The sequence below is a fragment of the Mytilus trossulus genome, chromosome 2 (genome assembly GCF_036588685.1).
Source record: "Mytilus trossulus isolate FHL-02 chromosome 2, PNRI_Mtr1.1.1.hap1, whole genome shotgun sequence".
NCBI lineage: Eukaryota > Metazoa > Mollusca > Bivalvia > Mytilida > Mytilidae > Mytilus > Mytilus trossulus.
In genome coordinates, this window is record NC_086374.1 from 80,828,991 (window position 1) to 80,973,169 (window position 144,179).

The 144,179-nt window shown below is 32.6% G+C and overlaps 2 protein-coding genes across 2 annotated transcripts; one reads left to right on the plus strand and one right to left on the minus strand.

Moving 5' to 3' along the window:
- The first annotated feature begins 26,616 nt into the window (after positions 1 to 26,616).
- Positions 26,617 to 97,611, plus strand: LOC134706028 (E3 ubiquitin-protein ligase rnf213-alpha-like). The gene is made up of 11 exons (XM_063564737.1): positions 26,617 to 27,057; positions 30,280 to 30,427; positions 35,972 to 36,192; positions 45,954 to 46,106; positions 47,729 to 47,884; positions 51,666 to 52,284; positions 66,191 to 66,317; positions 69,486 to 69,622; positions 72,307 to 72,381; positions 72,711 to 72,817; positions 97,372 to 97,611. Exons 1-11 carry the CDS (start codon positions 26,617 to 26,619, stop codon positions 97,609 to 97,611), a joined length of 2,424 nt encoding a protein of 807 aa, XP_063420807.1.
- A 23,078-nt stretch (positions 97,612 to 120,689) lies between these two features.
- Positions 120,690 to 121,358, minus strand: LOC134706029 (uncharacterized). The gene has a single exon (XM_063564738.1). It carries the CDS (start codon positions 121,356 to 121,358, stop codon positions 120,690 to 120,692), a length of 669 nt encoding a protein of 222 aa, XP_063420808.1.
- Positions 121,359 to 144,179: the final 22,821 nt, after the last annotated feature.

Genomic DNA, 144,179 nt, shown 5'->3' on the forward strand with positions numbered 1-144,179 from the left:
TTACTGACTGCTTATCAAAAGTTTAAGATATTTTTAATAATAATTTGTATCCATCTTTTATTTCAAAAATATTTATACAACATGAGTTGTTGTCAGTAGTTATCAAAGTTGTCAGGCCAGATTAAAACTAAGAAAGGTTGATATTTTTTTCCATGTGTTTTTGCTTCATTTAGACATGAAATAGGAATGACGGACGACTTTTTAATGCACGATTTTGTTTCATATAATACATTGACGCCTAAACACGTTTAGCTCGAGCCAGTGAAATATTATCAAAGGGATCATGCATATAATTTTGAAATGTCAGACGCGTGTTTCGTCTACAGAAGACTCATCAGTGACTATCAACATAGTTAAAAAGCTAAATAAGTATACAGTTGAACCTTGTTGATGGTATATATATATATATATATTACTTTAGGCTTACAATTACACTTTTATTCATTAAAGTTTGCTTGTATAGTTTTTCATTTACCGGATGAATATTGTGAAGGACTGTATATGGCCTGTTCTGTTTAATGAAACTACCTGTGGAAAAAGCTATTAGTTAGAAGAGCTGAATTATTGTTTTGTAAAGGTCTGTTATTTTCGAATCTATTTTTTTCGATTACTGACAGATTAAAAAAATGAAACATATATAACAAGAAATTGTTGTGCAGACTATTTAGTGGACAGTTATAATGAGGTATGTATATGGTTTTGATTGCCTTATTAAATAAATATGAAATTCAAAAATATAAATTTTACCCCTAAATTTGCTTTGCGCAATCCATAGTCTAATTACTGTTTAATTATTAATCAAATTTAACATATTAAGACGCATCAGTTCAGGGGAATTAGATTTATGCGAGAGCTTTTTGTGTACTTTTCGTATGTTTTTTGTTACGATTTGTAAGTCAGCAAAAGTTCAATGATAAAGTTTATATTGGCATTAATAGACCTCCTCACAAAAAAGGATGTTCAAATCCGCTCGCTCTTCGGGATCTGAATAGCCCCTTTAACATCAATATTAACTTATCATTGATCTTTTACTTTTACAAAATAGTTCAATAGTCATGATGCTTCTTTTTGAAGGCCATACACTGACCTATTATGGTTTACTTTTATAAATTGTTATTTGGATGGAGAGTTGTCTCATTGGCAATCATACCACATCTTCCTATATCTATGAGTTGACAAAAACTTTATAGAACGCTGATTTTATATGATTATTTCCTAACCATGAAATGGTGTCTTTTTTCAGATCTCCAGCTGAGAGGTTGAGAACTTACAATACGTTTAGTAAGCTACTTTTGAAAATGATTGATCAAGACTTTGCAAACGTTGAACTGTTTATCACATTAATAGTGAAGATGCTTAAAGATATGTATGCATGCAACAGATCCGAATTTAGTAATGAAGACAGAAATGAGGACTTGACCTCAATGCATACTGAAGTAGAAAATATAACTTCCCACTGGTTCAATACTAAGATCAGCGGCGCAAACAAAATTACAGAAAACCTGAAGGTAACCAAACTATGTTTTGTTCAATCAAATCTTCAATACTTTTCACATGAAAATTTTAGTCACTAATTTCTATTCCAAATAGTTACACATAAACTAATATTGTTTTTCATATAATTTAAAGTGATCTGAATAAAATATGATTTTAATAATTCTTTTACATACTACAATACAATAGTGAAAACAATTACATTTAGGCCGCAAGATTTTCTAACAGCCTAATTTTTCATCGCTTTTTGAATTGGCCTTATGTTTGAATACTTTATCTATGAAATATTGAAGGCAAACGATTACATTTTGAAGTTTGGAATGAATCTGATCCCATTGGTTGTTGGTATCATAAAAATATGATTATATTTTGTTATTGGTCGTATTATATAAGTAAACTGGGACGCACTCGCAAAATTGCGGACATTTAGAGCGTGGTTGAAAAACTGTTGTAAAATGATTTTTTGTAAAATAATTTTATGACATGATAATTTCAGGAAAGGTATGAAAAGTCATAGTCACTTTTTGTTTATTTAATTGCAATACTCATAGAAGAAGACCCTATATCAATACTGAACTAATAACAATGAGATGAAGAACAACGATCAAGAGTTGTTGACGTATTTGTAAACTATGTTGAATTCCTTCCTTTAATCACAAAGTGATTAAAATTAATCTAGAGTTGTCTCTCTTTATCTGTTGTTTTACAGTAATTCACAAATACCAAAATTAACATGATACAGACTTTCTGTATATTATACTCATTTGTGTAGAGGTTCCATCCTCTGTTTTTCATTTATAACTTTTACAACTATTACAAAAACAATCCATTGAATTAAACATACATTTTATTACACCAACTTGTATTTACATTTTCATGACTAGAATATACATTTTTTACTTTGTGGCATTACTTTGGCTACAGAGTATTCTATAATATTTTGTTGAGGCGCCAGGGTGACTACCGATTACCTAACACAATGGCTATCAGCTGACCTATGTTGACATAGTGTCATAAAACCCCTGGTAGTTAAACACGGTTACACCACCATCTACCATGGGGAGTGACCGGGGAAAAAACACTCGTATTACCAATGCTCCAGTTATAAGTGCCCCACCTGTTGGCAGGTGTAGGCCTCCCCTCTATAAGATGAGGTGGAGGAGGTCCCAGCGTTACCCATCTGTAGACCCCACTGTTACCACTAACCACATTTTCCAAACCTGCAAATTGTAGAACTTGTCAGGCCCAGAGCAAGGGCCGAGTGAAATAATCCCCCAATCACTACCAGTCTCCCTGGACCTCCCCCCATTCAAAATTGACTCTGCGCCTAAGGATAGTAGAAGAAAATTAATTGCTTTAAAATGTCTTGTTTTCTTTCTAATTGTTAATTACTTTAAACTAGAATTAGTTCTGGATGCTTAAATCACAATAGTCCATATGTTAATAACGTGCTTAATGACGGAAATGTCCAAATGATAGCAACGCAAGTTTATTTCTAACAATCCTGTCTAGGTCCAATACTATGAAGGTCCGGCTTGAATACTGGTAACCATAATATTGCGATCAAATACAGCAAACCAGTGCCTGAAAATATAAAACAAAAACAGCAGCAACTATTCTCATAGGGAGGGTGGGCGGGTTTTGGAAAGTTTAACTAATAACACCTGCTTTCGTCGACAGCAAATTAACAAGTGCCCGATACGGGATTTCCAAAATTCTATTCAAGCTGATCCGGGAATTCCAAAATTCTGATTCATGCTGCGAGTGCCGCAGTGGCCAAGCCATATATGGCATTGAGCTACAGGCTGCAACACCCACGCACCCTCACAAATATTTGATTGAATTAAACCAGATTATTGAAAATATAAAATTTTTATAATCTCAATTAATTGCAATACTCATAGAAGAAGACCCTATATCAATACTGAACTAATAACAATGAGATGAAGAACAACGATCAAGAGTTGTTGACGTATTTGTAAACTATGTTGAATTCCTTCCTTTAATCACAAAGTGATTAAAATTAATCTAGAGTTGTCTCTCTTTATCTGTTGTTTTACAGTAATTCACAAATACCAAAATTAACATGATACAGACTTTCTGTATATTATACTCATTTGTGTAGAGGTTCCATCCTCTGTTTTTCATTTATAACTTTTACAACTATTACAAAAACAATCCATTGAATTAAACATACATTTTATTACACCAACTTGTATTTACATTTTCATGACTAGAATATACATTTTTTACTTTGTGGCATTACTTTGGCTACAGAGTATTCTATAATATTTTGTTGAGGCGCCAGGGTGACTACCGATTACCTAACACAATGGCTATCAGCTGACCTATGTTGACATAGTGTCATAAAACCCCTGGTAGTTAAACACGGTTACACCACCATCTACCATGGGGAGTGACCGGGGAAAAAACACTCGTATTACCAATGCTCCAGTTATAAGTGCCCCACCTGTTGGCAGGTGTAGGCCTCCCCTCTATAAGATGAGGTGGAGGAGGTCCCAGCGTTACCCATCTGTAGACCCCACTGTTACCACTAACCACATTTTCCAAACCTGCAAATTGTAGAACTTGTCAGGCCCAGAGCAAGGGCCGAGTGAAATAATCCCCCAATCACTACCAGTCTCCCTGGACCGCCACATGAGAGCCCCAGTCAGCTACCAAATCTGACTGGGGTTCTCACCTCCACAAAATTTTCATTATTGATTTATTGGAAAAGTTGAATTTGTTGTGCGTAGGAAAGACTCAACACCCCCTTGTATATTATTTAAGAAAACCTGATTTCCAGTTTGAGACAAATGAGTTCCATCTGTTCTGTATAAAGACACTTCACTTGCCCTAATGTTCTCATGTAATATAGCTTTCCCCCCGTTTTCTATTACAAAGTTTTTGACCACTGAATTCACTCTTTTTCTTTTCTGTTCGATTATTGCTCCCGCATTCAAGGGAGCAAAATGCCAGTATCTGCGCTGTAGCATCGAAGACCATATTATAATAACTTTTTTAAATAAAGCCTTGTAACGTAGGATAGAACATTTTACATTTTCCATTAAACCCTTCCCTGTCAATTCTAAGTCTGTCAAATCATTAGCTCCACAGTGAATAATAATAAAATGAGGAGAAGGTAAACAATTTCTTTTTGCGTCCAGTAGGGAGTCCAAATCTTTAAACTGTAAGCCAGGTTGCCCAATCCAGTATGTTGTTACACCTTTTGACCCCAGTCCCAGGTTGTTTCTACCATATTTCTTCGCCTCTACGTTGGCCCAATGAACAAGGGAACTTCCAACAATCCATAAAATCTTGGGACCTGTGAAAACCTGTAGCTTGTTAGCCTTTTGAACTATAAAAATTGTAACCTTATATATCGAGAATAAGCATGCGATTTCCATCTGCCTAATTTCATAATTACCTCCTCTGAGACCCCCTGCCTGGCTAGTTCCGTGGCTCCCCCAATTCTAAAACTATGTGACCTAAAATGACCTTTACTAATATGAAGAAAATGTAAAGCTTTTTCCAGTATACTACTGAATTGGTATCTAGTTAAAGGCATACCAGTATAATGGATAAACAAATCTGAATTGTTACAGGTAGGTCTTACCTTTTAATATTCGTTTATGAGTCGTATCGGACAGTAGTTTTTTCTGTTCTCCGGTATCAACAAAGTAACAGACTTTCCCTTTTGGTCAGTTTTTGACCACCTTACTCTTAGCTCCAGGACTTTTCTCCTAACTAAAATATCTGAAATTGTTAAGTTGGAGCCATTTATAACAGACTTGGATTTTGAAGTAGTGATTTCCCCTACTCTTAGCAAACCAAAGAAGGCAACAGAAAAAACTGCTGAAAATAAAGCAGCTTCATATTTATTCTTACATACTTTATCTAAACAACTTATCATATCTGATAACAATTGCACTGTAATTGGTGCTCTAATGTCATTACGTTTTCCCCCTTGAATTCTTTTTATTCCTTCTAATGCCTTTCCAATTATAAAGAATTTTGTAGTATCCTGTATCCCTTGAATTTTATGATGGTATGAAACTCCTGATATATAAGATGATATGGTTCCCCCCGAAAGACCCTGTACTGACAAAAAAGCTATAAAATTTAACAAATCATTGACTGGCACCGGCCAATCCTGTTTCAATTTATAAGATGATCTAAAGGTACAAAGTTTTGACAGAGCCAAATTGTATGATTTTTGTGTATTTTTGGACACACCTTGATTGACAATATAGTCAGCCACCTGACTTAAATGTTCCAGATCTGTGTTGGAATTTTGGTTGGCCACTGGTCTGCTTCTGGAGCTAGGCTTCTGAACTTTCCCCACTGAGAACGAGAAAGACAATCAGCAATTTGGTTTTGTTTTGAAGGGATATAAATTGCCTTAACTAATGTATTATTTTTTAAATTCATTAAAACCATCTGTCTTACTAAAGTCATAACTCTACTTGATTTGCTAGTTTTCATATTAATGATTTGAACAACCGCCTGATTATCAACATGAAAAATAACTTTTTTGTTAACAAAATGGGATTCCCAGGACATAAGAGCAGCTACAACTGGAAACAACTCTAACAATGTCATATCTCTGGTGATTCCAGCCTCAACCCAATGTTTTGGCCACATGCCTTGGGCCCACTGACCTGCAAAATAGATACCGTACCCGCCTTTGGACCCCCCTGCACTATCAGTGAACAACTCTAATTTTTCATTTGAAACCCATACATTGTCTGTTATTACAGTGACACCATTGTATTGTTTTAAAAAGTCTAACCAAACTTCTAAATCTGCTTTCATCTGCTTGTTTACTCGAATTTTGTAATACGATTTTCTAACCCCGATTGTTGAATTTATGAGTCTGTGACAGAAGGTGCGGCCTGGAGCAACTACCTTACAAGCAAAATTTAGAAGCCCAAGAAGGGATTGCATATCTTTAAGAGTTATTTTAGAACTGTTCAAGGTATTTCTGATTTTTTGGGAGAGTTTGACAAGTTTTTCATTTGGAAGTCGCATTATTAAATTCTGTGTATCAAATTCTATACCCAAAAACATAAGTAATGTAGTCGGCAAAGTGGTCTTGTCACTGGCAAGAGGAATACCTATTTTGTTGCATACCTCTTGGAATAACTTTAAAGTATTGCCAACTTTTGATGTTTGGCTCGACTCGACAAAAAGAAAATCATCTAAATAATGGAGGATATCATCATTTCCGCTTTTAAGCTGTATTATCCAATGCAAAGCTCTTGCAAATTTCTCCCACAGGGCACAACTTATTGAGTCCCCCATAGGGAGCATTTTATTAAGATAATATTCACCCTGAAATTTTATCCCCAACAAGTCAAAATCGTGCGGGGCAATTGGCAACAAACGAAAAGCCGCTTTTACGTCGCACTGACTTAATCGGGCAAATGTTTTGTGTCTATTAATCAAAAATGCTGCTTCGTCCACTGAACTGTACTGCACTGAACAATGATCTTTATCAATAAAATCGTTTATTGAATTATTCTCAGGATAGGATAAATGTTGAATAAGTCTGAAATCTCCATCCTTTTTTGGCACTAGCCCCATTGGTGATACCTGAAGTGTGGGAAAAGGTGGGTATCTGAAAGGACCAGCAATGCGACCAAGTTTTACTTCCTTCATTAATTTTTCTTTAAAAATTTTGGGTAGCTGTAATGCACTTTTTAAATTGGAACTCTCCCTTGGTTCCCTAGAGCCAAAATATTTTAATGAAAAACCGTATTTGAAACCAGATATAATTTCATGTGCTACATTGTGAAGTGGGTAGAATTCTAAATAATTTTTCAAGACTGATACTTTTACAGGAGTACTTCCTAACGAATAAAAATTAATACTTTTTGTTACTTCTTCCTTGGGCCCGGTTATTACATTGGGCCTTTCTGTGTTTGCCACTGCATATTTCACATATGTGTTTAAACCTACAACGAGGGAAGTAGGGACAGTCAGTACCAGTATTATAGTATTTACATGACATATTTACCCTTCCGCTAGTTACCTGTGATTGTTGATGTGTTCTACTGCTTGAAAACGTAGCTTCATTTGAGTTATAATTACCACGATTTTGTGTATTTTTTCTATAACCCTGTGATTGCACTGACACATTGTTATGTACTGTGGGAGATGTGATGTGTAATAGCCAATATTCGCCGTGTATATTTCCCCAAGATAAATTTGGATTCTTTTCTATTTTTAGCCTAAATTGCTCGTCATAGGTGGCCCAGTTTTCTGACCTTGTTGCCGCTAATCTTATATCGCGCATATATTTTAACAATTCCTGTGCCCGTGTGCTGAATTTCTCAATGTAAACACTCATAAAAATCATGAATGCTGAAGTCCATTCATTTATTGACAAATAAACCCCCGACGATCTTTTTTCAATGCAAATTTTCCCCCTTTTTAATTTCAAATCGCCCTCGTCAACCTCTTCCATTTCTTTTTGCGTTCTCAAAAGGGAATGAAGCTCTATAAACTTTCCCTCCCAAATCTTTTCTTTAATTCTAAAAGACACGTGTTCCCCAACTGTGTCATGAACGCTAGATTCTTGTGGTGGAGTAAAATCAATGGAATTATTTGCAATTTCGTGCCTTAAAGAGGGAAATGCCCGTGCATCTTCCTCCGACTCATTACCTGATGAGATATCAGTAGTTTCCTCAGGTTCCTCAGGTACTTCTGCCACCACACGTCCGACTTCTTTTGTTTTCTTGACATGTCTTTTCCGGCCAGCTCCGTCTTTCTTTTGTGCAATTTCTTCACTCTGTACTTTCTTTCCTCCTGTCCTGCTGCTCGTTCTTCTTTTCTTCCCCATGGCCCTTGATGGCGATCCTACTGCATTTCTCTTGTTAGGCATCTTCTTTTTGGATATTTGGAAAGTTTAACTAATAACACCTGCTTTCGTCGACAGCAAATTAACAAGTGCCCGATACGGGATTTCCAAAATTCTATTCAAGCTGATCCGGGAATTCCAAAATTCTGATTCATGCTGCGAGTGCCGCAGTGGCCAAGCCATATATGGCATTGAGCTACAGGCTGCAACACCCACGCACCCTCACAAATATTTGATTGAATTAAACCAGATTATTGAAAATATAAAATTTTTATAATCTCAATTACTACAATAATTTTTTCGCGTTGTTCTGTATACTATGAACAAACATATACTTTAATCTCTATTGAATGTATCACCACCTTGACAATAAACTTGGAATTGATAGTGAATAGTGAATACAATGTAAACTTCATCTAGAGTACCTGAAACGGAAGTCTAGTCTGTGACTTAAAAGTCCGTCGTATGATGGAAACAATATCCGAACGCCTTTATGTTTTAGTTTTTTCTACTCAACATAACCTAAATGAAATGATCATAAAGGCTGATTACAAATACGACTGAGCATGTTACCTATAAACCACAAAGACACAATATTTAGTTAATGTTGGAAGAATAGAAGCGACACATAAAATGAGTTTTTACTCAATTTAATATATAGAAGTGAAACGCGAAGTGTTGCGTTTCCTGTTTTAAAGTTTCTTTTTGTTGCTTTTGATCTAGTGACTGGTGACTGTAATTATATTTTTACATTGTTTTGCATTTGATTTTCGTTCTTTAGATATGTGCTAATCGTTTTTCAGGGATGGAACAGAATTCTTGAGCTTGATATACCAAAAAGCTTCAAAATAAGATTGCAAAGCGATTTGAAAGCAGCATTAACCACTTGGGTGAGATTCCCTCCGAATAGCTTTAACTAAGCATATGATTTCTATTCTCATCTTCAGTTCTACTAACATTTCATTTTTCATAGTCATTGTGTAGCTCAAAGAGAGTACAGGTACTACATGAACTATCTACCAAAAAATGATTCTATAGTGACAAATATTTCAGAAAAGCACATGAATCATACATGCGTTTTAAAAGAAAATGCTTCAATGCATCAAGCAATGGGGTTTGAAAAAAATCCAATTATTAAAATCGAATACCATAAAATCCATTAGTATATACAATTACAAAAGAGAGACAAAAGATACCATTGTCAAAAATATACTTTCAAAACTATAGCTAAGTACGCGAAAAACTAACAGAAGGATAAAAGTACACAACAACACAACGTAGAAAACATTTACCTCACGTAAAATCTGGATGATTTGAGGTCATCTGAAAGGGTACGCGCCGATCCTGTTCCACATGTGACATGTTGCTTGTATTAAACCCGGTTATTAGTCCAATTCGGTAGGTCAAATTCGGAGAAAAGGGGACCGTTATGTAGCTACGACATTTTGAAACCAGGCATGAGGTAATGCAAATTTGTAATAAATTACATTTTCCCAAATAATTGCATGTAACGTGCAATGCAGCAATTTTTCCATTACATGCATTACTTTTTTCAAATACTATTTTTCTGTACCAAATTATTGAAGAATAACTTAAATAAAAATTAAAATTCCTGGATTAACCAAGAACATAAACATTTGGATATTTTTTTTTTCTTCTAATTATTTTTCAAACTTTACAAAATCACTTGATAGGAAAACACAACACTGTATATCTGATTTTATTCTTTTTTTTATTTCAATTTATTTTATTCAATTTTTTTTTTCATTTAATTCCATTTTTTTTTCCATTTCATTCAATTTCATTTCATTGTATTTCATTTTTTTTCATTTTATTTCATTTTATTTTATTTTATTTTATTTCATTTCATTTTATTTCATACACTATCTTTGATAATTATTACTGTGAAAGTGTTCCGTTGTTGTTAATAGATCAATGAATACCTTGTCATGATTAGACAACAGATAATTGAACACTGTCATAAAGCACTTAGTTTGTTTTACAATTAATCTTCTCACCATTTTGAAACTTGGTCAGAAATTGATCTTCATGTTTATTATATAATAGGAAAGAAATCACGTGTAAATATTTCATTGGAATAATAAAAAAAGACCAAATAAACATTTATAAAAGTAAATTTAACATTAACTTCAGATAAGTATCAAACTTCTTCTCTGTAGTTTCTGTTCAGAGAAAAAGCAGAGATGTATATCCTAATACATTAAAACCAAAGATAGAAGAGTATTTAACTTGATATATTTTGTAAACCAGTCAGATTTATAAAATGTTACGTGCAATTCAGGGCTTTCTTTGCAGAAATAATTGTAATGTAATGCATTTAATTGATAAATGCATTTAATTGTAATTGTAATTTAATTCATAGTTTGTCAAAGTAATTGTAATGTAATGCACTACATGGTAATGTAATTTGCCCCATGCCTGGTTGAAACTGTTAACCTAATAGCTTACTTTTGACCAGCAGTTATCTACCTTGACAATAGAAAGAGAGCCTTCCGGAGCACATGAGATCACCCCTAGTTTTGGAGGGGTTCGTGTTGCTTAGTATTCTTTGTTTTGTCTTTTGTAGTATTTTTGATTTGTCTGTTTGTCTTTGTATTATTTAGCCATGGAGTTGTCAGTTTATTTTCGAGCTATGAGTCTGACTGTCCCCCTGGTTTCATTCGCTCTTCTTTCATCATATGAACATAAAGCATAATATTTCCTCTTAGAAGGTTTAGGATCACATCACCATGAAATATACGAGAAAGACATAACCAGTATCATGTCAACGTATGGGTTTAGAAAAGATGTTAATATTCTCGACGCAAAGGCCCTATGAGTGAAGCAACATCAATTAAAAATAATCCCATTAGAATACATTATTGTTCCATTAATACATTCATTGTGTTTACATGTTTTACTTTATTATATTTGTTGTTTACTCAGGAGCAAAACGATAGTTCTGCATTAGTTGAAATGTCCTGTCAAAGCGTTACAAACATGTGTCAAGATATTTTAGATCTTTTAGCAGATTTTGCGTTTTTGGTAAGCATCGCTATTTAATAAATATATAATTATAACTTTTAACATTGTGAATACTTTCATACTTTTTTTTATATAGATTAGACCGTTGTTTTTCCCATTTGAATGGTTTTATACTAGTTATTTTGGGGCCCTCTTTGTTGTTCTGTGTGAGCAAAGGCATCGTGTTGAAGGTCGTTCATTAGTTTAAACAGTATTTATAAATGAAAAATTACAAGATATATATATTACACTTATTTGAGTAATTAGAACATGCTAGATATTTTGTTAAACACTGTTCGGACTTTGATTCAATTGTTAAAAAGCAAATTTATTCAGAAGATAATCTTATACCAATGCAACTCTGGTAAACTCAACTATTAATTCATAGTAATGTTGTATGCAAAATGTTAGCTAATATTTTCGAGTTAAAGTGTATATATTTAAACAACATATATTTACATAAAGATAAGTGTATAATGTTGAAAGAGTCAGTATCGTTGAGTCAATTGTACATTAACATAGATATGTATATAAAGCTCCTAAAACGTGCTGCAAAATAAGTTTTATCTGTTTTTTTTTACTTTCCATCAACAGTAAAGTCTAAAAAAAACTTGCATGGAGACTATATTTACGAGGAGACACTATTTTAAAGTTGTGTTAGTGTTTAAGTGTATGAATGGTCTAGCACCTGATTATATATCTATTAAATATACTGCTTTTGCTGATCCTTATAATTATTGTCTGAGGTCGACAACATCAGGCCTTCTTCATGTACCAAGACCTAATTCTGATGTTTTAAAAAGAACATTTAAATATTATTTAATTACCTGAAATTTACCAAATAATATTAAAGAAATAAATAATTTAGATACATTTAAGACCAACTGTTCAAACTATTTTCTAACTGAACAGAATAAAGATGCACGAAACTAATGTATTTTTTTCTCTACTGAATGCATATGTGCTTATTAAATATTTAAGCTGCTATATTCAACTGTATGATGTATTTTATTTTGTATGTACTTTTGTCCGTTTTCTATTTGTATTAATAGTTTTTGAAGGCCTCATCGAAGATTAAAATGTAAGGATGTTCGCTACTCTGTTAAAAAATAACAAGCTTTTGAAAAGACTATTATGAATTTATAATATATTAATAAAGAAACTTAAACAGTAGAAAAAATGGGGCGTCCGTGTGGTTGTTTTCGAGATAAAGGTCATTGAAGATTTGGCGGGAAATAATTCTCTCTAGATTTTTCATATATTTAACTTTGAAACTTTATTTGATTAAAAAACTATGAAAAAATAACAAGAATTTTATAAAATTTTGAAATATGGCTTTTAAACTTTATGTTATAAAATTATGCCAAAAAAAAATAAGGGAATAGTGGGCAAATGTTTTTAATAACAATACATGGATAAAACCAGAGGATTCCGAAAATCAGGCCAAAAAATTAAAAATGAAGGAGCAAACATTTCATTTCTAAAAACTTAAAGTTATATACCCATGTTCAAAAGTAATAAGTTGATTGAGAGAAAACAAATCTGGGTTACACACTTAAACCGAGGGAAACACATCAACAATAAGTGTAAATCAACGAAACAACAGAAACATTGAAGTGCGACAAAAATAACAAAGGGCAATGCTGCATACACAGAAACGAACTATTATATAACAACTGCCACTGCATGAATTCAACCACATTTTCCATTTTTCACAATTTTATAGATACTTTAGAAGAAATAACTTCATTTTAACCATATTTGTTCTTAATGTACATGTACTATCTTTAGATTATTATGCCAATATCTAACCAATGCTAAACAGATGATCTTCTAAAATAGTGCTTTTTTTCTATATTCCTTAAAATATTATGTGGCACACCTATATAAAACCCCGTTGGTCAAAATCAATATATAATTAAGATAACACCAATAATTAATCAATCATCTTTAAGTTAAAATAGATATAGGAAGATGTGGTGTGAGTCCCAATGAGACAACTCTCCATCTAAATAATAGTTTATAAAAAAGTAAACCATTATAAGTTAATTTACGGCCGTCAAGACAGAGCCTTGGCTCACACCCAACAACAAGCCATAAAGGGCCCCAAAATTACTAATGTTAAACCATTCAAACGGGAAAACCAACTGTCTAATCTATATAAAAAAATAGTAACGAGAAAGACGTACAAATTACATATACAAACGACAACTACTGTACGTGAATGTATTTGTGAACTACTCAGGATGTTTATGTATTGTTATTTCGAAATGCTAGAGTTTTCACAAAAAAAAATGTAAGTTTATATAACTGCAAAAGTCTCAATCTATTTACAAGTATTTGCTAGTCTGATCGGATTGAATACCTCGATCAGGCATAAGGAATATTTCAGTAGCTAGCTTATTATTATTTTCAATTCCTAATTCAATGCAAAATACAGTATAATCAACCAAGAAAACATATATATATTGAAATATTCGATCGAAAACTTTCAAGTATTTTGCCGAATTTTTAACGAACGGCAAAAAATAAAGTACATATGTTATGTTTTCGAATGGTATGTAAGGTGGGAGCATTAGAAATGAAATGTTATGGTTAGTGTCATTCGTCTACTGGTTCATTTCAAAAGGACAAACGATTAAAACGTGTTTATAGTTTCAAACATTCTACCAATAGCTATAGCTTATGAATTGGTGCGGTCCTAACCTTGACAAAAATTAACTTGGAGCACACTTGTTGACTGCTTTCTACGTTAACTTGAGAAATTTTAAGCAGTCAAGCAAGTTAACTTCGTCATTGGTGGACAAATGGGTGCGGTCCTTACCTTGACAAAAGTTAACTTGGAGCAGACTAGTTGACGGCTTTCTAAGTTAACTTGAGAATTTTTAAGCAGACAAGCAAGTTAACTTCGTCATTGGTGGACCAGATCCACGGTCTGCTTTTTTAGGACTGCTGCAGACCTATCGACAGGTCTGCTCTAGACCAGACCTGTGGACAAGTCTACTTTTGATTTACTATACGGTTATATAGATTTACAAATTAAAGTGCACATATGGTCAGTTTTGGTCAATGCAGGAGGTATCAAAACTACTGATATTTTGTTACGTATCAATATTTTGAATAAAATGAGGACATTCTGGCACCCTAAATTTATGCGAACAAACATTTGTTGTTATTGTATTGCAATATTGCTGTCCATTGTATTATACATTTAATTTTGACATAAAACATATGGCTGATTTACTATGCGGGTATATACATGTAGATTTAGAAATTTAAAGTGTACAATAGTCAGTTTTAGTCGATGCGGTCAAATAATTTTGTTGTGCAAGTCTGCCTAAGGTATCAAAACTACAGAATTTTGTTTACAGATCAATATATTGAATAAAAGGAGGACATTATGGGACTCTTAATTTGTGCAGACAAAATTTTGTAGTCGTGTGTTTTAATGATGGTTCCATTTGGTTTAATAAATTATCTCCTGAAATTAAAATATTGCTGATTGTGGCTACATACATTGTAGATCAAGAACGTATAACTAACATCTGATAATTACGTCCTTTCATAGATATACATATTAAATTGCAAAAATGGTTGAATAGGATATAGGTTTTTTTTTAATTTATAGATTGGCAGATCACAGATAAATTTATGTAACAAGCAACGTTTTATGCGGACTTTATTTTCAAATATTTGTATTTATTCCTGTTTATATAACAATGTATAACGGAAGTATTAATTTAACTTTATTTTCGATGTTTATAGTACGAAACAAAAATATTAAAAAATATTTTTTCAAAATCGACGTAGAGCGGTCCTGGTTACAAGTTAACTTATTGTTGAGCAGACCAGTCAAAAGTTAACTTTGGAAAAGGTCTGGTTTCGATTAGATTTGTCAAAGCAAAAGCTTACCTATGTTAACTTTGTGTCAGGACTGGTTTCGAAGTTAACTTATATCATGAATAGCGGACCTGTTTCCAAGTTAACTTTTGGCAGACATAAAAACAGTCGGAGGACCAAGTCCGATTTTCAAGTTAACTTTATTTTGGTCCTACGACTGGTCAGAGCAGTCCTAAATACGGTCACAGGACTGCATCCATCGGTTAACTATGCACGTGAATTCTTATCATTAATGTATAAATAAAGTCCAGCACTGCACGTTAATGAGACTACAAACTGTGTCAGTTTCGAAAACATGTGTTAATTTTGCTAATTTAATGTATTCCATATATATTAGAAATTACGACTATCAACCGTATATTGTATTCCTTTTTTGAAAATCCCAGGCAAAGATTACCTTAGCCGTATTTGGCACAATGTTTTGGACTTTTGGGTTCTCAATGTTCTTCAAATTTGTTCTTGTTTGACTTATAACTGAGCATCTTATGTATACGAAACGCGCGTCTGTCATACTGAAATATGATCCTGGTACCTTTGATAAGTATTAACACATTTATTTGACAAAAAAAATCAATTTACTTTCCGCCTTAGAGATGATGAAAATGTAAGTTAACTGAATGATATACATACAAGTAGTCTTGTGATTAAATTGAATTTATCTCAATGGATATTGAATAACAGTTACCCAATATATATCAAACGAGTCATATACTTTGAGTATACTCTAGATTAATGCTAAGGAGGACTGGTAAGCGATCAAAGGCATGATTTAATATTAACCTTTGTTAACTCTTAATTTCCGAGAATCAACATTTCAGCAGCACCTGTTAATATGCTTTATATATATTCGACGCAGAAAAGATCTTGTTATCTTATGTTCATAACCTGTTTATATATGGTTTGTTATCCTTTAAAATAAATGTTTTGGAATTCATTATTCCAATCAAATTCGTTCCTTGGTTCGTTTCCATCTAATACGCATAACTCATTTCAATATTTCTAGGGTCATTAAAACACGGTCATCAATAATATAAAGTCCTATGAATACTGATTTGTTGAAATCAATATGGACATTGCTAATCATGGGCTATTTATACCTGTTTCAATTATTTCCAATAGTTATCTGAAACTATGTAGAATTCGTTCAGAAGATTTTGTCGGCATGAATGTTAGCAGTATTTTGCATTAAAAATATGCAGGAAAAAAAATCATTCATAGATTAATGTACACATGTAATTTCAATATAATTACCCAAACCAAAGCAAACACAAATAATATCACAATTTTTTTAAAGTCACTTATCAAATGGCAAAAGCGAATGCTCAACACACATTATACGAATGGATAACAACTGTTGACATATTCCTGACTGTGCACAAACATGTTCTTATGTAGAAAAATAGTTTTATATCTAGCTTAACCTTGTACTTGTATGACAGTCGCGTCAAATTTCATTATATTGACAACGATGCGAGAAATAATCAAACATACATAATTAGTAAACTTGTTAACAAATAAGGGTACAGCAGTTAGCATTGTGTTATAATATTAATCACAAAAAAAAACCACTACAAATATGTTACAAAGAAAAACAAAAAGGTATACATGCATATACAAAGCACATAAGCAAAAACGAAGGACAATAATACAAACATTTAACATAGCACTATGACGGAATGTTTAAGTACAGGGCAACATCATTTATGATAAAGGTAAATATTTATAGGAAAGCTATTGTAACATTTGGATTTTTGTAGTATTTGTTTTATTCTAAATGTTATTTGGTATGATTATTATATACCTGATTTGTTTATTTAACCATTGGTATGTTGTGATATGTTGTAGTGCTCGGGATATTTTCTGAGATACCTTTTATTCCTGTTCTATGGTTTTTAAGTACTTCTTTTCAATTTTCAAATAGGATCCCACAAAAAGGGAATGTAAAATTTCGCTGAAGTACAAGAGTTGGCATAACGATCATCAGAGGAATTTTGTAAAACTACTAGCGGCCGTCTACAAAAAACGTTTTCAAAAGAAACAGACGTATTCGGTGTTTGATGCTATTGATGTGGTAATGAATTGTCCATACTACGAATTGTATCTTAAATTGTACCGTGAGTATTGTTATATATGACTTATGTCAAACAAATAACATATATTTTCAAAGCGATGCATTATATATTGAGTCTTAGAAGAAACAAATGTTATTCCTATTATGTTTCTCGCTATTTGGAATTATTCAATGTTTCAAAGATCAGACTTCTCTACATTTGAATAAAAGCACATGCTGATAGCAAAATCAAACGATGATACAAGGTGAAGTCTGCTTATATTTTATCATAAAACCGGCATTTAAAACAGAAAATCATCAACCTAAAGGAGGCGTCATGTGGCCAATCAAAAATGATGTGTGGTAATTCGATCAAAATGGATCGATCAAAATGGATGTCACAAATAACTCCGATACAAAGACAAACAAAACATACACAAACAAACCATACAAAGTATATAATTTCCTTAACTGGACAATTCGAAAATTGCAGCTGGGTTAAACGTTTCTAGTAATATTTCAACCCATCCTCTATACAATAGCTAAAGGAGAAAAAACATATCAACACACACAGTAAAAAGATATATAAAAAGTCCGAGATCTTTGTTTAAATTAATCAGAACGAATCACGAAAAACGACAATGCTCAATTAAAAAACAACAAATACAATGGACTTTAAGCAGTAACTTACTTGTCAGCTCCAGACATCCGTCAATTCAAATATATGCAACCGCTCATGTGACAGATTTGCAGTTTGTCAAAAAAGAGAAATATTTGATATTTTGAAACAATCAGTCTTGTAGTTGTTCATAAAAAAGTCATATAAGGTAGCATGCTTATCATTTGTAAAAGAAATCTTATCTTCAAAAAGGAAAAACACAAAGATAAGCGTAACAAATTCTTATTATCGGCTTTTAGCTTGATAGGCTCATAACTGTTACAATGTTAAAATATTGAAACATACAACGATTTTTGTTCGATAAATATAATTCCTTACCAAGTTGACAAATGATTCATGATGTTCTTGGAGTATAGATTATAGGGAGTGACGTGCTGTATCACCTTACTTACGTGTTGTAGCGCTTTTTAATTTATATGTAATGTGTTTCCCTCAGTTTTTAGTTTGTAACCTGGAATATATTTGGCTAAATTGATTTATGACTTTTGATCAGCGTTAAACAAGTGAGCTTTCATTTAGTTGTCTTTGTATAGTTACAATCTTTACCATATTTACTGTTTAGTCGATCTTTGGTTATAGACATTAAATGTGGATCTGTGTTATTGTGCTATAGTCATTTGTGTATTTCATTGTTGCTTATTTGTTTGGCATACCGAGTGTCTATATGGTATTTTGCATTTGTTTGTTAAAGTAGTTATTTGTTATATTTTGGATAATGATTGTTGTAACTATATAACACAATTTTGACTGATGTACCCATGATTTGACATTTTGTTTGTTTTATTCACGACTTGCTGTCAAAATCCTATTCTACACAACCAAATTGTCATGTCTATTAACTAGATAGCAATTTGTTTTTAATACACTTAATAATATTTTTCCATTCACTTTCATTGTGTCGGAGTTAAGAGTATTTTTATTTAATTTGTACACATTTTTGTTCCTCCACCAGCTGAAATTCGCATTCTGACGCGGGATTTTTTTCTCCATGTGTTGAAGACCAATTGGCTGATTTGAACTGTTTTCTGCTCTTTGGTATGCTTGTTGTCTCTTTGACAGATTCATCATTTCCATTCTCAAAATTATAAATGTTTAGAATTTAGTTATAACCCTTGACAGCACAGAAGCGCAGTCGATTTATCAGGTGATCTTTTTGTTTGTTGTAAAAACAACTATGCACCAGTTTTTATATAGAGTCAGTTGTTGTAAAACGCATACATAACTAACACACGTCCCTTTTTGTAAAAGGAGACATTATCTATTGGTAAACATTTAAATATTCAATGTAAAATATATATTTTACATAGGTTGAGACCAAAATGAAAGTCTTTTGGCATATATATTATGAACAATTTAAACTAAAATTGTTATTTTAAATTAACAGGCAATAGGAAATATTCTGGGGTTTTACAAGAAGATTGTAGAAGAGACATTAAGGAAGTTGAAAAAGGTTTGACCAAGTCATTAACAGAAATTGATAATGCAACTGTAAAAGTTGCAGTTTTATTGCGCATAGACGCTAATATCAAAAAGTTTTTTCGGCTTACCAAACTATTGCAGACTGATGGAAAACATGACGGAAATATGCTTGAAATGCGTTGTAAGGAGGTCCGGTCTTTTACAAGGCGACTTGAAAAAGTGAAAACTTTTGTGGAATTGTGCAGACGTTTTACAGGTATTTTTCAATCTTATCAGATAAATTAATCATTGTATTTATCTTAGATAGATGTATATACAATATCCATGACATGACTAATCTACTATCTTTATAAATTGTATAACCAAACACTAGTTGCAATTGGGCTAAAAATCACTAAATTATTTTTGTCTGAATGAACCTTTATATCACACCTGTTTCGAAGATGTTCTCATCCTTTGGCGACCGTCGTCCGTCGCCGTTAACGAAAATGTTTCCCTCTGAAACTACTGGTCCAAATTTAAACAAACTTGACCACAATCATCATTTGGGTAACTTAAAAAAAAATGTGACCTAGATAACTAATCCAGACCGTCGCCTTGGCTTGAAATAGAACATAGAGATGAAATGTAGATTTTAATTAACTTATATATGCTTTTAAAGGAGAATACCTCATTTTGTGTGTTGCTTCTCTCCATTCCACAAGAAATTAATCATCATGCCTCTGTGCTCTATAGGTATCATACATAGTCGCATTTGTCATTAATTCTTTTGATTATTCAGTTTGGGTTATTTAGGGAGAAAATCGAAAATAAAGGCGTCCAGGTATTGGTTCCGTCATCAGACCAACTTTTAAGTCAAACATAACTTCCGGCTTTAAACTTGCACATATTTTTCATAAAATTACTTGGGGATAGGAAAATAATTTTTCCCGTTGATAGCAACTCTCTTTATAATTTAGCACTGATCGCCTTGGAGGAGAAACTTAGAATTGTTAGTTAATAGCACATACTCTTATTTATGATATACGTATGTTCATAGTAAACCGAAACGCGATCGCCGCGATATAGCCTTTCTGTGCTAATGCGGCGTAAAGCAACAAACAATCAAAAACCGAAACGCAAAAATAATGGAATTTAACAGAAAAAAACACACTTTTGATACCTTTTCTGAATTTCTCGAGACAAAAATCTTTTACGAAAATTATCACTACAACAGTTTACATACTTTCAACCAAGCTTTAAATTACCGTGATTTCGCGGGTGTATTCACGTATGTTTGAAACCAAAGCATTTAGAGCAAATCTTACATGAAGTATAATTGTTCATTAGCTCAAGATCTCTCTGCCCTGAAATTGTCAGATGCATACGACAATCCGTTGTTAGGTTCTTGGTAATTTATGGACATTTTTACCGTTTTAGTTTTTTTTATCTTGCATATATACTAATACATAGAGATAAACTGTAAACATCAATATTGTACCGCAAATTAAGACCTTAAAATAAGTCAATATGACCAAAATGGTCAATTGACCCTATAAGGAGTTCATACCCTTAATAGTCAAATTTTAAGAATTTCAAAAAATATATTTTTTACAAAATATTTCTTACTCTACTTACTGGACCAAGTTCGTTATATATAGAGATAATTGTAAGCAGCAAAAATGTTCAGTAAAGTAAGATCTACAATCACATCATTATCACCAAAAAACAAGTTTGTCATGAATCCATATGTGCTCTTTGTTTGATATGCACATAGACCAAGGTGAGCGACATAGGCTCTTAAGAACCTCTGGTTTAATTATGGTTTTTAGTTTTTAAGAAAAATATAATGTTTGGTTTTGCTTAGATGTTAAGCTAGACAAAACCAATAAAATATCATGATCTTGTTTTCTGTATTTATTCAGCAATGCAATTAAGTATTCAAAATGATTATTAATTAAATAACTATAATAAGATAGTTTGAACATATATCGATTACACATGACTCTGTACTTATCTATCCCGTCATTATGTTAATGTTCTATGCTAATATTTATATTCTTGACTTTCATTTTTGCTTATTAGGCTAGTGACATTCAGACCTAAAAAATATATCAACTACGAAAATGACGTCAATGTATGTCACACAAACAGTCTTAATTGTATACCTTTTCAATTTTTCATTTTATGCGATTGACATGCAGACCTAAAAAATATTTTTAATGCACCTCCTTATCACACAGCTATATTATATATCATTCGAAAGGAAAACATGTGTATATTCCATATTTCCCGGTCTTAAAGTGAAATGTGGTGCACTTTGTTTTAATTGGGGTCAGAGGTCATTCATAATACATAGGAAAAAATAAAACTTTTGTAGTGTTATTGAATATTTTGAAGCAGCTGGTAGTGTAGTTAATTCAAATTTTACTTTACACGATACTATGATAACGTGGTTTTGATGTTATATTTGTTATTCTCGTGGGATTTTGTCTCATGCTCGGTCTGTTTCTGTGTGTGTTACATTTTAGTGTTATGTCGTTGTTCTCCTCTTATATAATGCGTTTCCCTCGGTTTTGGTTTGTTACCCCGATTTTGTTTTTTGTCCATGGATTTATGAGTTTTGAACAGCGGTTACTACTGTTGTCTTTATATAACGTCTCTCTGATTCTTAGTTGCATATTGTTCATGGTTTGGCGATAATTGCCGTCATTTTGACTTGTTCACTCTGCTATAGGCAAAACAGTACTTTCTACAAAAACGACGTATAATAACAACTAGATGTCCTTAAATGTGTTAATATTTACTATAAATGGTTTGCCATGCAAAATAAAAAAAATATGGTGAAATATTTGTAACGTGGACGAGTAAACGGAAGATAAAACATCACATTAAAGAGAGTAAAGGGTAGACGTCTTTGTCACATCAACAGTGATAATAGACTCCTGTGTGTTAACAGCCTACAAACCGTCCGTCCGTCGGTCCACACTTATTTAAAGCCTGTGTTGAATTAAATCAGGTAACTTATACATGTATACAGATATACAGTTCATCCAAAAACCAATAATTTCAAATAGAAAATGCATTGCTTTTGAACTATAGAACTGTTGTTAAACACACTTAGTTCAGAGATGTATAATGGGATGGCACGTGGTTCCTCATTAAATTAACTCAGTTCATTTTGATATTGACGTTTTAGCCGTTCAGTTTTAAACAATGTTTGATTTGTGCTTGTCTGGTTTGTGTCCGGTCCATATCTTTTGAACCGTTGAACCTGGGTTTTCCAAACTGAGTATACAAATACATCATATAAAAGGGGATGGTAATAAACTTAAATCAGGTCACTGTGATATGGATCCAATCATAATGGAATCCTGCCCGCAACATATATAAAACCAAAATTAAGGTTTAAGATATAGAACATGTAGAATTAGGTTTCACAAAAAAACTGAACTATTCACGACTTACGACAAGCTTTAAGTCCTAAGATTTGTTTTGAACCTGACCAATGATGCATAATTTAAATGCGGTGATTTTCAAACTAAAGTTAGGTCCCACGGTGACCTTTATTTTGAAATTTCTGGTTATATACTTTACAAACACTTTTTAAATTTCTTAACTTTTTTTTTTATTACGACTGCATTATTTTTAACTCACATTTGTGCAGTCAAAGGGTTTGCAGTTAAAAATGCAAGCATTAATGACTTACCAGTATTCAAACCTTAGATATATATAGATATTTATCAACTAATATGAATTTGCGGGGGTTAGTTTCAGCTAAACCTATATATTGTTATTTTTGTTATTCTGAGGAAGTTTCTGTGAATAATTTATTTCTTTAAAAGAAACGAATAAATCTAATTTATTACAAATAATGCAATTTCCAATTTTGTGATTTTTAACAATATAAGACAGTAGAAATTAACATTTAAAAACTGAGCCTGTGAAGCTTTTGCTTTACTGGAACACTTCCTGATACTTCGCTGTTATTGACAGAATTATGTGTAACAGATGCTTACAATGATTACAGTACATGCATAAGTTCCCTAATGCATATATTTTTCCTTCACAAGAACGAATTTATCAAATCCTGAAGAAAGTATGACGTCTTAGGACCACTTAACAGGACCGGGGTACTCAAACATGCACAATAAACATGGTGTATCGCCAACCATAATTCCCACTGATTTTGAACTCGTAAACAGCACACAGTTGTTCCATGTCTAGAATGCTACGAAGTGTCATGTCATCTTTGACTCTCTGACATGACTCCTCTTAAATTGTTAATCCGTATTTAGAATAAGAAGCATGAAAATATCATATTATAAGCCCGGTACCTTTGATCAGTATGATTAGGAGACACTATGATCTTTGTATACCAGAGACTAAATGCTTTGAGGTAAACAACTTTAGGTTATTGTATGGCCTAAAACAAGAATCATGGAAACATTGTATAATAGAGCTATAAAAGTTCTAACACAAAAGCTTGATCCATGCTCAAAACTACAAACAAAATAAAAAATCATAAAAAGCAACTAACGACAACCATAACAAAAAACAAATCAATGTGAACGATATCAGGCATATGATCGATGGTTTACGTTAGACACGCGCTTCAATATATAAGACTCATCGGTTACGCTCGAACCAAGTTCAACATCGAAGAATATTTAAAATCACGTTATCCTATTTAAAATACGGCTTAAGTTATTAATAAGCCTGAGGTAGAAGATTTATTGTATTTCAATATCTACGAAGACTTAAAAATGTGTCAACTGAATGCATAGATATCCCCAAATATTAAAGTATTTATAGCATGTCAACATATAGGCCCACCTTAGCACATACACTTTGCGTCCTCTAAAGTACTGAACAAATTTGTACCGATGCGTAAAACGATAGGAAATGTAAAAGGCGGAAAAACTCACTTTCAAATTCATGGGGTAAATATCAAATTTAACACATTTTTCCCGTAATTTGAGTTGCAAAACTAAAATGTATATTGATCCAATAGAGAAAGAAGTATTTTTCATAACCTCTGGCTTTTGTAATTGAAAATTCACTAAGAATAATAACATGAATAAAATATTGTTTTTAACAAGAAAAAAACGTTGACAACTCAGCTTCTATGGTCCTTTTGAATTTTTTTTTTTTCATACGTCGCGTAATATTTGTACCAAAAAATGCCTTCATGGTTATTCAGACTCTTTTTCGAAGCGTTTAGGTCCGTTAACTTTAGGGAAATTAACAGAGAAAGCGATTTCAGATATTTGATTAAAAAAGGGCACTGTGTAAAAGTGTATAAATCCAGAATGATACAATGCTAACGTTATGTATTAAACAAGTAATGAACTTTTGAATAAATAAAGGCAACAGTAGTATACCAATGTTCAAAACTCATAAATCCATTGACAAAAAACAAAATCAGGGTAACAAACTAAAACTGAGGGAAACGCATTAAATATAAGAGGAGAACAACGACACAACATTAAAATGTGACACAAACAGAAACGGACTAAGAATTAGACAAAATCCTATGAGATTTTTAAAAGTCACAAACTAAGCGTCTTTTATGAAAATGTCACTCGCCTATGCTTTACCTTACCACAAAGTTATTTTCTTTTACCTGTGTACAGTATTCTTTTTAACAGCAATATTATTTGTTCACAGCTGTATACTACTGTTGCCTTGTATTTATTCACCCTAATTTAGTTCATTTTGTATTTGACATTGTGTCATAGACTAAATGTATTGGTTAAGTGTATGTTCACTTGTGTTCATATGCTTTTCATTTGAGTTTAGTCATGTCAATTGATATTTTATAGTGTGGTTTTTGATGTAGTGATGTTACATTATTTTCCGGGTAAGGTTCAATCCACAATTTTCTCCATGAGGAAATGCCTGTACCAATTCAGGAATATGACAGTTGCAATCCATCGTTTGATGTGTTTGATCTTTTGATTTTTTCCATTTGATTATGGACTTTCCGTTTTAATTGTCCTCGGAGTTATGTATTTTGATGATTTTACTTTTGAATAGATCTATTTTTACGAATGGATTAAATCGACAGGAAGTCATGAGCGGGGTGTCCTGAATACATCCCCAAAACGCAGTCCACTGTTATTTATAACAATACAAAAAGTTTTTTTTTTAAATAGCAGATGCACACGAAACTACAGATTGTTTCAAGATTGTAGGAAATTCCAATTGTAAAAAAATTAACTATCTACTTTTAAATAAAAAGAATTCTTTAAATTCTCATTTGTTTTGTTAAACTAGTCATATGTCTATATTGTAAGGCATTGATCGTTTATAAAAGGTGGGATTCTAACTCCCGGATCATGAAATTAGGATTACCTTAATCAAACAGGTATGATGAGTACTTTGGATTGTAATATAGCCTTTATCTTTAGTATTTTCTACCAAATCCAACGCTTGACTCAAAATGACATCCGTCTTATCCCCGACCACATTGACAACTGGGAGAATGATGTAATGATTTTGTAATAAGAAGGTAAGAAACGGTCAACCTTGACCTGGTGATCCATATAAGCATACTTTTGACATGTGTTAAATCATTTGTAAAAAGTTGAACGAAGATAGAAAAAGAAAGATTACATGTGGGGTTTCAATAAAAGAAAGATCTAAAAAATAATGGTTTGATATTGTCAGTAAATGTGCTATCCGCTCTTTTTCATTTAATAATCAATGCTAACAAATACAAGCAATACATAGCATGAGGTGAAAGTTAGTTATACACCTCGGGATACGGAGTGCCTCGATAAAAATAAAACTCTGGGCTCCGACCGACTGGATTTATCATCCAGAAACACCTATTCCTAGGTGTAAAACTATTACTTGACACGAAAATGTCATACAAAGTATAAAAAACTAAAAACGATACTATCTTGTTCGACACACTTGTACAAAAATGAAATGTAAAAACACATGAAAATGCACTCACTATTTCATATACTGCAACAACACTTACACATACTTTTTATCGTGATAAATGATCTACCAGTCATTATTTAATTGAGACAAGTTGTCAAGAATTCATATGTATTTCCGTGTATAATAGGTTTACCATTCGAGGAGGAAAAGAAGCTGCATGATTACAGTGACTACAATAGATTGGAATTGAAAGACATTAGCATTCTAGAAAATACCGAGGGGACCCAGTGCGTTCAAAAACCATTTCCGCTGAATATGGACTCTGATTTTGAAGAAACAATAACAGAGGTGTTAAAATTCTGCGAAGGAGTTGTTTTTCTCAAAATTTGGGATACACATGGTGACCTATTTGTAAAGCAGAACCATGGACCATTATGCATAGATGATATCATAAGATGTGTATACTTCCCTGCACGTGAAGACTGGTCAAATCTACAATGTAATTTAAAATTAGGCACAATCAGTTTTGAGAAAGTTGAAGATATTTTTGGATATTCAGACATACTGACTGTAAAGGCAAACCTCCAACCATTTGCATCAAACGAGGATTTAAGCTGGATAGATGAAAGAATTGATCAATTGGAACAATACAGGAGTATTAAAATTTGCAAAAAAGGCGCATCCATTGTTAAGGAAATAGCTAACGCTTACAATCTACAAGGGAACTTCGAAATTGTCGAGGTTATACTCAATTTGGTAGGTAAAATGTGTAATGCATTAATTTCTCCATATTGTAGTTGAACAGTGTCGATCTTTTGCTAAGTTGATTTTCATCCCACCAATTAGTGGAAATTAATGTCTCACGCTGGTCACTAAAGGCAAAATTTCAGTCAGTATCGGTCATTTGTTCTGAAAAAATCATAAGAGATAAATGTTAATGACTTGATCAGTCTGTCATACACGGTTGCGATAGAAGGATATTTACATCATGTACATCTCAATTAAGTAAGTGTCTAAGCAGACGGCTAAAACGGATGTCCCAAATTATAAAAAAAAACTTATACATAAATATGACTAAATGTACAACGAACTAAGTTATTGTCGTATTATAACACAAGTTAGAAACAATTGGACGTTCTATCCTTTTAGGACAGTCACCAAAGTGATCGTCATTTGATTTGTATTCTATATTAATACAGTCCCTAGTGTGGACATTGCGTGCTTGCCAATAGTTTTGATACCCCTTCAAACATTATTTCTTCATAATTTATGTCTGCAATAAAAAGAACGGTAATGAAATTTATCTGTTAGAAAAAATCGAGTCGTTAATTTGAAAGTAAACTATTGGTTTGGTCCAGCTGAATAAGATTAAAATTTACCTTTTCGAAAACTGTCGAAAGACCCCCCCCCCCCCCCTAAAGTTTCTTCATATTTTATGTTAGAGATGATGTAGTTTATATTACTTTGATATAATTTGTCCTAAAACTATTGCAAAACACTGCAAAAAAATATAGTTGAGAAAGCGCAGTTTTTTTTCTTATTTAAATTTGTTGTCTAAGAGAATGCACTACAAAATAAATGTGTTCTCGGGCCAATCGTACACACATTTCTTTTCAAATCAAAAAAGATAAATTGTATGTTTTATTCAGGTTTCTTTGGTACATTTTTGGTAGATATTAAAGATGAATCCAGAGTTTTGCATGTTCATATATAATATATGTATAAGAAGATGTGATATGAGTGCCAATGAGAAAACTCTTAATCCATCAAAGCACGTCTCAGGATTAAGTAGATTATGAACTTAGGATTATGTAATCAAAGGAAAAATTATTTCCCTGGATGGCAATTCCAAATTGGACGTTTGTTTCAGTCGTTTTTCTTTTGTAGTTGATGTATTTTCCTACATTTTGGTTTGTGTATCGGATTTGTTTTCGTTTAACCGATAAATGACTTTCGAACAGCGGTATAATGTTGTAATCTTTATTAACACCAAGGAAAACATCATTGATAAACACAGGTCTTTTCTATGTATTAAAAAGACTTGCACTTAAAGATGCAGAACTATTGTAATTGATAGCTAAACTATATTACTGACCTTAAAACAATGATATACTGCTGATTCATCAAACTATCCAGTTACTTTTTACTTCACTTCACCTTATGTTGATGATATTCCCTCACTAACTAATTATGAATTTGGCGACTATGTTCATGCTAGGTACTTTCCGTTTTGAATTTTCCAACAGAGTTCAGTATGTTTTGTGATTCCCCTTTGTGCACAAATTAATGCAATCGATCTTGAGACGACGGATATGTTGCATTTCTGTTCCTTTATACGAATGCGGCCTACCAAATTTGGCTTATCATTGTTTTTGTTATGTAATGCGGCAGACGACAGGTGTCACATTTTGATCAATATCTCACAAAGTATATACAGATATTGCATACCCACACTACATCATTGTACAAAGGTTGTACGGTAAACATCATGGATTGGTTTTCACGATACGGTGTCTGAACACACTTTGATTTTTTCGAAAAACTAAGGATTTTCCTATACCAGACATTAATTACCTAATTAAATTTTCGATCTTCAATGCTCTTCAACTTTGTACTTGTTTGGTTTTATAACCATTTTGATATAAGCCTCACTGATGAGTCTTTCGTAGTCTGGCGTAAATCCTGGTACCTTTGATAACTATTGTCATGTAACCCGTTATTACAATCATAAAACTGTAGATACTAGTATAGTCATGTGATTTATTATTTCAATGTCGTGTCGTATTTCCAAATGTAAAATGGAAATGATTGATAACGCATGCAGCTATCAAATATTTTCGTTTATATTTTTGTGAGTTCACTTTATGCATAGTAAGAGACACTATTCCGTCGTCGCATTTAGTCTTGCATCTTATGCACTGCACGTGATTCTCGCGGTAATATTAGGGACTCTCCGTTTTTAATTTTCCTCTGATCTCAGTATTATTGTTATTTTACTTTTTGTTTGTTAACTTGCTGATCGATTTAGTAGATTATAATATATTTTTTAGCCTTACTCTTTTTACGGTGCAGATTATAGTGTATTAGTTAAGTTACCTGTTTTGAATAACTATTACTTAGTCTTAAACCTGGATTTTAAATTTTAAAATTTTCGAATGTTTTTGAAATAATAATGTTATATATATTTCTAAGAAAAAATGATAAATACACATTTAAAAAATGATATTAAATAGGAATTATTACTGTTAATTCATACGTAAAAGTATTTAAGATAGATCATAGGTATAAGTTTTCCTGGATTTTTTTTTTATACTTTGCTAAAATAAGACGTTTTCTATGCTCATGTTAAAAATATAAGAAAACGGATAGATTACTGTGCAATTTTTCAAGCTATGAGTCGTGGAAAATTGTCTAAATTTGTTTAAAATGATCATGCGAAAACACATTTTTGTGCATAAACAAAAATCTATGAAATATAATTTTAAAATAAATTTTGAGAAGAAAGGTTGGATAATATGCTTTAAGAAAATAAAAGAAATGGTGTCACCGAACTTGTTTTCTTGCTAAAAATTATAAGTGTCTCAGAAGGATATTTAACTAAAAGAGATATCTCCCCTTAAATGATTCAGATGAACAAATTGAACACACAGATTTGGTCTTTTTGGATAGTTCAATACACCAGCAAGTTTTCGCCATATAGATAAACAGCCTAACCAATTAAAGTTCACTTCTGTCATCAAATTTGTAGATTTGGGCAGATAACTAGACCGATTGTGTACTGTGATAGTACAATCCAAGATGGCGGTTTACCATAAGTCTATCTTAACTGAAGTATGAGTGCTTGTTGTATATGCTTAATGATAAGTGAAAAATTGTGTTGAATTTTTTTTCGGATAACCTAATGCTTTCATTATAACAAAAATATTTGGAAACGTTAAACTGAACTTGTTATACAATTAATCTAACATGTATTTATAGAATGCTAAAAGCAGTATGGACAACCTTTCAGCGTCACATTTTAATGCCTGTGACATACTTAGAAACTGGAACGATAAACAGTACTTGTGCTTGAGAGAGTTTCTACAAAACAAACCTCTAGTGACTTGGCTTCGGACACGAATGGGAGGTAAGATAAACTCATCATTGAAAATAAGATATTTGTTTTGAAAACGAATTAAGAAACCTACTTGTAGTTTGATAGCTTAGTTTTTTTCAATTGTTTAAAACAATTTTATTTTTTCTTGCCTTAATCGCTCTATTTCATTATTCTAATTTATATATAATTCTTACAGACTAATACGTTTATAAATTGTGAACAATTGTTTATTGGCATTACTTAAACATTCAGGTGCAAATAATGAACGTCGTCTATTTTACACTTTTTCGTGGACACGGTTAACATTTGTGTGATAAGTTTAGATTTAGAGGAAAGTGATATGATAACGCTTCGTATTGTTGACCTCTAGTGTACGCAACATCACTTGTCAGCTTTTTGTGTCATTTTTCCTCATAATTAAACACAGATATGAAATTGTTCATATAGGTCATTCATCGATAGGCTATTTAATTTTTCACAACTTTTATTTTCGATTCCCAAAGCATGGTTGCCAAGATGAAACCAGTGTTTAATGCGGCCCACACTACATCATTGTACAAAGGTTGTACGGTTTACATCATGGATTGGTTTTCACGATACGGTGTCTGAACACACTTTGATTTTTTCGAAAAACTAAGGATTTTCCTATACCAGACATTAATTACCTAAGTCGTATTTGGCACAACTTTTAAAATTTGGATCTTCAACTTTGTATTTTTTTTATTTTTTTTTAACCATTTTGATATAAGCCTCACTGATGAGTCTTTTGTAGTCTGGTGTAAACCCTGGTACCTTTGATTACTATTGTCATGTAACCCGTTATTAAAATCATGAAACTGTAGATACTAGTATAGTCATGTGATCTGTTATTTCAATGTCGTGTCGTATTTCCAAATGTAAAATGGAAATGATTGATAACGCATGCAGCTAACAAATATTTTCGTTTATATTTTTGTGAGTTCACTTTATGCATAGAAAGAGACACTATTCCGTCGTCGCATTTGGTCTTAATCCTTATGCACTGCACGTGATTACCGCTGTAATATTAGGGACTCTCCGTTTTTAATTTTCCTCTGATCTCAGTATTTGTGTGATTTTCTTTTTGTTTGTTAACTTGCTGATCGGTTTAAGAGAGTATTATATATGTTTTAGCCTTACTCTTTTTACTGTGCAGATTATAGTGTATTAGCTAAGTTACCTGTTTTGAATAAATATTACTTAGTCTTAAACCTTGATTTTAAATTTTAAAATTTTCTAATGTTTTTGAAATAATAACATTTAAAATGACATTAAATAGGAATTTTTACTGTTAATTTATACGTAAAAAAATTTAAGATAGATCGTAGGTATAAGTTTTCATGGATTTTTTTTATACTTTGCTAAAATAAAAAGTTTTCTATGCTCATTTTTTGTGCATAAACAAAAATTCTATGAAATAGAACACAATTGATTCCCAAAGCATGGTTGCCAAGATGAAACCAGTGTTTAATAAACAGTCAGTTGCTTGTGTCTTTATTGTTTCAGTCTTGTGTCCTGGTAGAAACGCGTTTTCACGTTGGTAAATTGTGTACATCAAAAACTGCGTATGTTCAATGGTATCTACTATGAGGGTTTGAAATGTTTATTAAGGTGGTACCCAACACTTTCACTTAATTTAATTTGGCTCGTTTAATTTTCATAAAATTATGTAAAAGTATTTACTTTGACACTTTAACAAAAATATAAAGATTTTAAAAATTTTGAACCAAGCGTTTTGTAAGAAAAATTACACTGGTTATATAGCAATTTGACAAACACCAATTTTGATCATTGAGAAGCTTAGTATTCCTTGTACAACACAACGTAATTAAAACGTTTAGCTGATTTTACAGAGTTATATCCCTGTAGTGTTAGGTACCACATTAAGCTCGATCATTTGATCGATGATTTTTTGTTTTTGTTTCATCAACAAATAAAATTGATACTTGGAATGGAGAATCCGTGAAAGAGAAAACAACCCGACCATAGAACAGAACTAGAGGCTCTAAAGAGCCTGTGTCGCTCACCTTGGTCTATGTGAATATTAAACAAAGGAAGCAGATTGAAAATTGACTACAAAGGTCAATAACTCCTACAGGGGTCAATTTACCATTTCGTTCATGTTGACTTATTTGTAGATCTTACTTTGCTGAACATTATTGCTGTATACAGTTTACCTATATCTATAATAATATTCAAGATAATAACCAAAAACTGCAAAATTTCCTTAAAATTACCAATTCAGGGGCCGCAACCCAAAAACAGGTTGTCCAATTCATCTGAAAATTTCAGGGCAGATAGATCTTGACCTGATTAACAATTTTACTTCATGTCAGATTTTCGGTTTTTGAGTTATAAGCCAAAAACTGCATTTTACCCCTATGTTCTATTTTTAGACGTGGCTACCATCTTGATTTGATGGCAAGGTCACCGGACACATTTTTTAAACAAGAAACCCCAAAGATGATTGTGGCCAAGTTTGGATCAATTTGGCACAGCAGTTTCAGAGAAGAAGATTTTAGTAAAAGATATATAAAATTTACGAAAAATGGTTAAAAATTGACTTTAAAGGGCAATAACTCCTAAAGAGGTCAACTGACCATTTTGGTCATGTTGACTTATTTGTAAATCTGACCTTGCTGAACATTATTGCTGTTTACAGTTTACCTATATCTATAATAATTTTCAATATAATAACCAAAAACAGCAAAATTTCCTTAAAATTACCAATTCAGGGGCAGATAGATCTTCACCTGATTAACAATTTTACCCATGTCAGATTTGCTCTAAATGCTTTGGTTTTTGAGTTATAAGCCAAAAACTGCATTTTACCCCTATGTTCTATTTATAGCCATGGCGGTCATTTTGGTTAGTTGGCGGGGTCACCTGACACAATTTTTAAACTAGATACCCCAATGATGATTGTGGCCAAGTTTCAAATAATTTTGCCCAGCAGTTTCAGAGGAGAAGATTTTTCTAAAAGATTACTAAGATTTACGAAAAATGGTTAAAAATTGACTATAAAGGGCAATAACTCCTAAAGTGGTCAACTGATCATTTTGGTCATGTTGACTTATTTGTAGATCTTACTTTGCTGAACATTATTGCTTTTTACAGTTCATCTCTATCTGAAATAATATTCAAGATAATAACCAAAAACAACAAAATTTCCTTAAAATTACCAATTCAGGGGCAGCAACCTAACAACGGAATGTCAGATTCATCTGAAAATTTCAGGGCAGATAGATCTTAACTTGATTAACAATATTACCCCAAGTCAGATTTGCCCTAAATGCTTTGGTTTTTGAGTTATAAGCCAAAAACTGCATTTTACACCTATGTTCTATTTATAGCCATGGCGGCCATCTTGGTTAGTTGGCGGGGTCACCGGACACAATTTTTAAACTAGATACCCCAATGATGATTGTGGCCAAGTTTGGTTAAATTTGGCCTAGTAGTTTCAGAGGAGAAGATTTTTGTAAAAGTTAACGCAGGACGACGACGGACGACGACGACGGACGCCGGACGCCAAGTGATGAGAAAAGCTCACTTGGCCCTTTGGGCCAGGTGAGCTAAAAAGGAGACGGTCACCAATAAGTCTTCAATGCATCGAGAAATTCCCGCACCCGGAGGCGTCCTTCAAGTGGCCCCTATACAAATATATAGTAGTTCAGTGATAATGAACGCCATACTAAACTCAAAGATGTACACAAGAAACTAAAATCAAAAAAATACAAGACTAACAAAGGACAGAGGCTCCTGACTTGGGAGAGGCGCAAACATGCGGCAGGGTTAAACATGTTTATGAGATCTCAACCCTCCCCTATACCTCTAGCCAATGTAGAAAAGAAAACGCACGACAATACGCACATTAAAATTCAGTTCAAGAGAAATCCGAGTCTGATGTCGAAAGATTTAACCAAAGAAAATAACCAACTGACAGTAATACATAAATAACAACAGACTACTAGCAGTTAACTTACATGCCAGATCCAGACTTCAATTAAACTGATTGAAAGATTATGTCTTCATCGTATGACTATCAGGCACAATCCTTCACGTTAGGGGTTTAGTATTATACCATCATAACATATATGAGAAGAACATAACTCGTGTCATGACAACAACTGGTTTTTAGGTAAATGTGCTTAGGTATGATGCAAAGACCCTATACGTGAATTAATCATCATGATCATAACGCCAAATAAAGGCAACAGTAGTATACCGCTGTTTAAAACTCATAAATCCATGGACAAAAAACAAAGTCGAGGAAACAAACTAAAATTGAGGGAAACGCATTTAATTTAAGAGGAGAACAACGAAATAACTTTAAAATGTAACACACACAGAAGTGGACTAAGCAATAAAAAATCCTATGAGAATAACAAATATAGGCAATATTTAATGAGCTGACAACAGTATCGTAACTGGATCTCTTCTTAAGTAAAGGTTTTGTTAGCATCTGAGGTGAATACTGACATATTTGTGCTTTATATAAAGAATATTTCCATAAAATTAAAATTGAACGTGAAATACCTGAACGTATAAGAAGTCTGCGTATTGAGCTATATTTACGTATGATGTCCTTATACCGATGATAAAATTTAGTAAATGTTTTAGTTTGTGATATCAAAAACCCTGGTGTAATAATTGTCAATAAATTTCTCTTGTTAAAATCTAAAACATTATTACATACACGAGTAAATCGTACAAATTGAGATATATAAACATCATGATATGGTGACAAAGGAACGAATAACTTTTATCATATATATCAAGATCAAAGAACGGGCAGTGGTCATTGTTAGTATTAAGCTTAGTTCAACAAGCATAAATTTCTTTATTATACATGCTAAAGTAGTCATTTTTGAGAGCCATTATATCATCCAAAGTGCTATTAAATTTATGTATAAAATGTTGTTTCGATGGGTCTTTGCTGATTTTTATCATAAATTGGAACTCAAAGCAATGCAAAAACAGGTCCAATATAAGTGGTGCACAGTTAGTTCCCTTTGGAATTCCGATAACCTAACGATATGCGGAATCTCCAAAGAGAAAACAACTGTTATCTTTTAAAAATTCAAATGTCCAATCGACATAGTTTTTTGTTTATTGCTACTAAAAATGACATAAAAGAGTTAAATTAGGTGTTGGAATATTTTCTCAATGAAAATGTGAAGCAATGTGGTATATAGTGTAGAAAAATAAACACTTTAAACAGATTCAAAATCACCAATACAGGCATAGTTCTTATATGTTGTCAATTTTCTATCACTTCATGGTTTAGCGTTAGTTTTTTGTTTGTTTTTAGCTTTACAAAGATACCTAGGACTCTTACGAAAACAATATAGCCAGTAAAAACAAACCCTTGCAAAAAATGAAAATTACGAATAGTAAAAAAACAGTAGCTTACATTTCATGGAACATTAAAAGACATATAAGGTGAACGCTTTTGGTCGTTTTCATTTAGAATTGTTTGATTGAAACATTTCGACGGTTCGAACATGTACTTGAAAGTCAGCCACATCAACTTTCATGTTTTTATTTTTATTTAAGGTAGCTTGAAACAACTTAAAACGTTCGTAGATCTGGCTTATATTGCTAGTGGAGATGATCCGATGGATATATCAAAAGTGACATGCTTACACTCTGCAGCTGTTGGGTACGAAGATCTGATATTCAAGTTGAATAAAAACTGCAGCTTTCTTAATTTTATAGAACTTTGCCATGAAGTATGGAGATCTCTTGACAATAATCCGTATTTAGCTTTACAATTGGTAAGTATAGTTTGTACCTTTTCAAATTATATTAATATATTTGAAAATATATATTTTATATTTTTGGGGATATTTTATTGCTGTGATGCATTTGCTCTGTGTCAATATACTAAGCTAGAACTAATTTTTGAAATACAGATAACAAGAAAAACGGGAAACGGGGACAAAACTCATATAACAATGCTTAATAAATTCCCAGAACTTTACGAACTCATTGCCCAAAAATCAACAACTAGTATTATGTCTTTAAACGAAAAACATCTCTGGCGGCGAAAAAAAACGAATCAGAAAAGCAAAAGGTATCTCCAGGAGAAGTTAAAATACCTTATAATAATGAGAGTAATAATCAGAAGAAATAAAGTAATATCTTTCCTTCGTGTGAAAATAAATACATTGCCTATACTAATAGTATCAAATATAAATCAATTGTTTAGTTAAAAATTGAAGGTCTTCCAACATTACATTTCTAACTTTTTCTGCACCAGATGCGCATTTCGACAATACATGTCTCTTCAGTGAAGCCCGTGACCAAAATATGTAAAATTCAAAGTTTATATAAAAGATGAAGAGCTATGATCAAAAAGTTCCGAAAAGTATAGCCAAATCCGTGAAAGAAATCAGATCTTTCCATGGGGGAAGATACGTTCCTTAATTTATAATAATTTTTAACATTTTGTAACAGCAAATTTAATAACACAAAAAAATCCGTATTTTCATGCCAGTACCAGAGTACTGGCTACTGGGCTGGTGATATCCTCGGGAACAAACAGTTCACCAGCAGAGGCATCGACCCAATGGTAGTAATAACATTAACGGTATCATTTGATCTGCACTAAATTGTCTCTTCCCGATAAAAAACAAGTATTATTTCTGTTCGCATGAAATAGCTTATTTTCCACTGATTATGCAACTAAATGGGATCTTTATACGTTTCATTAAAAATAAGGGAATAACAAGCTACTTCAGAGTTTCAGTAGGCGATTTACTGTGTTTTCAAAAACAGATCATTGTATGTTGATGTTTGCAGTACATAGTTTTTAGGTATTTCCCTCTTGAATTACAGCTGAAATAAATTTCGGTAGGTATTTCTCAAGATAATTTGTCAACCATCTCTTTATAAAAGACAGATTGACCTTATTTTGAACAAAAATCAAATAGAGATTATTCGGCTCCAAAAGAGCATAAACTATAGGATACAAAATACATAAATATCTTATCGAAATATAGCCAACGGTACCAATTCGCCCTTCAACATCGATTTCAAATATCATTCAAATCAAAACATTTTAAAATTTATCTTAATTAGGTCTTTCCACTTTTCTGTGGAAAGACCTATTGTTTTTCTTCTGATTATTTTTTTTCTTCCGCCTAATTTTGTTCTTGCGATAAACATTTGTTTCGCAATATGTTGCCTTGATATTTGGTATATGATATCGAACAGTTTATGCGCTTTTGAAATTTACCCTGTGTAACCGAAAACATTTCTTTGTAGGAGTTATCTCCCCAAACACTGTCTTCCTTGTGTTCACAACTCCTTCGCAACCATAAAAGATAACGACAAATTTATTTTACAAAATTGCTCGTCATATCCTTCGCATGATTTGTCTTATTTTGACCAAAGCAATATGACCGCTCAATATGAGAATTATTTCCCCTTATGCATCTGATATAAGTGATATGCATTTCTATCTTATAAACCATAAGTGATAGAGACCTATGATCTTTTGATTTGAGGTCCTTGGTCCAAAAAAAAGGAAAATTTGGTCAAGGTCAAAGGTCAAGGTCATATTCCTATATTTGAATTTGGCTTATTTTCACTTTTATCCAAAGACCGTATAAGATATCAACAAATTATTTTTACTAAATTGTTAGTTGCGACAAGTCGTAACACATACATTTTTATTGCAAGGATACGTTGAACGTAAAAGGGAGTTTTCTCCCCTCTTGTATTTAAAAATACGCGTTTGGTGATATAACTCATTAACCAAATATAATTAAGACCTATGGTCTTTTGATTTGAGGTCCTTAGTTTATGACCTTGAAATTGATCTCAAGGTCATAGCTTAATTTGACGTTCTAGATTTTGACCTTTGCTTTTATTTTATATGTATACATGATAAAGCTATAAAACCTTTGGAAAAAGGTATCAAACCATTTAACCTTGAAAAAAAACAACCGGAAGTGACCTTTTGTAAACCGGGAGTAGCTATTTTTTGTACTTTATTAATATAAAAGTATATAGAACCAGATATATTTTGGAATCAGTGTCAAGTAAATATTCAAATATAATCGTAAGTAACATTTTTCAAACCGGTTGTAACAAAGTATCTCCCTTATTTAGAAAAAAAATGTATGGAAACCATATATTTTTGGAATCAGCGTACTGGAAGCTATCATTTGACGATTGAAATGACATTCAAAACTTAGTTTCACAACTTTCATATCAAAATACATTGTTTTGATGGAAAGACCTTCAATTGTTCTCTGAACAATTGGTTTTTAATTCTTGTATGCTATTGTTCTTAATACTTTTGTTCTAAATATTTGAGATTATGTGCTACTTTTGATTACGAAAAAATCATTTCCAGTATCGGGAGATAGCTTTATTTCGCTGCTTGCAAAATCACATGGTTTCTACATTTTTGTCGTTCACATAAGGGTGGTGATTAGCTACTTCCATTTACAGCAGGTGAGATCCGGTGAAACGATTTTTGTGCTGATTTAAAAACACACAGCTTATATGTAATGTCTCATAGAATATGTGCAAGAGTTATTTCCAAATTGCACAAGTACACTTTTATATAGATGTCGAACATTTGTAAAGCATTTTGAACATGTTCAGAATAACAGCAACAGTAGTATACAGCTCTTCAATTGTCACAAGTCGCTGAAGTAAAAGCAAATCCGGTTCACATAACGAAACCAAATCACTAAACTATATCCCGTTAATATGTTTAACCCCGCCACATTATTTATGAATGTGCCTGTCCCAAGTCAGGAGCCTGTAAATTCAGTGGTTGTCATTTGTTTATGTGTTACATATTTGTATTTCGTTATATTTTTTTTACCTAAATAAGGCCGTTAGTTTTCTCGTTTGAATTGTTTTATATTGTCTTATCGGGGCCTTTTATAGCTGACTATTCGGTATGGGCTTTGTTCATTGTCGAAGGCCGTACGGTGACCTGTAACTGTTAATGTCTGTGTCATTTTGGTCATTAGCGGATAGTTGTCTCATTGGTAATAATACCACATCTTCTTTTTCATATGACATAAAAGCAACAGAACAAAAAAAAGCCACTGAACTTCTACAAAAATAAACGTACATAGAATCGGACTTTTTGATTACAAGTGTCATATTTATGACTTGGAACAAAGCATCATCTTAAAAACAAATGCAAGAAGAATTAAAAACCAATTGTTCAAAGAACAATTGAAGGTCTTTCCACCAATAAGGATATATCTTGATATGAAAACATTAAAATTCAGTTAAAAATGTCAGGTCCTATTGCTTAATGATGTATAAATATGAATTTCAAGCAAAGGTCAAAATCTAGAACGTCCATTTAATCTATAACCTTGACCTCAATTTCAATGTCATAAACCAAGGATCCCAAATCAAAAGACCTTAGGTCTGTATTATATATGGTTCATGAGTAATATCACTTTACGCATAATTCTAGATATAAGAGGGTCAAAGACTCCCATTTATTGTCTACGCACCCTTCCAATCAAAATTTATAAGTCACGACATGTTGCAACTAACAATTTAGTAAAAATAATTTGTCAAAATCTTATAAAGTTAATGAAAAAGAGTAAAAGTAAGCCAAAATGAAATTTAGAATTTGACCTTGACCTTTGACCTTGACCTAATTTTCATTTTTTTGGACCAAGGATTCTAAATCATAAGACCCTAGGTCTCTATCACTTATGGTTTACCAGTAAGAAATGCATATCACTTATATCAAATGCATAAGGGGAAATAACTCTCATATGGAGCGTTCATATTGCTTCGGTCAAAATAGGACAAATCATGCGAAGGATATAACAAGCAATTTTATAAAATAAATTTGTCGTAATCTTTTACGGTTGCGAAGGAGTAGTGCACACAAGGAAAACAGTGTTTGGGGAGATAACTCCTACAAAGAAAAGTATTCGGCTACGCAGGGTGAATTTCAAAAGCGCATAAACTGTTCGATATCATATACCAAATGTCTAAGCAACATATTGCGAAACAAATGTTTATTGCAAGAACAAAATTAGGCGGAAGAAAAAAAAAAATTAAAAAATTAAAAACCAATTAAAATGTCATTTCAATCGTCAAATGATAGCTTATTGTACGCTAATTCCAAAAATATATGGTTTCTAAACAATATTTTTTTTAGAAAAGGGAGATACATGTAATTTCTTACTTCCGGTTTCAAAAACGCTATTTCCGATAATATTTGACTATTTACTTGACACTGATTCCAAAAATATCTTGTTCTATATACTTTTATATTAATAAAGTACAACAAAAAGCTACTTCCGGTTAACATAAGGTCACTTCCTGTTTTTTTTCAAGGTTAAATGGTTTGATACCGTTTGCCAAAAGTCTCATGGCTTTATCATGTATACACATGAGGTAAAAGCAAAGGTCAAAATCTAGAACGTCAAATTAATCTATGACCTTGAGATCAATTTTAAGGTCATTAACCAAGAACCTCAAATCGAAAGACCATAGGTCTTACTTATGTTTAGTTAATGAGTTATATCACCATACGTGTATTTTCAAATACCAAAGGGGAGAAAACTCCCTTTTACGTTCAACGTACCCTTGCAATCAAAATTGATGTGTTACGACTTGTTGCAACAAACAATTTAGAAAAATAATTTGTTGATATCTTATACGGTTTCTGGAAATGAGTGGAAATGAGCCAAATTCAAAAATTAGAATATGACCTTGACCTTTGACCTTGACCTAATTTTCATTTTTTTGGACCAAGGACCTCAAATTAAAAGATCCTAGGTCTCTATCACTTATGGTTTACCAGTTGGAAATGCATATCACTTATATCAAATGCATTAGGGGAAGTAACTCTCATAAGGAGCGTTTATATTGCTTCGATCAAAATTGGACAATTCATGCCAAGGATATAACGAGCAATTTTATAAAATAAATTTGTCGTATCTTTTACGGTTGCCAAGGAGAAGTGCACACAAGGAAAACAGTAGAGTAGGCTAATGCCGCTACAAGGCAGCACTCGCACCCGCAAAGTGGAAAGGGATTAATATAAGTTGCAAAACTTGTTTCCCAATCCACTATAAATAAATATGTTTAAAAAAAAATAAAAAAAAATAAGGAAAACAGTGTTTGGGGAGATAACTCCTACAAAGAAAAGTATTCTGTTACGCAGGGTAAATTTCAAAAGCGCGTAAACTGGAAATCATATACCAAATATCTAAGCGACATATTGCAAAACAAATGTTTATCGCAAGAACAAAATTAGGCGGGAAAAAAAAAATCAGAAGAAAAACAATAGGTCTTTCCACAGAAAAGTGGAAAGACCTAATAATCAGAAGAAAAACAATAGACCTAATTAGGACTGAAAAATACATAAATGAATATTGTTATAGCACTTTTACTTTTTTATTTTGTTTTGGTTATTTCCCTTTGACCTGACTCTGTTCTTATAGATATACTGTAATTTTTTTATTGTATGATTAACATATTGTATTTGTGTCTTTCATTTTTCTTCTGTGCTTTGTCCTTATGCGTGTCAGGCTGTGTTCACACAAAACGCCGTGTAGAGTAAACATGTTTACAATCAATTTAGTGTAGTGTACACTGGTTTCACAATACATTTGTTCAAATCTATACACCTTGTTTAGCTACCAGTACATAAGATTTGTTCCCACTTGTAAACTATATGTCATTTAAATGTTCATTACGTAGAACTGAATTCAAAATTTTTGGACAATTTTTCTAGCGGTAAGGGAACAATCATTTGACTTCAGAAGGGGGTGAGGGGTGGAAATGAAAATATTCCGATCCCCAATGGGAAAAAAAAATGTTCATACAGATAAGAAAAAAATATTCTGAATCAAGAGTTTCCCCATACATTATAGTGTTAAATATTGAAAAAAAGTATTTGATCACCAGCATCGAAAAAAAAGGAATAAAAACGTACGCGCGAAAAAAAATCTGACTAAGATAAAAAAAAAATAACCCTCCCCCTTTTTTAAGGTTAAGTGGTTGCTACTTTATGAAAGCCATTATTATAATTTGCAGTAGTTTAAATATACTAGAGATGTCTCGATTACGCATTAGAAAACGTTAGCTGCAGCAGCGTGCTTACAGCCGAAAAAAAGGATTGAGATATTAGGGATCACTACATTTTTATCTTTTCTGTTTGTTTCAAATGGCATTTCTTCTCCAAAGAGTATTTGGTAAAAGAATAGGGTAACGTTTTTTTTATTTATTTTAAATGTTATTTAACGGATCTGAGATACTAGAAAAACATATCATTTACCTCACATTTTTTAGTCATGCATTTATGCGTGAATCGTTGTTTGAGTAAAGACCAGTGGCGAATATTGCTGTGTACGTCAAGTCGATTCGGGAAGACCTTTTTAAATAAATTAGACAGCAACTATTTTTCATTTTTTGGGGAGGGGAAGAGGGAGCGGGTAGGATGCGTGGGCAATTATTTTTTTTCAGTACAAGTTTTGGTGACAAGTCGAAATCAATTTTAGCATTATATATAGTGGCAGCTGAGGTTGAAACAAACAAATTATTTTTTTCAGGGCCAAAACCTGGAAACATTTTTTGTTTCTAAAACAAAATCCATAGCTCACCACACCCACCCCTTGCCTTTATGTTTTATACTCAAGTGTTATAGACCCCCCCCCCCCCGATTCAATTGGTTGCTGTCAATTATGGGTTCGGCAATGATGCTGCTTTTAGTCTTGATCAGGATTTAATAAAGGTCATTAATTGTTTTTTAACAAAAGAAAATCTGTAAAATTTAGACAACAATTTCTGTAAAGAACTTTACTAATAATTATCATAAATATCAATTTTACTCAAAAAAAGTTTCCTCCTTAAATATATATACGGTGAAACTAATGTCCTAAATGCCTAGTTTTGTGTACACTTAACCTACACAAGGCCTAAATTGACTATCGACTGCGTGTAGATAAAACATGATTTAAACTACATGTAAACATTGAGTTTTATCAATGGGAACGCAATTGTGTTTAGTTTACATGTGAGTTAAACTAACACAACACCGAATTTAGGTCAATGTAAACACGGCCTCAGTGTTTATTTGTTACATATGATGTAACTCTGTACTTATATATTCCTTCATCGTGTTATTGTGATAGGGTCACATGTTTTTTTTTATCTCTTTTTTTTTATTTTGCTAACGGCCTTTGTCTATACGCCTTTTTGTGATTATTTGTTTCATTTGTTTGTTTTCATATTGATTAAGATTAAGAGACAGTGTTGACAGCTGAACCCCCTTTTTGACATTTCTACATATTATGCCTCTCTTTTTTTGTGTCCACACATTGTTGTCAATATTAAAGAAATTTAAGCGAATTCCCTACAAGTGAGAGGTTTAGCTAGCTTTAAAACCAGGTTTAGTTTAGATGCATGATTTTTTATTAGTTGTTAGTGGCTTTGAACTAGCTTTCAGATAACTGCGAGTATTCTCAGATCTGTTCATTGTGTCTTTTTGTGTCGGGATGTATAAGTACCCGGCCACGTCCACTTGTCTTTTTTGTCCATCTGATGAGTTGAGCCTTTTTCAAGCCTGATTTTTTATAGTTCGTTCTTATGTTGTGCTGTTATTCCACTGTCCCAGGTTAGGGGGAGGGTTGGGATCCCGCTAACATGTTTAACCCCGCCACATTATTTATGTATGTGCCTGTCCCAAGTAAGGAGCCTGTAATTCAGTGGTTGTCGTTTGTCTATGTGTTACATATTTGTTTTTGGTTCATTTTTTTTACATAAATAAGGCCGTTAGTTTTTTCGTTTGAATTGTTTCACATTGTCTTATCGGGGCCTTAAATAGCTTTGCTCATTGTTAAAAGCCGTACGATGACCTATAGTTGTTAATGTTTGTGTCATTTTGGTCTTTTGTGGATAGTTGTCCTATTGGCAATCATACCACATTTTTTTTTATGTTATTCAACCAATTTCTACGTTAGAAAATGACTTTACCAAGCCAGAATATGACAGCTGTTATTCTTTTGTTTAATATGTCTGAGGTTTTGAATTTACCCTTTGATTAGGGACTCCCCGTTTTGAATTTTCTTCGACATTTGGTACTTTTGTGAATGCCAATGAGACAACTCTCAATCTAAATAACAATTTAAAAAAAAAGTAAACCATTATAGGTCAATGTGCGGCCTTCAACACGGAGCCTGGCTCAAACCTAACAACAAGCTAAAAAGGGCCCCAAAATTACTAGTGTAAAACCATTCAAACGGGAAAACCAACGGTCTAATCTTTATAAAAAAACGAGCAACGAGAAACACGTATATATTACATAAACAAACGACAACTACTGTACATCAGATTCCTGACTTAGGACAGGTGCAAGCATTGGTCATTTTATAAATTTCCTGTTACAAAACTGTTAATTTTAGGAAAAAAATCCGGATTTTCTTATCCCAGGAATAAATTACTGTAGCCGTATTTGGCACAACGTTTTGGAATTTTGTGTCCTCAATGCTTTTCAACTTTGTATTTGTTTGGCTTTAAAACCTTTTTTTTTATCTGAGCTTCACTGATGAGTCTTATGTAGACGAAACGCTTGTCTGGCTTATTAAATTAAAATCCTGGTACTTTGATAACTGTTTGCAATTCAAGACGTTGGGTTAACAAATAGTTAAGACATCTGAGGAAAAGGTTTGTATAAAGGATATTTTTATTCTGATCAGAGTAGTTATTTTAGCTGTATATTTATCATTTCCTTAAAGCACGGAGGTTTACTTAGCCATAGATCAAGATTTAATCCACCATTTTTGTTCTTAAAATTTCCTATACCAAATCAGGAATATGTGTTGTTATCGAATATTTGGTTTTTATGTATGTTGCATTGTTTGTTTTTTCTTGTCCTTTTTTTTTACATTAGAAAATGCCTGTAACAAGTTAGGAATATGATTTTTTTTATCCAGTCGTTTAATGTGTTGGAGCTTTAGGTTTTGCCATTTGATTATGACTTTAATCTAGAAAATGATTTTGAGGGTCGGTTGACAAACAAATATTTACGACAAACGAGATGATGCTAGCTTCCTAATTGTGACCTTTTCATTTTTAAACCAAGAGTTCCGTATTTTGAAATTGAAATCATCACTCTGTAAATTTTACGATCACGAGCTTGTTAAACGTTATGGAATATCCGTTTAATAGATGATATCGGATATTTTTCTTATGAAGATATTATAATCCCACCTATTTGTTAATATGTTCACGCATCACTGTCAATATATTGGAGTTAGATGTGATTGCCGTACAATCTAGAAGTTTAGCGCTATGAATCCAGATTACAACCCACCATTTTTTTGCATATAAATAAGCTTGTGCTTAGTCAGGAATATGACAATTAGTGTTCATTCGTTTTATGTGTTTGTGCTTTATATTTTGCCATTTGATAAGGGACCTTCTTTTTTTAATTTTCCTCGGAGTTCAGTTATTTTGTTATTCAAATTTGTTCTGTTAAATACTATTGTTGTTTTTATATATTTATCCTTTATATTATTTTCTATTTTAGACAGACACTGGACGTTATCTCGAATGGTTTAAACAGGTTGATGAGTTACGTGGTTCTATTGAGATGACTTCATTAGCGCAGGCTAAGGCGATCAATACCAATGGAATATACATAGTTGGTGCTGTTATTGACTCATCTGAACAGAGGCAGTTGGTAAGTTCTGTTTTCATCAACAGGTCTATTTTGATATTGTATAATATTTATGAGGAACAATTTGTTTTTGGGTTAATGAAGTTCTCATTCCGAACCTACTAAAAGACAAAACGAATGCGCGTTGCGGAATGTTATCCTATCACTAAACAATCCATATTCCAGCCAGTATTTACATCTCTTATACATCACAAATGAACATACAATGAAGGTTTCAACGGATTAAAAAAAGACTGCTTAATAATTTCCTCACTATTGACGCAGATTGACGACTTCACATTGAAATATATGACAAACGGGAGGATTTCAGCTTCCTAACTGTCAATTTGCTACTTCTTTTAGCAGTAACATACTGTTCATTCGTATGGTATTTATATATCTCAGTTAATACATTATGATGGTGTATGTAAATTCTTTTGATTTGAGCGTCATTAATGAGGCTTATGTAGAATAAACGCGCGTTTGGCTTATTAAATTATAATCCTTGTACCTTTGATTACTATTCGCACCATGCAGACTTCATACACAGGAGCGTGCACCTTACGCAAAAACTGCTCCCATAAAGTTTGTGGAGCAAAGATTAAAGATAAGTTTCCGTAATTTTGATTGACGTCATCACAAATTTGTTAATTCACACAATGTGTCTGTGTGTAAGGTCGTGTTCACACTAAACGCCATGTACAGTAAACATGTTTACAATTAGTTTTATGTAATGTACACTGGTCTCAAATTAAATTTGTTCATATCTATAAACCTGGTTTAACTAACTTTATATGATATTTAGACTTGCAAACTACATGTCATTTAAATGTTAATTGCTTTTCTAGCAGTTATAAAAGCCCTTTTAATGATTTGCGTTACTTATACCCAGAACAAAGTGGGGTTCCAAATACATGTCCCCATTTAAATAAATGAATCGTCGAAAAACCAAGGCTCCAACCCCCAACCACGCGATCGATCCCAGATCTACTGATTACGCAATAACAAACGCAGGATAAGTGAGCTACCATTGCGGTTGTTTTTTTTATGGAAAGGGGGAGGGGGAGGCTAAGATGAAAATTTGTGTCCTGCATTTGTTTTAAGTCGTAATCTCTGTTCCTCTTATACTCGCTTCTTTCTGTTCTTCTAAATGTTTGTATGGAGTCAGCCTTATTTGATAAAAAAAAAAGAAAAAAAAAGAGGATCACAGTTAGTTACTGAACAAGTACCATAAACGCGCATGACATTTATAGTGTGCTGTTTAAATTTAATTTTCATACCGTCGCAGTGCATCATAAACAATTTCCCTTCGCAACAGCTTTGTCTCTTAAGAAAATGTACAACATTCAGGAGGTGTTGCACATAATAAGTCTATCTTATGTCGAACTAATTCATATTCAGATTTCAAACAAATGTTTACAAGTAGGTCCTGAGTATGAATGTAACAACTACAATCAATGTAAATAGCTGTATAGTCATTTTGTTTAAACAAGATGTTGATACGCCCTCATTATATTCTGATATGTAAGAATATTTGTGACATTGATTAAAAAGTCTCAGTGTTGTAGTTAGTTATACCAAACAATAAAAAAATAAAAATACGGCTATCAATTATTGTGCTTATTTTATGATAATAATTTGAATAGGATGATGTGTTGACAATAAAATTTATTGATGACCAAGGAGTACTAGAAAAGAGGCATTTTTATTCTTATAAACATTTGCATGATCTACAATCCCGACTGATGTTGGTAGTAGCAGATACAAACAGAAACAAGCAGGATACCGAGAGATTTTTGGAGGTAATGTCTTGTTTTATTTATCACTATACCCTGTAGTGGTTGTAAGAAAATATTGTTTACATTCTTTGGGAATTGATTCATTGACTCTTAAAGCCAGAATGCATGTATGTATAAGAGTTTTCGTGGTTTTTTTTTAGATGAGAGTATGCAATACTTTTAAAATTTGACAAGGAAAATAAAAAGATTTATACTTGTCTAATTTGGTAATTTATGGTGTCTTTCAGAAACAGAATACCATTGTGTATCATTAATATTTCAATTTTGATTTGAAGCGGTCATTCTGATCTAAACACCTCTGCAAAGTTTGACTAATAAATTATTAAGTCGTGTTTAGACAACAATGACGATAATCTCGATATCTTTTTAAGGCAAATCGCGTGCACTTACTTCATTACTACTAAATCGGTTTTAGACAATTCAGTATTATACTGAAGTGAACATGTAAATAAAAACTACTGAACAGTCTTAACACAAACTCACTAGATATTGTATATACTTCGACAAGACAAATAAGTATGAAAATAGTTCGAGGACTGACAGTACATAACCGTTTTTGTTTTGCTCATTCTTTTGATCAGATCAAACTGGTCTTTTATAAATTTCATCATGTTGCTCCTGTTGCACGACTAACAGTTTGTAACAAATTTAACTATTATAATTAACATAGAATGAGAATTATTTTTTATTCTCCCCTAAAACCATTATAATTCACGTGGCTGTTTTTCTATAGAAGATAGGAATATTTGGTAATATAAAAGAGTAAACGGAATGCATAGATGTAAACGGTCACGAACTGACATTAAGAGAGCAAGACAGAGGAATAAATGTACATAACGGATAGTAACCTTGGGATAGTAACCTTGTCATATCGAGATACGTTTAGTACAGTGAGTTTGTCATAGTTTGGTTAAGATGTACATGATTGTGTTAAGTATCTTCCCCGAACGATTGTCTTAGTTCTATTCAAACGAGCAAATTAAAAGGAAATAAGATGTTTTAAACTGCAGTGGTAGTGAAACGATATAAACATTCAAATTGTTGTTTTGAAGAAACTAACGCAGAAAAAGCAAACTATCGAAATTGCTATGGTTTGGTTTAGCTATAAATTGGTTTGGTTAAGTGTCTAGAAATTCGTCATGGTTTAGATTCAACTGATTTATACATGTTTCAGCTCAATAGTGATAGTTTGTTAAAAAAAAGGCTTGTTATTTAACGAAGTTTCACATTTTTAATAACTTACTAAGAAAAAAAGCATTTCAAACCAATTTTATATGGTTCAATAGGCAAATCGTACATTGAACAATTTAACTGTTCGTAACTTGTCTTTGTACCAAAACATCTATGAAGAATGATATTTTGGTGATTCCTAAGTCCTTCATAGCTTCAATGAACAGTGCATTTAGCAGCAGATCGGATGACTTACCTTGTTTGTGTCAAAGAGACAAAAACCCGACCATAGAACAGACAACAGCAGAAGGTCACCAAAAGGTCTTCAATGCAGCGAGAAATTCCCGACCCGGAGGCGTCCATCAGCTGGCCCATAAACAAATATATATACTAGTGCGGTGATAGTGAAACTAAAACAAAGACTATTAAAGTATTTGTATAATGTCTGTTTTGATCGTTGATCGTTTGATTATTCACGATGAGAAACTCATAACTGAACCAAGTTCAACATGAAATAAACCAAACCATGACAACAAATGTTCTGTTATCTCAATTTGTGCAGTAGTGGCTGGTTTTTTTGTATAATTGACGGCAGTGTGATATCATAACAAAGTATTTGATAAAGCAGACAATAAGCAAACCACTTTGCTTTATGCATTAAACAACGAATCACATACACATGCATTATTCTGCCGTGTGTGAAACTACATGATACAAATTTATTGTTTATACCAATATATATTAGCTATAAACAAAGATACTTACCAGCTTGAGTTTGTTGTCATTAGTTACTTTAACAAAATATTTGAATGTTTATATTATTTGCCAATTTTGTCATAACCGAAATCATTGTACTAAACGCTTTCGGATATGCGATATACTACCCGTGTACTTGTAACACGTAAAACGAATATTCGTACATGAAGGTCACACAAGGATTCCAGTACAATGTTGATCGATAAGATCTGCAAATCCTACACACAGATGTTCAATCTTGCGTGTTTTAAAATAAGTGTAAAGAAAGTTCCTGTAATGAAACTCCATGCGCCTGTATTACAACGATTAATTAACTTTCGAATTTAAATTGAAATACCAAATTCTGGTATTTCAGTTTTATAAACTGTCTTTAAATATCGAAGATGAAACTTTAAAATGTAAAACCCCTGATTTGCGACAACACTTGATAACTATCAAACGAATAACAGGTTTAAGTAAATTATGGTCTAATTTTAATCAGGAAATATAATGACCTTATATTGGTCTTGTCCCACTTGATTATTCGATAGAATGACTGACCTATTGTTCTGAACTTTTTTTAACTTCATATAGATATAAAAAAAAAACATGACATGATATATTGGAAAATTTATGACTAACACTAATGCATGTTTCCTTAGTTGACTCCAACTGAATCTAGTCAAAATCATGTATTTTGTTGATTGTCATATTTAAGTTATTATTAGCCATTTTATTTGTTTTATAAAAAATGATTTTGTAAAAATATCAAAATCATAAGAAAGGTGAACTACGGTGTTTATATAGACAATAATAGTGCATTGACTTGACATATCAACGATATAAGGATGAGGCTTAGAAACGGGGAAAGCGAGGCTATGCCGAGCATTTTCCCCGTTTCGTGCCGAATCCTTATATCGTTGACATGTCAAGTCAATGTACTATTATTGTCTTTATACTGCAATTTAAAAAAAACATTTTCAATTGTTGTATAATTTGTTAACTTTATTATTTGATTTAAATATTGGGAAACTCACCCTTTTATAAAAAGGCCACATATCTTCAGGCGGAGAAATATACAACACAATGAAATGTACATTTCCTGATGAAACCCGAAAATCGATGGCGACGGAACTGTTGGAGAATGAACTAAAATATCAACAATAAGCATAAAACATAATGATTAAAGTGAAATATTTATTTTCTAAAAATTGGTAAAGACATAAGTTTGAGTCGTTGTATACATTGGAAACAATAACAGGTTGAATAGGTCACATGAATAATTAATTACAAGTTCGGCAATTTCTATTTAAATATTCATGAGGAAAAGTGATATCAGGTCAGTGACTGTATATGACATAGAAATATACAGTCAACGCATTTTGACTGCTCAAATAGAACGAGTGCAGTATAAAATAGAAATATAAAAAAAGAAAATGTGGTATGATTGCCAATGAGACAATCTCCCATTTAAAAAAATACACATACTATATAAGTCATCGTATTACAGTGGTTGACGTTGGTTGCTGTGTTACATATTTGTTTTTCGTGGTTAGTTTTCTGGTTTGAATTGTTTTGCATTAGTAAAGTCGATGCATTTTACAGCTGACAATACGGTATGTGCCTTGCTCATTGTTGAAAATCGTACGATGACTTTTATAGTGTTCTACACTAGTCATTCTTGTGGCCCTTTATATCTTTGATTAAAAGCGTTTGATTTTGACATTTTGTATGGAATTCACGTGTTGGAACTTGCCTTGCAGTACGTTATATTTATTATATTTTAGAAAAAAATTTAGGGGAACCGTTATTTTTACAATTGATTAAATGAACAAAAACGCTTAGTGATCATGTTCTTAATACAATGAATTTGCTGTAGATCTTAGATGCTGTAGTATTGCTTGGAAATATATACATTGGGATGGTATCTTCGGGATGTGTTTTATTTTCTCAATTCAAAGTGGAATTCAGATGCAATAAAACAGAAAGTGTTGCCGTTTTGATGAGTTTTGGAAGTACAGAAGATCGTCAAATTGTAAGATGCAAGCGCCAAGAGGAAGGTATGAACGACCAAGAAAAATGTAAGAAAGATATTGACATATTACGTACAATCGCAAAATGTCTCGAAGAGTTTCACACAGACTGGCTTACATATATAAGGAAGGAAAGGGAAAACAAAAACATTTTAAATATGTTTACTACGTCACAACTAGTAATACTTCAAAGAGAACTAGCAAAGTTAAGAACGGGTTCAGATCCAAATGAGGCTGTATATCCGCTTCTATTTTGCCTGAAAGAAAACTGCTGCAAATCTGATCTTAGCAACGCAATAGATTTGGCAATGAAAACGTCAGATTTGCAACCTGAATCCATAAGCAACAATACTTCATCTTCAAAAATGGAAAACGCATTCATAGAAGAAATGATGGGAGCCAATTTTAGCAAATACCTTGCTAAAAAGGCATTGGAAGTTGTAAAACCAGATCAAATAGATGAAGGTAAGAACAATCAAGCAATGAACAATGCACGCTTAATATCATTTAACAAATATTCTGCAGTGTTATATGTTCTGCCTTTCTGATCGATAATCCGTTAATGTTAATTACATAATGATAATTATATTGGCTGACATATTAATCAGAGAGGGGCGAAAGATACCAGAGGAACAGTCAAACTCATTAATTGAAAATAAACTGACGACGTCATGGGTAAAAACGAAAAAAGACTAACAGACAAATAATATTACACAACAAACAACATAGAAAAATCAAGACTGAGCAACACGAACCCAACCTAAAACTGGGGGTGATCTCAGGGACTTCGAATGGGTAAGCAGATTCTTCTACATGTGGCATCCGTTGTGTTACTAGGTCACATTCATTAGAAGAGAAGGGAATTGTGTGTATGACGTAAAAAACATATACGAAGTAATCTGTGTAACGGTTAATCCATAACGGTCAACCAACCTGGTATGGCGTCCGTAACATTTACGAGAGAATGATTTAAACATCACCATTTGAAACGCTTGTTTTGATAGCTTCCTTTTGAGCAGCAATCCCCCATCGAGGAAATCATGATAGGAAATGCAGACGCGGGCATATCGTATCTATTTGGAGATACATGTATATACTTCGTATGCAGGCGTTGCTGGAATGTTGCTACATAAAATAGAAAGTTCACAATTGTGAAGCTGAAATTATCTCGTTTGCCATAACATTTTGTTTTTAACCGACCCTCAGTCAATTTAGAGATGTAAGTCAAGGTATGAGACAGGCTAAAATGTATTTGTTGTATCCTTTATCTTTAGTTCGATGGGATAGATGCGTTCAACATAATCAACAAATTTTAAATTATTTAGTGGGGGAACATCATCTAAATAGCGGAAAGTAAAGTGCTGATGAACGCTTCGTCCACGAGGTTATCACCAGCCCAGTAGTCAGCACTTCGGTGTTGACATGAATATTAATTATATGGTCATTTTTATAAATTTCTTGTTACAAAACTTTGAATTTTTGAAAAATTAAAGATTTTTCTATCCCAGGAAAATTACCTTATACGTGTTAGAGCACCCATATTTGCCGAGGATACACTTGCGCCGTTTTAGGATTTCCAGGTGTAAACACTTCAAAGGGTGGCTGAGATGGAAGAAATAATCCGATAAAATATTTTTAAAACAAATATTAGGATTATTCAAACTTACACGTACCGTTATCTTGATGATATTTTTTTGTTAAATAATCAAGAATTTTCTTAATATAGTGAAATTTACCCCAAAATAAGATTTCTTTATAAATAAATAAATAAAATTTAAACGGTTATAACTGTCCTTTCCTAAATTAAGATATTTCGGTTTTAGGAAACTCCACACTAACATTAACGAAAGAAGGGCCGATTTTTCTTTCCCTAGTTTTCATTTTCCGTTTTCAGATCATGGTGATGTTTCTTTGGCACCATATTACGGTGTTTATATTTCATAGCTCGTTCGCTATGCACGTGCTTGCTGTAACGTTTTTGATTTTAACAAACGTAACCTCTGTATTACTGGTAAAGTATTAAACCAGGGATTTTGTTACCATAAATTACTTAAAATCTTAGATAATTTTTTCCATAGATATAAAGATTTGGTTTTGAAGTTTGGTTGTACCTGTACAAAACGTATTTCAAACGGGATAGCACATACTCATTTTTACGGAAATGTTGTCATCCGTGTCCGGAAATTTAGAAATGGCCCTGGTAAATTTTTCGCTCCTTTAAATAAACTTACGCTAAAAGGTTACCAATTCAACACTGTAATAAGATCATTGAATATTGTTTTTATATAAATATTGATTGTGTTATAGGTAAATTAAAAGCAAACTAAATATAACTAGTACGTTATATACGTAAAAACATTCATTGATCTACAAACAATCGATACCCGAATCTTCGCATTGCTCAAGGTTATGTTTATCTCTGACAGTTTATGACATCTTTGAACTAACTCCATTGGATTTTGGATGTGTACGGATTGATTGTTAAGTCTTAGATGCATGATTCATTTATAAGTTGTAAGTGGCTTTGAACAAGCTGCCAGTTAACTGCGAATACTCTCAGATCTGTACATAGTGTCTCTTCGTTGTTGAGATGAACAAATACCCGGCCACGTCCACTTGTATTTTTGTACATCTGATGAGTTAAGCCTTTTTCAACTGAATTTTATAGTTCGTTTTTATGTTTTACTGTTAAACCAGTGTCCAAGGTTAGGGGAATGTTGCTATCCCGCTAACATGTCTAACCCCGCCACATTATGTATGTATTTGCCTGTCCCAAATCAAGAGCCAGAAATTCAGTGGTTTTCGTTTGTTCATGTGTTACATATTTGATTTTCGTTCAATTTTTGGACATAAATAAGGCCGTTTGTTTGACCGTGTCATTTCGGGGCCTTGTATAGCTGACTATGTGGTTTGGGCTTTGTTCATTGTTGACGCCCGTAGGATGACAAATAGTTGTTAATTTATGTGCCAGTTTTGACACTTGTGGAGAGTTGTCGCATTGGCAATCATACCACATTTTCTTTTTAATTCTTATTTTATATATTAGACACAATTCAGCCAATTTCCTGAACACAAAACACGATTTTAAAGAAGTATTTCTTAGTGATTCTTTGACTCGTTTTCAGTTTTTTACACCTGTCTGCTATTTATCTAAAATGAAATTGATTTGATAAATATTGTTTAAAACTGCAGTTATTTTGTTTTAAACACGGCAAATATGTGTTCCTCTTTGACAAAACATCAGGAAATTTCAAATAGTATTTAATCCAACTTTTCAGATGATTTTTTTCTCAAAGAAACACGGTTTCATTGTTAATAAATTTGATATCATTATTTATTTCAAATATGTTCTTAAATCAATCCTAATTCTTTCTTATTTTTGATAGATATTTTTATTCATTACTGGTAAAGTATTAAACAGGGATTTTGTTACCATAAATTACTTAAAATCTTAGATAATTTTTTCCATAGATATAAAGATTGGGTTTTGAAGTTTGGTTGTACCTGTACAAAACGTATTTCAAACGGGATAGCACATACTCATTTTTACGGAAATGTTGTCATCCGTGTCCGGAAATTTAGAAATGGCCCTGGTAAATTGTTCGCTCCTTTAAATAAACTTACGCTAAAAGGTTACCAATTCAACACTGTAATAAGATCATTGAATATTGTTTTTATATAAATATTGATTGTGTTATAGGTAAATTAAAAGCAAACTAAATATAACTAGTACGTTATATACGTAAAAACATTCATTGATCTACAAACAATCGATACCCGAATCTTCGCATTGCTCAAGGTTATGTTTATCTCTGACAGTTTATGACATCTTTGAACTAACTCCATTGGATTTTGGATGTGTACGGATTGATTGTTTAGTCTTAGATGCATGATTCATTTATAAGTTGTAAGTGGCTTTGAACAAGCTGACAGTTAACTGCGAATACTCTCAGATCTGTACATAGTGTCTCTTCGTTGTTGAGATGAACAAATACCCGGCCACGTCCACTTGTATTTTTGTACATCTGATGAGTTAAGCCTTTTTCAACTGAATTTTATAGTTCGTTTTTATGTTTTACTGTTAAACCAGTGTCCAAGGTTAGGGGAATGTTGCTATCCCGCTAACATGTCTAACCCCGCCACATTATGTATGTATTTGCCTGTCCCAAATCAAGAGCCAGAAATTCAGTGGTTTTCGTTTGTTCATGTGTTACATATTTGATTTTCGTTCAATTTTTGGACATAAATAAGGCCGTTTGTTTGACCGTGTCATTTCGGGGCCTTGTATAGCTGACTATGTGGTTTGGGCTTTGTTCATTGTTGACGCCCGTAGGATGACAAATAGTTGTTAATTTATGTGCCAGTTTTGACACTTGTGGAGAGTTGTCGCATTGGCAATCATACCACATTTTCTTTTTAATTCTTATTTTATATATTAGACACAATTCAGCCAATTTCCTGAACACAAAACACGATTTTAAAGAAGTATTTCTTAGTGATTCTTTGACTCGTTTTCAGTTTTTTACACCTGTCTGCTATTTATCTAAAATGAAATTGATTTGATAAATATTGTTTAAAACTGCAGTTATTTTGTTTTAAACACGGCAAATATGTGTTCCTCTTTGACAAAACATCAGGAAATTTCAAATAGTATTTAATCCAACTTTTCAGATGATTTTTTTCTCAAAGAAACACGGTTTCATTGTTAATAAATTTGATATCATTATTTATTTCAAATATGTTCTTAAATCAATCCTAATTCTTTCTTATTTTTGATAGATATTTTTATTCATTACTGGTAAAGTATTAAACAGGGATTTTGTTACCATAAATTACTTAAAATCTTAGATAATTTTTTCCATAGATATAAAGATTGGGTTTTGAAGTTTGGTTGTACCTGTACAAAACGTATTTCAAACGGGATAGCACATACTCATTTTTACGGAAATGTTGTCATCCGTGTCCGGAAATTTAGAAATGGCCCTGGTAAATTTTTCGCTCCTTTAAATAAACTTACGCTAAAAGGTTACCAATTCAACACTGTAATAAGATCATTGAATATTGTTTTTATATAAATATTGATTGTGTTATAGGTAAATTAAAAGCAAACTAAATATAACTAGTACGTTATATACGTAAAAACATTCATTGATCTACAAACAATCGATACCCGAATCTTCGCATTGCTCAAGGTTATGTTTATCTCTGACAGTTTATGACATCTTTGAACTAACTCCATTGGATTTTGGATGTGTACGGATTGATTGTTTAGTCTTAGATGCATGATTCATTTATAAGTTGTAAGTGGCTTTGAACAAGCTGCCAGTTAACTGCGAATACTCTCAGATCTGTACATAGTGTCTCTTCGTTGTTGAGATGAACAAATACCCGGCCACGTCCACTTGTATTTTTGTACATCTGATGAGTTAAGCCTTTTTGAACTGAATTTTATAGTTCGTTTTTATGTTTTACTGTTAAACCAGTGTCCAAGGTTAGGGGAATGTTGCTATCCCGCTAACATGTCTAACCCCGCCACATTATGTATGTATTTGCCTGTCCCAAATCAAGAGCCAGAAATTCAGTGGTTTTCGTTTGTTCATGTGTTACATATTTGATTTTCGTTCAGTTTTTGGACATAAATAAGGCCGTTTGTTTGACCGTGTCATTTCGGGGCCTTGTATAGCTGACTATGTGGTATGGGCTTTGTTCATTGTTGACGCCCGTAGGATGACAAATAGTTGTTAATTTATGTGCCAGTTTTGACACTTGTGGAGAGTTGTCGCATTGGCAATCATACCACATTTTCTTTTTATTTCTTTTTTTATATATTAGACACAATTCAGCCAATTTCCTGAACACAAAACACGATTTTAAAGAAGTATTTCTTAGTGATTCTTTGACTCGTTTTCAGTTTTTTACACCTGTCTGCTATTTATCTAAAATGAAATTGATTTGATAAATATTGTTTAAAACTGCAGTTATTTTGTTTTAAACACGGCAAATATGTGTTCCTCTTTGACAAAACATCAGGAAATTTCAAATAGTATTTAATCCAACTTTTCAGATGATTTTTTTCTCAAAGAAACACGGTTTCATTGTTAATAAATTTGATATCATTATTTATTTCAAATATGTTCTTAAATCAATCCTAATTCTTTCTTATTTTTGATAGATATTTTTATTCATTACTGGTAAAGTATTAAACAGGGATTTTGTTACCATAAATTACTTAAAATCTTAGATAATTTTTTCCATAGATATAAAGATTGGGTTTTGAAGTTTGGTTGTACCTGTACAAAACGTATTTCAAACGGGATAGCACATACTCATTTTTACGGAAATGTTGTCATCCGTGTCCGGAAATTTAGAAATGGCCCTGGTAAATTTTTCGCTCCTTTAAATAAACTTACGCTAAAAGGTTACCAATTCAACACTGTAATAAGATCATTGAATATTGTTTTTATATAAATATTGATTGTGTTATAGGTAAATTAAAAGCAAACTAAATATAACTAGTACGTTATATACGTAAAAACATTCATTGATCTACAAACAATCGATACCCGAATCTTCGCATTGCTCAAGGTTATGTTTATCTCTGACAGTTTATGACATCTTTGAACTAACTCCATTGGATTTTGGATGTGTACGGATTGATTGTTTAGTCTTAGATGCATGATTCATTTATAAGTTGTAAGTGGCTTTGAACAAGCTGCCAGTTAACTGCGAATACTCTCAGATCTGTACATAGTGTCTCTTCGTTGTTGAGATGAACAAATACCCGGCCATGTCCACTTGTATTTTTGTACATCTGATGAGTTAAGCCTTTTTCAACTGAATTTTATAGTTCGTTTTTATGTTTTACTGTTAAACCAGTGTCCAAGGTTAGGGGAATGTTGCTATCCCGCTAACATGTCTAACCCCGCCACATTATGTATGTATTTGCCTGTCCCAAATCAAGAGCCAGAAATTCAGTGGTTTTCGTTTGTTCATGTGTTACATATTTGATTTTCGTTCAGTTTTTGGACATAAATAAGGCCGTTTGTTTGACCGTGTCATTTCGGGGCCTTGTATAGCTGACTATGTGGTATGGGCTTTGTTCATTGTTGACGCCCGTAGGATGACAAATAGTTGTTAATTTATGTGCCAGTTTTGACACTTGTGGAGAGTTGTCGCATTGGCAATCATACCACATTTTCTTTTTATTTCTTTTTTTATATATTAGACACAATTCAGCCAATTTCCTGAACACAAAACACGATTTTAAAGAAGTATTTCTTAGTGATTCTTTGACTCGTTTTCAGTTTTTTACACCTGTCTGCTATTTATCTAAAATGAAATTGATTTGATGAATATTGTTTAAAACTGCAGTTATTTTGTTTTAAACACGGCAAATATGTGTTCCTCTTTGACAAAACATCAGGAAATTTCAAATAGTATTTAATCCAACTTTTCAGATGATTTTTTTCTCAAAGAAACACGGTTTCATTGTTAATAAATTTGATATCATTATTTATTTCAAATATGTTCTTAAATCAATCCTAATTCTTTCTTATTTTTGATAGATATTTTTATTCATGCAAATGTGACATCATTTTTATGTGCTGTTTTACAAATTCAAATGTGACGTCATTTTTTGTCCCTTATTTGTCAAATGTCTTGACGTCTTTCCGGTTATTTGTTATGTTAAAGAAAATTAATCACCGCCTTCATTTATTAGATTTAATTTGGTAAAACATAATTTGTACGATGCATTACGGGATGCAGCTTGATTCTTAATTAACCGGACATAGAATATAGGTAATTTTCTTATTGCTACCTAAGTATTTATGGCAAGCCAAAGTGGACAAAAAGAGCAATTTTCTTATATTAAAAAATAATTTTCTAATATTAAAAAATCATTTTCTAATATTAAAAAAAACATTTTCTAATATAAAAAAATCATTTACTAATATCAAAAAATCATTTTCTAATATTAATAAATCATTTTCTAATATTAAAAAATCATTTTCTAATATTAAAAAATAAGATAATTTTTAATATTAGAAAGTACTTTTTTTAATATTGAAAAATCATTTCTTAATATTAGAAAATAGCTCTTTTTGTCCACTTTGGCTTGCCATAAGTATTGCAATTTTCATTGTTATTGAATGTATGATCAGTATTCAGTACAAATATAAAATTAAATCAATCCTTATTCTGTCTTATTTTTTACACATAGTTTTATTCATTCAAATATGACGTCATTTTTCATTTTTGATGTTCTGTTTAACATGTGACATCTTTTTCTTGTCATGTTTTACAATTTTCAAATGTGACGTCACTTTGCGTTGAGGCCTTGACTAATTGGGGTGTCTATTTTTTGTGTTAGATTGTGTTGGATTTTGTCGGGTAATATAATGTATCCGGTTGTTATTGTAATTAGTTAATACTTCAGTTTTATCATGTATATCTTTTATATAGTCATTTAATAAAATTTACTGTTTGCAAAAGTATAAATCATTCTAAATAATAGGATGGTCTGGTGCCTAACAGAAAACCGTGACTGTTTGTTGCACAACTTTGTTGAACTTTTGGTCCTCGATGCTGTTCAACTTTGTATTTGTTTTGGCTTTCAAACATTTGTATCTGGGCGTCACTAGTAAGTCTTGTGCTGACACAACGCACTTCTGGCGTATAGAATTTTAAACATGTTGCTTTTTGTTAGCTATTGTTAGTGTGTTTCTATGTCAATTGTGTTCTCCTATTTATTTGTATTGTAGTGTTGTGTTGTCATTTTAATGTTATTTTAACATGGCCATAAAAGAGGGAGGTTTTGCATGCTACAAAACTAGGTTCAACCCACCATTTTTTTCTTAATAAATGTCCTGTGCCAAGTCAGGAATATATTCATTGTTATATTATAGTTGGATTCTGTGTGTGTTACAATTTAACGTTGTGTTCCTTTTGTTTCGTTTGTTTCTTCTTATATTTGAGTGTGAATTCACGTTATTAAAAGACGTGTCACGGTACTTTCCTATCCCTTATTCACCATGTTCATGTATTTAGTTTTGATGTTATATTTGTTATTCTCATCGGATTTTGTCTTATGCTTAGTTCGTTTCTGTGTGTGTTACATTTTAATGTTGTGTCGTCATTCTCTTGTATTTATTTCGTTTCCCTTTGTTTTGGTTTTTGACCCGGATTTTTTTTTCTATCGATTTATGAGTTTTGAACATCGGTATACTACTGTTGCCTTTATTTACAATTCCAAATGTGACTTCACTTTGCGTTGAGGCTTTGACTAATTCGGGTGTGTATTTTGTCGGTTTGTGGAATAAATCCGGTTGTTTTTTGTACTAGTAATTAGTCAATACTTCAGTGTTATCATGTATATATTTTATATAGTCATTTTATAATATATACAGTTTACAAAGTATAAATTATTCTAAATAATAGGAAAGTTCTGGTCCAAAACAGAAAACCCTGGCCGTTTTTGGCACAACTTTGTTGGTCTTCGATGCTGTTTATTGTTGTACTGAAGCTTGTTTTGGTTTTCAAACTTTTGTATCTAGACGTCACTGGTGAGTCTTATATGGCCGAACGCACTTCTGGCGTATTATATTTTAAACCTGGTGCCTTTTGCAAGCTATTATTCGTGTGTTTTTTTTGTCAAATATGTTCTTCTTATTTGAATTGTAGTTCTGTAATTTGTGTTGTCATTTTAATGTTATATTTAACTTGGCTGTTAAAGCGGGAGGTTTGGCTTGCCTCAAAACCAGGTTCAACCCACCATTATTTTTTACTTTAAAAAATTCCTGTACCAAGTCAGAAATATGGTTATTGTTATATTATTGTTCGTTTCTGTGTGTGTTATATTTTAACGTTGTGTTTCAGATGTGTCATTTGTTTTCTTTTATATTTGAGCGTGACTTCACATTATAATGAGACGTGTCACGGTACCTTTTTATCACAAATTTTTGTATTTAGTTTTGATGTTATAATTATTATTCCCATCGGATTTTGTGTAATGCGTTTCTGTATGTTGAATTTTAGTGTTGTTTCGTCATTCTCAATTTATAATGCGTTTCACTCGGTTTTGGTTTGTTACCCGGATTTGGGGTTTTTTTCTATTGATTTTTGTGTTTAAATAACATTTTGCTTTGATGTTATCTTAGAAAAGAAAAATCAGTATACTCCAAACACATAAAGACCTGAACATAACCTGCAGAAATAAAATTGAGAATGGAAAGGGGGAAAGTGTCAAAGAGACAACATCCCAACCGTAGAAAAAAACAACAGCAGAAAGACTCCAACAGGTCTTCAATGTAACGAGAAATTCCCGCACCCGGAGGCGTCCTTCAGCTGGCCTCTAAACAAAAATATACTAGTTCAGTGATAATGAACGCCATACTAATTTCCAAATTGTACACAAGAAACTAAAATTAAAATATTACAAGACTAACAAAGGCCAGAGGCTCCTGACTTGGGACAGGCGCAAAAACGCAGCGGGGTTAAACATGTTTGTGAGATCTCAACCCTCCCCCCTATACCTCTAGCCAATGTAGAAAAGTAAACGCATAACAATACGCAAATTAAAATTCAGTTCAAGAGAAGGCCGAGTCTGATGTCAGAAGATGTAACCAAAGAAAATAAACAAAATGACAATAATACATAAATAACAACAGACTACTAGCAGTTAACTGACATGCCAGATCCAGACTTCAATTAAACTGACTGAAAGCTTATGATTTCATCAGGCACAATCCTTCCCGTTAGGGGTTTAGTATCCTACCATCATAACATATATGAGAATAACATAACCCGTGTCATGCCAACACCTGGTTTTTGAATAAATGTGTTTAGTTCTGACGCAAAGACCCTATAAGTGAATCAATATTAACGCCAAAATATGCAATATTTAATGACCTGACCACAGTATCGTGACTATATCCCTTCTTAATAAGTCTATTCAAAGGTTTTATTAGTTTCTGAGGTGAATACTGACACCTTTGTGCTTTATAAGGAATATTTCCATAAAAAAATGGATGTGAAATACCTGAACGTATAAGAAGTCTGCATGTTGAGCTATATTTACGAATGATGTCCTTATACCGATGATAAAATTTAGTAAATGTTTTGACTAGTTTGTGATATATATATAAAACCCTGTTATAATAATTTTTCAGTAATACATAAATTTCTCTCCAGAAAACATGGAAATAGTTATCAAAGGTACCAAGATTATAATTAAGTACGCCAGACGCGCGTTTCGTCTACATAAGTCTCATCATTGACGCTCATATCGAAATAGTTATAATGCAAAACAAGTACAACATTGAAGAGCAATGAGGATCCAAAATTCTAAAAAGTTGTGCCAAATGCAGATAATGTAATCTATGTCTTGGAAAAGAAAATTCTTAGTTTTTTGCAAAAATTTAAAGTTTTGTAAACAGGAAATTTATAAAAATATAAATAGGAAAACTATAGCAAACATAAGCACCCTACTCAAGCCGTATTTTGCAAAACTTTTGGAATTTTGGGTCCTCAATGCTCTTCAACTTGTTTGGATGTAAGACTATTGTGATCGGAACGTCAACTGATGAGCCGCTCTTAAGTAGACGAAACGCGAATCTGGCGTATTAAATCATAATCCTGGCACCTTTGAATAAAGGATATTTTTCATCCTAAAAAGTTTCTTTTTGAAGTCCGTCTCATAACAATTAAGGAACAAGTCGACAAGAAGAGGTACACAATTGGTTCCCATTAAAATGCCGACAGTTTGTAGAAAATCATATCATCTAAACGTAACAAATGTGTTGTAAATCAAGAAATCAAACACCTTGATAAGGTCAGCTTCAGAGACATTTTTTGTTTGAATCAGTGTGATCCTTTTCAAAGTAGGATTTATCAATTTCTAAGACAGGATACTTGTATTTACGTTGGTAATTCTTTTTTAAGAAAAAAAACTAAGACCCTCTCTTCAATTTGTATGTTAATGGAGAAAGGGGAATGCTTGTTTAAAGTGTAGAAAAGTCAAATGTTTTAATGCTATTGCAAGATTAAAGAGTCTTAGATTGTATGCACTTTTAAAGATCTATGGAATAATTTAGTATCAACATCTGATTTACGCCACTTCTTGAATAGGCAGTTTCAAAATTATTTTGCAGCCCGGCTTTGATTACTGATTAAGTATATGTTAATAATCTAGAAAGAGTTTTAATGGAGCACTTAGAAGAACCAGCAATATACTGTTGTTTGTTAGGATACTTATGCAGTATAGGTATCCAAAACAGTGAAGAACAAATGATTAAATACTTTGTAGGATATAGAAATAAGCTGTATGTTTCTACAGTCAACAACAATCTTGCTGTATCACCTTAAATATATATGACGCCACGGCATCGAGTCAGTCACTTTTGCACAGTTCCAAAATCAGTATGACGTCATGTCACATAAAACATCTGGTGTGATGTATATGGTGTGTACACGTTGTAATATTGTTAAAAAAACTATAATGTGTACAGATATTTTGTACAAGTTATCAGTTTTTTATGAACTGCTCTACACAAATTGATGATGCAAGCACACAGTCTTTGTTTCGCATATTTCTATCAAATTTTCACAACTATTTAATAACATTAGATGTATGTTTCATTATAATACCTAATTCTGATTGGCTAACTAGCAATCTCGTGATATTCCTTAATCAATTGCACACAATGCAACATTTCATTCATGATGACGCGAGGTCCCACAATAAAGTGCACAGGTAAATGCAAAAAAAATTGATAAAAGAAAGGCGTGTTTTCATGATCCTATAGGTAAAATGTAATTATAAGTATTGAATGCTTTTTTTGTAACTTAATAGGGTTGTAAAAGCGTTGACCGTGCGCACATTTTTAGTATGAAGCGCCTCCGCGCTTCATACAAAATGTACTTCGGTCAACGCTTTTACACCCCAATAAATTTATAAAAAAGAGCCTTCAATTCTTAAATGATACAATCTTGTACTGCGCATTGGTACACTAGCACAACTTAGAAGATACACCTGTTTCATTTAGTGCAAGAAGGTATATGTAAATAAAACTTACAACTAATACCAAAAAACCTGTACAAATCATTATTTGTACAAACGTACATCTTTATACAAACTTACATTTTGTACACAACATTTTTAATAATGTGTATATGATATGGCTTTTCCAATAGCACACACCGTATCAAATGTCAATCAATACAATCCTTTTATCATCATATTGATGGTTGATACGGATGTGATATTTAAAAAGCAATACACTAATCTCTATTAATATAACAACACACAATTGTTTAAATAATTTTTTGGGCACCATATTAACATACATGTACGGTAGAAATTTTTATCTAATACTCTTATTTTACTCGTATAGTTGTTATTGGCATTACACTAGTAGTCAGTAACTGCAAGAACTCAAATCTGTAATTTATGTCTTTTGTTGTTAGTAAAATATCTTACAACATTTGTGCTGTGTTCATATTAGATGATTTTTATAGTTTGCTCTTATGTTGCGACGTAACACCAAGTTAGAAAAAGGGTTGAGAGAGGTGACAACAATGTTTAACTCATGCCCATTCTCTGCTACTGGGATTATATGTATTAAAAGTTTATACTGTGTGTGATATCAAAAATGTCAACTCATATACACCAAACTGAACTGTTATATATAGTATGACAACAATCATGTGTATGGTTCATTATCTAACGTTTTTGCTATAACAGTAAAGACGTTAATTTAACCATCATATTTATTCAGGACAAAATAATAGGAGTATGGAATTGCTTTGCTAGAAAAGTATGTCCATTAATCGTGAAATTCGCGCAACGTCATCTTAATGATTCCGATATCGCTATTTAAAAGAGGTTCATAAGACAACAATACAAATAAAACTTCAAAGTTCAACATTGTAACCTATGAATAACTATTAATTGTCAGTTTTGCAACATTTTGGCAAGAAAATGAAGTTTTAGTTCTAATGGCTCATTCAACAGTTCATGCAATTTACACAGAGGTCGCTTGTTGACTTGATTTATCTTTTTTGTTCGATTGAAGAAATTTGAACATCAATAAAATAATTTATCATAATTGTCAGGTATATGCATACTGTAGAATTCTTAACCTTCTTGATTCGAACAAATAATGACAAAATGCAACAACAGATATCAAACGGATAGGACATTAGCACCCAATTACTGGAATGACAAATACAATTAGAAAAGAAAATATATAGTAAGAATGTTAGATGGAACCTGAATTAGGACAAACACATACACATTGGAATATTCATTTTTGTGTTTAATTGATGATATTTAAATGAGATTTTCAATGAATAAAATTATATTACATTACAGGAATTGATTGGTGCCTTGCTCATGAAAGTAAACACCTTGACACAAAAGAAGATGAGTTTTTATGGTGTCAGACGGAAGATTCACTTGAACAAATTAAGAACACCTTATTTCGGAATATAACAAAGAGGTAAAATGAGCAATTCAAAGAAAGGTGAAAATAAACGTGGTAACATTAAATAAAGTGTTTTCTAAAACATAGACGTAAAATTATTGTATGAAGGTTATGAGATTCGTCTGTGATATTGTTTTTGTTTTACCCGACATTTTTCAGCATCCTTTAGTAAATGAGTTTGTAATGCAACTGGCTTATTGTTGTCGATAGGTAGAGCGTCTCCTGCTATGCATCAATCACCCACCAAATAAGCCTCGTTCAAAGAAAAAGTATAACAATCCATATGCAACTATGACAGTCATAATCACGTTCGATAACTCTGCATGTGACTGGTTCAATTAGGATTTTTATACTGGTTACCTGATGAATTATTTAAAGAAAATTGAAAAATATATTTAGTTCACCTCTGTTTATATCCATTCGATGTCTTCTTTTATGAATATAAAATAATATTGCAAAGAATTTCATTGATAATCGAACAACACTAACCGGCATAGGTATTGTAAAAACATGCATCTACATGGGTATTGTAAAAACTTACATCGTGATGATTAGGTGCCATGTTTGTTTTCTTTGATCACGTTGATGTTATGACTTAATTAATATCTCCTTAATCTTGCTATGGCTATTCTTATAGTTACAATAACGTGTCATATTTATTTGCAATATAAACAGAGAATATATATTAAATTATGTGCATTAACAAAATAAGTGTCGAACATCCTCTACGTTTGAAAATTATTTGTTCGCCATTTTTTAAAATTTTATCAAAATAACAACAGCATGTTTAAGCTTGATAAACAGGAACCAATGTTCGATTACATGCTGTTTTAAGGTAAGACAATGAATGAAAACGCGAGCATCCAACAGCTATTTAATTTTCATAGTAAAAATCGTACAAATAATATTTTTACCATGTCGCCCCACGCTGTCAATCTGGTCGCCATCTTGAAAAATAATAGCAGATTTTCTGAAAATAGCTTATTTTCAATTCAATTTGGAAGGGACATAATAGAAAATTAAACTATTCTATATACGATATTTCAAATATTTATGAATATAATAATAAGCACAAAGACCCACAATTATTCCATCTGTTTTGTTTAAATCGCAATTTAAGGTTAAAGACGACAGAAAATCCAATATTTATCGTAATTGTATGATTTAACAGTGTGAACTATCGAGGCAACAAGACAAATTTTCAAAAGCATTTGGAAGGGAGAAGATCAAAATTTAAACTATTTCAAAAGGAATATTTATATTTCTAAATATATGAGGAATTACTACAAAGACCCACACTTTAAGTATCATGAACTTAAAGTAATGTATTTCATCGATTCCAGAAAGCCCCTATGCATTTCTATACAATTTACTTGGGCTTGATACGGGTGATGTGTGACGTCACAAAAGTCACGTGATGACTGCTATAGTTGGATATGTGAAAATAACAGAAAATCTACAAAATTACCGATCATACGACTGAATTGTTGTATAAAGATTCCAGACCTCGGAAACTATAAAGATTCCAGACCTCGGAAACTATAAAGATTCCAGACCTCGGAAACTTACTATGAGTTCATCGGAACACCGAAAAAGCGTTCCGGTCGACCCCTCTGTGAAGGTGACCGTTGTTGTGTCAATTTCATTCATTTTTCATCATAATATTGTATGAGCATTTCATGTAAAGGAGCACACTAGTATTACGGCAATGGACGAGCGTCACATATTCACTTCATATGTTAATGCAATACAACGAAGGAGAGTATATATTTGGAAATTGACATTTGAAAAGAGAAATTCTAGTGTGAAGTCGTCCAAGCGAATCAATAGTTTTTGTGAATAATATTTCTTGTTCTCAGAGAAAAGATATAAAATATAAGCACTCATTCTAATCCGTGTTATTGGTTGACAGGGCATCGTCAATATGTATGAGAGTGAAAATATAGAACTGTGTAAGATCATCTGTTTGGTCTGTTTTCTGTGATATCCATTTGCTATGGCTCGGTTCTAGTACATCCCGTCAATTTGTTTGTATTATCTATTATATTTTCTAGTGTGTTTTGTTGTGCGACTTTGTGTTTCTTTGGTTCTTATAACGTGACTCTATACTTTGAAAGATTGCGTCATTATGATATTGTTCTATTATATATCATTATGTTATTGATCATTATAAAGTTGAAAATACTTTGAAGGTCAACATTATTTTACTCGCGTAGGGGTATTAACCATATGTGGATTCTTAAAAATTCTGAATAACTTCTGGATAATTTTAAATCTTTGTCTGCTTCTAAAATAAGTTCAAACATACTTTTGATTTTTGTTTAACCCTGTATACCACCATTTCCCATGTTATATTTTTTTTTTTATTCCTTTATATGTGACGTTGACATTTAATGACGTCAAACACGCGACTTTTTTAATATCAATATCCACTATTTTCCACATTTGAAAATGCCTTAACCAAGTCAGGCATATGACAGTTGTTGTCCATTCGTTTGATGTGTTTTATCATTTGATTTTGCCACTTTCCGTTTTGATTTTTCTTCGGAGTTCAGTATTTTTGGGGATTTTACTTTTTGTTTAAGGAATCAGTGTGATTCTTCACAATGTTAGACTCAAATCAAAGGAAATGTGTTTCGTTTATTTAAAAAAAAAATCAAATCTCTGTTAATAAAGACGATAAAATCCATCGTATATCAATCAAACATAGCAGTGTACAGATTCGACAAATGAAGGGTTTTGATATTATTACTGCAAACATTACGAGAGGATTATTCAAACTCAAATTAGTCAAACGAAACTGACAACAAACAGTTAGTTTATGTGGTTATTTGTCATGAGTACTCAAAACCAATCGAGACGTATTGAATTGTTTTTCTAAACATTTGATTTTTTAGCTTTCTGAATCATTATACAACATTACTTTATATAATTATGTACTGTTGTGATTTATTACAATGTGACTGCCATACAGTCGAATTAATTGATTTAAATAACAAGGACTTTCAGAATGACATGACATATGTTTGCTGACAAACATTTTGATAATTGCGTTTATTTTCTCTCTTTCCAATACCGTTTTGACGACGTCAAAATGATTGGATATTTCGAATATCAAACAATAATCTGCTGTATATTTACCTGATAAACAAAGGAAATGTTATAAATATCATTGTTTTTCAGTCAACATTTCCTTGCTAAAGTTATACAGGAGCTGAAAGAATTATGGACTGCATTTAAAGAATCACGATTGTCAAGTCTGTCAAATTTTCTTAGTTTACGACACACTGCCATTGTTCTAGAGAAATTAGAAAAGACAGGTACGACACCTAATATATCATCATACCAAGTTTGATTTATTTATTTCGTGTACATTTTATTATTTTGTACAGGTTATTACTTGTACACAAACTTTGTATGAGTAATTACTTGTATATGATGCAATCATACAAGTTATTACCTGTACACATATAAAAGTAATTGTACCAGTAATTACTTGTACAATTTATTTTGAGAAAAAGATAATAACTTTTAAAACACAATATATTTGACTTGTATGTTCTTCTACTTTTGCTTTAAACAAAATGTTTCATTTAAAAAGACCTTTCTATGAGTTAGTAAATCTTGGAATGTTTTCTTAATTTTCGGGTATTTTATTCCACTGTTCTCGTATTGATTTATTTGTTTGTTTATTTTTTTTCGAGCCTTCAACTTTAGTCGAAAAAGCGAGACATAGCAATCCTAAGTTATGACAGCGGCGTCGTCCACAAATACTCACTCTGTGATTAAATTTTTTGAAATTTTGATAACTTTCTTTTACTATTCTGGATTTCTACCAAACTTGGACAGAAGCTTGTTCACAAGATAGTTCCATAAGTAAATTTGTGAAAATGAAATTCTTGTTTTTTCGTGTTACAGAAGCTTGTTTATGATCATAAGATAGTATCCATAAGTAAATTTGTTAAAAAAAAACACACAATTTTACCGTATTTTACTTATAAATGGACTTTTTTGCCAGGAAACAATAAATTCACTCTCTGGTTAAACTTTTAAAATTCTAATAACTTTCTTAAACTATCCTGGATTTTTACCTAACTTGAACAGAAGCTTTTTGCAATCAAAAGATAGTATCGAGAGAAATATCTTTATTGATCTTTTTACTCATTGTTGTTGAGCCTGCCATTACCAGCAAAAGTAGGCGAGACACTGGGTCCCGCAGAACCCATGCAATTTTGTCTTATCATAGAGCGTATGTATTTTTGAACTATATAGTGTTTATTTTTCTTTTCTTTTTTCAAATGTGTATTCTGCACTTAATGTTTTTTGTTGTTGTTGTATGGAATATACAAGTACCCTGCCACGTTCACTCTGTGTAGTATTTCTGATTTTATCCTTCTGAGAAGTTGACCCGCTTTTAACTGATTTTTATAGTTAGTTCTTGTGTTGTAATGTTACACCACTGTTCTCGGTAAGAGTACGGTTGGGATCCTGCTAACATGTTTAATCCCGCCACATAATGTACGTGCCTGTCCCAAATCTGTCATTCAATGGTTGTCGCTTGACGATGTGTTACATATTTTTTCGTTCATATTCTACATGAATGAGGCCATGAGTTTCCTCGTTTGAATTTGTCATTTCAGGGCCTTTCAAATCTGACTGCGGTATTGTTGAAGGCGTGTGGTGATCTATAGTTTTTAATTTTGCGTCATTTGGGTTCTCGTTAAGAGTTGTCTAATTGGCAGTTATATCACATCTTTTTTTTATATAAGTATTAATTTTGAAATGTAAGAAGAATTCAGACACATGCCGAAAACAAAGTAACAAATCTTTGAAAATTTAGATAAACAACTTGTTGCCACATAAATACTGACTACTTGCGCAAAGTGACAAAGTCGTTAAAAGCAATAATAAAATAAAACCCTACTACAATTTATTTTCAAAAATAAATCTTGATAAAAAAATTGCATATGTAATATCATATATTGGAATTAAAGGTTAAACATAATAGATCAAATTGGAAGCACATACGACTCAAAGATTATGTGTTGTACAAGTTATTATCTTTTTCTCAACAAAAATTGTGCAAGTAATTACTAGTACAATTATATTTGTACAGGTAATAACTTGTATGATGGCATCACACAAGTAATTACTCATACAATGTTTTTTGTAATAACCTGTACAAAATAATAAAATGTACACAACATATATATAGATATTAATTTTAACAAGTAACATTCCGGAAATATCGGAATTGCCATATCACATGCTGTAGCATTACTGTTAATCGTGAATCAAACATGAGCAAAATAAAAAAATCGGATTTTAGATGTCTTTTCAAATGCAAAAATCTGAACTAGTGAGACAATTTTAAATTTCTTTATAAGTTTTATATTACTGCAATTCCTGTCAATTGTTTTATTTTGTATAATAGTAAATAAACTTATCATAGACACCAGGATAACATATGGTATTTACGCCAGACGCGCGTTTCTTCCAGAAAAGACTCATCAGTTACGCTCGAATAAAAAAAGTTATAAAAATGCCAAGTAAAGTACGAAGTTGACGAGCATTGATGATCAAAATTCCAAAAGTACACTCTAAAACAAGAAATGATATAATTTCCGTCCCAATCTATACATTTTTCATATATAACATGCACGTCTGTAATTTTTTATTTTTTTTTAGTTTGAAATGATACTGATGTCTGGCGTATTAAGTTATAATCCTGGTACCTTTGATAACTATCATGAACAAACTAAATTGTTTATTAATTACATATTCTATTTACCTTTTTTTCTGAACGCCATTAACAAATCAAACATATATGTGTCATACTGTCAGAATGTTTAATAAATCCATTCCTATATATGAAATATGAACTTTGTCTTGTCTTGTTTGTTGCAAACAAATTTTCGGCTTTTATTTCAGCTTGAGATTATTTCAAATGTAAGTTTTGTATATATATATGATACAATTGTATATTTTTATTGTATCAAAAAAGAAATAACTGCTGTCAGAACATTTGCTGCGACTGGTTTTGAAGAAGGAAGCCCAAATCTATTGATTTGTCCACAAGGTAATAATATACTATATCACAAATGTTACAACTCGTTACTGCTTTTTAAAGTTTTGTGATGGTTACTTGAATTTGTACGAAAAGTTGCTTATTCTCTTATCAAATTTTAAACCACGCATACATACAACTGTAACCCTTGTAACATCGACAATAGTTCAAATGGTTATGAAACTCTTTACAGAGAGTAAATATACACTAAAATGAATTCATTGCAATGCGTTTAGGAGCACAAATATCGGAATTAATTCTGTAAGACATATTCAGTTTTGCAGAATCGAATGAAATCATTTGTAAATATATACTGATTTATCCTTTGGGATTTTTTTTAGATGAAATACTTCAAACAGTGTTGTCAATATACTGTGCAGATGGGTTGTCATCTTTGCCAAAGGCAGAAGAAATTCTGTTGTGTTCTGAAAATACATCATTGGAAATGGTAATGTATCGCATACAATAAACTTCAAATCATCTATCTGTTTGGGATTTTGATTCACAGGATGTGGCTTTTTTAAATCTGACAGATTTGTTTATGTCACTTGTTAATAGAGTAACAATCTTATGTTGTACTGTTATACCATTGTCCCAGGTTAGGGGAGGGTTGGGATCCCGCTTACATGTTTAATCCAGCCACATTATGCATGTGTGTGCCTGTCCAAAGTCAAGAGTTTGTAATTCAGTGGTTGTCGTTTGTGTATGTGTTACATATTTGTTTTTCGTTCATTTTTGAACATAAGTAAGGCCGTTAGTTGTCTCGTGTGAATTGTTTTACATTGTCATTTCGTAGCCTTTTATTTCTGGGTCATTTTGGTCTCTTGTGGACAGTTGTCTCATTGGCAATCATGTCACATCTTCTTTTTTGCATATACAAAATAGTGTATCCCTCGAACATAGTCATCTCAGTACTAAAATTTATGACAAACGAGACGATTTTAATTTTAAAATTATCAATTTCCCCTCCTTAGGAGCAATATACCAACTTGCATATGGGATATACATTTCCCAACTTTTCCGATATTCAAGAGCTTGCAGCTCTTACTCAGACTTTGTTAAACATCTCTAGTGTCACATCAGAAGTTAATGAACCAGGGGTATGTCAAAACACGTCTCGTCCTTTTCCTTAAAAAGTTCATTGGAAGGTACCAAGACCTTGTTGGTTAATATTCTGTATGAACTTCATAAAATAATACATGATTGTCTTGATGTATAGATTCTGCGTACTGACGTTGTTTATCATCCTAATAACGTCTTATATTGTTCTTGTGTTCGTCTTTATTCTATTATTAATATTACTTTTACTGTGTGGTCTGTTTTCTGTGATATCCATTTGACGTGGCTTAGTACTTATGAATCCCGTCAATGAGTAGTTTGTATTATTTTTTTTTATATGTATGAGTGTGTTTGTACCTTTGACTTTTTGTGTTTCTTTGGTACATATGATGTGTCTCTGTGCTTTTAAAGATCCGAACTTTCCGTTATTGGTCAATTATAATACCATAATATTTATGTTTTATTATAATTATAATAATTTAGTAATTTAATACTTTGAACGACAAAATTATTCACACGGGTAATTATATTAACTCTCAAAAAATTTGAAGAACTTTTGGATAATTTTAGAATCTCGGTCTTTTTCTGAAATTAGTTTTAACGAAACTTTGGATTTTTCAACCCTGTATACCACCATTTTCCATGTGAAATCATAATTTTGAAAATACATCAACGACAAAATTATTTTAACGTTCTGACGCCAAACACCCTAGCTATGAATGTGGTTAAATTTGATAGATGCTCTTTTTTTGCTTCTTTTTTATTTGGTTGTGTTTAATCTAATTGAGATTGTGACACAGTGATGACTGATGTACCTTTATTTTGAATTTTACCTATTATATCTGTTTTGTTCATGCGTCATTGTAAATATAATAGAGTTTCATGCGACTGTCATACAAGTGAGCACTTTAGCTCTATAAAAACCAGTGGAACTGAATATGTGGTACTATTTTAAAATATTCACCTCGTCAATTTTCCTCTTTGCATTCTTCACTGATGAATTCCTACTTTTTATCATTTTGATAACTATTTGACATTCTTAAATGCTATGTTTGCTTATATAATGTGGTGTTATTTCAGGTTAAAAAAAACTCTGCATAAGAGAACACAAAGACTCAGTCATTGACATCTATAGGTTACTGTACTGCCTCTAACAATAAGCAAAATTAAGATCACAAAATAATAAACTCCGAAGAAAATTTAAAAGGAAAAGTCCTTCATCAAATGGCAAAATTAAAGCTCAAACACATCAAGCGAATGGACAACAAATTCCATATTCCTGACTTATTACAGGTAGTTCTGACGTCGAAAATGATGGCTTAAAACTGGTTTTATAGATAACCCAACCTCCCACCCGTATGACAGTCGTATGCAACCGATGTGTAACCAAAACAAACAGACAGAATAGGTAAACATTTCAAAAATAGGGGTACAGTAGTAAACGTTATTTTTTATCTAAATCAATATAAAAACGAACATAATATATAAAAAAACATTTTCCATGACACAATTACACAATGACGAGATGTATAAGTATAGAGCCACGTCACATGCCAGAAAGAAACACAAGGTACACAGATAGACCGCGTTAGCAAAGCCAGGACAATACTATAGACATTAGCATATAACAACAACACAATGACGGAATGAATAAGAACACGTTATATGTAACAAAGAAACACAAAAAGGCATACAGAAAAGCATATTAGCAAGAATGAAAGACAATATTATAAATTTTATAATAGAACAATAACACAATGATGGGAGAAAACAGTAAACAGCCTAAGGCTATTAATGGCCTTCAACACAGCAAGACAATCCCGAGCCCGGAATCGGGCTCCAACTAGTCACTAGACAAAATAATAAACTATTTCGTAGAAAATATTTAATATGTTCTGTTTTAACAGCTGGACATATTTTTGAGACGAGCCTTTTTCGGAGACACAAAACATATATATTGCCTTGTGAATGCAGACAAACTAAAATACGAAATCAGTGAGCCAGGAGAGAAAGTAATGGACGAGCATATGGCGATGGTACAATTGAAGAAAACTGGTAAATTGAATATTGCATCTTGACCCATTTCATTTCTCATTGCTGGTGATGTAATAGAAAATGTTTTTTTTTTACTTTTCCTAGATTCATTTGAAATCAGGATTGTCAAATTATGTTACATCCTTTACTAATAACAAATGTTGAACAAACACATCGTTAACACATTTAAAGCTATCGAACTGTCAAGCTTGTGCTATAAATAAAGTATATCAATAAATCCATCGACCACGTTATTTAATCGATGTGTGTTCTTCATAAAGCTTTCTAAATAATCAACCAAAGAATATATCTATTAAAAGTAAAAAAAAACACAAAATTCTCAACTCTAGAGAAATTCAAAAAATGAAACTACGTAATTAGAAAGAACAATCAAAATCTCAAGCACATCAGACGAATGGATAACAAATCTTATCCACGGCTTAGTATATATCTAGAATTTTGTTTGGTTAATGCAAGTCGTTACAACACCCATAGCCCCTGGATGTTGCTATCCCATATCCCCAGACGTTGCGAACAAATAGCCCGGGGGTCTTAACGCACGTTTTCTTTAGTTCCATAATTGCTCCTTGTGAAATATTGAATTCTGTAGATTATCCATGAAGTTTGTGATTAAATATTTACTTCATTAACGCTTTTGTCCTATTATGTCCATCATTTACACTCATTTCATTAAATGCATCACTTGACTGACACATTTTCAAAAATTGGGACTACTGACCTAGCTATGCAATTGACCCACGTTGACGTCACACCATCTATGACGTAACTCTAACAACATTGAGCGCCAAATTTGACTCAATCCAGTTTATCTGTCTCCGTATTCAAAACATCTTATATTTGACTACTTGTAGGGTACAAAGGTACCCCACACCCCGTAAATAATATGTAAAATTTCCAAATTTCAATAAAACTTTTTTAAGATAATGAAAAAAAACGTTGTTTTCACGTTACACTTTGTACACGAATTTCTATTAAACTTGCCCGATTTGGAATAAGACCGGGGGATAAATTAGTTATCTACGTCCATATCCGCCCCGTGGTGTACTTGGATACTTCAGGGTGTTAAAATATCCATATATACGGATATGAACGTAATTAACTTATAATATTCCTGACTTTGGATAGACAATTTTTCGTGAAGAAATGGAAGATTAAACTTGGTTTTACAGCAAGCTTATTCTCTCACTTGTATGATAGTCGAATCAAATTCCAATGTATTGACAACGATCGGAATTCAAAAAAAAAAGACACAATCGGTAAATATTTCGAAAAAAGGGTATATCAGTCAATATTGTGTTATAATCTGAATCGATATAAATACAAATGCATATGTATCAGAAAAAGCACAAAAACGCATATAATCAAAGGACAAAAAGCATATAATCTAAGCACACAAGCAAATTTCAACGACAATAATACATATATTTACAATAACACAATAGTATAATGACTGGATGTATAAGTACGGAGCCATGACATACAGATGGGTGCAGTCCCAACCTGTGCAGCAGTTTAACTTGATAACCAGTCATTTGGACTGGTCAAAGTTAACTGTGACCGGATTTAGGACTACTATGACCAGTCCTAGGCCCAAAATCTAGTTAACTTGAAAGACGGACTTGGTCCTAGGATTATTTTTATGTCTGCCAAACTTGGAAACAGGTGCGCTATTGATATAAGTTAACCAGTCCTGTCAGAAGTTAACTTCGAAACCAGTCCTGCCACAAAGATAACATAATTAAGTTAACTTTTGCTTTGACAAATCCGATCGAAACCAGACCTGTTCCCAAGTTAACTTTTGACTGGTCTGCTCAACACTAAGTTAACTTGTAACCAGGACCGCTCTAAATCGATTTAAAAAAAATAAAATTTTAATATCTTTGTTTCGTAGTATAAACATCGAAAATAAAGTAGAATTAATACTTCAGTTATATAAACAGGATCAAATACAAATATTTGAAAATAAAGTACTCATAAAACGTTGTTTGTTACACACATTTAGTTGTGATCTGCCAATCTCTAATTTAAAAAACGATCTTGGTTACAACAAAAACGTGTACCAAATATGTATTCCAATACCTACCAAATTCAACCATATTTGCCCTTTATTATGTAAATCTATGCAAGGCTTTAGTTAGATGATAGTTTTACGTCCTTGTTATAGTTATACATCCTTGATCTATGTAGATACGATCAGTAATATTTTAATTTCAGAATTGAATTTATTATACAATAAAAGCATCATTTAAACACTTGACTACACAATTTTGTCTGCAAAAATTTAGAGTCCCAGCATTTCTTTCTTTTGTTCAATATATTAAAATGTAACAAAATTGCAGTGGTTTTGAAACCTCAGGCGGAACTGTGTACATGATTTAATGTATACTTCAAATGACAGCAACATTGCAATACAATAACAACACATTTTGTTCACATAAATTTAAGGTGCCAGCATGTCCTCCTTTTATTCAAAATGTAGATACGTTACAAGATTTCAGTAGTTTTGATACCTCATGCTGACTTTACAACAAAACTATTTGACCCCTTTAACCAAAACTGACCATATGTGCACTTTAATTTGTAAAACATCTATACCCGTATGGTAAATCAGCCATATTTTTTTTATGTCAGGGTTCTATGTATAATACATTGGACAGCAATACCAAAATACTAGAACAACAATTTTTTTTTCACATAAATTTAGGGTGCCAGCATGTCCTCATTTTATTCAAAATATTGATACGTAACGAAATTTCATTAATTTTGATACCTCATATTTATACGTAACAAAATGTCAGTAATTTTGATACCTCATATTGACATGTACAACAAAATTTTTTGACAGCATCGACCAAAAACCATATGTGCACTTTAATTTGTAAATCTGTATACCCGCATAGTAAATCAGCAATATGTTTTATGTCAGGATTTAATGTATACTTCAAATGACAGCAACATTGCAATACAATAACAACACATTTTTGTTCACATAAATTTTAGGTGCCAGCATGTCCTCCTTTATTGAAAATATTGATACATAACAAGAGTTCAGTAGTTTTGATACCTCATGCTGACTTGTACAACAAAAATAATTGGCGGATCAACCAAAATGACCATTTGTATACTTTTATTTGTAAATCTATATACCTGCATAGTTCATCTGCAATTTTTGTTGTTTTCAGGACTCAATGAATATTACAATAGACTTCAATAGTGCAATACAATAACAACAAGTTTCTGTTTGCATGAATTTAGGGTGCCAGCATGTCCTCATTTTATTCAAATACGTAACAATATTTCAGTAGTTTTTTAAACATCAGGCTGACCAATACAACAACATTTTTTGACCCCTTTAACCAAAACTGACCATATGTGCACTTTAACTTGTAAGTCTATACACCTGCATAGTAAATCAGCCATATTTTATTTTGTCAGGGTTCAATGTATATTACAATGGACAGCAATATTGCAATACAATAAAAACAAATTTCTGTTTGCATGAATTTAGGGTGCCAGCATGTCCTCCTTTTATTCAAAATATTGATACGTAACAAAATGTCACTAGTTCTGATACCTTATGCTGACTTGTACAACAAAAATATTTAACCCCTTCAATCAAAACTTACCATATGTGCACTTCAATTTGTAAATTTGTAGATCTGTATACCCGTATAGTAAATCAGCCATCTATACTATTGAACGAGAAGACCTCATTTTGGGTGTCGCTTCTCTTCCTTTCACAACAAATCAATCCTCATGCCTCTGTGTCCTATAGGTAACATGCACAGTTGCATTTGTCATTCTCTCTTATGATTATTCAGAGTGAGTTATTTTGGGAGAAAAACGACAAAAAAGGGGTCCGGATATGATTCCCTCATCACACAGTCTTTAAGTCACAAATAAGACTACCGGTTTGAAACATGCACAAATACAACCAATCGTATGATAGATAACAAAAATGAAAAATAGATAAGTCAATCAGAGCGTTCTCCATATCATGGTGTTTAGATCGCAAGAACCACAACTATTATACCTCCTTAGAGAGGACAATTATTTTTCGCGTTTATCTACATGTAAACTACGACTATACTACTTTAATATATAGAGACTGTCTGTACTGTCTACTGATTAATATTTTTTTTTTTAATGTTTACTATTTTAATTAGAATAAGTAAAACATGTAACACAAGTACAACCAATAGTAGAACTTTCTCCATATCATGGTGTTTAGATCGCAAGAATCAAAACTATTATACCTCCTTAGCCTTAGAGAGGACAAATATTTTTCGCGTTTATCTACATGTAAACTACGATTACACTACTTTAATATATAGATACTCTGTATTTTGTCAGGCCGCGGAATTTCTATGTCAGTATAGAAAGTTCCTGATTCTGTTTACTTTTTCTTTGAAATGTTTACTATTCATAAGGGGTCATACCACTTGCATATATATTAAAATAAGTAAAACATGCTTAACTTCATACTACCTCGACCAACAACTTTTCCCTGAAGTGGGACAGACGACGAGACGGACGGACGACCAAACAAACGAACGCACGGATGCACAGACTAAACCATAATTATATTTGGCCATAATTGGGGCATACAAATTTATTGTTAAAAGGGAAAATAGTAATTTGGCAAAAATGAAAGTAAGGTAGAGATGAGAGGGAAGCAGGACCCCTCCAACATCCCCTCAAAATAGCCTAAGTCGGTATTAGTCATTTATACATGATTCAAATCCTACCATTTGCATGTCAATAAGGCTCTCAAAAAAAAAAAGCACTGATGGATTGTCATAGAAGCATATTTTTTTAGACTATCAGACTCTGGGATATATATAAGCAGTTACATTTATTTCATGTTTGAAACGGTGCAAATTTTTAATTTGATTTGACTTTTACCAAAAGAAGCATTGTAGCAAAGTAGAAGAATAATTATGGTCGGAAACACGCATATAATTGATTTTAACAGAAAGGAACCAAATATCGGACTTTGGAAAAGGGGGGAGGGCTTATGATGACTTTTATGTAATTCTTCATACATAATATCTTTTACAAAAAATTATCCTACGAAAGTTCACAAGCTGTATATGCCCGCGATTTCGCTGGTGTGTTCTAGTATATTTTATGTAAGGATTTAATGTATAATACAATGGACCAATCTCCGGCGCAGAATTCATATCCGTTCCATACATGCTCCGCAATACTGCACATAATATGACCTCTGTCTTACATTATCCGACCCCTCAGGCCGACAAGCATTCGGTATTCTCTGCAAAGTCCGTTGCTTGATACACAACCTACCGAGGACTGCCGAAATTCTTTATGCGGAAGGTTAGGAGTAATCAGGTAAAGTGTCGATGGCAGAATTTATGAGAATCATCTCCTCGCCTCGTCTCCTTCAACCCGAATTGAAGTTTTTAAATTACTTTGACGAAACGTGCATCTGACGTAAACACAAAATTTCAATTGCATCTCATGTTTCTAGATAAACCTCCTACGATCAGGTTAACCTAATTGTGATCTGAAAATATAATAACATTTTTTTTATCTTTGTAATTTCTGTTTTTTTTAGAGATAAGGTATAAACATGGTATGCCATTGTTTGTCAATCAAGCCGTTCAGATGTCATCACTTTATTCAATATATCAAAGGAGTAGGGACATAAAAGGCCCTTATTTGACCCAAATTAACCTTACTGCAAATTGAAAAGTCATCCTAATCCTATTTTTTAGCTCACCTGGCCCGAAGGGCCAAGTGAGCTTTTCCCATCACTTTGCGTCCGGCGTCCGTCGTCCGTCGTCCGTCGTCGTTAACTTTTACAAAACTCTTCTCCTCTGAAACTACTGGGCCAAATTGAACCAAACTTGGCCACAATCATCATTGGGGTATCTAGTTTAAAAAATGTGTGGCGTGACCCGGTCAACCAACCAAGATGGCCGCCACGGCTAAAAATAGAACATAGGGGTAAAATGCAGTTTTTGGCTTATAACTCAAAAACCAAAGCATTTAGAGGAAATCTGACTGGGGTAAAAATGTTTATCAGGTCAAGATCTATCTGCCCTGAAATTTTCAGATGAATCGGTCAACCCGTTGTTGGGTTGCTGCCCCTGAATTGGTAATTTTGTGGAAATTTTGCAGTTTTTGGTTATTATCTTGAATATTATTATAGATAGAGATAAACTGTAAACAGCAATAATGTTTAGTATAGTAGGATTTACAAATAAGTCAACATGACCGAAATGGTCAGTTGACCCGTTTAGGAGTTATTGCCCTTTATAGTCAATTTTTAACCATTTTTCGTAAATCTTAGTTATCTTTTACAAAAATCTTCTCCTCTGAAACTACTGGGCCAAATTGAACCAAACTTGGCCACAATCATCATTGGGGTATCTAGTTTAAAAAATGTGTGGTGTGACCCGGTCAACCAACCAAGATGGCCGCCACGGCTAAAAATAGAACATAGGGGTAAACTGCAGTTTTTGGCTTATAACTCAAAAACCAAAGCATTTAGAGGAAATCTGACATGGGATAAAAATGTTTATCAGGTCAAGATCTATCTGCCCTGAAATTTTCAGATGAATCGGTCAACCCGTTGTTGGGTTGCTGCCCCTGAATTGGTAATTTTGTGGAAATTTTGCAGTTTTTGGTTGTTATCTTGAATATTTTTATAGATAGAGATAAACTGTAAACAGCAATAATGTTTATTAAAGTAGGATTTACAAATAAGTCAACATGACCGAAATGGTCAGTTGACCCGTTTAGGAGTTATTGCCCTTTATAGTCAATTTTTAACCATTTTTCGTAAATCTTAGTTATCTTTTACAAAAATCTTCTCCTCTGAAACTACTGGGCCAAATTGAACCAAACTTGGCCACAATCATCATTGGGGTATCTAGTTTAAAAAATGTGTGGCGTGACCCGGTCAACCAACCAAGATGGCCGCCACGGCTAAAAATAGAACATAGGGGTAAACTGCAGTTTTTGGCTTATAACTCAAAAACCAAAGCATTTAGAGGAAATCTGACATGGGGTAAAAATGTTTATCAGGTCAAGATCTATCTGCCCTGAAATTTTCAGATGAATCGGTCAACCCGTTGTTGGGTTGCTGCCCCTGAATTGGTAATTTTGTGGAAATTTTGCAGTTTTTGTTTGTTATCTTGAATATTATTATAGATAGAGATAAACTGTAAACAGCAATAATGTTTAGTAAAGTAGGATTAACAAATAAGTCAACATGACCGAAATGGTCAGTTGACCCGTTTAGGAGTTATTGCCCTTTATAGTCATTTTTTAACCATTTTTCGTAAATCTTAGTTATCTTTTACAAAAATCTTCTCCTCTGAAACTACTGGGCCAAATTGAACCAAACTTGGCCACAATCATCATTGGGGTATGTAGTTTAAAAAATGTGTGGCGTGACCCGGTCATCCAACCAAGATGGCCGCCACGGCTAAAAATAGAACATAGGGGTAAACTGCAGTTTTTGGCTTATAACTCAAAAACCAAAGCATTTAGAGGAAATCTGACAGGGTAAAAATGTTTATCAGGTCAAGATCTATCTGCCCTGAAATTTTCAGATGAATCGGTCAACCCGTTGTTGGGTTGCTGCCCCTGAATTGGTAATTTTGTGGAAATTTTGCAGTTTTTGTTTGTTATCTTGAATATTATTATAGATAGAGATAAACTGTAAACAGCAATAATGTTTAGTAAAGTAGGATTAACAAATAAGTCAACATGACCGAAATGGTCAGTTGACCCGTTTAGGAGTTATTGCCCTTTATAGTCAATTTTTAACCATTTTTCGTAAATCTTAGTTATCTTTTACAAAAATCTTCTCCTCTGAAACTACTGGGCCAAATTGAACCAAACTTGGCCACAATCATCATTGGGGTATCTAGTTTAAAAAATGTGTGGCGTGACCCGGTCATCCAACCAAGATGGCCGCCACGGCTAAAAATAGAACATAGGGGTAAACTGCAGTTTTTGGCTTATAACTCAAAAACCAAAGCATTTAGAGGAAATCTGACAGGGTAAAAATGTTTATCAGGTCAAGATCTATCTGCCCTGAAATTTTCAGATGAATCGGTCAACCCGTTGTTGGGTTGCTGCCCCTGAATTGGTAATTTTGTGGAAATTTTGCAGTTTTTGGTTATTATCTTGAATTTTATTATAGATAGAGATAAACTGTAAACAGCAATTATGTTCAGCAAAGTAAGATTTACAAATAAGTCAACATGACCGAAATTGTCAATTGACCCCCTAAGGAGTTATTGTCCTTTATAGTCAATTTTTAACAATTTTCATAAAATTTGTAAATTTTTATTAACATTTTCCACTGAAACTACTGGGCCAAGTTCATTATAGATAGAGATAAATGTAAGCAGCAAGACTAGTAAAGTAAGATTTACAAACACATCACCATCACCAAAACACAATTTTGTTTTGAATCCATCTGCTTCCTTTGTTTAATATTCACATAGGCCAAGGTGAGCGACACAGGCTCTTTGGAGCCTCTAGTTTTTTAAATTTGTCCAAACTAGATAAGCAGTTAAAATAATGAAATGAGTATAACTTTAACAAGAGGCTGTCACAACGACAGCAAACCGGATTTATTAACATTTATTTGTGTCCTGGCAATATCACAAGAACCATTACTGATGCATGGTGAAAGTGAAAATCGTCAATATCAAATTTGACCTCCATTTTGTCATCAGTATCAACATATTAATATTTGAAAAGCTTAGATTGAATGGTTCATGAGTAAATGCAACAACGTGAATGAAAACGCCATTTTACGATCTTTCAAGAACCATAACTCCTGAACGGTAAAAGTCAAAATCGTCATTATTGAACTTGACCTCTATTTTGTCATCAATAACAACGTATACAAATTTTGAAAAGCTTCGGTTGAATGGTTCATGAGAAAATGCACGGACATTACTGGAAACACCATTTTTCTATCTTTCAAGAACCATAACTCCTAAACGGTAAAAGTCAAAATCGTCATTATTGAACTTGATCTCCATTTTGTCATCAGTAACAACATATTGAAATGTGGGAAGCTTTAGTATAACAGTTCATGCGAAAATGCACGGACACGACTGCAAACTCAATTTTTCAATCTTTTAAGAACCATAACTCCTGAACGGTAAAAGTCAAAATCGCAATAATGATTATTGAACTTGACGTTCATTTGGTTGTCAGTAACAACATATTTTAAATTTTAAAAGCTTTGGTTGAACGGTTCACGAGTTAATGCACGGACAACATTTGATTGCCGCCCGCACGACCAAATCACTAACCGACATTTTTTGTCACAAAAATCCGATTAAAAACGGTCTAAATTTGTTTTATAAAGCAAGGACCTGAAATAATTAACATATTTATATATAAAAGCTTGAAAAATGGGAAGGAGTGTAATTGACAATGGAAAACTAAATGCAACCGTTTTATAATTATTTCACACACGAAATTTAAGTCTTTACTAATTTGCTATCATAATGAAAGAACTATATTGAGTGTATAAAAGTCACATACATTTGTAACTTAAAGCAGAAATAAAGATTTGTCAATATAAATCGCCTGGATTAAATATGGCTTCTCATTAAACTTGATCCTCATTTTTTTTATAGTTTAAATATGTTTATTAAGCATTAAAAAGTGCACAACTAATTAAAAAGAGGGACGAAAGATACCAAAGGGACAGTCAAACTCATTAATCTAAAACAAACTGACAACGCCATGGCTAAAAATTAAAAAGACAAACAGAAAAACAATAGTACACATAATACAACATAGAAAACAAACGAATAAACAACACGAACCCCACCAAAAACTAGGGGTGATCTCAGGTGCTCCGGAAGGGTAAGCAGATCCGTGCACCACATGTGGCACCCGTCGTGTTGCTTATGTGATTACACATCCGGTAAATAGTCTTATTCGGTAGGTCACATTCATGAAAGGGAAGGGAATTGTATTTACGAGGTAAGGAACATATCCGATATCATTTGTGAAACGGTTGTTCCACAACGGTCAACCAACTCGTGATGGCGTCCGTAAAACTTAAGAAGGGATGATTTCAACTTCACCATTTGGAACTCTTGGTTTAATAGCTTCCTGGTCGGCAGCAACCCTATATCATTAAAATCATGATAGGAAATGCAAGCACGGGAATATCGAATCAATTGGGAGATATATACCCCGTATGCAGGTGCTGCTGGAGAGTTGCAAATGTTAATGAAATGTTAAAATGTGAAACCACTGTATTCAAAATAAAATAAAAATAGTTTAAGAACAATGTAAATAAACCTTATGCCATGTCACAGCAAGGCAAAATAATTAAATAGTATTTCTTTATTATTTGATAATGCAATTAATTCATGCAAATGAAAAATAAACAAATACCTAATATAACCTTTCTGTTTTATTCATTCTGATTCAACTGTAACATTCAAAAGTGCTGTTATCTACCTTGTCAACATATATAGGACAAAAATAAAAACAATAGATTAAGCATATCATAGAACCCCAAGAATTCATTTTTTTGTTAAAATCAAACTAAGTTTAATTTTGGACCCTTTGGACCTTAATGTAGACAAATTTTAAAACGGGATCAAAAATTAGGAATCTGCATATACAAAAAGATTTGGAATATCAAAGAACCCCAATTATTCAATGTTTGATGAAATCAAATAACATTTAATTTTGGACTTTTTGGCCCCAATTCCTAAACTGTTAGGCCAAAACTCCCAAAATCAATCCCAACCTTCCTTTTACGGTTATAAACCTTGTGTTTAAATTTCATAGATTTCTATTCACTTTTACTAAAGTTATGGTGCGAAAACCAAAAAAAAATGTTAATTTTGACCCCTTTTGTTATCCCTAATTTCAAAACTGTTGGAAACAAAACTCCCAAAGTCAATCCCGTCTGTGTTCATAAACCTTGTGTTTAAATGTCATAGATTTCTATTTACTGATACTAAAGTTATTGTGCAAAAACCAAGAAAAATGCTTAATTGGGTTCTTTTTGTTGGCCCCTAATTCCTGAACTGTTCGGACCAAAACTCCCAAAATCAATCCCAATATTCCTTTTGTGGTCATAAAACTTGTGTTTCGATTTCATATACTTCTATTAACTTCAACTAAAGTTATAGTGTGAAAACCAATGTGTCTTCAGACGATGACGACGACGACAACGTCGACGACGACAACGTCATACCAATAAACGATTTGCGGTCACATAAAAATGTGTTGAAACAACACTTGGGATCCAAATTAAAAAGTTAAAGTTATAATATTTGAATGATAAACAAGATAGATTTTAGATATTTTGATTAAAATGCATAATGTACAAATGTAGGTGTGCATCAGATAATTCATTTTAGCCAGTAATACAATTGGTTAAAAAAATCAACACCTACTGAAAATATCAATATATAATTAATATATAAACAAGTATCTTTTCTTTAACGTATAATGTGATGTTGACTGTTTCCTCCCTGCCAAGGGTACTCATCAGGTGGTAAATTATGGCTACCACTAAACTATTTATACTAGCAGCTTGTTCTCAAAACAGTCTTTTTAGAAAATGTGTTAACCAAACTGTACATTAATAGGACTTCGCAGTGTCTGTGCATTTCAATTGATGCTACACGTATATGGTACATGATTATGCTTTTTCTATCATTTGCATTTTGTTAACAAATCTACACATAAGTCTGTGCTACCATCTCATGTAGATGGCGAGTTACTTTTACAGCATAAAAATATGTCCATTTTGGTATATCTTTCTGTTAGTTTAAACACCAACACCAATATGTAGAAAATCATAGTGAATTCAACACTGTAGGAAGTGATAAGAAAAATGTGAAAGCATTCTTTAATATCAATATGATTTCAATATATATGTATTATATTTCATTTTCTATAACTTTGGTTGCATCAATGCTAATTAAATTAATTGTGTTTCTTTATTTATTTGAAATAAAAAACAATAGTCTATAGGAAAATATACAAGCTATTTTCTAATTATTATTAAAGAAGCTATTAACCAAAAAAAAATCATAGCTATTTTGTAAAATGATAAAAAAAAAAATGTTTTATAGCTTAACATCGTAACTAGCTCACATTTGTTCGTCTGCAGTTGGATTCGAACCAACATTAAACAAGTGTATTTCCCACATATACAGACTTATATATAATGTACTTTGTTAGTATGGAGCATAAATTTTAGCTTCAAGCCAAAAAAAAAAAAAGCGAGAAGCAACATAGGGCCACAAGTTTGAGTAAATTGAAGCAAAAACAAAATATAAAACAATTACTGAGTTGCAAAGTAACAAATGGTGGCTTGTGCATGATCAACTTTTTCTATAGTTGTATGAGAATCCCAAGTATAAATGAATACTATAATATGCTAGGAATACTGAATTCTCTCAATTTCATACTTGATTTTCTGCAGAAGAATAATACAAAATTAAATATTTTTATGGTGTATTTATCTTCATCATATTTATACAAATCCGGTCTGTTCTTGATAAACCGGCATGATCAAATTTTTTTCACTTTTTATATTAAACATATGTATAATTGTTTTTCTCTGATTACTTCCATCAACTTCTTCCGCTTCTTCCATTAACAATTTACAACTGTACTTATGGTCATGGTCATTTGCAGGACTGCAATTTAGATTAATAGTAGCTTGAAAATAGAGGCAGTCTGTTTAGAAGTGTTTAATTACTCCTATAGCTAGGCATTGACTTAATTTCTACATTCACTGTACATTTACATCATGTATGAACATCTTTTTACAATGTTTACTACGTATGATTTTCATAACCTGTTTGTATGATCCTGTGTTTGCATGTAAATAGAGTAATCACACAGAACATGTATATGAATAGCACAACATTTACAAACTATATAAAAGTGCAGTACTTTGTATGTAGCATTGTTAATTTTATGAATCAAACTTTGACAGTATTTAATGTACTACTTAAAAGTAGTTAATCAGTCTTAAACATTTGTGTTAAATTCTAGTTGAAAAATTAAATTGTCAAATAATTTATAATTTGATTGATATAATTAATTTTATGTTATACTCAGTAGTCTGTCTTTTTATTCCAGATGCCCCTTTAAGGAGGCTCGTGTGTATAAGATTTTTTAGAAAAAAAAATAGCATTTATTTTTCATTACAAATTTTATTAATTACCTTTAGTACATGTAGTTGTTACTTTATAATATGGTACAAAGATCATTCCAAAAAATCAATTAGTGTTGACCCCAGGTGACTTTAAAAATGTAGATATCATTGAAAAAGCTTCAAACTATCTTCCTTTGGTGCAAAATGGATTTTTTTGGCATTAAACATGTTAAAATTGAAATATTTTGCCTTAACTCATTGGTGACCTATATTTTTATTGTCATTTTCGACTAAGCTGTACATAAACTAAATAATTGTAAATTAAAGCGATTTCTGTAATTTAGTTCTTTATTTATTTCAATATTACCGCTTATCTCCTATTAGTTCAACAACAACAAAAAAGTACATTAACAAAAATGTATGCTTCTTTCGAAGGCATATTGTGAGCGTAAATGAAAGGTGACCCCATCTTTTAGCTCACCTGACCCGAAGGGCCAAGTGAGCTGTTCCCATCACTTTGCGTCCGTCGTCTGTCGTCGTTAACTTTTACAAAAATCTTCTCCTCTGAAACAACTGGTCCAAATTAAACAAAACTTGGCCACAATCATCCTTGGGGTATCTTGTTTAAAAAAATGTGTCCGGTGTCCTGGCCAATCAACCAAGATGGTCACCGTGGCTAAAAATAAAACATAGGGATAAAAGGGGGTTTTTGGCTTATAACTCAAAAACCAAAGCATTTAGAGCAGATCTGACAAGATGTACAATTATTTATCAGTTCAAAATCTACCTGCCCAGAAATTTTCAGACGAATCGGACATTCCGCTGTTGGTTTACCGCCCCTAAATTGGTAATTTTAAGGAAATTTTACTGTTTTTGGTTATCATGTTTAATATTATTATAAATAGAGATAAACTGTAAACAGCAATAATGTTAAGCAAAGTAAGATTTACAAATATGTCAACATAACCGAAATGGTCAGTTGACCCCTTTAGGAATAATTACCCTTTATAGTCAATTTTAACCATTTTTCATAAATCTTAGTAATTTGTTACAAAAATTTTCTCCTCTGAAACTAATGTGGCAAATCAAGCCCAACTTGGCCACAATCATCTTTGGGGTATCTAGTTTAAAAAATGTGTCCGGTTACCCGCCATCCAACCAGGCATTGGGTAATCGTAATCAGCTGTAATCGATTACATTTTGCAGTGTAATCCTATGTAATCAGTAATCGTGCCATTTCTGATTACATGTTATCGTAATGTAATCGATTACATAGCCAAAAACAGGTGTAATCATGATTACTTTTATATTACTTTAAGATAACATTCATATGATAACTTGCTGATTACAAATCATGTATATTGGTAAATAGGAAAATAGTATTTGATAGACAATATAAAAATGTAAAGCATGATTAAAAATCATGAAACTAGTATTCACTATGATGGAACTCTGTGATAAATAGTATCATCTATATAACAAGTTTGTATAACCAAGTGATTTATTTTGTTCACAGTTTACTTAAGGAATTTGCTTTCCAGTGTTTGTGAGATTGAGCTCTAATGATATAAGAGTACATGTTTGTCTTGAAAGTATGCCCAATATTTTTATAAAACTACAATAAAATTCAAAACCAGAAACATTTAGTTCCAATTTGACTTTGAGGGTCGACATCGTAACTGCAGGAGCCATTTTAATTCAAAATGGAACTTAAAATCATGTTTCTTATTTTGACAATTTTAATAAATTTTGTTTTCCATAAATATTATGATATCTATATGTATTCAAAATTTTCAAACAAATTATGACAATTAACCACTTATAACTTTATTGATATTGCAATTAAGACAATAACATTTTAATACCAAAGCTCACCTATTGTTTGTTAAAAAATGGAAGTAGTGATTAACACCTGTAAAAACATTTATGGATGTGTCAATTATGTCCTCACAGACAATATAACTATACTTAATTGATTTTTCATTATTTGTCCGGGTTTTTTGTTTGTGAATTGGGCAGTTGGTTAAAATTTGTAAAAAAAACAAAGTTATATCTTTCACATAGAGAAAGGATACTTACATTGTCTATAACTATGTTATCAAATTACAAATGTTGCACTGTACTTGTCTAAATTCTTTTAAATATTAAGATTAATAAATTATGGCTTTAATTTTTTTTACCAAAATTAGCTTTATCGTGAGGATAAGAAGTTATTAGAATTTCTTTAATATTGCCATATACAATGTAATCATTAGTAATCACAAGTAATCATGATTACTTTAAAGAAATGTAATCTAATGTAATTGATTACATTTGAAATAAGGTGCAATTGTAATGTAATCGATTACATTTTCTTAACAAAGTAATTGTAAGTTAATCGATTACATTTCAAAGTAATCGACCCCAATCCTGTATCCAACCAAGATAGCCGCCACGGCTCAAAATATAACATAGGGGTAAAATGCAGTTTTTGGCTTACAACTCAAAAACCAAAGCATTTTGAGCAAATCTGACAAGGAGTCAAATTGTTTATCAGGTCAAGATCTATTTGCCCTGATATTTTCAGATGAATCGGACAACCCTTTGTTGGGTTGCTGCCCCTGAATTTGTCATTTTAAGGAAATTTTGCTGTTTTTGGTTATTATCTTGAATATTATTATAGATAAAGATAAACTGTAAACAGCAAAAATGTTCAGAAAAGTGAGATATACTAATAACTCAATGGTTGACAATGGTCAATTGACCCCCTAAGGAGTTATTGTCCTTAGTAGACAATTTTTAACATTTATCATAAAATTTGTTAATTTTTACAAACATTTTCCACTAAACTACTGGGCTCAGTTCATTACAGATAAAGATAATTGTAAGCAGCAAGAATGTTCAATAAAGTAAGATGTACAAACACATCACCATCACCAAAACACAATTTTGTCATGAATCCATCTGCTTTCTTTGTTTAATATTCACATAGACCAAGGTGAGCGACGTAGGCTCTTTAGAGCCTCTAGTTGATTTCATTTCGTCAAAATATGATAAAACTTTCTTATATCAACATCTACCTATAGTTTATTTAAGTAAGTTTTTTTTAGATTGGTCCATTTCATCTTTATAGAAAGAATGAAAAAAAGTTTAATTGGGGAACTGTGATTTTTTTCAAGATAATAGCCCAAAAATAGGTAAAAATCGATGAAAAATGTGAAATTCATCAAAATGGAGCATTTTCAAAGGGCCATAGCAAAAACAGAAGTGCACCACCAGATGATTTTTTCTTCACCCATTATTTTGTTACAGTCTTATAAAACTAAAAATCAGGTTAAGAAAAAAAGTTAAATTCTAGAGGTGTACATCCTTAAGTATAAGATCAAGTTCATGTATAGAAAAGAAAAGCGATATCCTATATTAAATTAAAAAAAATTTAGACCCATGAGCCCCTTAAATCCTATATTAGCATAACGGTGTCATAACTGTTAAAATGAAAGGAAATTGTACGTCAAGAAGTAGTGAGATATTTCCTAATGTATGTAAATTAAGAATTTGATTAACTGGCTTGTTTTGTTTATATATTGTACAATTGTTATTTGGGATAACATTCAATTAAATTAAAATATAAAATATACAAGTTTAAATAACAATGCCTATATATCATGTATATGTCGTGTACATGTTATTATTTTGTACAGGTTATTACTTGTACAAAATTTCCATACAAGTAATTTCTTGTATGATGCCATCGTACAGGTTATTACTTGTATAAATATAATTGTACAAGTAATAACCTGTACAAATTTTGTTGAGAAAAAGATAATAACTTGTACAACTCACTATCTTTCGTATGTTTTGAAATTTATATTGTGTTTGTTTTTGTGTTTTGTGTCAGTATTATTTTTAAAATGTTAGAAGTTTACAGATGAACGAAGGACGCAAAGTAATAATATAAGCTAACGTACCACCTTGTGCAAATTTAGCTAAACAGCTAGATGCCACGTTAATACGGACTTCTGGTACAAAGTGACATGGTCGTTAAAAGCAAAAATAAATTGATACCTTCCATTCATTTATTTTCAAACATACATCTTGACAAAAAATTGCATACATAATATCATACATTGGAAATATAAGTCAAGTCTAATGGATTAAAAAAAACTATTTGTTTGCATCTTGAATTACACAATAAGTTCATTTTTTTTGTTTTTACATTTGCCTGTTTTACAACCACCCCGACAGCTGCAGTAACATGACCTTGGCCACCACTTAAAGTAAGCAGTTGTACTGCTTTTCTGACGTTAACCTCTGTGTTCTCTGGTATGTCCAATATTGTCAATTCCTCTCTCTGAATCTTTTCAATTTGATTCCAACGTTTGTGCCTATTTTAAATCCATTATATGCAATATCAAGCACAACACATTTGATGTTTTTACAGTTTATCGGCCCACAGTCTACTCTCTGGACTGGTATCATGACATTGTCTCCAATTTCGTAATCTTTTAATCTTTTTTTGGAAGAAGACAACATCTCATCAGCCTGTATTTGTGGGCCTGAAAGGGCTCGTTTTCTCGCACTTATTAGTTTTAAATTTGTGTCTGCTAACATTGCAGACAAGCCAACCAAAGTCTTATTCTACAAGCATTAGGAAATAAGCTCATGATGAAAATTATAACCACATTTCTGTTAAGTCATAAACATCTAATAAGAGTTTATATAAAATATATAATTTTTCATATTCAGTATGCAGTATACATTTGTACTCATTCAAATATTAGTTTGTTTGATTGTATAGAACTTGAAGTGTTCTTAATTACAGTGTATTCACTATATTGACAGCTTACAGTCAAGCAATCCACCATATGGTATCATTTGGCCTTTGTAAAAAAACCAGATTCAAATAACTTTCACCAGCTGCTTGTATGAGCCTCTGTCCCTATTTATTCTTTCTTTGTGTGCATTTGTTTGCAAAACTAAAGAAAAACTAACACATATTAGTACAAAAAGCATTTGAACTACTACATTTGTAACAGAAAAAGATTTATTTTTAATCAGACTATGGGTGAAACTAGGAAAGATATAATTATTGATTTAGTTATGAATCTACCATCATTTTTACCTCTGTTTTATCAGTTGTACTTGCATACCCTGCTGAACCAACTTTATTGGAAAAAAATGTGGAAAACTCTTTCTGGACAAACTGTACAAAATGGAACTGGTTGTAGACTTTAAGTAAAACTATGATAATCCGTGCCTGATCTAGAAATTGGGGGCCCACTTTATAGCTAACTGATGTTAAAATAAATCTATGGGTATGGCATGTAGTCAAAAATTATTATAAACAAACAACTTCATCCTGGCAAAAATATATATACTTGCAAGACATCATAGTTATAACGACTAAATTGTGTGGGTATGAATGTAGATAAATTATATCAAAGAATAAAAATTGTAAACTGAAGAAATATTATTTACATACATTTACTGTAGAGGCCAGTTGTAGTCCACTTATGGATGTGGGGTATTTTTGTTTCAGACCTATTAGTGGCTAGCATGGTGGCTTTTATATAGGTGAACAATTATTGTTGTTATAAATATATACATTACCCCCCCCCCCCCTACCCCCATTATTTGATACCTGATGTAGGTAAAAATGAGCTATGCCAATAATTATTCTTCTTATGATATCAAATGGCTTACATTGATTTATATTTTCTGTATAATACATGTTGCCTTTGCTCCGTTCCTCATGACAAAAAAAGAATAGCACCATTTTGTTTTCATCGGCGACAGGAATGTAATTTATTAATTTTTGTTAAAAAAAATCGTTGTAGGGTCAAAAATTTGAAATGGTTTTTCCGGTAATCTGTGCTATTACAGGCATTACAGAACATAATAGTAATTGAAATTATAGGTAGAAAATAATATAAAATTAATGTGAAATAGTAAAACAAAATGGTAATAGCGGTATCAAAAAATAGTTCCTTCACAACCGGCTGTGTTTACGAACGACATTTAACTTCTAACGAAAATGCAACTTTAAGTAAAAGTTATTAAACATAGCAAAATTTTCCATTTGATATACTTATCTTCGTTAAAATGAGAATGTCTATGTTTTCCCCATAAAAAAGCATCTTTTAAAATTAAATAAACAGTAGTGTAGATTTTCATTAGAGATAAGGAACACAAAAGTACGCAAAAGAAGGTTTGGCAGAAGGCATATTGAGTGTAGTGTTACACAGTATTGAATGGAACGGATATGTGATCTCTGCGCCAGGGATTGACAATGGACAGCAATATTGCAATACAATAAAAACAAATTTTTGTTTGCATAATTTGATGGTGCCAGCATGTCCTCCTTGTATTCAAATTATTGATACATAACAAAATTTCAGTAGTTTTGATACCCAATGCTGACTTGTCCAATAAAGTTATTTGACCGCTTCAACCAAAACTGATCATATGTGCACTTTCACTTGTAAATTTATATCCCTGCATAGTAAATCAGCCATATTATTTTTATGTCAGCATTCAATATACACAACAATGGACAGCAATATTGCAATGCAATAACAACAATTTTTGTTTGCATAATTTGAGGGTGCCAGCATGTCCTCCTTTTATTCAAAATATTGATATGTAACAACATTTCAGTAGTTTTGATACTTCATGATGACTTGTTCAACAAAATTATTTGACCGCTTAAACCAGATCTGACCATATGTGAACTTTAATTTGAAAATCTATATACCCGTAAAGTAAATCAGTCATATATGTTATGTCAGGATTCAATGTATAATACAATGGACAGCAATCTTAAATTACAATAACAACAATTTTTTGTTTGCCTGAATTTAGGTTGCCAGCATTTATATACACGCATAGTAAATCAGCCATATTTTTTTTGTCATGATTCAATGTATAATACAATGGACAGAAACATTGCAATACAATAACAACAAGTTTTTGTTTACATGAATTAAGGGTGCCAGCATGTCATCCTTTTATTCCAAATATTAATACGTAACAAAATTTCAGTAGTTTTGATAACTCATGCTGACTTGTACAATAAAATTATTTGACCGCATCACCCAAAACTGACCATATGTGCACTTTTTGTAAATTTTTATATCGGCATAGTGAATCAGCTATATTTTGTTTGTTAGAATTCAATGTTTATTACAATGGACAGCAATATTGCAATACAATAACAACAAATATCTGTTTGCATGAATTTAGGGTGCCAGCATGTTCTCCTTTTATTCAAAATATTGATACGTAAAAATAAATCGGTAGTTTTGATACATCATGCTGACTTGTACAACAAAAGTATTTAACCCCTTCATTCAAAACTGACCATATGTTCACTTTAATTTAAAATATATGGACCCGTACAGAAAGTCAGCCATATATTTTATGTCAGGATTCCATGTTTAATACAATGGACAACAATATTGAAATACAAAAACAACAAATTATTGTTTCCATAAATTTAGAGTGCCAGTAGGCAGCCTTTTTTTAATATTAATGATACTTAACACAATTTCAGTAGTTTTGATATGCTGACTTGTACAACAAAATTTTTTGACCATATGTGCACTTTATTTTGTAAATCTATATACCCGCATAGTAAATCATTCATATCCAGTAGTTCAGGATGGCGTGTAAAACAAAACTATAATGCCGTATCATCCAACACTGACATGTCTGAATCCATTTGTACTTTAAAAAAAAAAGTATATGAGGTTCTCTGCTGGGAATAGTGGACTGTTTATCTATTATGTCGGTGGTTGATTGATTTTGTTTTTAGTTAAACGTCAAGTGGCAACTATTTCATTCATGTGCACATGTACATTGAGTATGATTTTGGGACCTCCCATACATCAATTTTAATGGCAAAGACAAATCCAAATACGAATTTGACGAGATTGGTGTTAGTTTTGTTAGTGTGACAACGCCACATTTTACAAAATTATTCGCCGTCAGAAGCAGAGTGGAAAACGTCTACTCGACTGTCAGATCATTGATGGTGTTTATTTTGATACACCTGATCATTTTCGTGATGCATGGCCAAATTAGTTTACTGACTTATCTACTCCGTCTGAAAAAACGCAGAATCAACAGTACCGTTCTCAAGTTGAGCTAGAACGTAGTTTGCTTCAAGACATATTCGAACATGAAGATGAAAAAACTATTGAATTTGATATTGGAACAATTCAAAAATGTATTAAAAAATGAAAACGGGAAAAGCTACTGAGCAATATTAAATTTAGGCTTAATGGAATCGGTACATCTTTGTTGAGGGAACCTAAACTACTAACGGTACAGAGCAGACTTCAATGTGGCTTTACTGCCGGGGTCAATTCTACTTTTGTAGCACTTCCCCTTACTGAGGCAATCATAGAAGCAAACGTACAAACATTATAAACTACTTTTATTGATGCGTCATCCGCTTTTGATGTTGTTTGGTATGCCTCTCTGCTTAAAAGTATATTTCAAAGTGGAATTTCAGGACAAAGTTGGCAAATCTTAAATGACAAAAATATGAACTCTGCAGTTCGATAGGAAAGCAAGTTATCTACTTCGTTTGGTGAACTCCAATGCGTCCGTCAAGGCAGCGTATATTTTCTCCTTCTGTCTACAAACTTTTCGTTAATCCACTTATAAAAAAGTTAAAAAGTGACAGTTCGGGTTTTACCATTGGAAATGTGTTTGTGGGTATTCCAATGTGTGTAGACGATCTGCTACTTATCTCTTCAAAGATTGATGAAATCCAGTCTATGACTAGCTATACTGCCCATTCTGCAGAGAAAGAAGAATACAAAATAAATAATGAAAAAACTAAAGTGATGATACGGAACTCATCTTTATATTGCAAACTTTGGAATCAAATGGAAAAGTTTCACATTGGCTCAGAAGAATTAGAAACTGTAGAAAGTTATAAGCATATAGGAGTTGATAGAGACTCTCGTGAAGTAGAGGCAACAAGAACAATTATTTGAAATCGTCTAAAAAACACTAGACAGACATCTTACGCACTTATGGGCTCAGAACTGCATAGTTTAAATGGACTCAACCCAGAGGTAAACTCTGGTCAACGTATGTGTTTCCACGATAAAGATGTGTCCCACTTAGATATATTTTATAATACCTTTCTGAAACAAATTCAAAATCTAACTACTAGAGCTTCCAACGCTGGAGCTTATCTACTTTTAGGTCAATTACCTATAATTGCACTTCTACATGAAAAGATTCTGATAACGTTTGGTATCATAGCTAGAAGTGACTCTGTCGAAAAAGATCTTGCTAAACGTCAACTGTCTACAAAAGGAAAAAAACCTCATAAAGCTGGTTTATTAGGGCTGACAAGATTTTGAAACAATATAACTTACCGTGTGCCTCAGAGGTTTTCTTAAATCAGAAACAAAATACAAGTAAAAAATGAAAGTAAAAAAGTCTGTTGATGTCTTTAGGTCCAACAAAGTGTTTACTGAAGCCAAATTAAAACTGTCATTACGGTACTTGAATATCAAAAACTGTAAAAATGGTGTTGTTCATTCTACATGGAAGAGTACAGGTTCAAAACAAATGTGTATACTTGAAGTCTGTTATAAGATCAAAATGCTTTTGGATCCATATATTCTGCAGCTCCTGCGTTCATAATGAACGTAGGTTAACGTATATATATAGATGATGACTGACTGCATATTATTCGTTCTTAAGCATAACTATTATCCCTGCTCCTCAGCATATACACCTCTGGCCTCCATGTGGTCGGGTTAGTGTAAGATCATTGGTTCGTCGACTTTATAGTGTCAACCTAAGAGTATGTCTTGGTGTCAAAAGACCTGCCCTAACAGCCAAGCATCATATACTCAGGTTGCAATGGGCTATTGACCATCGACGCTGGTATATTAAAAGCTTGCAAGACATTTTATTGGTGAGATGAGGGTTGGTTTCTGTTACGACCAAAAGACGGCCGAATACGATTTTGGCGGGAACATAAAACTGCATTTGACCAAAACAATATTTACACAACGACTGCATTCAGTGCTGGCGATGATACTGAATGGGGTTGTCTCTAATATCTTTGTAAGCTGGGTGCGGATATATTTCATGGTAGTATGAACAAACATACATATGACTTTATGACACATTGTAGTCCCTCATTTTGATAATCACCCACTTGCGTCGAAACCCTTTTACAAAGGAGACGACGGTAGGCTACAAAGGGCAAGGATTGTAACCGAGTAAAAAAATCAAGGTGCCGTTGACACTATTTTTTGGCATATAATGTCAACAGACATGAACTTTATCAAACATGTCTTGTGTGCCATTTGCAAAAATCGCAATAAACAATTTCATCATAGTAAAATATTTGCGATTTAAGAGTGACACTTATTGATCAATAGAATATATTTCCTCAACTTAAGTTCAGACAGCGTGTACAAAGTATGCGACGCTGTGCTATAAAACTGTACGAGGAGAGAGGTGGTAACGTCCTATTCACTGGAATGTTGACCTTAAATAGTTGTGGAGAATTTTAATCATAATTGAATAACAAAATTGGTACCGTTGATTTTATTAATTGTTTAAAATAAAAAGCAGAGTAAAACTTTAAATCCGTTTCTGATTTGTGTAGTTTGTTATTTTTTTATGAAAGCAAAATTTAAACTCATATAACTTGTAAAAGTGACCTAACTTAAGTTATAGTTTGTTTATGGTATATGATAGCAAAAATGCTACTTGAATGTTTTCTCTTTTTCGTATAATAACTGATTATTGTTTTGTTTTTTTAAAAGAACACAGTTTAATGCAATAACACTAGGTGGTACGCATGACTGAAAATTATACAGAACCAAATGACACATTGTTATCAATATATCGATTACAAATTTTATGGGTCCTCATTGCTCTTCAACTTTGTATTTGTTAACTGTTTTGATCTGAGCGTCCCTGATGAGTCTTATGTAGACGAAACGCGCGTTTGGTGTATTAAATTATAATCCTGGTACCTTTGATAACTATTTACACCACTGGGTCAATGCCACTGCTGGTGGACCTCGTCCCCGAGGGTATCACCAGCCCAGTAGTCAGCACTTCGGTGTTGACATGAATATCAATTATATGGTCATTTTTATAAATTTTCTGTTAACAAAACTTTGAATTTTTCGAAAAAAAAACTAAGGATTTTCTTACCCCCAGGAATAGATTACCTTAGCCGTATATGGCACAATTTTTTGGAATTTGGGTCCTCAATGCTCTTCAACTTTGTATTTGTTTGGCTTTTTAACTGTGTTGATCTGAGCGTCACTGATGAGTCTTGTGTAGACGAAACGCGCGTCTGGCGTATTAAATTATAATCCTGGTACATTTGATAACTATTATGCATATCTAATTTATCTATATACATAAATGGTTATTAAGAAAAAATGTATGGTGAACATTTGTAATCTGGAAAATTTTTTAAATATTGAATATAGCACTCAACATATTGAATGATTAACCAGTGAATGATCTATTTCTCAGAAACTAAGAATAATAATGACGGAATTAAGAACAGTGTAAAAAATAGTACAGCAACAAATAAAATGGGAACATAAATAGGTGCATGTAACTATATGCATCTATAAATGTTTAACTGCAGCCCATCATGATCAAAATATTTGATATCAAAAATAAACAATAGCCAATATCATATTGGCATTACATCTTCCAGTTGAAACCAAAAAAATCAAAAGCAATATATAGACAGAAATACAAGAACTATCAATGCCAAATTTCTGAAATACATTTAAGAATGGAAATGGGGAATGTGTCAAAGAGACAACACAAGTACGATATCATTTTTGAAATTTTTAAAGGAAAATAGTGAACTACATTTATTCTATAGAATAAGAAAAATTTATAACCTTGAAACGTGCAAAATCTTTTCAAATAAAGATTAAGAATAAGCTAATACTAAATTGCAGTATAAAATGAAAAAAAGAAAATACTTTTTTGAACAACAATATCACTTTTCAAAATGTAAAACCTAAAACAGCAACAAAAATCTAAGGAACCAGGCATTTCTGCATTGTTATGTCAACGTTTTTCCTGAAACCGTAGAAACATAACTTGTTACGACGACGACCGTTAAACACCATAGGCACTATAAAAAAAATCATAGTTTTGTCATTTTTTTCTTCTGTAATATATGCGGATTCCCTATTATAATTACATTCCATTTTCGTATTTTTGATTTTTGTTCAATAAATGTTTGCATATACTGCCCTTAAGTTTAGCACACATATATATTCATATGTATTATTTTACAGTGACTGTGGACAGTTGCGGGACAATTGTTGAAAAAGATGTAAAATACAAACTAGTTGTAATCTGTAGTAGCGAAAACGAGTTTAAATGCAGAATGGTTGCAGCTCTTGAACGATACAGGAAGCCTTTCTTAAAAATAAAAGGACAAATGTCTCCGAAGGATTATGTGCAAACAGTCTTCAAAACAGAGTTCAGTGAAGAGAAAGACTCAGCCGCCGTTGTTGATTTTGAAAGGTTATATTTTAGATTCACTCATTCATTTATGACATGCTACAATGTAAAACAAAATAATCAAATACCAATGTCATTACTTAAAAAACACAAACAACGCCTCAAAACTTGAAACACAGATATAACCCCCTCCCCCCAGCCATCAAGAAAAAAAAACAGATATCTTTTTATTATACCAAAACCTTGATTAATAGTCAGTATCAACTTCACAAATAATACATGATGGTCTTGAAGTATAGATTCTAGGTAATGGGGTTGTTTGTCATCTGAATTACGTGTAATAGCGTTAACTACATGTCTTTCTGACTTTTTAACCTATGTTCATTGCTGTACCCTTACTTTTATCTTTGTTTACCTAGTATGCCTGTTTGTTTTGTTCTCACATTGTCAATATAATTGAATTTCAGGCGACTATCATATACATTTAATAGAGGATTAGCTAGCTCAAAACCAATGTTTTATCCGTAAATGTCTACATAAGTAAATGCATATACCAAAACCAAAATATGACATTTCCCCCCTATCCTTCAAATAAATGCAACAGTAGTATACCGCTGTTCGAAATTCATAAATTGATTGAGAAAAAAAACAAATACGGGTTACTAACTACAATTGAGATAACGCATTGAATATAAGAGAACTACCGTAACGACACAACATTAAAATGTTACACACACACAGAAACGAAAGGTGTTTGCGCCTCTGATTTTACCTTTTCTCTTATTTTTGAGATATTGAGACAAGACGTGGCACGGTACTTGTCTATCCCAAATTCATGTATTTGGTTTCCATGTTATATTTGTTATTCTCGTGGTGTTTTGTCTGATGCTTGGTCCGTTTCTGTGTGTGTTGCGTTTCAGTGTTGTGTCGTTGTTCTCCTCTTATATTTAATGCGTTTTCCTCGGTTTTAGTTTGTTACCCCGATTTTGTTTTTTGTCCATGGATTTATGAGTTTTTGAACAGCGGTATACTACTGTTGCCTTTATTTAATAAGGGACTTTCCATGTTGATTTTGATGTGGAGGTTTTTTTTATTTACTGATTGAGAGGTGTGAGTTGCCAATCTTCATGTGCTTCATCTCTTCTTATGGATACTTTTTTTTTCTCACTCCAATGATTTATACAATGTACTATATTCCTTTAAATGAATTTAGTAATATATCTTTATATTAAGCAGGGTCAACCCAGAGTCGTTTTAAAAATATTAAATATCTTTACAAATGCAGTTTTATGTTCTGATATTTGAAAGAACTTTTGAAAAAAAACAAACCTACCTAATTTATATAAAGATTGGTATCATGTATGTTTGCTGTTTAACTTTGTGTTACACATACAGAAAAAAAAAAATTTAAAAACCTTGTTAGAAAAGACCCAGACAGAAGCTTGGTTTGAACATTCTTGCGCTTTTATCTAAATAAAATATAAAGGTACAAACGCAACATTCAGTATGTATAGTTTTAAATCAAAAGCATTTGTTCCTAGAAAAACAAGAAATACTTGCAACAGAATGCTGTTTAAAACGTACGAAGTCTCCCAAACAAAGCTTCCATAATTGGTCATTCCTATGGACACATGATATTGTGCAAAGTCCACTACAAATTGGATTGGTTTAGTAATGTGATATGCATAAGTGACGACTAGGGATTGACCCTGCATGTCATTTAAATCTTCTTGAAATGACCAACAGGAATATCATATGGTGAAGGGGTTGGGATCTCGACCGTTTACAAGTTCTCAAAAGGGGCCATCCACAGGGGACTTGCCCTTTATTTCATTTGATATGTGTTTGTGTCAATACAATATGGTTATGGGGTGGGGATCTCTTCTGATTACAAGTTCCCAAACAGGAAGGGATGGAAGTGACCCAAGGTGACTCGCCTCTCATTTCATTTGTTTTATTGTCCCATACAAAAAATATATATGGTTTAGGGGCTGATCTCAACTGTTTGAAATCCCAATTGTAAATTTTCGTTTTATATAAATCAATGTTCCTTTCGCGGTGTTTACATATCCAAACTCGATCGTCATCCCGTGTTCGTAGTGATGTCATATATTTTAACGATCATATTCAATAGATCAATGTTAAATATTTGAAGTCAGGGATTCCGTAAATTGTTTAAATTTTTTTCTAAATTTTTTCATAGATACAAAGATTTGAAAATTTTGCTTTATATATAGAAACTTATTATAATCGTTATTTTTACATGCTACATTTTACGATAATATTGTACTATGCGTGTAATAATATCTTTAAATAAGGTTGTAACCTAGATTTGTTTTCTCTAAATGGATGTTTGAGTAAAGTTTGCTGTTGCACGTATACACATTTGTACAACTATCGATTTTGTCGTAAAAGAATAAAGCATAAGACAATTTATATTCTGTTAAAAGTTTTTTTTATTATAAATACTCCTCTGTTCATTTTCTATGAAGATATTGCTTTATCTATATTTAGAATTATCATGATAACTAGAACACCCTCCTCCTTTATTTTCAAAATTCCAATTTTTTTGTTTTCTATTAACTTCAATATAAACATACATTAAGTATACTATGAACATTCAAGTCAGGTGCCTGTAATTCCGTGGTTGTCGTTTGTTAACGTGTTACATATTTTTTTTCGTTAATTTTAGTACATAAATAAGGCCGTTTGTTTTCTTGCTTGAATTGTTTTGCACTGTCATTGGGGGGGGGGGGGGGGGGGGGGGGGCTTTTAAAGCTGACTATGCGGTTTGGGCTGTGCTCATTAATGACGGCCGTACGGTGACCTATAGTTGTAAATTTCTGTGTCATTTTGGTCTCTTGTGGACAGTTGTCTCATTGGTAATCAAAGAACATATTCTTTTTTGTGATCAATGAATTTTTGTAAAAGATTTAATGACTGCAGAATTTCAGAAAAGGTATCAAGTCATATACCTGTACTTTGGGACAGGACAATTGTTTTCTAGCCTTGCCCCTCCTTTTTTTCTCCAAAATTCCCATTTTTTTTTCTATTAATCTAGTTTATTATACATAAATATGCGCGTATCTGTATATTATAAACATTCATTATTTATGTATTATGTATTATTGTCATTTTGTTTATTTTCTTTGGTTACATCTTCTGACATCAGACACGGACTTCTCTTGAACTGGATTTTAATGTGCGTATTGTTATGCGTTTACTTTTCTACATTGGTTAGAGGTATAGGGGAAGGGTTTTGATTTCACAAATATGTTTAACCCTGCCGCATTTTTGCGCCTGTCCCAAGTCAGGAGCCTCTGGCCTTTGTTAGTCTTGTATTATTTTAATTTTAGTTTCTTGTGTACAATTTGGAAATGAGAATGGCGTTTATTATCACCGAACTAGTATATATCTGTTTAGGGGCCAGCGGAAGGACGACTCCGGGTGCGGGAACTTTAGATTAGATTTGAGTAGACATTCATAATTTTCCACACAACTTTCTTGTTATATTCCTCCGCATGTGTTAACACATTTCTTTTTTACGTGTGAATAGATTTGAATGCATATAAATATTTCAAACGACACAATATGTTTGTATTATTAATTTCCGTTATTATGAGTATTCATTGCAGAAATGAATTTAAAACAAGCGATATATCGATGATATCCGCGTAAATATGCGATTGGTTTCCAGTCAAAAACGAAAGTCAAATTTCTATGGCAACAATACATCGGAATTAATCCCCTCACGGTCATCGCGATGTAAGAATCAATATTCAAGCTATGTTTTGTGGCGTTTTGTGAAGATAAAAAAGATCTACTTTACACAACAACAAAAAATATTTGCACATAAAAGATTGATTTGTTATTTTTTCTTTCTCGAATGAGTTTGGAGTGTCTGTAAATTTATACCTTAGAGCTAGCTGCTACATGTTTGTGTGCCATCCATCATATATATGTCGGACAACTACTCTCGTTCTCTCTCTCTCTCTCTTTCGTTCTATCTCAAATTATGGCAAAAGAAAATATTAATTTTCACATACATGCCTATTTACCAGGCAATTCTGTTGGAGATTCGAAAAAATAAGCTTCATTCTGTCACACTACTTCTAAATATAATAACCCTATTTTTCATCACCGTTGCTAGGTAGATGTACTCACAGTAGATTAATAAAAATGATCGTTAGCTACACTGAAATGTTTGTGGCATACGAGTATTTCTCTGATAAAACTCATTGTTAAATGAGTCGATGCAACAAAAGAAAAAAATGATTGCACGTTTTACTGAAATGTTCACGACTAAAGAGTACTTTTTCTCATGAGATTTATTGTGAGAATTTTCATTCATGTGTATAGCTTCGATATTTTTAATAGCATTGCTAGGAATTACAGATACTGTCTGGCTGAGGAGGATAATTAAGAAGATCTCACTTTTGTTTGCATTTCCCTTTTCAATGTATCTTGCATGCTTTTATATAGTTGGGGTGTGGTCATAAGTAAGCCATTTTTCTCTTTGTTATAGCTCCGGGGCCTTGTCTTTATGGAGTATCCCAGTTAAATATTTCGACATCTTATATCCTTGAAACAATGCAGTTTTCCATTTTAATGCATATTAAACGAGAACTTTATTTTATTTATTTATATAGATCCGAACATTTCATTTAAATACGGTATGCCAAATATGCAAGAAAAGTCGTATATCAGTTTAACGTTATCATAACGCGAACGTCAAATTACGGTTACGGGGACATTTCATTGGACATCTTAGATCGTTTCGGATTTTCTACCTGCAATTCAAACAAAAGTGCATGTCATATCATTTTAAAGGAAATTAAATGTATTTTCCATTCATATCAGTCAACAGGTGATAAAAATTAGTAGATATAGTAGAATTTCGTTTGATAAAAAGCCTCTGAATTATTCTTTGCGTTATGTTGTCCATCGGGACATTTTATTGGACACGGGAAAAATGACGATGTTTTTAAAATAAGACCGCAGTTACATAATGATGACTTCAGATAGCTTCTTCGGAACATGTATAATTTTTCTGATATTATTAATATCCATTTTCGTATGTTATAGTAAGTAAGTAAGTAAGTAAATTGTTTATTATAGTGACATGTGTAAGTCAGCATAAATATATAAATTTGTACAAAATATAGTTACATATATAATACACCCGGCCCAATGGACCAATAAGTCACCTTTTACTTTTAGTTCAATATAAATGTTCTAAAATCACGTGTCAATTGCCAATTTAAATTTAAATACAGATAATTATAGATTAAGAATTAACGATTGTAAAAGTTCATATAATGATAAATTCATCTTAAGTTTGTAAAAAAGTTTAAGAATGTTAACTAGAGTAAACTGTTTGTTTTCTACGGAAAAGTGACGCTGCTAAGTATTTAGCTATTTTCCTTGGATGGTTCACCATTAGAAATGTTAATTTTCCCTGGTCATCTAGTTGCGTATAGTCAGGCACCATTAATATCTCGCTAAAAACAGTGTGTCTGATATCATTATAAAATGCGCAGTTTATAAGAAAATGTAGCTCACTTTCAACATTTTGAGAGTTACAAAAACGACATAGTCTGTTTTCTACTGGTTCCCCAATATATCTACCAGTTTCAATTCTGATCGGTAATATCCCGCATCTAAACTGGGTTAGCACAGATCGCTCGTGTTTCGTAAGATTTAGTTTTACATAGTGCTCTAGTTCGAAGTTTGTTTTAAAGTTTAAGTAAGATCGTAGCTTTGGCTTATTTATCAAGGACTCTCTCCACATATCACTGTAATGAGTTCGTACAAGTTGTTCAAAAGATTTTAAATCCACCATTGTTTTACTTTCATAATAATGTAACATATTAAGTTCCGTGAAAATATCTTTAGTGTCACTACACCAATTGTTTGTGCAACGATCATAATCCATATTGAACACCACTTTCGTTAATCGGTCGTCTTCAAACGATAATAGCCTGTTCCAGTAGCGAATAATGTTTACCCAATGCCGAAACTGACTTGGTATCCATCCAGTATCCCCGTACAGTGCTAGAATTGGTGCAAATCTGTGAACGCCTAAGTAATATCGAATTGCTCTGTTCTGTACGTTGTCTATTGATTGGAACTTCCTATTTCCCCATATTCCAGATGCATAGTCGAGGATTGGAGTAACACACGAATTAAAAAGTTTTTCATAAGACTGAAAACCAAAATTCTTTAAACTATGGATTTTCGAGATAATTTTACCTAAGGCTCTTCCTGCACCTTTAGCCAAAGTCTCTGCATGTAAATTAAAGTTACCTTTACAGTTACAAGTTACACCTAAGTATTTATAATCGTCCACTGTTTTTAACGCATTATTGCCGATTGAAAAGTTAAATTCACTCTGCTTTTTACGTCCTTTACGAAAGTGCACGCACTTAGATTTGTCCGTGTTGATCAGAACCCTCCAACGTTTACACCAGCTATGAATCACATTTAACATTTGGTGAAGTTCATCCTCACTTTTTGCGAACATAACAATATCATCAGCGTAAAGTAGAAGTGAAATTTGTCTTCCATTAATATCAAATCCTAAATTCAAATCATTTACTTCTTTAACCAAATCGTTGATGAAGATAGAGAAAAGTGTCGGAGAAACGTTATCCCCTTGTTTTACGCCGGATTTACAGTCAAACCAATTCGTCAGCTTATTGTTGATACGCACACAGGAGCTTGTATGCTGATAAATGCTTTTAATTGAATTGTAAATTTTGCCGTCTATATTATTTAAGCGCAACTTATACAACATCATGTCTCTATCAACGAAATCAAAGCACTTTTTTAAGTCAATGAATGCCGCAAAGACGTTGTGATTGTTTCTCACAATACTGTTTAAGGTAAAAATATGATCTTCACAAGACCTATTTTTCCTGAACCCATTCTGTTCATCTGCAAGAATATTTTCAGTCTCAAGAAAACTTGATAATCTCTTGTTAACAAATGCGCTATAGAGTTTGCTTACACATGATAATAGACTGACTCCTCTGTAATTCATCGGAATACGTGCATCTGACGACGGATCCTTTAATATAGGACAAATTATGGATTTTCTCCAGGCGGACGGAATTAAACTCGAGTCAAAAATCAGTTGAAAAAGATTGTGCATTATTTCAATAACTACAGGAAATTTTAAAACATCGTATGGTATTTCGTCATATCCACTTGCAGATCGTAGTTTCGCTTGCATTACTATAGAATTTATTTCATTTCTTGATATGTTCTCATTTAAAAGATTATTCGGCATATACAAAGGGTCCTCCATATTTTCCTCTAATAGGTTTTTGTGTACTTTAGCTTGAGTATAGTGTTCTGAATCAAATTCATCACTCGACAAACCATTGTATAAATTTTCAAAATCACAACGCCATCTTTCCAAAACTTTTTGTTCAGATCTAGTTATAGTGCCATCATCATCAACGACTTCCTGTGGTATACATTTGTTACTTCTAGGTCCTAATTTACGTATTTTTTCCCAAAAGTCAGTTGGATTTTTGCTCGTCATTGTCTCTATTTCTACCGCTACTGTTCTTCTATAGGTACGTTCTGCCCGTCTTAGATTTTTGTCGAAACATTTTCTAGCTTGCATGTAGTTATTGCGCAAAGTTGTTTTAATATTTCTCCTCCCAGAATACTTGACGAAATCTTTTTCACATGTACGCATCTTATTCCAAAGTTCAGTCTGAGTTTCGTTCCAGAACGGCTTTTTTGTTCGAAAACGCTTCTTAGAGTTATAGTTACAATATTGTGGGATTTTATCGGTCATTTCTGCGATTATCTCGGTGCATAAATTTTCATAAATCACGTCAATGTTTTCCTGAGTTTCTCGCGAGTGTTCAATGTCAGTGATGATATTCATCAAGGCATTTCTCCGTATCTCACTACTCATAAAGTCTAACGGTATTTGGTTAATTTTAAATCGTGCTCTTTTCGTCTCATTATCTGTCGAAACCGCCTGTTCAAAATGCGTGACCGTAAACTCTGTAATTAATAATGAATGGTCGGGTAGTCTTGATTTCCCACCTAATAATCCAAACAAAGAATTGTTATTAACGATAGATTCCGCCGTAAGCACTTCAAACTTTTTACATTTATCAAACACGTCATGAGGAACACAAATATAGTCAACCACGGATTTGCCTCTCGTTGAAATAGAAGTGAAATTATCACAACCCTGAAATCTTCCATTTAATACACAAAATTTCGATTCATTGAGGAAGTCTATAAATTCGTGACCGTGCTGATTAATGCTTTTATCGATTGTATTTCTCATTGGAACACAGTCTATATCGTTCAGTGTATCTGGTAATGATCCAATTCTCGAATTAAAATCCCCTGTAAGCAATATTGCATCACATTCGTCATTTAAATATTAAGTGAGCAAAAAAACTCGGAGCATCACGGCCTCTAGATGAATTTTCAGGAGGAAGATAACATGCAAATACTAAAAAGTTGGAATCATTCGTTCTATTTTCAAATTTTAATCCTAAAATACCATCGAATGATCTGTCAATAACTGATGCGTTAACTTGTTCAAGAATCCATGTTTTAACTAAAATTCCTATCCCGCCAGATGGTTTCGGTGCATTTTTGTGTATATCAACTCTGTTAAAACCAAACCAAGAAAATCCAGGTACATTAATTACATCATCTTTAGCTAAATGCGTTTCGCAAACACAAATTATATCACAGTTAATCGATTTGAAGATACCTTTCTTAATTCACAATTATCTCTCGTCCATCCACATATGTTAATTGTTCCTAATTTTATTGATTCGTTCGACCGGGTTAAATCCTATTCACCATTCTCATTACGAACTTGCTGCTGATCTTGAACTCTCTGAATCCGAGGTTTGATACGACCACTAGCATCCACACGTAAAGAACCGCCTTCGGGTAGCTTGCGAATCACTGCTCGGGCATTCATTTCTATTAAACGTTCAATGCGTGATTTGCTACTTCTAATATAAACGTTTTTGTACTGTTCAATATCCTTTAAATTACGTTTGTTTCTAAGAACCAGACTTTTTTCACCAGGGTCCCTAAAGCTTATTCTAATAATTCCGGGGCGGTTTTCTATTTTAGACGGAAAGCGATTTACATGTGTTATGTTCATACTTGAATATACATCTTCCCCTAGGGCTTTCATTAAATCGTTAACTTTCAGCAGTAAATCTTCCTCTTCAGTTTGCGGTATACCACTAACCGTTACCGATAACTCTGGACTATTGTCTTGTGTATGTTTACCGTTATCTGTACCGTTAGCGTTTACGTTGAAATCACTTCGGTGTTGATCGAGGTCGTCAATGCGTATCTGCATAGATTGAATAGATGTCAACACTTGGTCCGTACGTTTTGCTTCTAGTGCTATATCGACTGATAACTCATCACGTAATGCTCGTATTTTAGTGTCAACACTGGTCATCAAGTCCGTTCTAAGTTTATCTAGTTTTGACTCAAACATTTTTTTCATTTCATCTTGACTGTTTTTCAGTCCCTTTACGGCATTTATAAGAGTGTCTAATTTTTCCGAATCGCTTTTTGGTGACGCCATCTCGCCAGGTTGCTTTTTTAAAATTTGAGAATATGAGAGTGGTGACTGTGACTGAGATTCAACAACAACGCTAGTGTCTAGTTTAGATTCATCTGAGTCATATAATACAGTGTTAGTTTGACTTAATATTTCACTTACTGAGATACTGCCACTTTGTTCATAGTCTTTATCTTCTGACGGGTCTACTTTGTATTGTTTGTTCGCATAACCATTTGATTCACTACCACTACTGTTCCCTTTCTTTCTTTTATTACGAGATTATTGCATCATATAAACATATCGCAAAGGAAAACATAATCCATAGAAATAATCAACCTTTTAGACAATAAACCGGGTTTAATCACAATTTTCTGAATATTATATGTTATATGTTATGAAATTGAAGACAGAAAGATTTTTTACGGGTTGAGCAGCAAATTGGGACATTTTTTCTATTTTTTGTTGAAACTTTTCTGACGATCTTCCTACACTTATAGTTAAAAACGTCTAATACTTCATTTTACGTTAAATGTATACAATATAGTTGTAAAAGTTTAAACCATTCTACATACTAATGAAGCCGCACTGGGCTTTCAAAGACGCAAATAAAAAACAAATGTAACAGCGGGACACCCTTAAAATGACGTTATAGGCATCGAAATGAGCATTTTTTTACATTAAAAAATAGACAAAGCACAAATTCATCTATGATATTGATTTCTATGGTTTATTTCCTTTCGAATGATATGCATAACATGGCTATTGGTTGTAAAGGATAACAGCTTGAATTTGAATAACCCGCCATCTAACCCATATTTCCAAAGTGACACCAATATCGTGCGCAACGTCTATACGATTGTAGCAGCGGGAAACAATTTCAACTGAACATTTAGTTATTTTTCTTCTTTTTTTTAGCTCAACTGGCCTAATAGGCCAAGTGAGTTTTTCTCATCACTTGGCGTCCGTCGTAGTCATCCGTCGTCGTCGTCCGTCGTCCGTCGTCGTTAACTTAAAAAAAATATTCTCCTCTGAAACTACTGGGCCAAATTCAACCAAACTTGGCCACAATCATCATTGGGGTATCTAGTTTAAAAAATGTGTGGCGTGACCCTGCCAACCAACCACGATGGCCGCCATGGCTTAAAATAGAACATAGGGGTAAAATGTAGATTTCGGCTTATAACCCTGAATTTTTTAGACAAATTGCACAATCGGTTGTTGGGTTGCTGTCCCTGAATTGGCAATTATAAGGAAATTTTGCAGTTTTTGGTTAATATGTTGAATATAATAATAGATAGAGATAAACTGTTAACAGCAATACTGATCAGCAAAGTAAGATCTACAAATAAATCAACATGACCAAAATGGTGAGTTGACCCCTTGAGGAGTTATTGCCCTTTATAGTCATTTTTTTACCAATTTTTCATAAATTTTTGTAATCTTTTACAAAAACCTTCTCTGAAACTTCTAGGCCAAACTAAACCATACTTTGCCACAATCATCATTGGGTTATCAAGTTTAAAAAATGTGTGGCGTGACCCGGCCAATCAACCAAGATGGTCGCCATGGTTAAAAAAAGAATATAGGGGGTGAAAATAAATTTTGGCCTACAACTCTGGAACCGATGCATTTAGAGCAAATCTGACAAGTCGTTAAAATGTAAATCAAGTTAAGATCTATCTGACCTGAAATTTTCAGACGAATTCGACAACCGGTTGTTGGGTTGCTGTCCCTGAATTGGTTATTTTTGAGGAAATTTTGTCGTTTTTGGATATTATTGTAGATAGAGATAAACTGTAAACAGCAATAATGTTCAGCAAAGTAAGATCTACAAATAAATCAACATGAAAAAATGGTCAGTTGACCCCCTAAAGGAGTTACAGCTCTGTATGAAATTATTAAAAACTGAACACGAAGAAAAAGAAAAAGACATTCAAAATAAAAAAAAAATTGTTCAAGGAGGCAAATGTCTCATGTTGGAAATTTCCAAAAAAAATTGAAACAAAAGCTTGTCTTCAAATCAAATTAATTTCACGGCGAATGTCTTGCCAGACGCATGGTCCAGGTTTCTGATTTACTTTTAGTTTTCCGTGTCGACTGTCTTTTGTTAGTACTTATGTGTCTTGTCTGTACCCGGATTTGTCTTTTGTTCATTTATTGTTCCTTTTTATGACAAGAATCTTGAGTGTAAATTTTCATTTGTAAATGTTTGGTTTCTAAATGTTGCATGTCCAGATATAGACATTGTGCGAAAAAAAAAAAAATTTTAAGAAGATATGATGCTTCTGAACAAAAAACAATTTAGCGTTTCTTTATGAAGAATTGAACTTTAACATTAAAGAATACAAAACTAGCTCTCTTTTTGTGTATTGCCATATGGCCTCTTACATTGAGGAGTTAAACTTAACTTGCATTCAGCCATGTCCAGACACTTTAATAGAAAAAATGAATACGGAGTAAACATGCACGGGACCTAGTCGCACACTTACTCAATGCATAACAAAAATACAAATTATCAATGGTCAGGGTTTTAATTCCTGTTTTATTTTGATAGTCGCTGAAGGGTCTTCAACAATGAAAGAATCATTAGTAGCATCAAATAAGGTCAAGATGGTCCCTAGTGTCGAATTATGGGGTACTTGAGGTATAATATTGCACTGTCACTGCGTATATTTAAATTTAGTCATAAAAACAATTTACCCAAACACAATACAAGAACACACAAGATCCGGTATTAATGATTATGAGAATAAAGATTTTTGCTTTATCCTACATATTGGTCTTTTGATGTTCTCCCTTCAACCTGAAAGTCTTAAATTACAATTAATTTATATATATTGGCGAAAAATATCGCAAAAAATAATTGAGTTACAGAGAAAGAAAGAGTACAAAACGCTCGGAATGCACAAGTTTGCGTCATTTTTCACAGCTTCTGGAAGCATTGAGCGACTGCCAGACCCATTGCTAATTTTTAATTTCACTTCGCTCGTCTAATATATTTTGCCTCACTTTTAAAAGAGGCTAGTTACGGCCCTGATTGGATTTAATACTGATAAAACTGACGCATTAGCACTGAATTGAATACATTTTATCCGATTAAAATCAACTTATTTACAAATGGGGTTTTGTTTTAACTAAATCAGTTACGCATGGGGCGTTACTGATCTATCTCCTTAAAAGGTCATCCAAACTTCTGTCGATTAAAGACGGTAGCTTAAAATATTGAAAAAAACACGTTATTAATTTCTTGCGTCCGAAGCGCTTTTCTGGATTTACCTTCATCAGGAACGCTCAAAGCCAAACATTTGAAATCCGAAGATGTATAAGTACCGAAACCGTTGAAGAGCTGTATGTCAAAAAATACCTAAAATAATAGCCAAATTCATCTAAAGCCAACTTTGCCTGAGGGAGTTGAAACCTTAGTTTCTTAATAATTTATAAATTTATAAACGGACAATTTTAGTAAAGTTTGTTAAATCATGTCAGTACCGAAATACTGACTACCGAGCTGATGATACCCTCGGGGACTGATAGTCCACCAGCAGAGGTATCGACCCAGTGATGTAAAATATTGAAAACAACACGTTATTAATTTCTTGCGTCCGAAGCGCTTTTCTGGATTTACCTTCATCAGGAACGCTCAAAGCCAAACATTTGAAATCCGAAGATGTATAAGTACCGAAACCGTTGAAGAGCTGTATGTCAAAAAATACCTAAAATAATAGCCAAATTCATCTAAAGCCAACTTTGCCTGAGGGAGTTGAAACCTTAGTTTCTTAATAATTTATAAATTTATAAACGGACAATTTTAGTAAAGTTTGTTAAATCATGTCAGTACCGAAATACTGACTACCGAGCTGATGATACCCTCGGGGACTGATAGTCCACCAGCAGAGGTATCGACCCAGTGATGTAAAATATTGAAAACAACACGTTATTAATTTCTTGCGTCCGAAGCGCTTTTCTGGATTTACCTTCATCAGGAACGCTCAAAGCCAAACATTTGAAATCCGAAGATGTATAAGTACCGAAACCGTTGAAGAGCTGTATGTCAAAAAATACCTAAAATAATAGCCAAATTCATCTAAAGCCAACTTTGCCTGAGGAGTTGAAACCTTAGTTTCTTAATAATTTATAAATTTATAAACGGACAATTTTAGTAAAGTTTGTTAAATCATGTCAGTACCGAAATACTGACTACCGAGCTGATGATACCCTCGGGGACTGATAGTCCACCAGCAGAGGTATCGACCCAGTGATGTAAAATATTGAAAACAACACGTTATTAATTTCTTGCGTCCGAAGCGCTTTTCTGGATTTACCTTCATCAGGAACGCTCAAAGCCAAACATTTGAAATCCGAAGATGTATAAGTACCGAAACCGTTGAAGAGCTGTATGTAAAAAAATACCTAAAATAATAGCCAAATTCATCTAAAGCCAACTTTGCCTGAGGGAGTTGAAACCTTAGTTTCTTAATAATTTATAAATTTATAAACGGACAATTTTAGTAAAGTTTGTTAAATCATGTCAGTACCGAAATACTGACTACCGAGCTGATGATACCCTCGGGGACTGATAGTCCACCAGCAGAGGTATCGACCCAGTGATGTAAAATATTGAAAACAACACGTTATTAATTTCTTGCGTCCGAAGCGCTTTTCTGGATTTACCTTCATCAGGAACGCTCAAAGCCAAACATTTGAAATCCGAAGATGTATAAGTACCGAAACCGTTGAAGAGCTGTATGTCAAAAAAATACCTAAAATAATAGCCAAATTCATCTAAAGCCAACTTTGCCTGAGGGAGTTGAAACCTTAGTTTCTTAATAATTTATAAATTTATAAACGGACAATTTTAGTAAAGTTTGTTAAATCATGTCAGTACCGAAATACTGACTACCGAGCTGATGATACCCTCGGGGACTGATAGTCCACCAGCAGAGGTATCGACCCAGTGATGTAAAATATTGAAAACAACACGTTTGATTTAACCTTGATTTGCGTAAACTTTACAAAGACAAATTAAACATGTCCAAAACTAGAAACTGTAATGACCATAACAGAAAATAAACAGAGTGGACGTGACCGGGTACATCCCGACAACAAAAAGACACGTGTAGGTGAAGATCTGAGAGTTCTTGCAGTTACTGACAGCAAGTTAACACTAAAACGTTTGAAGTCTTCCTGTCATTCATCTTGCAATTGTTTATTTTGTAGACCATAAGTGAATGAATAATATGATTCTTAGTACCTGCGCATATATGAAATATTTGCCACTGAACATCGAACCAAGTTAAATCAATACCACACATCAATTCATGTTAAAAAAATCAATCTACAGAGGATGAAGCATTTCTTAGTTGGTTATACTCCCTTGTGTGATAGTTGGCGTTTTCATCCACCACTAGATAGATTTATTCAAATTCAAAATAATCATGCATTGAATTATTTCAATTACAATTAAAAATAAATAACATCCTTTTATTCAACGAGTTTATTTCACTTGTAGGTAACAACTTCGAAGTATTTTAGAGTCTAAATTTATTTAATACTTAACTTTTAATATTTCACAAACAAATTTACAAGTACATATTGCATTGTTGGTAACAGTTTTAAAACAATATCAGCGGCAAAATATTATAAGAGGGATATTCAAAATTTTGCATTGAAAAACACATCCATATAATAACTTAAATTGATCTGTATCTGAAAAACTAAAAGGAGCTTTGCTTTCGGAGTTCAGTGTGGAGTCCAGATCAAAGAACAAGTACCAGTATACATTATACGTCTTTTTTCTGCTATTTGGTCGGATTGTTGTCTCTTTGGCAATTCCCTGTTATGTTCTTAATTCACGATGTTCAAACGAACATAACATATTTATGTGCTAACTTGCTCTATTTTTCTTGTACAACTCTGCTTCTAATTTCTGTTCTTTACTAACTCATATTGTATATATGTATATAAATAAGACAAGAATAGTTCTGATACTAACAGGCACGGTGACCATTGCTATTTATTCATCATAATTCACATTCTACTCGTAATCAATTTTCTATAAATGTCTTTTCATTTCATTTCATCAAACAATAATGTCCTAAACATCTCTGCGTAAACACTTCATCATATCAAATCTATAAAATAAACATTACAAATCAGTATACTATATATATATATATATATATACACATTTAACAATACACCAAAAAAAAATTGTCTGCAAGTCGAGTGGTCACCGCCCAGCCTTCGATAAACTTAAAAACCCGTTTTCTATCTATTATATACCTTACTAATTTGCATAACTAGTTTATTCTATTGTTAAACAATAGACTAAAATAGATCCGAAAATTCATACGCATACCGCACATAAATTTATTTATGTTCTTAATTCACGATGTTCAAACGAACATAACATATTTATGTGCTAACTTGCTCTATTTTTCTTGTACAACTCTGCTTCTAATTTCTGTTCTTTACTAACTCATATTGTATATATGTATATAAATAAGACAAGAATAGTTCTGATACTAACAGGCACGGTGACCATTTCGACGTACAAAGAAAGCAGTCAGTGAAAATGCTAAATTCTTAGAAACTGATAATCGTTTTTCTAAACTATCTGATACGTAACCATCTTTAGCTAAATCAGATTTCCATCTTCCATGTATTTTAAAAAATTTCCCGTTTGAATGGTTTTACACTAGTAATGTTGGGGCCCTTTAAAGCTTGTTGTTCGGTGTGAGCCTAGGCTCCGTGTTGAAGGCCGTACTTTAACCTATAATGGTTTAATTTTTAAATTGTTATTTGGATGGAGAGTTGTCTCATTGGCACTCACACCACATCTTCCTATATCTATCTGGTATATCATGTTTAGCGGCCGCTGTGGCACCGCCTGCTCTAAAACTGTGTAAACCAAATTTGTTTACATTCAAACCGATTTGTGATAAGGCCTCTTTGACTAACTCTCTTGCTCGAGTATACGAAATTTTTACATTTTTACTTCTCAATATAAAAGAATTAGTTTTCTTTAAAAAAGACAATGCACGAAATATAAAGAATTCTGAATTATTCTCAATCTTAGCTAAAACTAGATAACTTTGCAAAAGCTTTACAGGACAGTAAGAACTATCTAATCTAGAAATGAAAACATTATTACCATGTCTATAACAATCTGTTTTGCTCTTACGAATAAAAATGTTGACATGCGAAGTATGAAAAACTATGTCTTTAGCTGTGATGTTGCATAACTCATTGAAACGCAAAAATCCTGTATACATTAACGAACACATTAACAATAAACGCACTTCTTTTAGTGAATTACGATCTTGATATTTATCAAACAGTTTAATCATTGAATTCGAGTCAACTGGTTCTTTTTTCTTTTTCGGACGAGATAGTATTCTCTTAGCACCTTCTAGTATACTCTTGACTAGTTCAGATTCGCATGGATCAGTTACGCCAGCAATACGATGAGCCCATTTTATGCTATAAAATGCTGTATCTACTGAACTAAAACCTTCGGATGACTCTATCAAATGTTGCAAGTATAGGGGGTCACTGGGCATTTCTATATCTATATATTATTTTAGGAAACTTTCCTAAATGAGGATAAATTTTGCAATAATTCTCCGAGTTTCTGGAGTATGAAAGTATCTTCAGAGGACATTAGCCAAATAAATTGTGATTTAATATCTAAACCACTAAAATTTTTAAACCGTTGTTTTATTTCGTTTAAAAAATTGAAACGAATATTTGAAAGTTTGTGGCACTGAAGAAGAAAATGAATGTCATCCTCAACCTCAGTACCACACAATTTACAGATACGTTCTGACACTATCAGATTTTTGTACCTTCCCCTCTCAATCTCTAAATCGTGAGCACTGATACGGAATTTTATATTTACCTGAATCAAAGCATATCAATCAGGTCAAGTGACCATGCAGTATTACTAAAAGATTTAGTCCAGTGACCAAAGAGTATAACGTCCAGTGACTTCCAACACACACATATTACATCAATATTCATATAGTAAAAACAATTCTGTAAATAAAAAGACTTAATATTAACAATATGAGGCGTCTAACAAAACAGCTAATACAGATCCTTTGAAATCTCCTCTCACAAAAACGGAGTTCAAATTATTTCCAGATTCGAAAATTCTCTCTGGTTCGATGAACTGAAACACATCAATTATGTACTTTCTATATTTTAGACCAGTGTCAAAAATCAACGGCCAAAATGGCGATGAAGACCAATTCGGAACTATCAAAGTTCCTTTAGCTTTACATTTTACTAAATGATTTATAACTCTGCTAACCTCAGTTACTGGAGGAACTAGCCAGTTGTTCCCACCGAACCAGTCGCACGTGAAAGCGTCGACGCATAAAGAACCTGGGTTCCAATACAAAGAATTAAACTTTTGTAATTTCGTATTTTCAAAGCTAGCAAATCTATCCACTGAAAATGGACCCCATAAATCATTCAAGAATGTGAAAAATTCATCTGAAATACGCCAGTCGTCAATATCGACAATTCTACTTAGCATGTCTGCTTGATCATTCTGTTCCCTTGGAATCCAGTTAACAAAAATAGTAATATCATAAAAACTGTAATTCTGGTACTTTACTACCCTTGTGAACTATTGTTACAGCGTTTTGATTATCTGTATAAAACGATACCGTACAATGTTTAAGCAAACGTGCAAAACTTAATATAGACAACTCTATTGCTTTGACTTCCCTCCAAGTGGATCTCTTCAATTTCTCATCGTCAGACCAAGATTTATGCATAATCTGTTTTAGATTATCAATATATCCAGCAGCCCCTGTATTGCTTGCATCTGTAAATATGTAAAATTCAGAATCTAATCCTAACAAAGAAACTGGTTCTAACTTACAAATGCTATCTCTCCAAAATATCAGATCTCTGATACAAGCGTTACAATGATTTATATTAATAGATTGGTTCCAATCTTGTCTTAAATTTATAACTTCAAACAAACCTCTCGACATTATCTGTGTAATGTGACCTAAAGCAGGCGTAAAAGAAATGATTTTACCAGCTGCTTTTGCTAACAATCTTACTTTCACTTTGCAGGAACTCTTAAGTATAACATTAACTAAGTCAATTAAATCATTCTTTTTTCTATCTGGTATATCTAGTTTACATATGTCTAAATTCCATATAAAACCTAACCACTCTAATGTTTGTGTTCGTGTCCATTGACATTTATCTCTGTTTGGTACGAACCCCGATGATATAAGATCTGACTTTACTATATCAGAATGCATTTACATGTGTTTTCATTATCGGCTAAACCGAACCCGTCATCTAAATAAACAACGACTTTGATTCCTTTTTTTCGCCAATGTTTTACTAAAGGTCTAACTACTTTAGTAAAGATATATCCGCTAGATTTCAAACCAAAAGGAAGGAAGTACAGTAAAAACGAAAAACTTTGTTACACCTCCTAATTTCCAGGAGAAACCTAAATATTTCTGATGTTCGTTAAAAATATCAATATGATGATATCCTGATTTCTTATCAAAAACGAATCCGAAACAATTAGAAGATAAATGCTGCTTAACTACTTTCCAATCTTCAAATTTAATCTTGCTATCGACTACCTGTTTGTTTTCATGTCGTAAATCTAAAATTAACCTGTGTTTATTTTTCGCAGTCGAGACGGTCAAAGGATTAACCACGTGCGGTCTACTCGATACCTCTCGTATCAAGCCCCCTTTCATTAAATCTAAAATAGCTTTTGAGACAAATTCATTGTTATCAAATGCTGATTTGTTATTTCTTAAGAATATTTCTTCAGGCTCGTTAAGCAAAAGAATTTTGTAACCATCTGTAATAACATTCAAAATGAAATCTGAAGCATTAATTTGTTTCCAAAAGTTAATAGATTTTTTCAAACGACCTTTAACATAAATATCAGAATTACAATTTTCATATTCATAAAATGTTTCAACATTATCATAATCTTGTACCTTGAAAATGTCACTGTTATGATCTTTAAGAAGAAGATCCTCTGGAAGGTCCTGTCCTTGCCTTTCCCTTCCTGCAGTCTCTTGCCCAGTGCCCTTGCATGCGGCTGCCACAGTTGTAACAGACGTCTGAGGTCTTGAAGCTATTTTGGTTGCCGAAACTTTGGCCGCTGGCGGCCAAGCCCCCTCGAAAGGGCTGCAGGCGAAATGTAGCATCAGAACCACCTGTACCATTATGTGCCATTTGAGCTGTTGAACCAGATGCTTCTGCCGGACGCTTTCTACTGCTGCGTTTATCTGTCTTCTCTGCTTTGATCTTTTTAACTGCCCTGTTATCTGCGGCGCGTATTCTTTTCTCGTCTTCCGAGTCACTGGCCACTTCATCTGAAAGGTATTCATTCACCGTTCTCCAACCGCCCTCGGACTTATCCGCGATTCTAATTAATTTATTTCTCTTCTTGAGCTGGACAGACGAATCTTCTAAAACCCTAACTGCCTTTTTAGGTCGATTCTCCTCAATGTAGCCAATTGCCGTGCTTATACTGTCTTGAATGTCAGAGTTAAGCTCAAATTGTAACTGATTCCCCTTAAATTTAAAGGTATTCTCTGCCTTCTTTGCTCTCTTTACTAACGTATCTGTAGTATCTGAGAAATTCTTCTCTATACCGGAAAGTTTATTATTGAAATAAGTTGTCATCAAAGAAAACAAATCTGCATTTGAAACTTCAGGTGCCCTATCTTGCTCTGAATTACCTTTTCTCTTCGTTGGTTCAGCAGCAGAACGTAAAGCTTCAATTGACTTCTTCAGGAGACTTGGTTAATTCTCTATCGTCGAGGTCTAGCTCTGAATCGGACATCTTGAAAAATTGTCTGCAAGTCGAGTGGTCACCGCCCAGCCTTCGATAAACTTAAAAACCCGTTTTCTATCTATTATATACCTTACTAATTTGCATAACTAGTTTATTCTGTTGTTAAACAATAGACTAAAATAGATCCGAAAATTCATACGCATACCGCACATAAATTTATTTTTCATTTAATGTGAATGTACATGTGAATACCTTTAACAATTTACCCAAGTAGCTGCTATGACCCATAATTAGGTGAAATATCTTTTTAAAAAATGTAATTATGTTGTGATTAGACCTTCAAAGTATACCTTAGAAGCTATCAAATTTTTATTTTGTTAACGATGAAGACTCCTTGGAAATAGTCTGGAAGATATTCAGGGAAATTAAGCTCTACCGTTTTCAGAAGAATATACCGACATAATATTATCTTGACATGGTCACATTAAATAGATTGTAATTCATAACATATAACGAGATTGCTCATATTTTAAGTCCATATTTTGAAATGAATTTATAAGTGGCTGTGCAGGACTAATCAATACGCAGCCATGTCCGGTCACAATAGGGATGCGTCGGGGGTCTCGGGAAGAAAGAGTTTAACTTTAAATGCACGTTACGAACCTTTGCAACAACTGTTAGTCCAGCAGCTAAGTCCAATATTTTGGGACAATTGATCACTTTATGGTAAAAGCATGAAACTTTGCACAGTGTTAGTTATGATGCTTATAAACATTTTTGGATATGGAGCCATCATAAAATTTCAACAATGGCCGCCAATTTCAAAATGGCCGCCAACAGTCATGAAAAATATAGTATAATTTATCATATGAAAATAAAAGCACAAAACTTTGCATATTGCTAGTTATGATGATTATAAATCTTTTCTGAATATGGAACAATGAAAATAAAATCCATAATGGCCGTCAATTTAAAAAATGGCCACCAACAGTCATGAGGCACAGTCCCAAAATATGATGATAATTTATCATTTGAAAATAAAAGCACAACACTTTGCATATTGCTAGTTATGGTGCTTAATAATCTCTAATGAATATGGAACAATGAAAAATAATTCCATAATGGCCGACAAATTCAAAATGGCCGCCAACAGTCATGCGGCAGGAGTAAAAAAAATGCATACCTGCCAACTGTCACTATTTGCGGGGGATTTACCCCATGAAAGCTCTCAAATGGAAATTTTGTAAGAGCATTTTTATCAACAATTTTAAACAAAACAGTAGTTTTATTATTGCTATAGGCTTTTTAAGGTGTGAAGAAGCAAAAAAAAACAACATTAAAATACATTTGAAGGCCCCTGAAAGTTTTTATTGAACTACAAGAGCCTTCTTGCACGCAAAACCCCGATGTGCATTTTGAAAAATTGGCAGGTATGAAAATGTGATAATTGATCATTTGAAAATAAAAGAACAATACTTTCATATTGCTAGCTATGATGCTAATTAATCTTTTCTGAATATTGAAAAATCAAAAATAATTCCTTAATGGCCGACAAATTCAAAATGGCCGCCATAAGTTTTACTATCAGAAACTTTATCGTGTATATCTAGAAAGCCATTAACAATCAACAAATATTTGTGCTTTGCAAAACTTTCAGGATTTCAAGTCATCAAATCTTGAATTACATACTTTTTGTTTGTCTTTTTAACTTTTTCGATTCAAGCGTCACTGATACGTCATTTGAAGACGAAACACGTGTCTGGTATACAGAAGTTATCCACAAAGAATATATAAACCAATTTACGATCTTAGTTCTTACAACATGGCTACTGGAAAGACATTTAGGGTATCACGATCACGTGTAGAATATGACAAACCGACTAAATCAAATAATATTGATTGGGCAAATTGCATCCTATACCAAGAAATTATAGATGAAAAACTTGTATGCCCATTTGATTCTAAACGTCTGAATGCTGGTGCTGGTTATCAATCGTTAGCTGACAATATTAAGAAGTTTCATGAATTACGATTGATGCCTGAAGGCATTTATGTGTGCATTGAAAACTTAGATAAGGGATCTGGAATAGCACAGTCTTTCATTGACCAAAAGGCATGTTGGCACAAATCTTTCAACTTGAAACTGAACAGAACAAAGTTGAATAGAGCACAAAAACGAACCTCACATGAGAGAATGGATAATAAAGCAACCACATCTAAAAGAAAACTAGTCATAGCTTTTCTGTTCAGTCCACCAGTAACCCCTCTGTGTGCTTTTTCTGTAATGAAAATGGTACACATGTGAGAGAATGTGCAGTAAAATTCAATGACACATTGTTACTTGCAAAGTTCAGTGCTGGTGATCTAATTGCACAGGAAGCAAAGTACCACTCTATATGTTTAGTTTCCTTATATACTCGTGCACCTCGAATTGAAATGAAAAATAATAATGTCGAATCTAAGAAGAAAAGTCAAATTCATGGTATTGCATTTTCAGAACTATTCTCTTGTATAAATGAAACAATGTCATGTGATGATACCATAAGTGTTTATATAAGTTGTCAGATCTATGTAAACTTTATACGGAATGAATAACATGTCTAGGTGCAGATGTTTCATCTCGAATTAATTGTACACGACTGAAACACAGAATTGTATCTAGTTTCCCTAACTTATATGCTTACAAACAAGGAATTGAAAACATTCTTGCTTTCAAAGATGACATTGGTCCTGCATTGCAGAAAGTCTGCTTAGAAAGCTTTGATAATGAGTTTGTCAACATATCAAAAGCAGCTAGGTTTGTTCGTAAAAATATTTTCGCATCAAATTCAGAATTTAAAGGGACCTTCACAAAGGGATTTCAGGAAGCTTCTGTACCCTAATAATTGCTTTCTTTGGTCAGTATGATTCAGTTTGGACCCAACATTCAGGATTATTCATATTCTCAGTCGACATTAACAATAGCACAGTTTCTGATGTATAGTTGTACAAAGAAACCATTCAACCGTCACATGAAAGATCATAAACTTCCAGTTTGTGCTTATTTGAGAATCATGATCCACTGTAAGACTAGAAAACGTGATCTATTAGATACTTTCTACTTTCATGGCCAATAAAGCTTCATGTCGTTATCTCCAACAAGAAGATATTGTTTGCCCTACCAATCTACTACAAAAATGTATTTACTTCATTTACTGTAGACAACAATGATCACAATCCAAGCAGTATCTCGTTGAAAGAATCATTCCATGGTACAGGTATATCTTTATTCCAACATATTTCAGAGGATGTTCAAGACGTTGTTCAAACATTTGACCAATCTGAACCTATGTTGAAATGCCAGTCAAAGAGATTGCTTTTTTTACCAGAGAGTTATTCAAATCTTAAACTAGCTGTACTAAGATTCAGCGATCCAGATATTTCATTAGTTGAAGGAGTTCTTTCAATTTTTATGTCCTTACTCCCAGCTGCATGAAAAGCGGAATTCAAATGGCTGGAGAGCCGTGGATAGGATTTGGCACTGGAAAGAACTTCCGACATATTTCAACTCATGGATTGTGCCTTGCTCTAGGACCTTTGAAATTAAAAGACTTTCCACTGTGCCATTCATTTACCGGTTGTGACACAGTCTCAGCTTTTTCTGGGAAAGGTAGGAAATCAGCTTGGGACACATGGTCCGTATATGAGGAGTTGTCAGAAGCATTTGTGCAGGTTATTGTGAATCCAAATGAAGTGGAAATTTTAAAAGTGTTAACAGTAATAGAACGATATGTTGTGCTTTTGTATGATCGGTCTAGTACAGCTAATATGGTGAATGAGTTAAGAAAACAGTTATTCACACAGAAGACAAGAACAATTGGGAATATTCATCCAACACGAGATGCACTTCTTCTTTGAACATACGAAACGTGCAGCTTACGAAGGTAGTGTTATTTTTGGCATTTTTTTAGTTGCAAATCCATCCAAAAATAACCAGCTTTATTTGGTTGGCAAAAACTTGATGGTACCATTCTGGTCTGTGCTTGCTGAAGCTTCAATATCATTCATGTAAATTCTTGAAAGCAGCATTAAAATGCACAAAATTTTGCAACTGCTCACCGGACTGTGAAAGAGAACCTGATTGAGACTGTGCTTTCTTTTGATTTTCCTGTATTTGTATCATATTTTAATTATAATGTTAATCTGTTGTTGTGTTAAATAGTTACTTGTGAGTTTTTTTTTTATTTCTTATCTCATTTCTTTTTTAAAATACTCTTTGCACTGATTCTATACTGCATAAGTTGGATTTTTTTTCTCATTTTATGAAAATTTTCTAAGGTCATTACCTGTAACTGTGAAAAATAAGAACGCGTCAAAGACGCCTTTTTGAGTTGTATCGGCCATTTGTATTTTAAAGTTAATGTCACCTGTTACATTAAATAATAATATGTTTGTATATACGTGTTTGTATTGAAATAATTGATCCATTATTGTTTAATTATTTTTATACCATATTTAAAAACAAACGTCAAATTTTGACATGTTAAACGGCGCCATTTTGAAAAGATTATCTATGCACCCAGGTATTAATGATACATTGTAGGCCTTTGTCAATATCAAATAATCAGTTTCACGGATTTGATAACTTTCTATCACACAGTGATGGTCTATACATACGGATACTGTCAAACTAAGACATTTTGACGCGCCATTTTGAATTTGGACCCCATTTTGATGGTTTCTGTATTATAAGGTTTAAAAAAGTAATAATTGACATATATTAATTGTATTTCCTTAAGTTTGTGACATCTTCTGAACTCATAAAAATTGGAAGACTTCATCAAGTGAATTATGTTACACTTATGTCGGCCATCTTGAATTTGGTGGCCATATTGGATTTTTTTTTCGTGGCTCCATATCTGAATTTTGTCTACTAGTATTATACCCCTTAATCTTTCACTATGCCAAGTTTCATGCTTTTACCATGAAGAGATCAATTATTCTGATATCCGTTGGACTATGTTGTGTGGGTCCATGTGTGGTCTTTTTACTGATGCAAGGGAGAAACATTATGTCTCTATTCATAATACACCTGCACTGTCCCTATTCCTTATAGCCGGTGGCTGTTGAAACTCCTCTACTTTTCCCCGATTAATCCCTAAAATACCTTTTGAATCAATTGATATTTTGTTCTCATCTTGAATGCATTAAAAGTATTTGCCACTGTACATGAAACAAAATGCAATATATTTTCATCTTGACTCATATTCAGACACGCAACATATCAATTATGCACATAATTTTGTTATCATATTAACTGCAAATTTTAATCTATTATTACTACTTGAAATCTTGAAGTCGTCATGGTCTATGCAGAGGTCTATGGAAAGATAGATTGAAACTTGTTTTCTTTAATTGTATCATTTAAAAAAAAATGGTAGAAAGGGTGGAGACATGCAGTTATTCTCCTTCCTTCCTTCCCCTCATTCCCATTTACCCACAAACTGACCAATGGTAGCTTTACTAAATACTTGATGCACTTTTAAAAGAAGGAACTGGTATGTGTTTATGTCATTTGGTCAAGAAGAACACGTAAATAAAAAAAAATAAAAAAAATAATTTAAAAAATTGTTTTTCAATGTTGTGAATATACGCTATGTTAATTTTTGAAATCTTTCTGCTCATTCTGTGTATGACGTGTGCTGTGGTATTTATATTTCTAAGTCTTTGAGTATTTTTAATGGTTAATTGAATATTCAATTTCAAATTCAAATTTATATATTCATGAATACCATGTAGATGCTTGGGGTCAAAGATCAAACATATAAATGAAAACTTTGGTCCTATTATATTTCTACCATCTTTATATTTCAAGTAATACAAGTTTTTTGGGTTTTTATTCCACTTTAAACAAATCCCTATGAGTAGGTCCGGTAAGGGCCAATCTTGGCCTCAAATTTCAGGTTCATCTTAAGAAAGATTTTGGACACTTTTTTTACACTTAAGTGTCTATTTCAATTGATTCGATTAGTTTTTGTGAAAAATTTTAACTGATTAAGTCATTAAAATTGCTCCGATTCAAGCTTAAATATGAAAAATCTATCAAATTTGCCAAAAAAAGTCACTTTTCAGATGGTTTTGTCAAAAATGAAAATGGCCGCATCCGTGTTCATCCTCAACCTTTATATATGACATCATTTTTGCGCCTGTCCCAAGTTAGGAGCCTCTGGCCTTTGTTAGTCTTGTATTATTTTAATTTTAGTTAATTTGGAAATTAGTATGGCGCTCATTATCACTGAACTAGTATATATTTGTTTAGGGGCCAGCTGAAGAATGCGTCCTCTTTCATTTCAGACGGAAACCATCTAAAATTAAACGAAAATGCTGAAATTGTAAAGATTTCAGTAATTTAGCATGACTTAATGATGCAAGTACCAGATATATGTGCATTTTATTGTCAAAAACAGCCCAAATTATGTAGCATTACACTTTCCAATAAATAGCTAAAAAAAATACATTTTCACTATTTTGTAAAACTGCTATTATTTGGGGCCAATAAAAATGAATTGTGACTTTTTGTCCTGTGACCTTTAGTCCGTGACTTTTTGTCCTGTGACTTTCTGTCCTACGTTCTACATAAGCACAGAGTCACGTCAAATGAATATCTAAAACAAAACTGACTTAACAGTAATATTAATAAAGACAAATATATAAATATTATAACACGTTATTAATATGATAACCAACGTCAGTACGCAAAATCTATACTTCAAGACCATCTTGTATTATTTGTGAAGTTGATACGGAATATTTATCAACAAGTTCTTGGAACCTTCCGATGAACTTTAAACCGTTACTGGTTTAAAAAAAAAGATATTACGATATTCTCCTGCGTACTTTAATGACTATGATTGTTTAAGATTAATATATGAGGTATCAAACACACCTATCCATACAGATAAAACAAATATTTAGTTTTCTAATTTAGGAGATGGTCCCAAAATCATAATGTATTCATCTTCCATCCAACACGAGCGCCAGCAGTAGTGTCGACTTTCCTTACATGTCTATTGTAAGGTATTAAAGATTTGACCTGATGACAAACATTTTTATGCATTTATTGTTATTCAATGTGTTATATCTCATCCCACTATTTTAGATATGTACCTTCCTTGATAAATATTTAGAATGACGATGAATTTTCAATTTTGTTCTCGTACGTACTATGAACCAAACAAATATTTTTTTTGTAAGAAAAATAATTTTGGACTCCTCATCATAGATACCAGTATTAAATTTTGTATCTACGCTAGTTGGGCATTTCGTATACAAAAGACTCATCAGTGAAGCCGCGTTATTTGGTTGCACGTGTCCTAATATAAAAAAGCAGATGTGGTATGATTGCGAATCAGGTAATCCTCTGCAAGATACCAAAGGACACCGAAATTAACATCTATAGTTATCAAAGGTACCAGGATTATAATTTAATACGCCAGACGCGCGTTTCGTCTTCATAAGACTCATCAGTGACATTCAGATCAAAATAGTTATAAAGCCAAACAAGTACAACGTTGAAGAGTTTAGGTCACTACTGCCTCCAACAAAGAGCAAAGCCCATGCCGCATAGTAAGTTATAAGATGCATCGAAATGATAAATGTAAAACAATTCAAACGAGAAAACTAACGGTATAATTTATGTACAAAACTTTAACGACAAACTAATATGTAAGACATCAATGAACGACCATTACTAACTAACAGGCTCCTGACTTGGGACAGACAAGTACATACAAAAGGTGGCGGGGTTGAACTTGTTAGCGGGATCCAAATCCTCCGGTAATCTGGGACAGTGGTTAGGATATGTTGTTCAATGGTTTTCCGTTGTTGATGTGATCCATAAATTTTGTCGTTTCTCGTTTTTTCTTTAGATACGACTGTTTAACTTTTTAACACTAGCAATTTAGGGGGCAATCTATATCAAGCTGTTTGCTGTAAGACAAAGACTCCGTGTTATTCGCCGCACTTGGACGTTTATATTGTTTACTTTTTACACTTTTTGACTTGGATGCAGAGTTTTTCATTGAGACTCATACCACATCTTCCTTTTCGTTTCAGTTTGAAAATTATATTTATTTAAATATTTAATGTTTTTGTAAATTTTCCTGAGATAAAACTTCACGTCACAAAAAAAATGCGGCGTTGATTCCTTCGTTTTAGGCAAAGTTTATAATTCTATTGCGGTGTCCTGGTGTATCACCGTAATTTGAAGGGAGATGTCCATTGCTATTCTGTCTCGATTGTTCGTGTGTTTATCTAAACTGTATCATGTTATGTTGTAATTTTAACGGTATTGTTAAACTTTTTCACTACGAGGGAGGTTTGGATAGCAAATAAACCAGGTTCAACCAACCATTGTTTCCTAAACGGTTCTTTACCAAATCAAGGAAAATGGCTGCTATCATTAATTAGTCCTTATATATGTATGCTGGCGTTTTTTTCCCTTTCTGATCATCGTTTCTGTTGTTCTGTTGTGTTCCTTTTATGTTTCATATCTTTCCCTCGAAGTTGTATTGTGTCCATGGCTTGTTTCCCCTCCATGTTTTAATGACTATCGAACTGTTACTGTTGTTTTTAAATGCCACTTTTTGAAATTATTGCATTTGGTATTTCTTTTATGATTATTTGAAAGAATTGGAACAACGAAAATATCAATAGTTAGTTTTAAAGAAAGGGGGTCATATTACTCCAGTGATTCCAAAATACGACAACTGAAGTCAGTAATCGTGAAACATATGATATAGATTATGACAGAAATGATAAATGCATCAATTGACACTTGACAGATTTGTACTTAATATCTGTTTTCACGAGCATATCTTTTAACTTAAATGAAATGATAATAATGAATACCATCAAGCAATAATGGTAAACACATAGTGACACAAGTTGCCAACTTTAATTGAGAGAGAAAACTGTTTTGTTTCACTTACAATACTAAACATGTCATTTGTCTTGGAATGTCTTATGTGTTACACAGATATCTACAAGCCTTTAGCATTCACCTTCATATATAATGTCAGTCGTATAAAATGTAAAACTACTTCATGATATGTTGTAGGTCCAGTGTTCGTGTAGTGAAATCACTTCGTCCAGGCGTTGGGAAGTCTTTTTATGTTAAAAACATGATAAAAAAATTAAGACAAAGTAGAAAGGATTTAGGCAGCGATGTGACTGTGCCTATCAACGGAAAACACATCAAGACTGACGAAATATTTGATATTCTGAATGAACAACTCCCAACCTTCAGTAATGGTCAAAATGGAAGAATAATTCATATTGACGTTTCAAATGAGGTATGATCATTTTATAAGAAATCTGTACTATATGCACATTCCGTTAAAAAAAAATATCATTAACCGCAAACCATAAATATGTCAAAAAATTACAAAACAGTTAAAACATTCACATGTTCATACACATACATGTAACACTTTTTATCAAATATGAATAAAAAAAAACTACTAAAAGATCTTTTGTTTAAAAGTGAGACAACATTTTATCAAAGGAAATTTACTCATGAGTCAAACATAAACTGACAACACAATGGCTAAAACAGAAATCGATCACGAGAAAAACAACAGTACTAGAAACAGGAAACAGGAGACTATTCATTAAGAATCCTACCGAAAATGAAGGTGATCTCATTTAATCTCTTTTAAACTAGGCTACTTCATGGATAAGAAAATTAGTAAAAAGATGTATATTTATTGTTAAATTGCCATATTCTAATATGACGTGCTTCTTTAGCTTTGGGTACAAAGCCATGTTCTAATTCGAATAGAACATGGGCTGCACGTGATTGACGTCACAAATGAAATTGCAACGTCAGATGAATTTTGAACAACGCCAGAGATCAAAATGGACATTTTTAAAGTTATTGCTCGCTAGGAAATTAAATAAAAACATTCTAAAAGTAAGTTTAAATGTGTTTGTTCTTTTTTTTGTTGATAAACTGTTTATTTTTCTATAACGTTTTTGTTAATCAAACAAAATGGCGACATTTCGAGCGTGTACTATAGGTCCGCTTCGAAGGACAAAAGTTCAAAATATTCCTATTAGAATCGAAATAATTCTATCATGCCATGCTCTATGCTCATTTTAACATAGGTAGGCATTATATTTGTAAACATTTAATACCTCGCTAACGCTCGGTATTAAGATATTAACAAATATAATGCCTACCCATGTTAAAATGAGCATAGAGCATGGCATGAAAGAATTATTTCTTAATTCACACTTCAATACGTACAATTTCGCAGTTCGAAGTCACCGTTTGTCCGTCAACGTGTTGCAAAACCAGTACCACATAACTAGCACATGAACTTCCTATGTAAAACTATCAAGTTCGAAAACTAATATATATCAAGCAACAAAACACAACGCCTAAATTTCAGGGTCCAAACACGGGAGAGGTGGAGATGGAAAGATAAACAAATTTGCAAATGCCCTTACACTTCCTGTTACCATTAGCATACATTGTAGGTGTTACAGCATATAATACACACTTTGAAAACCATTTGAATAAGGCTGGATTCATCCGATCAAAAATTCAAATTACGAAAAGAAAAAAAATAAATTAAAAAAATGTGTTGAACTGTGATAAAAGCAGAAATACAAAAATGCGTATCTTGGACTATATATTCTATCGGAAACATACATGTATATATAATAAGTAGCTATGGATTGCAGTTATATGTTGTGAATAAACACATGTTGCAGATATGTTAATCAAATTAAAATTATTTCTCAGCATTTTTCCTCATTTTTGTTCCCACGCGTGACAAATAAACAACCAAACGAACATAATGAGCAGATGTTCCGAATCAATTTAAATTAGACTACGGATATTTTTAAACGGAATTTATTGAAACCTTTCTCTTAAATACATTAAATACATATTAAAGTCATAATAAAGCACAGATCAACAAGTATAACCTTAATGCAAGATTAAGATAATCTATCGGACTGGGTTGAAGCCTTTGTAAAATAATTTGGATAGACTTTGAAGATGTAACACCACCAAATTTGGACCGGTCAACAAGAAAATACTAACAAGGTAGTTCATATTCATAAACTTATAAAACCTACGCGTGGGAGAAGTGATCAAATGATGAAGAATATATTTTGATCATTTAATTATCAAATGAAAGATGATTGCCTAGTAGAACATATTTTGAATGATGATGTTTAATGATACACAGTTGTTTGAATGAATACTAATATTGAGGGCATTTATTGCCTGTTTCTCAATTAAGTAGCTGGTTTGATGTATCAAAATTTACGTTAACCAGTTCGATCAGATGTGTTAGTACAGGTGTATTGATTTGGCCCTTTTAAATGTTTGGAACCGAAATCTCAATACACCTGGCAGTATTCAGCTTAAGTTATATGTCATGTTCATTCAATTAAGTCATGCATTTAAGGGGGTACCCAACAATTATAACCCCCCAAAAACCTGTCGTTTATTTTTTTCTTATTTTTACATCATTGATAAGTTTAGCATAGCTGAGCATTATGTAAATTTTTTAAAGAATTTGAACTGTTGGTAAAAAAGTTTTAACCACCAAAATATGGCATAGATCATTATACACATTTCGGTCGATTTTTGAATTTCTAAAAACAAGGGTATAGGTCTATACATGTTATTTTGTTTTTTTAAATTTAGCCTGAATTGACAAAAGCTTAATTGAGAGTGATGAATAATGCAATTTTGAGTTGATTGATACCCTTTACTTATAGTTTTGGTGTCTAAATTAAAATTTTGGTCTGAAAAAAAAGGGGGTCTCAGATGAAGCAACCCAAAATGACTATGATTGGTATAACATTTTAATGTAAAAACCTAGATTTAAAAAAAATGTGTCGTTTATTTTTTTATTTAAAACTAACCATTTGTAGAACTATATTAGTCGGTTATTCTGGCAAAAAATTAGAACAATTTATCCGATAGATTGTTTTTAATTAAAGATTAAAATATTCCCCTCTCAATAAATAAGGGCAAATTCCATTCTGAGATTACATTTAGGCCATAACTTTTTTGTTTTTTTTTTATCTAGGCCTTATATATTTTGCATGTAGATGTATCATCAAGAAGCTAAGTATGTTATAACATGATAACCTTTGAGTGACCTTCAAATTTGACCCCAAGGTCAACTTAAATATTTTTTTCATAAGAAACATGACCAGGTCACCACTATTTTGTCCTTTGACGTATGACTTACATCTTTGGCATATGGGTTTATCATTATAAGGTGGATGTGCCCCTTTATAATTATGACCATCATGTGACCTTGAACCTAGACCTGAAGGACGATAACTGTATTTTTGTGGATAGACACTTGACCTGGCTATGAGATATTTGGCTGTTTCATTTAAATCAATTCAATACAATTCACTTCAAATATTTATAAAAAGTTGGTATTTAGTAATATCCAACAATTTCTAATGATCTATACATATAAAACATTATAGACACATACATTATTACGACATATAAAAAAATTTCCATGCATACAAAATACAAATGTTTTATATCATGCATACAAAATACGTAAACTATCTGTTACAAGACAAAAAAATACTTGCAGTTCCATACAGTTTCAAAAATGGCATAGTTTCTATTACGGCAGATTAAACTTACAGACTAAGTACAATTAAAATGTACATGTATCATTCAAGATTTAAAAAATTTTAAAAACAAAAAAAACCAACAAAATTAATGCAAATTCACTAAACTGAACTTCATTAGGTAGTTAGTAATATTTTATAAATTCAAAAGAAAGAACGAAGTCCAAATATTTAATACCTTATCTGTAAAGACCAAACGGTATTATAACATATGTTTTCTTGGAATTAATAATGCTTCATTGAAGAAGTTGTATCAATAAGACTTAGACAGATGAACATACATTGTGATTTCTTTTGATACACAGGTGAACAAACCTTACAAAAGAAAATTAACTAGACCATCACTACCTAAACTATGGGACCAAACTCTAGAAAAAATCATGGGACCAGAACAAAATTAAATCTGTTGCTGTAAATAATGTCATGGTTTATATCTTTAAGCATGACAAATAAAAGTATCAAGCACGATAGAAAAGAGAGTAAACTGGTTATAAAAAGTAAAATCACAAAATTACTGAACTCAGAGGAAAATCAATATGGAAAGTCCATAATCACAGGGCAAAATCAAAAAACAAAACGCATAAAAAACGAATGGACAAGAACTGTCATATTCCTGACTTAGTACAGGCATTTTCAAATGTAGAAAATGATAAACCCTAACTGCAAAAAATCTAAGTGGTCATATTTATCATGTTCTTAATCTATCTTAATAAAAGTTAATAGTCAGGTAAGCACTGAAAAGCCTAGTAATATACAGACCCTTCATAAATGCAGCAACAAATTGGTTAGCATCCGCAACTTTTTTCCTTACTTCCATTATCTTTAGAAATACTGTTTGATAACCATACACAGTCATACATGGTTAAAGAGAAAGACAGGGATAAATTTAGCATGGACCAAATACAACTAACATCAATGAGATAAAATCCATCTCTGTATGCCCCCTGAAAAGGTTCTAATGTTAAAAAGTGAGGGTACCCATCTGTGAATTACATTTTTTTGCCATAACCATTGACAAAGATATGTGGACATTATTTGAGATGTGATGCATATAAAATTATATATCTATAATACTAAAATTACGAGGTCCAATTTGTCAGCCGTCATCACGTAAAAACGACGAATCAAAGAATTCAACTTTATATATAACCAATATAGTACAAAGGTGTAGATTAAAAATTACAACACTCCAGGCCCTTTTGTTTTCCACGTATTTAATATTGCCAATAATTAAGAAGTTTCGGGTCGAGTCCGATACCGATACCAATAGTATATTCACCTGTTACCTATTACCTTATCTGTACGGTCCGCATCTGACAGGCGCACCAACAAACGGTGCATTCAGGATGAATATGCTATATACACGGGTCATAATCACAGGGTTGACACTACTAAATTGTCAAATTGTTACAGGTCTATTGTAGTATTTTAATCAGTAAGACTTTCTAAGATAACAATAAGAATACTAAAAATCTGGACTAAAAAATAAGGCGATATCACGGGTGTGTTCTAGTATATATATATATATAATCGTGCCATATAACATCACCAAACTTTCAGCTGCTCTCAAGTATAACAAATGCCATATTTTCAAACAGAAATTCGGCTATCCCACATTGACTACAGTAATTTACCTGGATTTATGATTGAAATATTTGCCAAATAATCATGATATTCCTTTTGACAGGGCTAAACAACCGTGTGGGTACCTTTGCATTAATTCAAATTATTCTCAAGTTTATTTATAATCACAGACCATCCAATGCAAGTGAACATACATGCAAAGTATAGACTTTAAAAATCAGGACTAGATCTTTACTACATGCATAGCATTTGGTTCACAACCTTATTTTTAACCCTATGATTTTATATAAGTATGACACATTTTCTTGTGTTAATGAATAAACATGTGACATGGGTTTTGCTCATAGCTGAAGACCGTACAGTGACCTGTAGCTGTAAATATCTGTGTTCGTTGGTCTCTTTTGAAGAGTAATATCTCATTGATAATCATATAGCCATATATCCTTATTTATATTTACAAGTATAATCTTTGAAATCATGACTGTAAAAAAGTCAGAGCTGACAAAATTTGATACTGATGGACGGACTGGTTGACAGACAGATCAAATTATGGTTGAACCATAATATACAGGTATTTTTATTCAATGATATTTCAAGTAAATAAATATATATATATATATATATATATAATAAATTCTTCATTATATCAATGGAACTGTTATTCATCTTTCAAGTATTCACTGAAGGCTTTCACACTTTTCTGTGGAACTTTATGGTCTTCAAATACAAATTTTATCCCATTGCTACATGTATCTCTTGAGGCAGCCAGTTTTAGATGTTTAAGAGAAATACCCTCTTTTGCCTGTCTTACACAGATCAGCCGACTTACTGCCTTGCTCTTTAAAATATCGGAGTAAGAATCCAGACATTTGTGGTAAACAAATGCATACAAATTATTAGAGTTGATGTAATGAGCCTATTTCATTTCATATAAACTATGCAAGGACTTAACATCCTCAATATCATTGTGAGCCAAATAAGTTGCTCCTAAAAAATGCTTCACTGTTTGAAGTTCGAAATATCTGAATTCGAAACATATTGTTTTGCAACTTTCAAAGTGTCAATAACTCCTTTTACAATAGTCGAAAATGTTGTAAAAAGTTTACATTCCTTTAATCTTTCACTAATTATTGGAATGTCAAAATTGCAAATATTATGTCCAATTAGAACTGTGTTGTTAAATTCTGTGATGAAGGAAATAAAATCTAGCAGTGCTTTCTGTAGTGTTACAGGTTACACTTTTTCACATCTTACATACATTGTGTTTGTTGAATGGCTATATGTTATTGCAGTTACCTTACTGGCTTCAATATTTATTTCAACTCGTGGAATAACATATCTCTGAAACTTTTTCCCATTTGTCAGTGCTGCTATTTGAGTTATGTTACTTTTTCTGCCTAATCCGGAGGTTTAAAGGACAAAGAAAACATAACTTTCAGTTCTATCTAGTTTCAAAGGCGGTGGATGTCAATTCCTTGGTCAGGGTCTTCTTGAATTGACAATTCCAGCTGCTGTTCATAAGTTTTGCCCTCTTTTACCATATCATTCCGGGAATTAATATTGCGCTTCTTTTTTTTCTGAATTCTGGTGATCTTGAACTCTTTTGACTGTTTCTTTATCTTTATTTTTTTCCTTTTCTTGTCTCGAACTGATGCAATTGACATAGTCAATTCACCAGGAGAAAGGCTGGCTGCTTCATTAACCTGAAAGATACGAAGAACTTGCATGATCCATCTATTATACTAGTACCCTGTCAATTTCTTGCAAAATACCACACACTATATATATATAAGTGTATATATATATAAATGTCTAAGAATATAACTAAAACACACTAGTTGATACATTAAAAAGTTCTATTAGATGTTAAATAGAAATACGCAATATTTCGCTAAACAAATTAGCTTCATCAGGCGTGTGCATCTCTCAAGGTGAAATCGGATGCATGACAGAAAAATATTTTTGTAGCTTAATCTATACAAGATTTGAGGGATGGGTGTAACATATTAATTCGGTCATAAAATATGTTTGTAGCTACAACTACATGAAGTTGGAATAAAAGTTTAACACATTTATAGATGTTCGATTAATTGTATGAATTTTTATAAATTAATTTGTATGATTTCAAGATAACTATGGTTTTGATTTGCATTGAAATCTTTTTTCGTCTCTCTCATTGAGTCCATCAGGTTCGAGATTTCGTAACTGGTGCATCCAAAATCTCTCTCTTTTTTGTCTTCCTTGTGTATCCCAATTTTGATTTTTCTCAATGATTTGAAATGTGATGTTTTCAAAATCATGTCCTGCTCTTAAAAGGTGTCTTGTAATTGGGCAGTTCCTTTCTTTTGTATAAAATGACCGATGGTTATTTAGTCGGATGTTCAATGGGGTTTCTGTTTCACCAACATATTGTAATTTGCAAGTTCCACACGTTAGAACATAAATGCAATTTTGCGTTTTGCAATTTGATGTTATAAATATGTTGTAATTTTTCTTTGTGACTGTGCTGATGAACTGGGTTTCTATATTGGCGACTTTGCAGCACTTACAATTGCCCCTTCCGCATTGTTTATAACCTCCGATTGTTGATATCTCCCGTTTAGATACTTTGGATGATACTAGAATATCTTTGAGGTTTTTTGGTCTGCGGTAAGCCATAACGGGAGGTGATGGAAAAATCTCGCTTAAGGAAGGATCATTTCTAATAAGACGCCAGTGTTTGTGGACAATTGATGAAATATTTGTCAGATGAGGATGAAAGCTAACAACAAACGGGATTTTATTTGTCTGGGCCGTCTTTTCTTTGTATTCAAGTAGGTTTGTTCGTTCTTTTTCGTTTGCTTTTCCGAAAGCTTCTGAAATACTTTTGTTCTTATAACCTCTTGATTTGAGTTGCTGTCTGAGTTGCCCTAAACGATGGTTTAACTTTGATTCCGATGAACAAATCCATTTTAACCTGATGGCTTGGCTGTACGAAAAAGAACGAACAAACCTACTTGAATACAAAGAAAAGACCGCAAAATTGGGATACACAAGGAAGACAAAAAAGAGAGAGATTTTGGATGCACCAGTTATACGAACTCTTGAACCTGATGGACTCAATGAGAGAGACGAAAAAAGATTTCAAAGCAAATCAAAACCATAGTTATCTTGAAATCATACAAATTAATTTATAAAAATTCATACAATTAATCGAACATCTATAAATGTGTTAAACTTTTATTCCAACTTCATGTAGTTGTAGCTACACAAATATTTTATGACCGAATTAATATGTTACACCCATCCCTCAAATCTTGTATAGATTAAGCTACAAAAATATTTTTCTGTCATGCATCCGATTTCCCCTTGAGAGATGCACACGCCTGATGAAGCTAATTTGTTTAGCGAAATATTGCGTATTTCTATTTAACATCTAATAGAACTTTTTAATGTATCAATTAGTGTGTTTTAGTTATATTCTTAGACATTTATATAATTCTAATTCAGTAACTGTATCAGTTTATTTTCACAAACTGATCCACGCTTAATTAGATTGAATGTTGATTGTTGCTATTTTTAGACATTATATATATATATGAGAGCCCAGGTGGTCGTGTGGTCTAGCGGGACGGCTGCAGTGCAGGCGATTTGGTGTCACGATATCACAGTAGCATGGGTTCGAATCCCGGTGAGGGAAGAACCAAAAATTTGCGAAAGCAAATTTACAGATCTAACATTGTTGGGTTGATGTTTCTAAGACGAGTTGTATATATATATATATATATACGAGGCTAAATTGAAAACTACGTTCAAACCTATGACTGCGTTGGATAAAAACCGCAGTTTTTATACGTGTGCATGTCAAACAAATTTCGTTGTAGAAGGGTCTAAAAACAGCACAAACAACATTTTCCAAAAGACCAAAAGAGTGAAAAAGTATATTTAAACAAAACGCATTTGACTAACAGGTCGAACAACTGATGTTCTTTAACCCTGCTGACTGCCATTGGCGATTGCCAAATAAAATTGATCACAAGATGTAACAAAATGGATCCTAATATAAAGTTAATACGTCACAGAAAAAAAAAATGTTAACTTGTGGACAGGATGTTGTGCCACAAACATTCGGTGTCAATATTTCTTTAGTACACCATATCCGGATTTCGACAATAAATGTCTCTTCAGTGATATATATATATAACAAGAATATGTCCTAAGTACATGGATGCCCCACTTACTCTATCATTTTTGATGTTCAATGGACTGTGAAATTAGGTATACAATCTCATTTAGCATTAAAAATTTTAGAAAGATCATACCATATAGTGAACATGTGTACTAAGTTTAAAGTTGATTGGACTTCAGCTTCATCAAAAACTACCTTGACCAAAAACTTTAACCAGAAACTCCCACTTTCATTTTCTCTATTCAGTGGACCGTGAAATTGGGATCAAATGCTTAATTTGGTTTAAAAATTAGAAAGATCATATTATAAGCAACAAGTGTACTAAGTTTCAAGTTGATTGGACTTCAGCTTCATCAAAAACTACCTTGACCAAAAACTTTAACACGAAGTGGGGCGATCGGACGCACGGACGAACGAACAAACAAATGAACGGAGGCACAGACCAGAAAACATAATGCCCCTCTAATTTTGTAGTTAGGGCATAAAAACTTAGCATGTTGACCTTGATTCAGCAATCTGCATTAGATGAGATTTCAAAATATACATATTTGACTTTAGTAATAAATAAGGAAACAGTTTTCTTTTTCTTCTGTTATTTTTGATAATGAAAGGCTATATATTTAAGTAATCTAATACGTCATTTTAAGATTGATTGCTTGATTTATGGTTGTTAAACGTCCAGTGGCAAATATGTGATGCATGTTCAGGTCGATAACAAATGAACTATGGTGGCCTCACATTCTGTAAAGTAGTTTCGGAGGTTTATATATTTATCTCTACATTCCAGGTCTTCCTTCCGGCCTGATCACTATGTCTATGTAAAGCTTTCTGGTACAAAAGTTGCAGACTCGACAAAAACCAATAACCTTCTTTCGACAAATAACCATATCCCTCATTTTCCCGCAGAACTGCTGCTGACAACCTATTTTGAAGGGAACATGATCCACCATAATGTCTGAAAGAGAATGATGGATTAATTGATAATTTATTTTGAAGACCATATTATTAGTTTCACAGTGTGCAATTGTCCTTATAGTAGAATTTTATCGACCCAATAAATTCTGTATTAGGACAATTGAACACTGTGTAATGAATTTATCCTGCTTTTTTATTTTACATATTATTATATTCAAATTCAATATTAGGACAATATCAACCAAATATATTTCAGATATTGAATTTAAAACTGTGAAAAATTAGAAATATTAGGACTATAAACTAACTCATTTTTTTATGTGGTCAATGGTATAAGGGAGATAATTCTAATTGACATAATAAATAAGGGAGATAATTCCAATTGACGTAATATAAAAATGTACTGAAATTTTTTAGGACAATGTCAGCCAATTAAATTGCGAGACATTACTGTAAATCAGGATAACAATTTTTGTGGTTATATCTTGTACTTTATATTAATTAATATAAATTAAAAACAAATTGATTATGATAATTTTACAATAAGTTGTATAATATAAATGAACATGAATATTCGTAAGGAGTACACACAGGCTGTAAATTGCAAAACAGTTTAAGTATGAACAGAAATCAAACTAGAACTATGAGTCGATTCAAACACTAAAGAAAATATTATGTCCCACATTAAACCAATTACATTTGTAAGTTCAATTATCTCCCTTGAAATATTTCAGACATAGATTATTCTAATTCATTCATATAATATTCCAAAAGTGTACAGTTTCATCAGTATCAGTCCATTTGTTCAGGATAAGTTGCTCTTATAATACATATGGACAAACAGACATAAGGTGATATATATATATCACACTTAAAACTTTTTTTTGTTGGAGATTTTACAACACAATGAAAAGACCAAATTTGCATACACATATTGACATGTCATGCATTAGCACTTTGTAAATACTGTTGTAGATACCTTACGTTAGGTTCCTTTACTGATACAAGTTGATTAAAACTTTCATTGACTTGTGTCGTCCTAAATCAGTTACGGACTCACTCCTACTTTTCATCTTCCTGACTAAGCTGTTTAACTCCTCCTTTAATCCATCAGATGTTAGTGGTTTCCCGTTTGGTAGACTTTTGTACTTAAATACAACAACAAAAATCAATATTGCAAGTATGAAAATTAGTTTATGTAGAGTTTAAAAAGAGGCTCTTAAGAGCCTGTGTTGCTCACCTTGGTCCAATGTGCATAATCAGCAAATGACACTCCCAAAACTTTTAAATCAGAACAGAATACATGACAAAATTTCTTTTTTTTTATATTCAGATGTCTATATCTATTATAATTTATCATCATTTACAGCAAATGCAAAAATGGAAAAATAGTCACTAATGGGCAATAACCCTAATTAGAAGATTTCAAACTATTTCCCTCATTGCCTCATATTAGATCTTGCATTGCTTATAATCCTTACTAATATTATAGGGTGTATTGCATGAATACTGGGGAATATTGTCCCGAGGAGAATCTTATATTGCACGAGCTTGCAAGTGCAATATATGTTCTACGTGGGACAATATTCCCCAATATTCATGCAAAAACCATTTTATTGTATAGCAATATAAAGTAAAATTTGGTTTAAACTAAGATTTTGTCGTTGATGACGTCATTAATTTTGAAGATTTATTGCACTAGTGCAATATTGTAATTTATTGCATGCTAACTTTTGGTTACTTTCTGTTGGAACATTTATACTGCTATGCAATAAAATGAGTTATTGTGCTTACCTGAAATTTCTGTAACTCCTTGTAACTAAAATATAAATTATTGAATATATGTACATGCATAGAACATTAAACTGCAAGTTGCAATAACACTTTAAAAATTATGCATATCAATGAAAATAATGTAAGTATAATACAAAAAAAGGTAAATCTGGATGTTGGAATTTATACATTTTTATCAAAGAAGCCCAAGAATTAAATTTTTTATTGAATCAAACAAAAGTTCAATTTTGGACCTTTTGGACTTCAATGTGGACCAGTTAGACAACAAAATCATTTGTTTTTATCAATAATCTAAATCCATGGTAAGATTCAGCATATCAAAGAACCCTATTTATCCTTCTGCTTCAAATCCTTTGACCATTTAAAAAAATTGGAGCTCTTGTTTTTCTTTTTTACACTAGCTTTGCCATTAAATTTGCCTGTTACGTCTCTTTTCTGGTTCATTTAAGCGAAAATTGGAAACTATATATAGATTAAAAAGATTAAGGAATAGTACAATCCCCAATCCTCAATCTTATGGCCTTATGGCACAACTCTAGCCTGATCGTCTGCTCTTAGCAACAGGTAAACATTCTGATCTGGATCTTTAAAAGTTTTACATATTGCATGTTATTTTAAAACGCTGCAATGAAACAGACCAAAGCACAAGAGTTATCTTTCTTATGTGTTCTGTACCCCCTTAATCGGTATTTAAGCAGAAATCAGAGGAAAACGTTTTACTTATCTACATGATAATGTTGACACGAGAGAAACCTTTATAAATTCCTTTTCCTATGTAGCCGCGCTTTTTGAAATATATTGCCGTTTGTCTGTGGGCTTTCAATACAGATTCATTAACTCTGAGGTACTGTTCAGCATTGGATGGAAGTTATTGCATTTTAATACAACAGTAAGAAGCTAGACTAGATGTGTCGGTGTATGGTGTTCCAGACATTCCTACAGGCTTCAATGTCGTCATCATGCGGGATGTTAGTATATTGCGCCAAGCGAGATAATGATTGTGCCAGTGTCTCATTTCGAAATGTGAATCCATTGGCTGTAACACTTGTGATATTTTGATAACAGATACGTCTACGGATTTAAGTGTAACCTTTGCGTATTTTTATATGCAAGTGAAACGACCGGAATACTAAACAAACGTGTTCATGGCCATAGATCGATCAGATATCAACCACAATGCAAAAGACAGTCTGATATTGTATTTTAATCAGTCTGATCATTCAATCGTTTATATAACAGTTCGCATTATCGAAAAAGTATACAACAAGACTCACATTTCACATCTTGCAAGGCCTCTCCGAAGACCAAAACAATCGACAATTTGGAACTGCGACACCAATACACACTTCCAGCTATCATTTCGGATATTCCAAGTCTACGACTTTTCAAACCAGTTTGCATTTAGACAGATGAAAAAAAAATCCTTTGCCAAAAAAGTTTTCGATTACGTCAACTTGAGCAATATTCTTCAGCATATATTAGTTCAATCGAGAATACCTCCCTTACAAACCAATTACAACTAAAATTTTCAAATAAATAAAACACGTTGGCAGGATGTCCATATTGACGACTTCGAGTCTAAACC

Bases quoted from the DNA above. Each gene is read 5' to 3' on its own strand.
- LOC134706029 (XM_063564738.1), bottom strand. From the start codon at position 121,358: ATGACAACTTATTTCAATAATAAACTTTCCGGTATAGAGAAGAATTTC.
- LOC134706028 (XM_063564737.1), top strand. From the start codon at position 26,617: ATGGACTCTGATTTTGAAGAAACAATAACAGAGGTGTTAAAATTCTGC. The intron at 27,058-30,279 runs GTAGGTAAAATG...ATGTATTTATAG, and splicing joins TCGAGGTTATACTCAATTTG to AATGCTAAAAGCAGTATGGA. The intron at 52,285-66,190 runs GTAAGAACAATC...ATTACATTACAG, and splicing joins ACCAGATCAAATAGATGAAG to GAATTGATTGGTGCCTTGCT.